Source organism: Poecilia mexicana, unplaced genomic scaffold (genome assembly GCF_051168715.1).
Source record: "Poecilia mexicana isolate PSO_F unplaced genomic scaffold, ASM5116871v1 scaffold_15, whole genome shotgun sequence".
NCBI lineage: Eukaryota > Metazoa > Chordata > Actinopteri > Cyprinodontiformes > Poeciliidae > Poecilia > Poecilia mexicana.
Genome location: NW_028263384.1, coordinates 932501 through 1070000, shown reverse-complemented (window position 1 = coordinate 1070000; position 137500 = coordinate 932501). Strand labels below are relative to the sequence as shown.

The following is a 137500-nucleotide window of genomic DNA, read 5'->3' as shown; positions in this document are numbered from 1 at the left end:
AGGGAGGAGACGGAGGAGACAAAGGAGACGGAGGAGACAGAGGAGACGGAGGAGACGGAGGAGACAAAGGAGACAGAGGAGGCGGAGGAGACAGAGGAGACAGAGGAGACGGAGGAGACGGAGGAGACGACCTGTCCTCTGAGACATGGTTCTCTGTCCTCTGATGGACACGGAGTTTTGGGGACATGAAAGTTAAAACCAGAGCTCCGGCCGTCGGTCATTGATTAAATAAAAATGTTTGTGATAAAATCCCAAAGTTGCAGCTCTGAGTTTTTACTGCTTTTTATGTGACAGGATATTTTAGTAATAAATATTTCCTTTCATACTAAATAAAGATTCTTATTTTTGCTCATGTTTGAGTTCTTCAGAAGCATTTTAACATTTTATAAACTGGTTGAGCCGCAGCAGTTTGTCTCATTTCTGGATTTGTTGTTTGCATTTATATTTATATATTTATGTATTATGTATTTATAATACACAATACGGCACAACTAACTTATTGTGTGATTTTGTATAAATTTAAGTTTTATTCTCGTGTTTTGAAGTTCCACATTTGGACCTGCATCACACACACAAACACACACACCTCTAATTATAACACACAGGTAAACTCCCGCAGGAGGAGAGAAACCTGCATCGCCATAGCAACCGTGTCCCGGCGCTGGTTGCCGTGGGAGACGGTTTCTCCACCGGGAGACGGGGAAGTCGTGTTTTCCTGGGAATGTTCCGTAGGTTCCTCCCAGACCGACCTCTGACCTCTCCTCTTCATCACTGAGGAAGGTAATCCGGTTAGACGGACAGCAGAGTTCATCAGAGCCGTAATCTGATTCCAGCAGCTCGCCTCAGTCGGGTTTAACCTGCTAATCTAATTCCAAACATCCTAATCCAATCCCAGTCTAATCTACTGAACAGCGGGAGGAGCGGCTCGGTCTCTGTGTGTCGGTTCTGTTCAGCCGCTTTGATCCGGTTCCCCTGAGCCCGGTTCAGGTCAGATCCTAGTAATCTGACCCAACTAATCTAATCTGGACTAAGTCAGAATAAAACTGCAGATCAGCTCAGTTCTATTAAGATAATCTGATTATGAATCACATTGGCAGCAGCCATCTGAACCGTCCAGAACCACCTGGAGGTTCTGCTGGGTTCCATGCGGTCCGGTGAGGTCGTGTCCTGCTGCCTTGCTTCAGGGAACTTTGTCAGAACAGAACCACTCAGTCCACCGTTCAGGAGAACAAGGTCCGACCCGCAGCTGGAGCGTCTGATCAGAACCGCCTGTTCTTCAGACCCGGGTCCAGAACCTCCAGGTTCTCTGTTCAAACCGGACCCGGCTCCTGGAGGAGCAGCAGAACCACGAGGCGGGTCGGCGCTGCAGAACGGGCCGACAGCGCCTTAAAGACGGAGCGACGACTGGAGTTTATTTAAATTATTAGATTCATTTCCTTTACCTGCAGGACGAACAGAATGTTGCACCGTATTATTATTCTGGTGACTTTCATTTGATTTCAAATCTGAGTGTGTTTATAATGAAGTGATGGAGCGTGCTGCCCGGGGCACCTGGCCGGGTGGGACCGGCCCTGGCAGCACCAGCAGTAATAACTGGTTTATTATTACTGGTTTATTAGGCGGGAACATGAGCGCCATCCGCTAAGCAAACACATTTACGGTCCAGAGAGTCCGTTTCCCGCAGCGCTGCGCCGGGAGGAGCCGCTGACTGTCAACTCGTTACCGAGCGCCGCCGCCGGAGCGCCGCCAAGCCGCGGCTGGCTGCGGTTCACACGCTTCACGGCGCTCCGCGCAGCGCTAAGTCCTGCTGGCTTCAGCAGCTGCGACCCGCTGATTTATAGCAGCAGCAGGGTGGGGAGGGGGGACGCTGCGGCTACAGGAATAGAGCCTGAGGGGGCGGAGGCGACCGAGGGGACCGGGAGCCCGGCGGGACCGCAGGCGTGGGCCGCTGCCGGGCCAGCCACCGCCTGGATCGATACGGAGAGAAACTCTGTCCGTCTCTGGGGCTTTCACCAACTTTACACTGCAAAAACACAAAACCTTACCGAGACAGTTTTACTCTACTTAAAGTGCAAAAACCTTGAAGATAAAACTAACTTATAAGTAACGTTTCAGCAAAATACAGGAGCTGTATTTAAGTTATTAATAGTTAAATATTGATTTATTTTTTTTAAAGTAGCAGCTCCATTGGCTCTACGTATCAAACTGGAAAAATGTTGTAAATAAAATTAAAGTGGCAGTAATCATATTAAATATGACTTTTACTTCCTGATTTAAGGCCTTGATGTGCCCTTCCACCAGCTGTTTGCTAATTGCTGCTGAATGGTTGCCATGGAGATGAAATGATGCCCAAACATGCATGAAAGAATCAAAGCAACGCTCCAGGTTTGTTTTTGATGAGGGAAAAACGTTATGATGGAAAGATTTTTAAAAATCGATTATACAATTATTAGATCAATAACTCCTAGTTTTATGAATTATAGTATTCTAATTTATTAACCTAAAACAAGCTCCTAAAATTTGCTGAAGAGTTTCTTATAAATGTTGTCTTATTCCAAGTGAACTAAGACATTTGCAAAACAAACTAGACAAAAATATTAGGTAATATTCTGTGTTTTTGCAGTGCAGCTGCTGATTTTCCTCTGATAATTCAGAAACTAGTTGGACTCTGATGTTTACTGGCTGCAGAATCCAAACAAACCGGGTCCTAGTGGGTCAGAGGTCACCCGACCGACCAAATAATTGCAAAATGAGTTCTGGATGGAAAATAAAACCTTAAATCTGAACTCAGCTTTTCATCCAATCAGAGTTAACTTTGCCTTGTTGCTAGGCAGAATAAAACGACTCAAACCGACTGAACCTTACTGGATCTTTCCCCACAGGAGCAGCAGAACCTTCTCTGGTGTCGGATCAGAACCAGAACACGTCCCGCCTCTCTCTCTGCTGAGTCGCGTGGTTCCATCGATCGGATCAACACGGTTAATTCATTCTGTCAATAAAGATGTTTGTGGGTAAATAACCGTCCACTTGGCTGTTTGGTTCTGACCCGATTCTACAGACCCAACAGCACCAGGAGAAACCTGGGTTCATTCAGCACGAAACACATCAGAACCAGAACCAAACAGAAAAATGTCAGACCTTATTTGAGGTCAAAGGTCATAATCAAACCATCAGAGAGACTCCATGAACCAGAACCACTGCTGACTCGAAGAACACAAAGACGGGCCTTCATGAAGAATCTGAGCCCAGTTTCAACTAACAGAACACAATGAAACATGGTGGTGGCAGCATGATGCTGTGGGACTGCTCTGCTGCTCCATGATCTGGATGGAACTGATCCAGTCTTCACGTTTTTCACGATTTGTGGAAATTCAACACAATTATGGTCAGAATCACAAAAACATTCAGTTTACGCAAAGCCAACTCCCACCTGCAGGTGGCAGCGTCTCCAACTTCTACGTCTGAAAACAGAGTCAGTGGTGACGAATCAGCCGGGTCTGTGTCAACCTGGTCTCCATGGCAACCATTAGATCTGAAGGACAAAGAAACTTTTCCATCCTACCATCACAAACAAAAACATGGATCTGATGGATGAAACTGGGTGTTGGAACTCATGAACTTCCTGGAACAAATATTTGACCAGCAGGAAGCTGATGAAGAGTCTCTCAGCTGGATGAACAAACTTCCTGTCTGGAGCTCTGAGCCATGGTGGAGCAGCATCACGAGGCGGAGCGGCATCACGAGGCGGAGCGGCATCACGAGGCGTAGCGGCATCACGAGGCGGAGCGGCATCACGAGGCGGAGCGGCATCACGAGGCGTAGCGGCATCACGAGGCGGAGCGGCATCACGAGGCGTAGCGGCATCACGAGGCGTAGCGGCATCACGAGGCGTAGCGGCATCACGAGGCGGAGCGGCATCACGAGGCGTAGCGGCATCACGAGGCGGAGCGGCATCACGAGGCGGAGCGGCATCACGAGGCGGAGCGGCATCATGAGGCGGAGCGGTATCATGAGGCGGAGCGGCATCACGAGGCGGAGCGGCATCACGAGGCGGAGCGGCATCAGGCTGAGGCAGAGCGGCATCACGAGGCGGAGCGGCATCACGAGGCGGAGCGGCATCAGGCTGAGGCGGAGCGGCATCAGGCTGAGGCGGAGCGGCATCATGAGGCGGAGCGGCATCACGAGGCGGAGCGGCATCATGAGGCGGAGCAGCATCAGGCTGAGGCAGAGCGGCATCATGAGGCGGAGCGGCATCAGGCTGAGGCGGAGCGGCATCATGAGGCGGAGCGGCATCACGAGGCGGAGCGGCATCAGGCTGAGGCAGAGCGGCATCATGAGGCGGAGCGGCATCAGGCTGAGGCGGAGCGGCATCACGAGGCGGAGCGGCATCACGAGGCGGAGCGGCATCAGGCTGAGGCGGAGCGGCATCACGAGGCGGAGCGGCATCACGAGGCGGAGCGGCATCAGGCTGAGGCAGAGCGGCATCACGAGACGGAGCGGCATCATGAGGCGGAGCGGCATCAGGCTGAGGCGGAGCGGCATCATGAGGCGGAGCGGCATCAGGCTGAGGCGGAGCGGCATCATGAGGCGGAGCGGCATCAGGCTGAGGCGGAGCGGCATCACGAGGCGGAGCGGCATCACGAGGCGGAGCGGCATCAGGCTGGTGCAGAGCGGCATCACGAGGCGGAGCGGCATCACGAGGCGGAGCGGCATCACGAGGCGGAGAGGCATCACGAGGCGGAGAGGCATCACGAGGCGGAGCGGCATCAGGCTGAGGCAGAGCGGCATCACGAGGCGGAGCGGCATCACGAGGCGGAGCGGCATCACGAGGCGGAGAGGCATCACGAGGCGGAGCGGCATCAGGCTGAGGCGGAGCGGCATCATGAGGCGGAGCGGCATCATGAGGCTGAGCGGCATCATGAGGCTGAGCGGCATCATGAGGATGAGCGGCATCAGGCTGAGGCGGAGCGGCATCATGAGGCGGAGCGGCATCATGAGGCGGAGCGGCATCATGAGGATGAGCGGCATCAGGCTGAGGCGGAGCGGCATCACGAGGCGGAGCGGCATCATGAGGCGGAGCGGCATCATGAGGATGAGCGGCATCAGGCTGAGGCGGAGCGGCATCACGAGGCGGAGCGGCATCACGAGGCGGAGCGGCATCACGAGGCGGAGCGGCATCAGGCTGAGGCGGAGCGGCATCATGAGGCGGAGCGGCATCATGAGGCGGAGCGGCATCATGAGGGGGAGCGGCATCATGAGGCGGAGCGGCATCATGAGGCGGAGCGGCATCATGAGGGGGAGCGGCATCAGGCTGAGGCGGAGCGGCATCAGGTGGATGAAATGTGATTTTCATCCATCGATGAAACGATGTTTCTGCTCCCAGTGAGCGTTCAGGATGAATCTGAATCAACATGTCGGCCATCTTGGCGTGGGCTGCAGCAGAAGGTCAGTCTGTCCAACATCCTTCTCACTTGTCCCTCAGCCTTCCCGCTCCGAGCCGAAGAGAGAGAGAGGAGGATTGTGGGTAATGTGTTCTCATTAACGCCGTCTGACAGCAGCGTTCTCCGTTCTGCTGCTGTGACCCGGTTCTCCCTCTGGGATCAATAAAGTTCATCTCAAGCCTCTAGCGTGGGCCGATCCGGCGCCGTGTTACCGGCAACATGTGATGAAGATGAAGCTGGAGAGGAAGATTTACAGCGGGACGCGGAGAGCAGATCAAACCGGTACAGAAAGAGTTTAGCCCAGAGACGAGATGAAACCTGAAGCTTCAGAAAGTTTAGTGGAGGAAGACAGAGACGAGATGAAGATCCAGGTCTGGACGAACGGACCAGCAGGTTAGTCCAGGGACCCAATGTTACCTTCAGTTGTTATAACACTGGTGTATATCCCTAATGTGACTTAAAAGAAATTTGACATTAAAATTGGGTCTCTGTCCCTTTAAGAAGCTCCTACTCTTTCTGAAACTCCGCCTCCAGGAAGTCGTCCCAACGTGGCTCCTCTATTAACCCTTTAACAACGTTTTTATCAGCGTTTCTATGAGCAGCAGCTCCACCACCGGTTTGCTAACTGCTGATAGCTAGTCTGAAGGAGCTGAGTGGGGGAGGAGCTGCGCCTCCAAGGCGGGGCTAGGTCCACCCAGACATTTTAACAGCTACTCCAACATGAAAGAATCAAAGCAACACTGAAGGGAAAACATTAAAACATGATGGAAATATAAAATAAAGTTGATTATAAATGATACCGTCACTTTAAAAAAGGACCAAGGACGGGGTTTGGTGAATAGCTTGTAGCTAAAGAACCTTCATGCTAACCATCAAATGTAACATTGTGAAAACAAAAACAGTCACACCAGAGCCAGAGGACGTAGCGATGAATTCAGTTGTTACCATGGCAACCAGAGAAATGGAGTGGAGATTCAGTCTAAGATCAGAGAAACTCCCGGCCTCAGTTAGCCACCATCTGCACCGCATGGCGGTGGAGGGGTGATGATGTGGGCTGGAAATGGAGCGCGCCCCCCACCAGAGAGAAGCAGCTCCACTTAGAGCAGCGTTACTGAAACCAGGCGGTTATCGATCAGCTTTCAGCGTAATGTTTCATCCATTTAGATCAGAGTCAGTGTGTGTGTGTGTGTGTGTGTGGGGGGGGGGGGGTGTCAGCCTGCAGGTGCATCAACACGCCGCGCTGCTCCACCCAGACAGACACACAGCACCAAACTGATTTAATGAAACACGGAGCGTTTGGAGAGTCAACATGAAAACCAGCGGCCGGCTAATGGAATGATGAATACGGCCTGTGTGACGCGGCGTGTTCCTGGAAATCTGCCCCCCCGCCGGCCATTTCCTCACGCCGCGGCGGCCATATTTCTTCCTAACTGCTGCGATGACAGCGGAGTCTTTCTGAGAACAAGCCGGGTCAATGATGATTAAAGACGCACCTTCCCACCAGCCTCTGCTGCTGGGCGCCAGCGAGGCACAGACAGAAACACCACAGGTTTTACAGCAGAACCACTCAGCAGATCGAACCCGGTCCGACCGGATCGAGCCCGGATCGAACCCGGTCCGACCGGATCGAGCCCGGATCGAGCCCCGAACTGAACTGGAAAATGTTTCCAGTTCAGTTTTACCAAATGCAATCATTTCGGTACTGGTGCTAGCGGCTAGCCGCCAGATAGCTGCTAGCCGCCAAATAGCCGGCTAATGGCGGCTAGCCGCCAACTTCCTCCAATCAAGCCGACCAAATCTACAGAGCGGATGGTTACCAGGGATACGCTGGGTGCTAACCGGACACAGCCTCAGTGATTTCTCAGACAGCTCCCCCTGGTGTTTGGGTCAGGCGCTGCTTTGTCTCTTGTTCAAACAGAAACCTTTGGACTGGGCTGAAGTTTCCCAGCTTTCCTGATGGGAATTTGCTTCGTTTCCAGGAATATTAAACTCTGAAGGGAACAGTGTTCATTAATCAGATTCATCAGGTCCAAACCGGACCTGACTCCAGCCCTGCGGCCGCCTTCAGCTCCTCCTATCACTTCCTGTCAGCACTCAACAACTTCCTGACGGTGACCTCAGAGGTCACGTTACATGGCGACATCACGTCTGCCGCTAACGAGCTTCCCAACGAGGCAGGCTGTCGCTCCGCGTTGGGCCTGCAGCAGCAACGTCGGCAGGACGTTTGCTGCTCTGCAGACGATTTATAGGTCACCTCCTCCTCTGGAAGAGCAGAGGAGAACCTCTGCTTCCGGCTCCGGCTCCGCTCCAGGCCTGTTCCGGCTCCATGTTGTCCAGGTGCATGCTGGGAACTCACCAGGTACTCAATGCTTCAGGCTGTTTAATTTCCCTTTCTGCAGTAAAATATCCAGCTGAATATGCTTTACCTGAACATTAAATCTCCATGGTAACCAGGAAAAGTCATAATCGCTTCAGCTGAATTAAAAATGCTGAAAATAACAAAAAGAGTCTAAAGAAACATCACACCAAGATGGCTGCTGCAGATGGAAACATGTTTTCAGACTGGAGAATCTGCAGCGATACAAACATGAGATCCTCAACTCAAACCGAACCTGCAGCTCATCGTCCCGTAGCCTGATCAACCATCAGCTCATCGTCCCGTAGCCTGATCAACCATCAACTCATCGTCCCGTAGCCTGATCAACCATCAGCTCATCGTCCCGTAGCCTGATCAACCATCAGCTCATCGTCCCGTAGCCTGATCAACCATCAGCTCATCGTCCTGTAGCCTGATCAACCTGCAGCTCATCGTCCTGTAGCCTGATCAACCATCAGCTCATCGTCCCGTAGCCTGATCAACCTGCAGCTCATCGTCCCGTAGCCTGATCAACCATCAGCTCATCGTCCGGTAGCCTGATCAACCATCAGCTCATCGTCCCGTAGCCTGATCAACCTGCAGCTCATCGTCCTGTAGCCTGATCAACCATCAGCTCATCGTCCGGTAGCCTGATCAACCTGCAGCTCATCGTCCGGTAGCCTGATCAACCATCAGCTCATCGTCCTGTAGCCTGATCAACCATCAGCTCATCGTCCTGTAGCCTGATCAACCATCAGCTCATCGTCCCGTAGCCTGATCAACCATCAGCTCATCGTCCTGTAGCCTGATCAACCATCAGCTCATCGTCCTGTAGCCTGATCAACCATCAGCTCATCGTCCCGTAGCCTGATCAACCATCAGCTCATCGTCCCGTAGCCTGATCAACCATCAGCTCATCGTCCCGTAGCCTGATCAACCATCAGCTCATCGTCCTGTAGCCTGATCAACCATCAGCTCATCGTCCTGTAGCCTGATCAACCTGCAGCTCATCGTCCTGTAGCCTGATCAACCTCAGCTCGGTGTCGGACGGAGCGTCGGCGTGTCGGACCGGGTCAGCTCAGCCTGCGTCGCCCGCTGGCTCGGCCAATCAGCATCTCTCATGAGAACAGGAAGTGAACAAGGCGGTGGTGCAGAGCACCGTCATGGCTGCTGCTTCCTCCGTCAGATCGGATCGGTCCGACCCGGCAGAACTAACGCCCACAGGACTCATCGCTCTGGCTCACAGCTGAGTCACAGAAGGGGTCAAAGGTTAAACACAGTCATCAGGACGGCGATGAAGGTCAGCAGACCCACAGCTCGTCATCAGATAGATAAAAGTTTAGGAAGTTCTGCTCTAATTTATCCGTTCCTCCTGATTCCAAACTTCTTTCATCCGTCTCTTCTTCTCTGGTCTAAATAAAGACGTTCAGTGTTTCTTCCTTCCTGTTCTGATCAGATCTGTTACTTCCTGCTGTCCATCTGCTCCACCTGAACCGTTTCTCCATCGGTCAGTCGCTCCTCTAACCGGTCCAACACCAACCCAGAGGCAGACCAGGAGGAGGAGAAGAGGAGGAGGAGGAGGAGAGGAGGAGGAGAGGAGGAGGAGAGCAGGAGGAGATGAGGAAAGGAGGAGGAGATGAGGAGGAGGAGGAGGAGATGAGAAGAGGAGGAGGAAATCAGGAGGAGAGAAGGAGAGGAGGAGGAGATGAGGAAAGGAGGAGGAGAGGAGGAAAGGAGGAGAGGAGGAGGAGATGAGGAAAGGAGGAGGAGATGAGGAAGAGAGGAGGAGGAGGAGGAGGGGAGGAGGAGGAGGAGAGGAGGAGAGCAGGAGGAGAGGAGGAGGAGATGAGGAAAGGAGGAGGAGGAGAGGAGGAAAGGAGGAGAGGAGGAGGAGATGAGGAAAGGAGGAGGAGATGAGGAGGAGAGCAGGAGGAGAGGAGGAGGAGGAGGAGAGCAGGAGGAGAGGAGGAAAGGAGGAGGAAAGGAGGAGGAGATGAAGAAAGGAGGAGGAGGAGGAGAGGAGGAAAGGAGGAGGACATGAAGAAAGGAGGAGGAGGAGAGGAGGAGATGAGGAGGAGGAGATGAGGAAAGGAGGAGGAGGAGAGGAGGAGGAGATCAGAAGAGGAGGAGGAGAGGAAGAAAGAAGGAGGAGATGAAGAAAGGAGGAGGAGGAGAGGAGGAGATGAGGAGGAGGAGAGGAGGAAAGGAGGAGGAGAGGAGGAGGAGGAGAGGAGGAAAGGAGGAGGAGATGAAGAAAGGAGGAGGAGGAGAGGAGGAGATGAGGAGGAGGAGAGGAGGAAAGGAGGAGGAGAGGAGGAGGAGATGAGAAGAGGAGGAGGAGGAGAGGAAGAAAGGAAGAGGAGATGAAGAAAGGAGGAGGAGGAGAGGAGGAGATGAGAAGAGGAGGAGGAGGAGAGGAAGAAAGGAGGAGGAGATGAGGAAAGGAGGAGGAGGAGAGGAGGAGGAGGAGAGGAGGAAAGGAGGAGGAGATGAAGAAAGGAGGAGGAGGAGAGAAGGAGATGAGAGGAGGAGATGAGGAAAGGAGGAGGAGATGAGGAGAGGAGGAGGAGGAGAGGAGGAGGAGATGAGGAAAGGAGGAGGAGGAGAGGAGGAGGAGATGAGGAGAGGAGGAGGAGGAGAGGAGGAGGAGATGAGGAAAGGAGGAGGAGAGGAGGAGGGAGAGGAAGAAAGGAGGAGATGAAGAAAGGAGGAGGAGGAGGAGAGGAGGAGATGAGGAGGAGGAGATGAGGAAAGGAGGAGATGAGGAGGATAGAAGGAGAGGAGGAGGAGATGAGGAGAGGAGGAAAGGAGGAGGAGGAGAGCAGGAGGAGATGAGGAAAGGAGGAGGAGGAGAGGAGAAAGGAGGAGGAGATGAAGAAAGGAGGATGAGGAGAGAAGGAGATGAGGAGGAGGAGATGAGGAAAGGAGGAGGAGATGAGGAGAGGAGGAGGAGGAGAGGAGGAGGAGATGAGGAAAGGAGGAGGGAGGGAGGAGGAGAGGAAGAAAGGAGGAGATGAAGAAAGGAGGAGGAGGAGGAGAGGAGGAGATGAGGAGGAGGAGATGAGGAAAGGAGGAAAGGAGGAGGAGGAGATGAGGAAAGGAGGAGATGAGGAGGAACGGAGGAGGAGATGAGGAGGAGAGGAAGAAAGGAGGAGATGAAGAAAGGAGGAGGAGGAGGAGAGGAGGAGATGAGGAGGAGAAAGGAGGAGAATGAGGAGGATAGAAGGAGAGGAGGAGGAGATGAGGAGAGGAGGAAAGGAGGAGGAGGAGATGAGGAAAGGAGGAGATGAGGAGGAACGGAGGAGGAGATGAGGAGAGAAGGAGGAGGTGTGCTCCTGTCGCCTCTCGCTGATGATTTATCGCTGGTGTTCCTGAACGTTTTCCCAGCAGCTACATTTTATCGGATCCTCCAACAAATTAGGACGGCGGCAGCAGAAGGGAAACCCTGGAGGACGGCGGCACATCGGCGCTCCAGAGGTCAGAGGTCACAGCTCCAGAAATCCACTAAACGTTACTCAGCGTCTCTGAGCTGAAGCGGTAAAGTTAGGATGAAACTGGATCCACAGGAACCCGGACCGTTCAGACCTCACAGGAAGAGGTTCTGATCGACAGGTCTGGGAGTTTAACGGTCAGAGAAAATATCAGAAATGTGACGAGACGGAGAATTTCTGATATTTCATGTTCTGAAACTTCTTAGGATGAATAGGTGAGAAAATAACTCCAAACCTTCAGGTTTATAACAGAGTTCTGGAAACTGGGCCTCTATGGAACCATCTGGACTGACGGAACCAACCATCCATCATCATCCAACCTCCATCCATCCAACCATCCATCCATCATCATCCAACCATCCATCCAACCATCATCCAACCTCCATCCATCCAACCATCCATCCATCCATCATCCATCCATCCATCCATCCATCACCCAACCATCCATCCAACCATCCATCCATCCATCCATCCATCGTCATTTGGACCTGAACCGGTCCCTCCAGGCTGGTTGGACTCACCCTGCGTCGCTGCTGTTTCCACAGATTAAGGCATCCTTGGCTCCTTCCACTTTGTAGAAATTATCTGGAAGAAAAGAAGAAGATCAGAGCTCAGAACCGTTTCCTGTTCATCAGAACTGTTTCCTGTTCATCAGAACTGTTTCCTGTTAATCAGAACCGTTTCCTGTTCATCAGAACCGTTTCCTGTTAATCAGAACCGTTTCCTGTTAATCAGAACTGTTTCCTGTTCATCAGAACCGTTTCCTGTTCATCAGAACTGTTTCCTGTTCATCAGAACTGTTTCCTGTTCATCAGAACTGTTTCCTGTTAATCAGAACTGTTTCCTGTTCATCAGAACCGTTTCCTGTTCATCAGAACCGTTTCCTGTTCATCAGAACCGTTTCCTGTTCATCAGAACTGTTTCCTGTTCATCAGAACCGTTTCCTGTTAATCAGAACCGTTTCCTGTTCATCAGAACCGTTTCCTGTTCATCAGAACCGTTTCCTGTTTATCAGAACCGTTTCCTGTTCATAAGAACTGTTTCCTGTTCATCAGAACTGTTTCCTGTTCATAAGAACTGTTTTCTGTTCATCAGAACCGTTTCCTGTTCATCAGAACCGTTTCCTGTTCATCAGAACTGTTTCCTGTTAATCAGAACCGTTTCCTGTTCATCAGAACTGTTTCCTGTTCATCAGAACTGTTTCCTGTTAATCAGAACCGTTTCCTGTTCATCAGAACTGTTTCCTGTTCATCAGAACTGTTTCCTGTTCATCAGAACCGTTTCCTGTTCATCAGAACTGTTTCCTGTTAATCAGAACCGTTTCCTGTTCATCAGAACTGTTTCCTGTTCATCAGAACTGTTTCCTGTTCATCAGAACCGTTTCCTGTTAATCAGAACCGTTTCCTGTTCATCAGAACCGTTTCCTGTTCATAAGAACTGTTTCCTGTTCATCAGAACTGTTTCCTGTTCATAAGAACTGTTTTCTGTTCATCAGAACCGTTTCCTGTTCATCAGAACCGTTTCCTGTTCATCAGAACCGTTTCCTGTTCATCAGAACTGTTTCCTGTTCATCAGAACCGTTTCCTGTTCATCAGAACTGTTTCCTGTTCATCAGAACCGTTTCCTGTTCATCAGAACCGTTTCCTGTTCATCAGAACCGTTTCCTGTTCATCAGAACCGTTTCCTGTTCATCAGAACCGTTTCCTGTTCATCAGAACTGTTTCCTGTTCATCAGAACCGTTTCCTGTTCATCAGAACTGTTTCCTGTTCATCAGAACTGTTTCCTGTTAATCAGAACCGTTTCCTGTTCATCAGAACCGTTTCCTGTTCATCAGAACCGTTTCCTGTTCATCAGAACTGTTTTCTGTTCATCAGAACCGTTTCCTGTTCATCAGAACCGTTTCCTGTTCATCAGAACCGTTTCCTGTTCATCAGAACCGTTTCCTGTTCATCAGAACCGTTTCCTGTTCATCAGAACCGTTTCCTGTTCATCAGAACCGTTTCCTGTTCATCAGAACCGTTTCCTGTTCATCAGAACTGTTTCCTGTTCATCAGAACTGTTTCCTGTTCCTCACACAGATCTCAGAGCTTCCCGTCTTTAAATTAGGACAAACTGACACTTTTCTTCACTTCTTTCTCCTTCTACTCTCCACCTCATGTCATTGCTGATATGTTAGCTGCCTTCATGCCTCTCTCTGCTGGTCCGACGTTCTGATTGATAAACGTTTTGCTTTCATCGGTACAGATGACAGAAAGTGGAAACCTGCTGCAAAATGGAACCTTTTACCAATAAGATTCACTGGAAAACTGTCCCTCACATCCACATGTTGTAAAATAAAAGACCAGCCATTGTTTTCCTGAAGTCTCCTGCAGACAGGCCGTCTGGTCCCGGCTTCCTGCCCGTCTCCCGCGGTTACCAGCGGATCAATACGCTCATCAGACCGGCTGCGTCTGTTTGGACCGTCTGAGCGGCCGGCCAATAAAACCCGAACCATTACAGCAAACACGCTTTGTTAAACATTTATTCAACACTTAAACCCGACCACAGGCCATTTCCCTCTGCATTAATACGCCTTAATGCTGGAGTCTGCCAGTACCAGAGCGGCCCAAACCCACTCAGCAGCAACAGAACCTGACATGCAGGCGCTTTAACTGGTCCAAAACAAAACCAGCGTTTGACCCAGACTGGTGCAGGCGAGTTCAGGGAAATGTTGAGATTAAATAATCTGAGGATGATTAGGAATGAGATGACAGATTAAAGCCAGGTGAAGCGGATCCGGTCTGCGGTTCTGATTGTTCTTCCTCCCTCAGCCGTTTCAGCCGCTGCCATACTGACTGGCTCTCCGTGTTTCAGCCTCTTCTGGGACGTTAATCCGTCCTGTCGTGTTTCCAGCTCCTCTTTCCATGAGAAACATCCAATCTGACAGAACAGTGACAACAGAATTTAAAAGCCCAAAAGTCCAGCAGCCACCACAACAACAGAACCGCAGAAACGGTTCGGTTTGGTCTGGAGGAGATTTGATCGTCTCTGACATTGGATCTGAAGAGTATTGATCATGTGGACCCGCTGCGACAAGAAACATCTTTTAAATTAAAGTATAAATTAGATCTTTAGTCTTTTGTTGTCACAAAAATAATTTGTTCTCATTTATTTTGTTAAAACCAGATAAACACCAAAACTAACAGATGTTCAAATGTATTTCAGGGAAAAAATATTTAGTCCAAAAACGTCTTTAGTTATTAAACACAAACAGTTTTATTATTTAACGCAGTATGTCTGAGGTTAGCTATGCTTCATCTCCTTTGGTTTAGCTAGCATAGTGTTAGCTTACTTTAGCTTAGCCTAGCTTAACCTACTTTGTGTTTGTGTCTAGAATATCTTTTTTTATTTTTCTAGACTTTCTTGATATTTTTGTTCATATTCTGGTTGAATCATGTGATTGAACATTTTGTTCCTCTGCAGCTGGATGATTTTCACACAGTTATTATAATGTGTAACTATGGCAACAAGATGCTCTTACAACTCGGAGGAGCTTAGCTTGAGTTTTGGATAAATAAAGTATATTTTAAATTAAACTAAGCTAAACTGCTAGCCTCCATTTGGCTTTGTGTGCCTTAGCTTAGCTAAACTTAGCTAGCCTTAGCCTAGGTTAGCGTAGTGCAAGCTAGCCTCATCTTACCCAGATTTAGCTTTGACATTATGCAGATGGAAAATAATTCAGAAACCAATTTAATTACTTAAAAATGAAAACTAACACTGTATATGAGACACATTTAACACTTCCTATTAAAACGTGAACTATGTTTTATTAATTTAATCTTGGTTTTTTTGAGATTCTTATTGTGGCCGTCGGTTTTCCATGTATTTGATGTTACATTGATAATATTTTACTCACATAATAAGTTTCAGCTGGCTGTTATTTTCTCATCAGATTTTACTGAGTCCAGAGGAAAGAAAAACAAACTGCAGCTTGTAGTTCAGCAGTTAAAGAGCCAGTTTACCAGAAACAGAGAATTTAAGCTAATTAAAGACAATAAACGATTTGTTGTCCAAAGGTCATCGCAGCAAACGGACCGCTGCTGAAACGGAGGCGAAGCTTCGTCTTCAGAGGAACCGCTGGAGCATCTCTGTTCGCGGCTCCCAGGGAGAACAAACCGGTGTTTGCCTCCACTTAATGGCATCACCTGATGTTCAACACTCATGTTCTTCGTCACCAGATGAATGCATATTAGCACTCGCTCTGACATTTAATAAAAAGATTCATTTTTCCCAAAGAGACCACCATCTGGGAAGATTTCACTGAGCTGCAGAAATGTAGAAAATTGTCTCAACGGGATGCCTGGAGGAGAGCGCCTAATTTCATTCCTCTTTAAAAACTCAAGAGCAGCAAATTATCCTGTCAGGGATGAATAAACCTCTGTCCTGCGCCGCAGCGATTTCATCAGCACAAGATAAATTTACAGGAGAAAATCTGCAGCTCTGACACACACAGCAGGAAGAGTTATAGTCCGAAGTGAATTATCCGGCGGTTTGTTCGTCAGCAGGAAGGGACCAGTCAAAGGACAGCGGTCCAGGTGGTTCTGCCTCATCACTCAGAACCAGTCAGATCATGAGCTTATCAGAACCGCTCACCTGGTAAGACACAACCAGGCCTGCAACCCGACTCAGCACAAGCAAAGCCTGATGGGAAACGTTTGGAGAGAACATTGATCGGCAGACTGAGGGCTGATCAGGGATCAGTACAGAGGAACGGACCGGACCGGACCGGGCCTGACCAGGCCGCACCGCGCCTCTCAGGTTTCAGCAGCTTTTAGGGGTCGATACGGCAACCCGCAGGGGACATTTATTTGTTGTGATGGATGCAGAGGTAAACTGGGAGCGAACATTTAGAAGGTGCATTAGTGAAGAGCAGCGTGTCCCGACATTCACCTTCACTGGGAACTTCATCTGGACTCAACAACTTTCTGTCCTGAGGCGGCCGGGTCCCCGATTCACCGACCACCACAGGAACAGGAAGCTGAGGCTGAGGAACAGGAAGCTGAGGCTGAGGAACAGGAAGCTGAGGCTGAGGAACAGGAAGCTGAGGCTGAGGAACAGGAAGCTGAGGCTCAGGAACAGGAAGCTGAGGCTCAGGAACAGGAAGCTGAGGCTGAGGAACAGGAAGCTGAGGCTCAGGAACAGGAAGCTGAGGCTGAGGAACAGGAAGCTGAGGCTCAGGAACAGGAAGCTAAGGCTGAGGAACAGGAAGCTGAGGTTCAGGAACAGGAAGCTGAGGCTCAGGAACAGGATGCTGAGGCTCAGGAACAGGAAGCTGAGGCTGAGGAACAGGAAGCTGAGGCTCAGGAACAGGAAGCTGAGGCTCAGGAACAGGAAGCTGAGGCTCAGGAACAGGAAGCTGAGGCTGAGGAACAGGAAGCTGAGGCTGAGGAACAGGAAGCTGAGGCTGAGGAACAGGAAGCTGAGGCTCAGGAACAGGAAGCTGAGGCTCAGGAACAGGAAGCTGAGGCTGAGGAACAGGAAGCTGAGGCTGAGGAACAGGAAGCTGAGGCTCAGGAACAGGAAGCTGAGGCTCAGGAACAGGAAGCTGAGGCTCAGGAACAGGAAGCTGAGGCTCAGGAACAGGAAGCTGAGGCTGAGGAACAGGATGCTGAGGCTGAGGAACAGGAAGCTGAGGCTCAGGAACAGGAAGCTGAGGCTCAGGAACAGGAAGCTGAGGTTCAGGAACAGGAAGCTGAGGCTGAGGAACAGGAAGCTGAGGCTGAGGAACAGGAAGCTGAGGCTGAGGAACAGGAAGCTGAGGCTGAGGAACAGGAAGCTGAGGCTGAGGAACAGGAAGCTGAGGCTCACGAACAGGATGCTGAGGTTCAGGAACAGGAAGCTGAGGCTGAGGAACAGGAAGCTGAGGCTGAGGAACAGGAAGCTGAGGCTGAGGAACAGGATGCTGAGGTTCAGGAACAGGAAGCTGAGGCTGAGGAACAGGAAGCTGAGGCTGAGGAACAGGAAGCTGAGGCTGAGGAACAGGAAGCTGAGGCTGAGGAACAGGAAGCTGAGGCTCAGGAACAGGAAGCTGAGGCTGAGGAACAGGAAGCTGAGGCTGAGGAACAGGAAGCTGAGGCTCAGGAACAGGAAGCTGAGGCTCAGGAACAGGAAGCTGAGGCTGAGGAACAGGAAGCTGAGGCTGAGGAACAGGAAGCTGAGGCTGAGGAACAGGAAGCTGAGGCTCAGGAACAGGAAGCTGAGGCTGAGGAACAGGAAGCTGAGGCTCAGGAACAGGAAGCTGAGGCTGAGGAACAGGAAGCTGAGGCTGAGGCTGAGGAACAGGAAGCTGAGGCTGAGGAACAGGAAGCTGAGGCTGAGGAACAGGAAGCTGAGGCTGAGGAACAGGAAGCTGAAGCAGTTTGCCGCTCTGCTGCGTTCAGGAGAGTCAGTCAAACCGTTTACCGGAACAGATTTAGTTTGTCTCTAAATCCAAAATTATTCACATCTCTTCTTTACTTTCACTACGACTCAGAAAGTTCAGCTTTAACATCTTAAAGATAATCTACCAGTCAGCCTGACGTCTCAGCAGCAACAGGAAGGCCGATCTGACCGTTGTCTGCGTAGAAATGACAGAGGCGGCCATGTTTGCTACGCAGACGGAGCAGATCTGGAGAAATGGAGCGAACAGGGGAGGAAACAGCAGCCCTCCCAGGACTGAACGTCCCAACAGAGAACCACCAGAAACCCACCAGCTCCATCTCAGATTCAGGCCTCAGTCTACAGGTCAAAGGTCACAGTCGGAGGACAAACAAAATGTAAAACAGCACAAACCGATGAAGCTGAGAAGTTTATCTGGAATCCATCAAGTTTGGAGACCAAAAAGAAAAAAACAGCAAAATAAAAACTCAAACCACCTGTTCAGCTCGGTGGAGGAGGAGTCATGATGTGGGCTCAATTTACAGTCACCAGAACCAGTCAAAGGTAGCTTAAAACGTAAAGAATTAAGCTGTTTCAAAGGCCTAGTCAAAGTCCAAACATGCTGGAAGCCGTGTGGTTTGATCGTTCCTGGAAAGTCAGATTTACTCCATCTTCAAACGTCAGGAGGTGAAAAATAAACAGCGGTGAGTATTTATCTAATAATGACAGAAACTAGAGAGTTATTGACTGATTTAATGTCAGGATGGAAAATCTCAGCTTGACTCATTAAAGTCTTTGTGCTGCGTCTGACCTGGAATAAAAGCTTCCCCAGTGATGGATGTTGGAGAGTCCGTGGAAATGTTCAGTCTTTGTTTGGTGTTTACCTGAACCTCTGACCTGATGCTAGCAGCAGCTGGGCCTTTCATTTCCAAAACACTGAAACATTCAGCCTGATAAAAGACCCGCAGGTCAGAGACAAGACATGACAAAGAGATTCATTTTATTATTCTGTTTCTGGAACCGTTTTCACTGAAATGTTCTGGGAACCTCAGCTGAGCATCTGAATAGCAGTAAAATTATTCAGTGACCTTAATGCAGCCTGAACTCATCACTATGTGAATATTATTCTGGGGATTTTTAATAGATTCAGCCAATAAAATGGCGACAACTGCTTTTATGAGAAGCTAAGTTAAGAATAAATTAGCTAAACTAAAATAAGACAGGATGAACTAAGCTAAGCTAAGCTATGTTTAGCTAAGCTAATATAAACAAAGCCAAGTAAGCTAAGTTATGCTTTTCATAGTTAAGAAAAGCTTAGCTATGGTAAAGAGGCTAAATTAATCAAAGAAAGTTTAGGCTAATTAGATGTGATCAACGGAGCTAACACTAGTGACGTTTAGGTATGCTAAGCTAATGTTAAATAAGGTAAGATGAACTAAGATAAGCTGGAATACACCGAGTTAAAACAATGTTAGCTAACATGGGGAATGTTGATTTGAGCTGAAAAAAGCTTAACTGGGAATAATAAGTAAATAAAATACATTAAGCTAATGCTAAGCTAAGAACTAGGCTAAAATAAATCAGTCTAAGGTTGTGTCCAAACTCAGGGCTCCATCCTTAAAAAGATCCGGCCTGTTGACCGTCCCGTCCTCCGGCTACCGATAAACACAAGTTGGTAAGTTTTATATTAAACTTATTTTATTATTTTTAGTTTGTAAATTATTTAAATAAATTATATTTTTTACAAAAATATTAAAAGTGACAAAGCCTAATAACATAATAACCGCTGAGCTTTTGCTACAAGAACCAAAACCTTCCCTTCAGCCTGCAATGCATCCTGGGATAGATGCAGGAAGTCCGGACGGCCTTCGTCACATCGGCCTGCAGGAAGTTTTCTAAAGTTTTGAGGTTTTTCAACTCGGATGGAAATCGATGTGTTTAAGACTAAATTTACAGATTTTGTTTTCCAATGCAAAAGGTAAATTTAGTGGTTAGTTTTGTGTCACAATGTTGGGAACAAAGAGGTTCTCTGATATAAAACTCATTATTCCTTGAAATTAGGAGCCAAAAATGCCTGATGTAGGGATTAGAGGCCAAAACCCCAAAAATACAGAAAAAAACTGTTAAAGTAAAACAAAAAGAACCTTCAAAGCCTGGAGAATAAGAAATACAGAAAATAATTTTAAAGGTAAATGAAAGTTTGGATGGGAAAATAATAAAAAATATGAATCAGGAGAATTAATCTGAACTGTTTGTGATCCACATGATGGAGAACATGAATTCAGGACGGCCGAGCAGACTGTGTGTGTGTGTGTGTGTGTGTGTGTGTGTGTGTGTGTGTGTGTGTGTGTGTGTGTGTGTGTGTGTGTGTCCTGACGTCAGCTGCAGCCGCAGCTCCAACCTGACGTTGTCTGGTCCGTTTAGGAAGCAGCAGCATCACAGCTCTGACAGAAACATCTCCAGAGCAACCAGCAGCCGTCAACAGCAACCTGGGTCCAACAGGAAGTTCTGATTCCACCGCCCAAACGCCGCCCGCCCGTCCCGACCCCCCTCTCGCCGCAGCGGGCTCACCTTCGTCTTCGATGAAGTCCTTGATGGAGGCCCAGGTCTTGTTATTGCAGAAGAAGGAGGTGTTGGCCGGCAGGCTGCCGTTGATGCAGTGCTCCGTGCTGCGGACGCATTTCTGTCGCAGGTTTCCCATGAAGAGCTGCAGGCCGATGAGGGCGAAGACGCTCAGGCAGAAAACGGTGAGGATCATGACGTCAGCGAGTTTCTTCACCGACTGGATCAGAGCGCCGACGATCGTCTTCAGGCCTGAGGAGCGCCGCGGGGCCAGTTAATACTTTATAGCCGCTTTTAAACCGTAACGTCAAACAGCTAGGCTTGGTAAGCAGCAGGGGAAGATGGCCGCCCTCTGATGCATGTCTAAACACAAACTCAGTGACACGATGGAGGATGAATTTGATCCAACAGGGAACATTTGAGTTTTAGGCTGATTTTCCCTCTTGACAGCCCGGTAGACCCGGTTCTATTGGAACCAAAACTTCACTGCTGTTCATTTCTACTGCTAGCGCTAGGCTAGCATGTTAGCTTTGGTTGCATGTACCCAGAATGCCCTGCGCTGTTCTCCACTTCCTGCTTTTGGAGCGGTCTCTGGTCCGCTTGGTGTTCACTTCAACCGAACCGGACTTTCTAGTTCAGGGGTCACCAAAGATGGTACCGGACCATCAGGCGGGAAACAGCCTTAGGGTTTGGATCACTGTTAGGTCAGGATTTTAGGGGGTAAAACTGAGGGGCGGCCATCTTTATCCAGGCTAATAAACAAATGAAATGATCATGCATCTATATCATGAATAAAAGGATAAATAAGACATTCCTCCTGCTGAAAATCACCAACTTCACCCTCAAACTCCTGGAGTTACACTGAGACACACAGAGGAAGTCGGTCAGAACAACAGGAACAAACACCGAACACAGACCAGCTGACAGCCGTCCAAACGTTACCATGTCAGAAACTCCTCCGTTTCAGGGTTTGAATGTTGTTCAGCTGCTTCATCACAAACAGACCTGACCCTGTTTCCAGCGCCTGTTAGCTAATGACTGAATGCTGTGGTGTTGAACAGAGCTGTAACAGAACCACAGAGGAACAACAAGGCGCCTTGCTGTTCTGAACCTGACATGCAGAGTGGACACACAGAGGCTCAGAACGACCCGAAACTTCTGCACGGCGACACTACCACCGACTCATTCTCACTTCTGTCCAAAAGGAAAACATCCACAGTCTAATCAGTTTCATTTTATTCTTGATTCAGACAAATCATAAATTAATATCAATGATTAGCGTCCAAACTAAACTCAAACGTTTCTGCTTCAGTTTTATGACAGTTTGTCATAAAACCTCCATGTAGATATTTAGCTGGAGGAAACGGATCCATTTGGTTTCTGTTTAAGGGAAACATGAGGAACAGGCCGACGTCCTGCAGGAAGAACCAGGACTGGACTCAGTGTGAGAGGTTCGCTTCCTGCCCACTGGAATTGTGGGAAGGAAAAAAATGTAGGAAATTTTTACGCTCCACTTTGAAATCTCAACCAAACCTGGAGGGTTTCAGCAAGTACTTTATGTTTTAGTAAAGAAAACATCTGACAGAAAGATTCATGAAATGAAGCAGAGAAGTTTGTGAAAATCAACATTTTGTCCAGAACTGTCCTGTCGTTATTTTAAGACATATTTTATGTCAGAAACAATAATCTGGACATCAATAATCCATATAAAAAGTGTTTGTGGGTTTTGCTAATTTCAGCTCAGATTTAAAATCCTGGTTCTCTGCTGTTGGCAGCAAAGCGTTTCTGGCCTCTGCTGTCCACTCGGTGTCAATAAGCGCCTCACGTTTCTGCATACTACCTCTGAGCTAATTTCCAGGAATGACAAAGCAGATAGATGAGCTTCAGTGGGGAGTATGCAGCAGGAGATATGAAACACAGCCACTTATTTCTAGCAGCTCGGCGGGTCAGGAGGGCGGCGCTCCGTCTCCCTCGTGTTTCTCACCTGGGATGACTGAGATGGTTTTGAGCGCGCGCAGCACCCTGAACGTCCTTAAGGCTGACACATTACCCAGGTCCACAAACTCAGTGACATATCTGCAACAAGCCGGGAGACAGAAGCACAAAAACAGACACACACAGAAGGATGTGACCACATGGAGCAACGAGCCGACACGCAGGGAGAATCAGAGAGACGGAGATCCAGGCAGAGACAGGAAGAGCTGTGGAGCCTCTACAGCCGCATGAGGAAGGAGAAATCAGACGGAAAAGCTTCACACGATCAAGACTGGAGGAAAAGAGTTTCATCCTCAAACATAAATATTCACAGCAGATGCCATCTAACTTTTGTTTGCTTTTGGTATGCTGATCAGATTATTATAGTTTTGTTATTTTGTTGCTGATTTTGTGAGCTAGCAAACAGCTAATTAGCAAGATTAAGCTAAAAATGTTAGCTCTTTTTTATTTATTTATATTGAGTTAAATGTGTTGGGAAAGAAACATAAGATATTAAAATTTGACAATAAATAAAAAAATATCCATCAAATATTACAGTTAGCTAACTGTAATTATTAGATTTTATGCTAGTAATTAGCATAAAATCATAGCGTATGATGTCCCTGCTAGCTTAGACAGCAAAGTATTAAACTATATATAATGGATTTGTTGTTCACTTTTACTTTCAACTGATAACTGCAAAAATATTAAACACAAATATTTAGTATGATACAAACTAACCGCACATGTTAAAAATGATAACACGCTCTTTCACCTGTAATAAATGTTTAATTGTTAACTTAGCTCCCAATTAGCTCATCAGTATTTTATAGCCAATCATTTTATCAGCCTGTTAGCTAGCAAAATGGCTAATTAGCAAAATTCACCTGAAACATTTCCTTGGAATAGACTGATTTAAAGATTTAAGAAACTTTAATACGCATTTTAACTGCAAATAAAAACATTGAATGTGCCGGAAAAATGGCAAAAATAGATAAAAATTCAAGCAAAATTGTGCATTACATGCTAAAATGAATCATCATAAAAATAGAAACATTTTCATTTAAGGATTGTGTGCATAAAAAAATCTGAATTATTATGTATGTGTAACTACTGAGGTAATCAGATTACATTATTTTCTTAGCTACTCGCATTTCATTACATTTTTAGCAAACACTTAATCCAAAAGTTAGCATCACAAAAGCAAACATTTATAGGAGTGAAAGGAAAATTTGTAATAAATTCCAGAGCTAGAGGAATATTTCCTTCGTTCTCCAGCTAATGACCAGGTGCTCAGCTTAGCCTTATCTGACTTTTCCTTCTGTACTGTTCCTTTAAGACAGATCAGGTGACCTGTGACCTCTGACAGGGCAGACAGTGGGGGGAGAGCAGGTAGGCTGGAGCTGCAGGACATGGCAGACACGGACGGACAGCAGATGACGTTCACGACTAACTCTCTGGTGCTCTTTGAATGAGCTGCCCATGTCGCCCCCTGGTGGTGAGGCCTTACCTGGGATGACTGAGATAGTTTTCAGGGCTCTCAGCACTCTAAACGTTCGCAGCGCCTGCAGGTTTCCTACTTTGATAAACTCTGTTAACATCCTGCAGGGAGCAGGGCGGTGGTTTCCAACAAACGACAAAAGAAGACAAAGATAAGAAAGTCTAAAGATCCTCTTAGAGTATAATTTCTAAATATTTTGCCTCTGATTGGTCATAAAGTAACGTTGACCTGCAGATCAAAGTTTGAGACATAATGAAGCTACAGCTGTCATGAGAACACGGTGGAGGTCCTGTCATGATCTGGGTCTGGTATCCAGGAGCATTAGTGGCAGTCATTAAACTTTATGAAACAATTATATCATTAAATGTCACATAAATGGCCAGAACATTGAAAGATATCACACCAAATATCGACTTTATTTAAAACTAAAGTAAAACATGAACCTTCTGTTGGATTTTACTTATTTTCTCACAAAATGTTTTCTAAATATGAAATTTAAGTCACATTTAGGAGGAATTTACATTTTGAATACTTTGTTATCAAGCAAGTTTTATTTTTAGAGCAGTTAGGCTAACATGAGAGTTAGCTTAGCATAGAGAAGTGGATTATTTTTAAAATGATTTCAGAAGATTGGAAAATAAAATGATCAAAGTAACTGAAATGTTAAGAATATTTTTGAGGAAAAATAAATTAAAATGTATTTTTAAATACTAAGCTATTAAGTTTCATGCTAAGTATTTTTGTTTATTTTTACATTTGTTATGCTAATCATTGCTAATTTTATGTTTATGACTTTTCTTGCTGTGTTTTAAAGTGTTAAAAGCCAAACAGTGATTATTTTTAAATAGTTGATGGTGTTGAGCTGTGATCTGCTCTGATGGAACCTGTGGAGGCCGGCGCAGCGCAGCATGGCGCGGCGCAGCATGGCGCGGCATGGCGCGGCATGGCGCGGCGCGGCATGGCGCAGCATGGCGCGGCATGGCGCAGCGCGGCATGGCGCGGCGTGGCACGGCATGGCGCGGCGCAGCATGGCGCGGCATGGCGCGGCGCAGCAAGGCGCGGCGTGGCATGGCGCGGCATGGCGCGGCACAGCATGGCGCGGCGTGGCATGGCGTGGCATGGCGCGGCATGGCGCGGCATGGCATGGCGTGGCATGGCGCGGCGCAGCATGGCGCGGCGCAGCATGGCGCGGCGCGGCGTGGCATGGCGCGGCGCCGGCCTGTTGGGCCTCGGTTAAGCTCAGTCATCTGATCCTGGAGCTGCTAATGGATCTGCATCCCGGCTCCGATTTCAGCAGGTTTGATGCTGCAGTGATTTAATCACAGTGATGGTGACAGACGGACCGGTTCCACCGCTCCATAACCGACCTGCTGACCTTCCTCACTGCGTTCCCACGCTTCTCCCCTCCGACCGGTCCGGTTCTGACCGACCGGGTCAGAGCCAACGTTCCTCCATCAGAGGAGGCGTCTCTGAAACGTTTCACTCTGATGGTTACGCTGCGGGTCGGGCATCGATGTGGCGACTCACCGCCTGATCCCGGGCCGCAGCGGATTCCCATCAGTCAGAGACGAGGTCAAAGGTCAGGCTGGGGGAGAAAAAGCCTCAGAGCTGCAGGTCGTTTCATATTTGTCAGCTGAGTTCTTCCTTCTGTTCACTTTCTGCTGAATTCCCTTCAGTTTTATTTTCATATTTCAGAGAATGAGCCAAAAATCCTTTACAGGCCAAATCCCAGAGGAGACGAGAAGATCAAACATGTCTGATCCCCTACTCCAGCAACTCCACTTACAACCAGACAGAGGAGCAGCAAAAGCAAAGGCGGTGGATCAGCAGAGCTAGATAAGAACTGATGGAGTCATCCAGATATCGAGCTGTTAGCATGTCAAAGCAGCCGCAACATTCTTCAGTCAGAGGCGTCTTCATGGAGGTTGTAAGACTGACTGCTACTGGACTGAAGGTGATCTGGGCCCCAACACTTCATTTCTCTTCAGGATAAATTAATTTATCTGAACTCAATTTTTCATCAAAGCATCGTTTAAAGATTAATTACATCAGAAAGTTTAATTTTTCCTGAATCAGTTTTTATTTGCATTATTTTTCCAGTTTCTTCACAATCACAGCTTGATGTGATGCCGGTTCTGATGGTTCTGATGACGGTTCTGATGGTTCTGATGACGGTTCTGATGGTTCTGATGACGGTCCCGACCCGGTGAAATGTTCAGAGCCTTTAGGATTTAACCTCCAGTTTCATGTCCACATGTCTGTCCTTTGTCTCCTGTCCAGCGTTTTTCCCCTCAGGACATTTTTCTGCCGCCTGTTTTCTGGGTTGGTTCTGAAGTTCTGAAGTTCTGCAGCCAGAGTTTTTCCTGACGCTGCAGGAGCTTTGAAACTGACCAGAGACGTGAAAAACTTTCTAAAGCGGAGCTTAAAGAGGCGAAGCGTCAGAGCAGCTTTCCACTTTAATCCCATCAGAACGACGACAACGGAGCCGCCGCTCTGCTGGCTCAGCTGCTAACAGCCTCCAGCTCCTTCACAATAAAAGCTCCTGGAAAATCACTTCCTGTCTCACCTCTCCCTTTAATCTGGTTGTTTTTATAGTTTCATTAAATATATGTAACAAAGTCATAATTAATCTTTACATCTGTTGTTTAATTTGTTTGTGAAGCTTTAAGTGTTTTTATTCTGTTTCTTTATGGATCATATAAAAAAAGTAAATTAATATTTAAATGTTTTTAATGTTTTGCTTCTACAACAGATTTTCTCTGCCAGAGTTTGGGATATTTATTGTTTTAGAGAATTTTTATTTTATTCCAGATGCATTAAAACTAAATATTCACATATTTTATACAATTAAATCTTTCACATTTAATGACAGACATTAATTTATATAAGAATAAAAGTTTTGTGTGTTTTTTAAGTCAATTTCTATTTAATCATTTTGATTCTGAATAAGAGTTTCCAGCTTAATTTCTCAGCAAATTATTTATTATTTATATTTAAAGTCATTTTATTCCTAAAGTTTATATTTATATTAAATATAAACTAACATAAATATTAACTAACCCTGAGCCATTTTACTTCTGTGTCTCAGAGTAAAAGGGGAATGAAAACAAATGCCTGCCGCACTTTTCAGCGTTTTCCTTCCAGACACTAAACATGTGAGAAAGTTTAAAGGGTGTGAATAATTCTGCTCTGAATGTTCTGGTTCTGGTTCTGATCGGATCGGCTGGAAGGAAAACCTTCCTGGACTCATCCTGGTGTGTGTGTGTGTCTCTGTCTCTGTGTGTGTGTGTGTGTCTCTGTGTGTGTCTCTGTCTCTCTGTCTCTGTGTGTGTGAGACTCACGCCATGACGATGACGCTGAAGTCCAGCCAGTTCCAGGGGTCCCTCAGGAAGGTGAAGGGCCCCACACAGAAGCCTCTGGCCAGGATCTTGATGAGCGACTCGAAGGTGTAAATACCTGTGAAGGTGTACCTGGGCGGGCGAGCGAGGGCACAGAGAGGAGAGAGAGGAGGAGGAATAAATAAGAAACAGACGGATAAATATTGATAAAAGCTTCTGCTGAACATCCTTCACTTATTCATCTTGTTGCAGCCATCAAGTGAAGCGGAGGAAGACATGAGGACAGAGAGTCACGTCAGGCTGAAACTTTAACGGACGGGTCCCTTTAAGGGCCAAAAAGCTCCAACCTGAGGAGCTGCAGCTAGCCTGACAGCGTTAGCATTAGCCTCAGTTAATCTGCTCAGCCTGATGGGTTCAGACATGTTTCCTCCAGACTCTGACATTTGCAGCCTGACATTTCTGCTGCACACGATTCACCTCTGACCCGCCTCAGTGCCGCCGCTTCCTGTTCATTAAACACATCTTCATCACATCGCCACATCCTCTTCGTCCTCATGTCTGCAGACGGGACGGTTCTGGTACTTACTCCAGGTACTTGGCCCAGTTGGCCGGCTCCGACATGGCCATGAAGCAGCAGTTGGTCAGGATGGTGCACATGATGAACAAACTGAACAAAGTGAGCAGGTTAAGGAGGAACAACGTCTCACATTTAACACAGGAAGACAAAGACCGACTCGTTTCTATGGATACCGCAGTGAGTCAGCCCTACATGCACAATCTGGGGGTGTGTGCGCTTATTTCCAGCTGGGATCCCCAACATGAGAAATTCAAAGTTTTCTTTTGGAAATGGGAAGTTTTCTTCTTCTTTGTTGGTTTTTAGTATTTTTACTGATGTTTGTTTTTCTAACAGGAAGCAGGAAGTGAAACCAGCCCAATGCTAGCAGGCCGAGATATTTACAGGGCAGCGGCTACAGTCTGTCCCTGAGCAACGTTACTAATGTATGACAGGACATTTAGAACATTAGGATGTATAGTAATAATATTAATAAAATGAAGATCTATTTTCTTATTTAAAACTAAGATTCCCTCCACAGTCAAACTGAATGGACCACATTTCACTCCCACATTCTGGATTTTCAAAATAAATTCACGTTTCAATTCAGAATCCAGTTGTTTTTATTCATAATATTAAATATTAACTTTACTCAGTTAAAGTCATTCAAACCTCTTTAGTTTTGGCTCACTTGGTTTTTCAGTTTGAAATTTTTACATTTTCAAAAGTATTTTTCCAACATTTAATGTAAATTTATTTACTGTATAAATGAAATGATCTTACCTTTAACTACCTGCTGGTCAGTGCAGACAGGTGAAATCTGTTGTGTTTAACAGCTGATTGATGTTAGCAGAACATGAATCCAGCCTGAAGTTTCCTCAGAAAGTAAAACATGCGAGAAGCTAAAAACAGGCTGCGGCTGCTGGTTAGTCATTGGTCGGAGTTCGGCACAAAGAGAAAAACAATTACTCTGAATTTACAGTCATTTTCTGTAATTTGCAGCTCTTAGTCACGGAGGTAAAACGTCTTTGCCGTTTTGTTAAAATTCGGGGAACTGCAGCTTTTCTCTGAGTTTCAGCTAAACTCTGACATATAAAAGCAGCACGTCTGATTTTAGCCGTCAGTGTGAGGAGTTTACCTTCCACGTCTCATTAGAGCTAAATAAAGATGAAGAGTCCTCGCTTCCCTCTGATTCCTGCCACTTTCAATACAGCAAATTAATCTGCCATTAGCGCCCCCCTTGCAGGAGAGCCCACTCTAATCATGTCATAATGGGGAGTGGGAAGTTTCCAGAGTGTCAGCAGCAGCAGAACAGGTTAAATATCACCTTCACCTGCCGCGCTGGGTGGAGGAAGCCGGCGCAGCCGTCAATCACAGCTATAAATGAATCATAATTATTGTAATTTGGCAGAGGGAACATGCTGCCGGAGCGAGAGCGGCCCAAACTCAAAACTTGTTGACTGAGCTGCGGCTGGCAGCTGGTGAGATAATACGGTTAGCGCTCGACAAACAAACGTCCCCACGCCGCGCAGCCAGAGGCTAATTATCAGCTAATGGTAGCCCTGATGCTGTGGCCCTCCCAGGCCACCGTACAGCTAATGTCATTACACCTCCCACTTCCTCCACGGGATCCATCTTCCTCCCACTGCCTCATTTCCACTTCTGATTTCCACAGATTCTGCCATCTTTCCCCTCCAGGCGATCCGATCAAGTCGATGTTTCCTTTGTCTTCTGGGTTAAAACCACCAACAACCAAGAAACGGGTCAAACTGAAGCTTCAGTTGATAAAAACAATCTAATTTTATCTGATTGTAGGTGATAAGAGAATCAACTGTAGGTAAGATGCTGATTACACATAAGCGCTCACCATCACCCCACTTTGACTAAATTAATTTTCCTTATAAGCTCTAAACATTCTGGTGTTTTTATTGTCGTGGTGTATTATGTGTCTTTATATTTTTCTGTCTATGAGGATCATAAGTCTGTTAAATCAGTCAATCAAATTCACCCTTTGTGGCTTTTCAGGCACTAGCTGCTAGCGTAGCGAGGTGAGCTGCAGGATGTTCTTCCAGGTATTTTTGGGGGAACCAGCCCTTTAGGGAGGAAGAACTTTAACTGTAAGTAAGCCATGCTAAAGTTTAGCCCCGCCCCTGACAGCAAAGTGGGCGGAGCCAAGTGTTGACATCAGAATGAGGGAAAACACCCATTAGCTTAGCAACTTCTCAGGCTCTTTAGCAACTTTTCTTCAAAAAGCCACTCATGACAGATTTAGTTTTCTGAGTTATCAGAGACGTTTACAGCAACATGTGAAGCAGCAATCGCTCTGAGCGAGCAACAGGAAACGCTTCCAACTCCTGACTTGCCACCAGGGGGCGTGTCTGAGTGAGAGGGTTTTATCCCCGGACTTTAGGGTTGACCCCAACCAAACTGCTGGATCCAATAGGACAATTAGACTGCAGTAGCCACCGTTCGCCTGAAGAGGGCAGCAGAGAAGGAAGAGCTTTAATGCTAGTCGCTTTTTCGAAAATAAATTGGCTAAATATAGCAGCCAATTCAATTCCCTCATCCTGCTCATTCCTACACTTGGCCACGCCCACAGTGCCCGTTGGCTCCGCCCACTTGGCTGGAATTTGTCAGGGGGCGGGGCTAAGCTTTCACAGAGTTCCCATACATTTTAAAATTAAAATATCAAATCATTTTCTCTGGGAAAACTACGTTGTTTTAGTTGTTTGGGTGCAGTCTTATTGTTTAGATTTAATCACCTTGTGATGGTTCTGAAAAATGTTAAACTCTAAGCTGAATATTAAAGACCCAACGGGTCAGAAAACCTGCATCATGTTTTCTTGTGTTTTTCCACTTTAACATCCTCATTTAGTATTTTATGGCAGAACTGTCGTTTAGTTCTGGTTGTTTTAGTCTCTGGTTCTGCGGTTTCGGTTGCCTTCCTCAGAACCAGAACCTCCATCCCGATCGTTTCTCACACCTCCGAAGCCGGGCGGTCGGCGCCGAAGTGACGGACCCGTTTGGATGGGTTCTGTCAGATAAAAGCGGTTCTGATGGAGAATTAGTGAGTGTGTCCGCGGATCACGCCGGAGCCTGTCAGGGTGGCGCCGCCGCGGTCGGGCAGCGCTCCAGAACACACTTCATCCTCCACAAACACTTCTAGAGCCCGGACTGAAGGTCCACTTCACTCACACTCACACACACACACACACACACCTCGGTGCCGACCTCCTCACCCGCCGATCCCCGTGACGACGGCAGCGCGGCGGCCTCCAGCAGCAGCCGCTTCCCGCTGTAAAAATAGCCGGTGAGGATGAAGGCAGTGGAGGTGTGAAGGAACGTCTGACATGTTGGCTGGAGCCAAAGGGGCGGGGCTAAGGGGGCGGGGCCAAAAGGGGCGGGGTCCGCGGGGCGGGGCCAACACACCACAGTTACCACCAACATGTGGCCTGAAGCATGAAGGTTTAACGGTGAAACGAGCTTCACTCGGCTGTTTTCTTTACATTCAAAGGTCAAAGGTCACACAATTTGATTTTAGAGCCAGAAAATGAATTCTTTAAAGAAACACTTTAGAGCCTTTTTATTGGCTCTAAATCAAACATAATTAAACCACAGAATCGAAGCGTCTACAACAGGAAGTCACCACCATATATAGACGCTGGCGTAACCTTTATGTAAATGCTTTTCTTTTCCTTTTCTTTAGTTAAATCATATTAAAATTTTATGTTTCATTTCAACTAGAATCACCAAAATTATTTCTATTTTCTAAAACAGTTTCCTAAACTTCACCATGTCAAGAAATTCTGTTTTTATGATTATAATTTGCAGAGAAAATGCATCTGATTTAATTCATCTGTAATTTAAACATTTTCAGATGCATTATGTTCTGGTAAAGACAGGGAGTCGGGTTTTATCCTCAGACCAGCTGCATTTTAACCTGAGTGTTTATTCCTCTGTGTGTGTGTGTGTGTGTGTGTGTGTGTGTGTGTGTGTGTGTGTGTGTGTGTGTGTGGGTGGGTGTGTGTGTGTGTGTGTGTGTGTGTGTGTGTGTGTGTGTGTGTGTGTGTGTGTGTGCGTGCAGATCTGCTCTGATTAAACCCGGTCGATACTTCCTGTTTCTGTTTGCGGTCGGCGGGCGTTTTGTGCCGATACCCGTCCGTCAGTCCGGTCTGGAGTCCGTCCAGGTAAAACTGGTCACAGGAGATTCCTGGCCGTTTTCGGCAGCAGCGCTGCGATTAAAGCGCCTGAGTGACTAATGATGTGTGGGCCTAAAAGCTCTGAGACACTTTTATTCTTCTAAATGGGAGCAGCGCTGCCAGCTTTTATTTTTATTTTAATGAAGTGTAATTTTTAAAAAATCCTCTACATTTTATTTATCACCCTGGAATTACTTCAACTACATTAACGGCATTTAATACGAGTTATCAGCAGAGGAGGGATTTATTATTTTCACATCATGTCTACTAAGCTCAGTTCAGCAGACAAGACGGCTTAGAAAAGCCAAACAATAATCCAGACTTTACTTTATCTGGGTTAATCTGAGCAAATATAAACAATAATCTGAACTAAATCAACTGACAGAAAACATAAATACAGATATAATTTAATTTAACACCAAAGCGATGAATCTGACAAACATTTATTTTATGACTCCAGCAACATAAAATAACTAATATTCAAACAAAAGTCAGTCATGTGTCGAATAAACAAACATCAGCAGCTGATTCATAAACAGAGCTGAGCGTTTATCAATCCAGAAAAATTTATCGTCATAAGAATTTTGATTTATTGTCACGATAAATTTTGATTAAAAAAAAAAAATTGGTAGCACTTTATTTGAAGGGGGTGAATAAGACTGTCATGACACTGTCATAAACATGTCATAAACATGAATAAACCTTCATGAATATTTATGACTGTTGTCATAAAGCGTCATTCGGTAAATTATGACACTTTTAATACAAAGTTGACATTATTCAAAATGTCTTTATGACAACTTGACATTAACCAGGAAATCATTACTGTTTAAACTTTACCTTTAATAACATAAAGTTACCTCATTTTTAAAGTGCAATCAGTAATACTTTTATAACAAATTTATATTAGTAATGATTTCTTGGTTAATGTCAAGTTGTCATAACTAAGACATTTTGAATAATGTCAACTTTGTATTAAAAGTGTCATAATTTACCGAATGACGCTTTATGACAACAGTCATAAATATTCATGAAGGTTTATTCATGTTTATGACAGGTGTTATGACATGTTTATGACAGGTGTTATGTCATGTTTATGACAGGTGTTATGACATGTTTATGACAGGTGTTATGACAGTCTTATTCAGCCCCCTTCAAATAAAGTGTTACCAAAAAATATCACTAAAATGTTAATTTTACTATTTTTCCTTTTTTTCCCCATGAGAGAATCAATAAATATCAGTAGATTTGAAAGTATAATTAATTGCATAAAGTCTCTATGTGGAGTTTATTGATTTAAACCACTTTTCAACACCAGCATTTAAGTTTGTGGCAATTACATCAAAAATTTCAACACTTTCATTTTTAATTTCATCTTTTATATTTTTTATTAACAAAAGTCCAGAGAGGAACCTTTGTATCTACATGTTTCTGGTACCCCCGTAAATCTGACGCACAAGCAACATCCGCTAACAACAAACAGGGAAACAGAGCTGCTGCTTTCAGCTCCCTGGGGTTTAATTTCTGCTTCTACATGATCTGATGGAAAAGACTGTGGTTGTGCTAAAAGGAGTTAGCCTAGCAGTGAAGCTATGCTAGCCTAAAATAGCATGTAAATGCTAACATGTAGCTTCAGAGGCTCTGAGTCAAACCCTCTGAGCACCCTGTTCCCCTCCTGGCCTGTGGGGGCGCTCACATACGAATTCAAACCAAACCAAAGTCACTTCAACTGAACCCAGACTGAGGTTCAGAGGTCGATTAGCATTCACACCTCTCCAACCAAACCGGACTTTTCTGCATCCTGAAATAAAAACATTCGTCCTGCAGAACAAACTGGTGGTTTTCTTCCAGCTACATCCAGGCAGAGCCGCCCAGCCTGCTGAGCTGTTAATGTTCGGAGGAAAGAAAATAGATTTGTTTGCAGCCATAATTGAGCTTTTAATGGGATAAGTCAGTGTGCTGGTGTTTCAGCAGCAAGTGCTTTTAGAAAAAGTAGCTTAATTATTTTGTTGATTAATGGAGGAAATGCACTTACATCACCATCTATTCGCTGCCATTTAAAGGCAGCGCTAATCGCTGGGCTGGGAGCAGAACAAGTGACTTTATCTGAAATTAAAAGTCAGCAGAGATGTTTGTGGTCAGTGGAGATTAGAGTCGGAACCAGAATCTGTTTCCTGATGTTTGAACAGCGCCTTGTTTCTGCATGTTTGAAAACACAGATGGACTAAAAACCAGGACATTTACTGAGCCGATACCTGGGAGTAAAATCTGTGAAATGTCCCTTTAATCGTCTAAATATGACCGTCCGTTCTCTTTAAACTCCATCAAACACAGATCTGCCTCAACAGATCAGGTCCAACCGGGTTGAGTTCTCACCAACCCAGCCTGACTGACCTTTGACCCCCAGCAGAGTGAAGGATATGAATGGACCAGGATCCGGATGGCGAGCCTGCGGATGGGGTGGAACGGGCTGAACATGTAGAGCGCCGACGTGGCGCTGAAGCGGAAGATGGCCTTCCCTTTGTTCAGCACTATGAAAGTCTGCCAGAGAAACAGAAACGCTTCACTGCAAAAACAGCAAATCCTACTGCTCCACACTGCAAAAAATAATTTAACCGTTTTCTTCTACAGGACCCAACCTGAGCCTTAGAAATCAAACAGTCACTTCCTGCGGGTTTTATGAGATAAACATGAATGAATGATGGAAGTCAGGATTATTTGGATGTTTTGTGTTTGGACTCATTCATCAGAACAGGCCTGCAGATCTGGAGCCACCAGCTGTTCTGTCATAACTTCAACTAAAAGTGATAAAGAATCATTTAATATTTTACACACAGATATAATAAATAATGCAGGTTTTAGCCGTTTTTCTCTGAATAACTGCTTTGAATTTCAAGAGCAGAATTACGGAAGCCTTTCACTGCCAAAACCTGGAAATAAATTCAGGATCTTGTGAAAAGCTTAGATTTGTGTCTGGTCAGAACCATGTGGACAGGACGCTACCCTCTGGTCCCTGAAGTAGTAGGGGTCGATGTCCTCCAGGGGAACGCCCACCAGGTGAGACGGGATGTCGGCAAAGATCCGGGGCAGCTGCTTCCCCGCCTCCAGGTCGGGCCGGGGCCGGGGCAGCTCCACATCGCCCAGGTCCTTACAGACAAAACAACATTTATGATTATGGCGTTTCGTCTGCCTTCATTTTGTTTGTATTTTCAGTGAGGGAACAGGAACTTTCTGTTTTGGAGCAAAACTGGCAAATGCGACCCGAATCCGATTTATTTTGCTCTTATCTGATTTTTTCAGAGCAACCTAAGAGGCCCAGTTCAGATCTACTCGCCCCAAAAATCTGCATACAAAGTTCCTCTATATGTGGAACTAACTCAGATGTCGCATTTTATCCGACTCTTACGTTACTGATGCGTCATAATAATAAAACAACCAGACAGTAAAACTGGACATGAACAACGGTTCGTCTGGTTCTGATCTGGTGACGATGCTCTGAGAAAACGATAAAATCCATCCACAGATGGCGGTGGCGGCCATCTTTACGCTTTCCAACCCCAAACGAGTCACACAGAAGTCGCATTTAATGAAATGTATGAAATACTACACAAAAAACAAAATTAAAAGAAAAATTAAATCGCATTTCAGCCAAAAACTCTGAATTGAGCGCTAACGTAGCGTCAGTTAGCTTAGCATCACAATTTGACCCAACAAAACAAAAATCCTCCTGGGTTTTAATCTGAGTGAAGTTGGACCTCAACTTTCTTCAAAACAGACTAAATTTTGTGTCAATCAACTCAAATATGTTTGTGCAGCAAACATTTTCATTTGTGTTGCTTTTGATGATGACCTCTGACCTCGGTGGAGGGCAGCTTCACTCAGGAACTAAACAGTTTCAGTTTTAAACAAAATGTTGCCTCCAGATTTCAGTGGAAAACATTAACAGGTTTAACTACGGAGTTCCACTAATGTTGATAAGAAAAACTTTATTATTTTTCATTTACAGATAATGATGGATGTTAGCCAACAATAAAGGCTAACCTGGGTTAGCTGACAACCCGTTCAGGAGGAAACTGGTTACTTCCTGTTTCCGTTTCTGGTTAGTGTTCCCAGGCGGGCGCCGGCCCAGGCGGGCGCCAGGCGGGTCCATACGTACCTCCTGGTACTGCTTTTTGCGTCGGGCCTCCTCCTGGGCGATGCGCTGTTCGATGGCCGCCAGGGAGTCCGGCGTGAAGCGCTTAAAGCTCTCTGGTCCCATTGGAAACACGTAGCCAGCCATCTTCTCATCCTGATCCTGCTGCTAACTGGCCCGGTATACCAGCTGCAGACACACAGACCACACGCTTAGACGTCCAGCATTTCTTATCGTTATTCTGCTTCCCTCTTCACCAACCGAAGCATGCCTCAAACAGAAACCAAGAGTATTTTCACATTTTTATGCCTTTGCTCCAGAAACGAGCCTCCTCCTGTAATCGGGTGTCAGACTGTTCAGACACCTGTTGAGAATATTTGGGATTGTTAAATCATGAGATGAGGAGCGTTTGATTCGAGGACCTGCAGAGTGAGGATGATTTGGCGGTTTCTTCTCTGCCAGGTTGATTACGTCCTCTGAGACGGCGACCTGCCGCTCAGGACGACCCACAGCATCGCAGGCTTCGTCATTAGAGCCGCACTCAGAGGCTCCAACAGCCAGCAATCAGCCTGAGAAACTCATCTACCTCCTCCTGACGCTCCTTACTGTACGCTCTGGGTTCCCTTCGTTTCTGAATCATCAGTTGGTCTTTGTTCCAGTTTCAACAGGAGATCCCATAAAAGCAACAACTGTCTGCTGAATGTATGAATGTTACAGTCAATAATCTGCAGCTTGGTCTGTTTTAAGGTGCCGTCGACTGTCAGGGGGCCAGGAATCATACGAACAATTAGATTTAACTTTCTAGCAGTGACTGAAAAGATAAATAAGTACAAACTGTGTAGTAATTATATACTAAAATATCTGTTAGAGGAATAAATGAAGCCTGAATGTAACATGTTAACACTAAAGGAATGTTGATGCTACTTTCTGGGTTGCATATTTTCACAAATATGTAACCATCAAAACGCCAAAGATTAGCGAACAGATCTTCAAAAGGCATTTTAGGTAAAGCAGTGTAACAAACAGTCATTATTTATTATACCAGATAAAGGCTAATGTCATTACAAGCTTCTAACAACATTCTCCAGCAGCTGCTCGCTTGTTTTAAACATATTAGCTGTTATCATGTAGCAACTAAACTAGCTTCAAACCTGCGACCGCTGTTATAGCTGCTATCATTTGGCTACTATAATACCTGCTAACATGTGGAAAATATGTTACCTGCTCACCTGCAACAACAGCATTAGCTGCCAACCTGCCACCACTACAGCAGCTGCTAACTGATAGCAAACATATTAGCTGCTAATGTAGCAACTATAATAGCTGCTAGTTTATAGAATCTATAAAAGTTAGATGCTCTTATAGATGCTAACCTTTGATATACCATAAGCATATCAAACTGATTGACCTGATAAATGAGTGATTTCTACATTAGCTACAGCAGCTGAAAGATCCTCAAACCCTCGTTTGGCTTCCTGTTTATCTGCTGAATATTCAGAAAGTAATAATCTGGTAACTTTTACTGGTTCATTTAGAAATCCCAGTGGACAGTAGTGGTTTACCGCAGCCAAGCAGAAGAAAGCGAAGCATGCTAGCAGCTAATGCTGTTAGCTTCAAAAGCCTAGACTGAGAGTGTGTGAGTGTTTAACAGGTGTGTGTCCAGGCCATCTGCTGCGGAGCCTAATCCAATGATTGGACAGGCCTCGTTTTTCAAGCCTTCATGCATTTCTTCTTCACAGCTCTCAAATCTGATTTCTGCAGTGTGTTTGTGTCCACATGAAAGGAAAAGTTGGCTCTGGTTCCTGTTCTTATCAAATGTTGTCATCCACTCAGTCACACACACACACACACACACACACACACACACACACACACACACACACACACACACACACACACACACACACACACACACGTCAAGTACAGTAGCTCCTGATGAGCTCCTCAGCCCTGCTTTCCATTCTGCTGCCACACTTTGTCACGTACTAAAAGCTCAGGACTCATCAGGGAAACAATAAACCTGCTGAAATTATCTACAAGCAGCAACATGACAGCAACGATAAGGCAGTCTGACTGGAAGATACACTGAATATTATATCACCACCTTCCTAAACTAATGGCCAAAAAATGAATTATGTTTATAAATATTCAACCAAGTCCAGTTGAAAGCCAGAAAACCAGAGATTAGCTTGTTTTATGCTCAGTTACCATGGCAACCACCATCAGCTCCAATAGCTCTTATTTAACTTTGATTTATCTCTTTACATTTCATATATCTATACACTGACGAGGCGCGATCACTAATAGAGTGAAAACATGAGGCGGGCTTCCTAGGAACCAAACCGGCTGTTCCTTCAGCTAGCCTTACGCGTCGGCCATCTTGGATTTTCAGCTCATTGGGTTTGGGTTCAAATTCAGGGGCAGAAACATTCAGAGATCACATTTTAATGTTTATTAAGTCACTGTGATGCATATTCCCCAGCTCACACTTTCCCAAGATGCATTGCAGGTAGAAAGGAAGATTTTAGTAATCTGAACAACGGCAGACGAACCAGGAGTTTTAAATGTTAGACTATCTTTAGCAATCTGCTAGTTACACACTCAGACACACCAAGAAATGTTCAACATGTCAGAAACAATAAGCTCCATTTTACTTTTTCTGCTGTGAACATGAACATTAATGTCTCCAGTTATAAACATCAGAGCTTAAATAAGGTAAATCCTGCTGTTGTGTGTAAACTGTTAAAAACTGAAGGGAAACTAAAAACCAAACCAAACTAAAGTCAGTTTGAGGAAACCAGAGATCCAAATGTTTGTTTTTACACTCAAGAATAAAAACTAAAGTAGAAACAGCCTTTATCTTCCCACAAAGGGAGAATCAGGTAAAAAGATTCACTGAAGACGTTCTTAGTGTTGGATGCAGCTTGTTTACTGCTGCTTCCAGGCACTGCTCCTGTGTGTGTGTGTGTGTGTGTGTGTGTGTGTGTGTGTGTGTGTGTGTGTGTGTGTGTGTGTGTGTGTGTGTGTGTGTGTGTGTGTGTGTGTGTGCGCTCTTCCTCTCATGCAGCCTCCATCGGGTTCTTTAGCGAACCTCGCAGCGTTTCCTCCTCTGGAACAAACTGATCCTTTTTACCGACAGCAGATTAAATTTCATTTAGTCCAAATTCTGCAACAAAAACATCCAAGAGGCTAAAAACCCTTCAGGAATATTTTAGATTTATGAAAATTGAGGGTTTAAGTTCCAGATCCACTCCTGTGATGATTCCTCTGGTTCACATTCAGAAATCATGAAACCAAAAACCGACCGCCAGAAGAGCATCAAACCCGCAGTGAGACACGGTGGTGGCAGCAGCATGTTGTGGGGTCACGTTCCCCAGATGGAGTCGATATGAATGAAACGGTTTGACTGTAGAACTTCATCTCAGCAGCAGAACCGATCAGAACCTTTAAATGGACCCATAAAAACAAGAACCATCAATCCTGGAAAAGCTAGACTTTCAAAATAAAACTAAATCCAAAACTAATGGGTCGGATGCAACAATGATCGCTGAGAAACTCAACTGTGATAAAGACGAAACAACACGATTCAAAAGCAAGAGATCATAAAGAAAATCAGAAGTACAAGCTTTTATTTTGGTAGTCCACTTCCACTTATTGATACATAACTAATTATCTAACAAGCTAATTAATTAGCTTCTTAGAAAACAAGCTAACTATTTAGCTAGTTAGCTAAAGATTTAATTGTTAAATTGAATAATATGACTGAAAAATGAACTGCCTTTGTTTCTCCTAGGAGAGGCTAAATAAATAAAATGTTTATTTTTTACAGTGTAGCTTGCAGACGGGCTCCCACGGATCTGCACAGCCTCTGAAGGGAAGTTCTGCTGGTCCGGTGGACCGGTCCGTAATGGTTCTGCTGCACATCGTTTCATCTCAACCCGTTCCTCCTCCAGAACCAGGAACTTCCTGGAAGCTCTGGGCTGCAGTTTGGAGGCAGCACAGTTAGGGGGCGCTGCTGCTTCCCTGGCTTATTCAAAACTTCCCACTGGCTGGTGCTTCAGTCTGACCAATCAGATAATCAGAAACTGAAACGGTCTGAATAAATGTTGACTCAACAAGACAAACCGATCAGTTTTAGACTGAACTGATGGGACCCTGATGGGACCCAGCAGGACATGTATGGACTACGCGGTGCGTTCGAGGTCCCGTGTTTCAGTGGGAAAGCGCAGCACCTTCAATCCAATTAGTCTGAGAGGAGAAGGTGCGTTCGGTCACGGCACTGCCGACCCGCCGGACATGAATCAGTGGATCCAGGCAGGACGCCAAGCCCGGCTGGCAGAGGACGGAGGGGACCGGGGCGTCGCCATGGCGATGCAGAACGAGATTCCCCCACATCTGCTGAGGTAATGTTCTGCAGAACCGCTGCAGCGTCACCGCTCCCTCCCCAGCAGCACTGTCTCTCATCCCATTTTACTTACTGCTAAGTTTGTTTCTGAGTAAAAAGTTGCAGATTAGTGGCACAAGGTAAAAAAGAAAAACATTGTTTAATTCCTAAAATTTTCTAACATAAATTTGTTAAGTTTGTTTGAAAAACACAAAAAGTCTCTATCTAAGCTGCATCAAGGGGCCACACAGCTACTCCAAGGGCCACATATGGCCCCTGAACCCCGCTTTGGACTCCGAGTGTTTCTCATTCAGCTGCAGATCTAAATGATCTGAAGAATCCCAAAGAAGACAGAACCGATAAAGATCTACACAACGAAGAAGGAAATCCAACAATCTGGTCCCAAAGTTTCAAAATGGCGGACGGATGGCGGCGCGTCAGGACTGTTGATGGATCTGCTGCAGGATTCCATCTCAGAGAATCACGTCTCATTAGATAAACCCTTCATTTCTGTGGATTTTCCTTCTGTAAACAAACTGAGCCAATGAGGAGCTGAAGATGATTTATGGATGAAACGTCTCAACACTGATTGGTCAGTTAGACGACCACATCCTGATTTCACTGAATAAAACCAGGTTTTTGGTTTACTGTCTCTCTCTCTCTCTCTCTGGTTTCCTGTCTCTCTCTCTCTCTCTCTGGTTTCCTGTCTCTATCTCTCTGGTTTCCTGTCTCTCTCTCTCTCTCTCTGGTTTCCTGTCTCTATCTCTCTGGTTTCCTGTCTCTCTCTCTCGCTCTGGTTTCCTCTCTCTCTCTCTCTGGTTTCTTGTCTCTCTCTCTCTGGTTCCCTGTCTCTCTCTCTCTCTGGTTTCCTGTCTCTCTCTCACTCTCTGTGGTTTCGTGTCTCCCTCTCTCTCTCTGGTTTCCTGTCTCTCTCTCACTCTCTCTATGGTTTCCTGTCTCTCTCTCTGGTTTCCTGTCTCTCTCACTCTGGTTTCCTGTCTCTCTCACTCTGGTTTCTTGTCTCTCTCTCTGTGGTTTCCTGTCTCTATCTCTGGTTTCCTGTCTCTCTCACTCTGGTTTCCTGTCTCTCTCACTCTGGTTTCTTGTCTCTCTCTCTCTGGTTTCCTGTCTCTCTCTCTCTCTCTGGTTTCCTGTCTCTCTCTCTCTCTCTGGTTTCCTGTCTCTCTCTCTCTCTCTGGTTTCCTGTCTCTCTCTCTCTCTCTGGTTTCCTGTCTCTATCTCTCTGGTTTCCTGTCTCTCTCTCTCTCTCTGGTTTCCTGTCTCTCTCTCTCTCTGTGGTTTCGTGTCTCCCTCTCTCTCTCTGGTTTCCTGTCTCTCTCTCACTCTCTCTCTGGTTTCCTGTCTCTCTCTCTGGTTTCCTGTCTCTCTCACTCTGGTTTCCTGTCTCTCTCACTCTGGTTTCTTGTCTCTCTCTCTGTGGTTTCCTGTCTCTATCTCTGGTTTCCTGTCTCTCTCACTCTGGTTTCCTGTCTCTCTCACTCTGGTTTCTTGTCTCTCTCTCTGTGGTTTCCTGTCTCTATCTCTGGTTTCCTGTCTCTCTCACTCTGGTTTCCTGTCTCTCTCACTCTGGTTTCTTGTCTCTATCTCTCTGGTTTCCTGTCTCTCTCTCTCTCTCTCTCTGGTTTCCTGTCTCTCTCTCTCTCTCTGGTTTCCTGTCTCTCTCTCTCTCTCTGGTTTCCTGTCTCTATCTCTCTGGTTTCCTGTCTCTCTCTCTCTCTCTGGTTTCCTGTCTCTCTCTCTCTCTGTGGTTTCGTGTCTCCCTCTCTCTCTCTGGTTTCCTGTCTCTCTCTCACTCTCTCTCTGGTTTCCTGTCTCTCTCTCACTCTCTCTCTGGTTTCCTGTCTCTCTCTCTGGTTTCCTGTCTCTCTCACTCTGGTTTCCTGTCTCTCTCTCTGTGGTTTCCTGTCTCTCTCTCTGTGGTTTCCTGTCTCTATCTCTGGTTTCCTGTCTCTATCTCTGGTTTCCTGTCTCTCTCACTCTGGTTTCCTGTCTCTCTCACTCTGGTTTCTTGTCTCTATCTCTCTGGTTTCCTGTCTCTCTCTCTCTCTCTCTCTCTGGTTTCCTGTCTCTCTCTCTCTCTGGTTTCCTGTCTCTATCTCTCTGGTTTCCTGTCTCTCTCTCTCTCTGGTTTCCTGTCTCTATCTCTCTGGTTTCCTGTCTCTCTCTCTCTCTCTCTGGTTTCCTGTCTCCCTCTCTCTGGTTTCCTGTCTCTCTCTCTCTGGTTTCCTGTCTCTCTCTCTCTGGTTTCCTGTCTTTCTCACTCTGGTTTCCTGTCTCTCTCACTCTGGTTTCTTGTCTCTATCTCTCTGGTTTCCTGTCTCTCTCTCTCTCTCTGGTTTCCTGTCTCTCTCTCTCTCTCTGGTTTCCTGTCTCTCTCTCTCTCTCTGGTTTCCTGTCTCTATCTCTCTGGTTTCCTGTCTCTATCTCTCTGGTTTCCTGTCTCTCTCTCTCTCTCTGGTTTCCTGTCTCTCTCTCTCTCTGTGGTTTCGTGTCTCCCTCTCTCTCTCTGGTTTCCTGTCTCTCTCTCACTCTCTCTCTGGTTTCCTGTCTCTCTCTCACTCTCTCTCTGGTTTCCTGTCTCTCTCTCTGGTTTCCTGTCTCTCTCACTCTGGTTTCCTGTCTCTCTCTCTGTGGTTTCCTGTCTCTCTCTCTGTGGTTTCCTGTCTCTATCTCTGGTTTCCTGTCTCTATCTCTGGTTTCCTGTCTCTCTCACTCTGGTTTCCTGTCTCTCTCACTCTGGTTTCTTGTCTCTATCTCTCTGGTTTCCTGTCTCTCTCTCTCTCTCTCTGGTTTCCTGTCTCTCTCTCTCTCTCTCTCTGGTTTCCTGTCTCTCTCTCTCTCTCTCTCTGGTTTCCTGTCTCTCTCTCTCTCTCTCTCTGGTTTCCTGTCTCTCTCTCTCTCTCTGGTTTCCTGTCTCTCTCTCTCTCTCTGGTTTCCTGTCTCTCTCTCTCTCTCTGGTTTCCTGTCTCTATCTCTCTCTCTGGTTTCCTGTCTCCCTCTCTCTGGTTTCCTGTCTCTCTCTCTCTCTGGTTTCCTGTCTCTCTCTCTCTGGTTTCCTGTCTCTCTCTCTCTCTGGTTTCCTGTCTCTCTCTCTCTGGTTTCCTGTCTCTCTCTCTCTGGTTTCCTGTCTCTCTCTCTCTGGTTTCCTGTCTCTCTCTGGTTTTGGCCGTGAAGCGGCGTCCTGCACGGCCGGCCTGTCAGAGCCACTCGGATCAGTCGGTTCTGCTCCCAGCGGGCCTGACTGATCGGGCCTGACTCATTAACTCGGTGAACACTCGGACCTGTGTGACTTCACCCTGCAGACCAGCGCGGGCCAGCGTGCGGCTCTCTGCGCGTTAGCATCAAGACCGTCCTGCTGCTCCTCACCTGTCCTGACTCATCGCAGAGAGGAGGCGACTCCAGGAAGGCTGATAACTCAGAATATGAAGAAATCAGATAAACTTAATATATTTTTATAATTTTTCTCCAGTTTTACCTTTAAAATGCGAGTAAAACTGAAGGTTTTCCATGAGCTTGATCAAACCTTCTTGCTTACAGAGACACGATTAGCCTGATGGATGTCAGCTTCACACTAGCGACTAATGGAGGTGATAGTTTCAGGTCATGTGGGTGACCTTTGACCTACATCCAACCCAAACACAGATGGTTACACAAAGAGGCGACACTGAAGATGAACGGCGTTTTTCCACCACAGAAACATCTCCAGACCTTAAGCTAACAGCGTAGCAGTGGTTAGCTTCCTGACTAGCTAGAGCTTCACACAACGCAATGCTTTCATTCAGAGAGAATTATCTGCTGATGAAGTCGGCAGGAAAAGGTGCAGCAACAAGTAGGTTATTTAGCCTGACAAAGAGCAAAGACTGTAGTTTCATTTTTAAAGTCATATTTTCATTGTGTTTTTCATTCATTCACTGTTTCAAACTACATATTTAGTTAGCAAGTTAAATAATTAGCTTCAAATAAAATACTTGGCAAGCTAATTATAAGATTTACATTGTTACAGCAGTATAAAAAGCAAAACCAATATGAAAAACTATATATACACAGTAAAATCAAGTGAATATAGAAATACTAAAAAACAGTATTATTCGAAATATAAATGAATAAACAATTTCCAGGTTTATTGCCTGTAGTAGAGAGTGGTGAACTACTTAGAGCAGTGGGTATTATACAGTCTGACGGCGGCTGGAAGGAAACCTGCGGTATCTTTCCTTCACGCACTTAGGGTGCCGCAGCCGGGCGCTGAAGGAGCTGCTCAGTGCTGTCAGAGAGGGGCATGGGGTGGGAAGGGTATGCCAGCATGCGCTGGAGCTTAGTCCTCATTCTCCTCTCTGCCACCACCTCCACTGGGTCAACAGGACACCCCAGGACAGAGCTGGATTTCCTGAGGATCTTGTTCAGTCTCCTCCTGTCAGCAGTGGAGATGCTGCTGCCCCAACAGACCACTCCATAAAAGATGGCTGATGCCACCACAGCATCAAAAAGGTCCTGAGAAGAGCCCCCCGCACACTGAAGGACCTGAGTGTCCTCAGGAGATGCAGTCTGCTCAGTCCTTTCTTGTAGAGGGCAGCTGTGTGGTCAGTCCAGTCCAGCTTGTTGTTAAGGTGAACACCCAGGTACCTGTAGGACCTCACGATTTCAATGTCCATTCCCTGAATATTCACTGGCACAGCAGGAAAGTGTTTGGACCTGCGGAAGTCCACCACCAGTTCTTTTGTTTTTCCTGTGTTGATCTGCAGACAGTTCCTCTGGCACCATTCCACAGAGCTCTGAGTCGGTTCTCTGTACTCCTCATCGTCATCGTCCTTGATGAGACCGACAATAGCAGAGTCATCCGAGAACTTCTGCAGGTGACAGCTGGCAGAGCTGTACCTGAAGTCAGCAGTGTAGAGAGTGAAGAGGAAGGGGGCAAGGACTGTTCCTTGTGGAGCCCCGGTGCTGCAGACAACCTTGTCTGACTGACAACCCTGGGTCCTCACATATTGTGGCTGTTCTATAAGGTAATCTAGGATCCAGGTAATGAGGTGGTTGTCCAGACCCGTGTACTCCAGTTTGTCCTTCAGTATCAGGGGTTGGATGGTGTTGAAAGCACTTGAGAAATCAAAAGACATGATTCTCACTGTGCTACCAGTATTCTCCAGGTGAGAAAGAGAGCTGTGTAGAAGGTGGATGATGGCATCCTCCACTCCAATGCCAGGTTGATAGGCAAACTGAAGTGGGTCCATAAATGGACTCACCAGGGGGCGGAGGTGGGCAAGAAGCAGTCTCTCCAAGGTCTTCATCAGATGAGACGTCAATGCAACCGGCCTGTAGCTGTTGAGGTCTTTTGGGTGTGGGGTCTTTGGCACTGGTACCACGCAGGATGTCTTCCACAGCTGTGGTACTTTCCCTAACCTCAAGCTGAGATTAAAGATGTGCTCGGTCACGTCACACAACTCATCTGCACAGGCCTTGAGAAGCCTTGAGCTGATGCCATCTGGACCTGCAGCCTTCCTGATCTTTATCTTCCTGAGCTCATCTCTCACCTGGAGTGCTGTAAATGTCAGGCTGGACTGGAGGTTTTATTAAGTTTTAGCAATTATTTAGTTTTAGCATATTTAGTTAGCAAGTTTAATATTTAGTTTGAAATTAAATAGCAAGCTAGCTAATTATTTAGCTAATACATAAATTAACTTGCCGATAACCAGAGGTGGACTGTCAGCAAACACAATACTGGATTTTGTGAACATTTATAGAAAATAAATATTTAGTTTGAACTAAATATAGAATTTATAAAATAAATATTTAACTTGTTATCAAGATATTTAGTCATCAAGTTAAACATCAAGCTTACTAACAAAATAGTTAGCTTAAACTAAATATTTAGCTTGATGCTAATGGTTTGAAGCCATACCGGCCATACTGGTTCCTGTTCGGTACCAGAACCTTCCCATCAGCCTCGTGTTTTTGTCCTTATGGGCCACCGTACTGGATGCTTCTAGACTTTCAGAATATCAAACTCCCGGATCGTCATCAGCTAAACTTGCTGTCAGTAAAAAAAAAAAAAGTTTGGTCCCATTGGGACAACGTGCGTTTCCATGGCAACCCAGAGAGTCATTTATCCCAGAAAGGTCAAAACATGCAGACAAAAACAAGTCAACACACAGAGAGCGGGCATCCTCATTTCTGTATTAACGGGCTCTATTGTCTCAGCTACACTCCGGACTGATTGTGTTGGCTGAGGTTATTAACACACACACACACACACACACACACACACACACACACACACACACACACGTGCGCGTACAGGAGCTGGCATCAGTTCATGTTCTGGTCAAGGTCGCGTTGCAGATAAAATGCTTTATGGCGTCGTTAGACCCTCCAGGAGGAAGAAAGACGCTTCACGTCCAACAAAAACCTCCAATAACAGCTTGAAAGGACCCATCTGAACATTTTCCACCTGAAGAAAACGTTCTGAAAGGAAAACAAATTAGAAATGGGATTCACTTCTGCAGTCACACGTAGCTGGACGACGGCCCAGAGTCCTACAGCCTGAATAAAAGCCAGAACCAGAACCTGCAGAACTCATCATATTCTGCAGCTCAGACGTCATAAACTGGGCATCGTGTCCTGGGACTAGCATCAGTATTATTATTAGCATCAGCTGCTAGCCGCCGCTAGCCGCCACTAGAAACCCTGATGATGAACAATAAATCCTTCATGTTTGATAAAAACAAAAGCTGTAAAAACATTTAGGATGTTTTAAGGGATTTTTTCTGATTTATATGGCACTCTCAGTTGGATTTAGGTCTGGACTTTGACTAGGCGAGTCTAACTCGTGAATTTGCTTTTATATAAACCATCCTATAAGGCTGATTGGTTCAGTAGAACAAACACTGACAGGCTAGCTGTTTGAGCTAAACACTGTAATAAATGTGAACTTTGACTATACTGTACGATCATAAATTTATTCAGCCTTTTTTTTCATAGGAAACGTGCAAAAAATGAGCTTTTGTTTTAGACGTCAACCAATCTGTCAGCCTAACTGACCTCCTTTGTTAGCAAACAGAAACAAATCGAGATGAATAACAGAAAGATATAATATTTTTCTCTTTTATAAATAATATTTATTCTATTTTATTGAATCTTTGTTTTGTTTTTTATCTATTTTTCCATATTTAAACTCCATGAAATATTTAGAGATCTATTTAAGTTGTATGAAAATTGATTAACAAAATTGGATTTTCAGGGAGAAGAGGGCAGTGGGCACCCCAAGGCACCTCTTAGCTCCACCCCTGCATTTACAGAACTTCTTAAATTTCCCATGTTTTCAGCTGTTTTTGCATCTTTATTTGCATCTTTCCATTCTCCACTTCCCTAAAACTTCTTGTCTTGGTTCCTTTAATAGTTTTTCTGTTCGTTTACATCTTTATGTCTTTAGTTCTTCCATCTTCACCTCCTCTGTCCTCTGCTCCTATGTGAACATCATCTATCAGGTCGACTCGGCTCGTTTTCTCCTGGCCGTCTCATTTTGTCGCTGTATTTTTTACCACCTCGGCCGCTGAGGAAACGTGCAGCTGTCCATCTCACAGATTTCTGATAACCCCTGAAGGTGTCGTCGCCCAGGCAGGAACACAACGGCACGACTGTATTTACTACAGATTTAACTCTGCTGTTTGGAGCGTGGATAATAAATTCAGACGGAGGAGCTGCAGGACGTGAATTGATAAACAGAGAACAACAGGCTGAAATAAGAGATACAGACACAGAAATAGAAAGCTATGTGTCCTTGCATGAGTTTGCATGTGCAGCATGCATGCATCGGTGTGTGAGTGTTTGATGTTGGAGCCGTTTCAGTGAATAAGTACAGAGGAAACCGGCTGTTTTCCTCCGACTGGATTCTGGTTGAATCATGTGCAGAATTATCATCCAACAGAGAAACATTCAGGCTCATTAAAACAAAAAACATCAACGGATCTTCAAAATAAATACTTCAAATAATCATGTGAGGATTAAAATTGTCTCCTGGACTCTGCAGGTCTGAAATATTCCCTGAAGTTGATTTATAAATCCACTTAAAATTATAAGATTAAATAAATACTTTAAACTGGATGCTGATCTCACCTTCATTTTGTTTTTTGATATGATCTATGACGTAAACATGTAGATATTAAAGCGTTCGCTCGTTTCTGAGACGAACCGGAGAACATGCGAACCCCAGCTGGGCGCTAACAGTTTTCTAGCAGCGAGGTAACCATGGTAACCACCATAAAATACACTGGAAACTAAACAAACATGGAGGAAAAAATGAAAAACATAAACGCAGACTGCGAGTGGAAAGTGGGCAGTAATTTGGTATCTAGAGCAGGTCCATGTTCATATGAGACCTGCAGCTTCACCAACACGCATTTATCCAACGTTCCAGATGTTCCCTGAACGCATCGCTGTCTCTTTCTCTGCTAGAAAACACAGAACTCAAAAACATGACTTTTAATGTTTGTGTTTCTTTAACTAAAAGCCAACTGCGCTAACTCTAAAGCACTAATCATCACTGCTGTCAGCCAATCAGGGGGCTGGGAAGGATCCAGGAAACTAACAGCTGATTGGCTCAGAGGAGAGAAAGAAGAAACCGTTTCATACGAACTAAGAGCGAGAAAAAGTCAAAAACAACATAAAAAGTCTGGAAGATTACGAGAGAAGAAGAAGAAAATATGGAGAGCAAAGAATGAACGAGCTAAAGAAAACAGAAGAAGAAAAGTCATGAATTAAGCAACAGTTTCATCTGATGCTAAAGCTCCAAACAACAGACGGCATTGTGGGTAATTAGCCTCATCAGGCCCAGTAGAAGAAGCTTCTTCACTTTAACCTCTGTGTGTGTGTGTGTGCGTGTGTGTGTGTGTGTGTGTGTGTGTGTCTGTGTCTGAAGACAAAGAGGACGTCTGAGTTGGACGTCCAGCTGGCGTCTCTCTCTGCAGCTGTTTGTCTGTTCAGCCTGATACTGACACCCACACCAACCTGGCAACTCACAGCAGCAACCTGGCAACCCGCGCTGCACCTTTGTGCTGCCGTCCCAGGGGGACGGGGACGGGGACGTCCCTCTGGTGTGTTTGGACAGAGAAGCAGCTTCAGTCTGAACATCCAGGAAACGTCTGCTTCCTCCAACAATAATAAATAAATTTATGTTTAATAAATAATTCACATTTGGGTCTAAGGGGTTACAGAATAAACATAAAAAATATATTAAAATAAATTAAATCTGACCAAGAATAGCGAGAAACAAATATTAAATATTTACTCTTGTTATTGTGATTGCACTATGAATATAATTTATCAATTATAAATTATTATTAATATCAGTATGATTCTTATGGTTTGTTTCTAAAAACTAATATTTAAAAAATTAATAAATTGAATTTACAGCTTTTTATATGTGTGTAAATCTTTAATATTAAGATGGCTAAAACAATAGAAATAAACAAAAATATGTCATTTAATAACATATAATAGATAACTTAAATAATAATTTATAACAATTAAATCAATAATTGAATTTACAAATCACTGTTTTTACTGTTTTTGATTCTAGAAAAAATAGAAAAACTCTTTAAATAAAAATGTAACAAACTATTTATAAAACAAGTAAAAATTATTTAACATTGGATTAATAGTTTGTGTAAAATTAAATAAAAACTATGTAAAAAAAATAAAATAAAATAAAAAAATGAAATTATCAGAAATTCTTGTCCCAAAATCCCCGAGATTAAAGAACGAAAATGCAGAAACGGAAATAATAAAACTGAAAGAACTTCATAATCCATCCATCCATCCATCCATCCATCCATCCCCATTTTTGCTCCTCCTCTCCTGCCTGCTATCCGCCCCTCCTCTTCCTCCACCTTCCTAACATTTCTGTCGTTCCTCCTCTCCTGTGTCAGCGCTCCGTCGCTCAGCTGTCACTTTGTCACACACACACACACACACACACACACACACACACACACACACACACACCCAGAGGAAATTACCAGCCTGTGGAGAGAGACCTCCCATCTTCTGCTTGATGTTGTTTCAGTCACACACACACACTCAGAGTTATGTATCAGTGACTCCATGCAGGGACAAAGCTAAGTGTGTTTATTTCTGGTCTCCAACACACACCTTGGTGACAGGTGTGTCCCGCTGCTTTGGGCCTCAACCCGACTAGAACCGGCCCGAAAGAAACAAATACTCCACCAGCTTCCTCCTTTCAGCCGCGCTAACAGCTAGCAGCTAACAGCTAATGCTACGTTGCTACGGTGATTACCGCCGTTTCTGGGGAGCCGCAGCGTTACTACTCCCCTCACACAGGAAGCAGAATCACAGGCGGTCCGAAAGATTAAACAGAACCATCAGGTCCAGTTTCTCCAGAACCAATCAGAACCAAGTCAACTGGGAGAGTGGGCGTGTCTCTCTGCTCTCTGATTGGTCAGAAAACAGGAAGAAAAATCTGTGGATGAACTGGATCAGTGATCCAAATGATAACAGAATCAGGAAAGTCCAAGTTCCTGCTACCCGGCTGACCTCTGGACGGCAGTTCTGATGGTGGAGATCCGGAGGTCCAATCAGGACGGGTTCCATCCCTGATTCAGCCAAAAAAATAAAACATCGCCTGATGTCTCAGAAACGTCCCGTTCCACCTGAACTCTGACCCGGCGCCAGGTTCTGCTGCGTATTCAGGCCGGGCTTTAGCCTCATCATCACACACACACACACACACACACACACACACACACACACACACGCACACACACACACACACACACACACACACACACACACCTTCCTGCCTTCATTAGGCGTCAATATTCAGGTTCGTTTTAATTTAGCTCCAAAGGAGGTCAGACTTGCGGCTCATCACCCGTTTTAGCTTCGTCACTTCCAACCGTTCTGCTCCAGTTCTGCAGCAGACAGAGGAAGAGGAGGAGGACGAAGAGCTTCATTCACATGATCTCTACATGTTTGGCTCCAGGAGGAGTCCCAGTGACAGGAACCAGCCGGTCGGATCCGTCAGCTGAGGATTCATCAGAACCTTAAAAATTAGAAATATTTAATAAATTCTGATGAATAAAATTAGAAAGTCTGGATCAAACTGTTTCCACCCAGTAATCATTTTCCTAGATTTTATGATTTGTATCTAAATGAAGTTTAAACATTTTCAGGTTTTTGTTACTCATTTAAAATAAAACTAAATATTTCTTTTTTTTGGGTTTTTGGGTATTTTTACATCTTTAGCTGTTTAAATTTTTAATGTTTCAATTTGGATTTTTCTTTAGATGTAGACAACTTTTGATTTAAAAAAAAGAAGCTTGGCTTTCAAAATGTTAATTTCATGTTGGATCATCTTGACTTGAACAATGTTAAACTGGAATAATTATCAGTTTGTATCACAGCTTTTAATCTGATATTTCATAGAAAAACTTTGACATTTCTCAGTTTGAAAAGTCAAATTTCTGCCTTTTGAAAATGTTTTTGAGTTTTTGGCAGAAACTTGCAGAGTGAAGCAGAATAATCTGTAAGCCTGAGTTTGTTCTGATCCGGTTGGTCGGTTCTGAAAGCTCGTCCTTCCACAGAATGAAGGCAGAAAAACATCGTCTGAGTTTTTATTCTCAGAACAACAAGGACAGGAGGATAAAATTAGACGCATGATGGGTGAAGCGTTTCCACGGCGATACGCAGCAGAAAACCTGCAGCACAGAGAAACAGAGGAACCGTTCGGATCCGGCTCACAGGTTCTGGACCGGATCAGAGCTTCATGTTTAGCTCCTTACAACAGAACCAGACCAGAACCGACCCAGAACGGGTCCAAACTGCAGCGCCGTGGTTCTGCTGGCCACTCTGTGTAAGAAATGAAACCGGACTTCCTGTTTGGAACCAGGAAATCGACCAGAACAGAACCGGTTTGGGTTTTAACGTCGCGGTCCGATACACTGTAAAAACTAAACGGTCCAGAACATTTCTGGTTTAGTTTCTAGTGCAAGTTCTCCTTACACTCAAAAACTAAATTAAAAACATTTTTAGAAATAAAAGTTTGAGTTAATTCAATGATTCTTTAAAAGTTCCAGTTCCACTGGCAGATTATTTCTCTTACCAAACAGGAAAAACATTTTGTCATAGATGAAGAACTTCTTGATGAGTAAAAGCAGAACACCATCCCTGTGGTTAAACACGGTGGTGGCAGCATCATACTGTGGGACAGGAAGCTGAAGGATGAAGGAAAATCCCCTGGAAGAAACTGGAGGCGAAGCTTCACCTCCCTGAAGTCCAGACAGCCATATTATGGGATGGAGAGGAAAGCAAAAGCACTCCACACTTTTCAGATTAGCTACAGTGTAAAACCTGACTCATTAAAACCTGATGGTTTCTGGTTCTGTGTGATCCAACATGTGGGCGGAGCTCTGGGGCTCATCACCACGGCGCCCGGACCGGCCAATCAGACGTGCTGAAGCAGAACCCGGTCCTAATAGGAAGTGACCCGCTCAGCCAGGAGGGAGCGACCCGGGAGCAGCAGGAGGCGCGGCGCTGAGACGGAGAGCAGAACGGAGGAGACAGGCGGGCTGGAACTGGGTCGCAGCGTGTGTGTGTGTGTGTGTGTGTGTGTGTGTGTGTGAGAGGAGACGGGCAGAATCAATAGGAAACCTGTTAAGCTGATCGCCACGACGATAAACAGGCTGGATGTTTGTTTCTCTGAACAGAACCGATCCTCGTTTCCTGACAGACCGGTTCTGAACCACAGCAGAACCTTCTGGTTCTGGAGGTCTGGGTCAGATGGAAACATGGCAGACGCACCGATCAGAACATCTGGGCCGATACCGATATCTGATGTAAACCCCGTCTGATCCGTTCGGGTCCACCGTTGCCATAGCAACCGCGAAAATGTAATACAAATACAAAGGTTCCAGCTGGAATTTCAGTAATAAAAGAAAAATAAAGTCATTGTGTTAAAATGTTTGACATGTTAAGACTCAACACAATCTGAGTTCCTCTGGCAGCTGAACTCACCAGTAAATATTCATGCTCACTAAAAAGGTTTCATTTGCCACAGGGTAAAATCTGCACCATTTTTAAACTGCAGTCAGGGGCCACACAAACTCATTCCCAGGGCCACAGATGGCCCCCAACCCACACTTTGAACACCCCTGACTGATCCTAAATAGACTGCAGGAGGTTCAGAGTGAATCAAACCCACGAGACCAGAGGAGAAACTTCAGCATAAATATAAACGAGCTGAAAGCTGAAGATCAGGAGCGATAATCAGAAAATCCTGAAAAACGAAAACGGATTTCTGGAATAAAATCACCTTTAACTGTTTTAGTCTCTGGAGGAAGAGGAGCGTGAGGCGCGCTGACTGGAGCTGCTCCATGTGCTGCTGGTAAATCATGAGACCCTAAAACAGAGCGAGCGAGTTCAAGGTCAGCCGAGGGTCGCTTCAGGCTGGCGCACGCAGGAGGCGCGTTGTGGTTCCGTGTGTGATTTTAGCGGCCTTTAATGGGCCGCTGCAGCTGTTCTTCATTAACCCTGAAGGTTTAACCACTCAGCAGGAGGCCGAGCTCACCTGCTGAGGAGCTTCAACCGGATCAGACTCGACATGAAGACACACTCCTTCCTCCACGTTCACACCGCGTTTAAGTCACAAAACAGCAGAAAGCTAATAAAATAACATCCAGGGTCCATCTGGAGAAATCTGGAGTTTCATTCTACGTTTCACTGCAAATCTGTGCATTCAGATCTGCAGCGGCTCTCCAGAGTTCACACAGCCTGGGAAGATTTCTGGGTTTCATTACTTAGAAAACGGGATCATGATCAAATCATTTCCAAACATTTAATGAGGCTTCAATACGCAGAAAAACAAACTGCGATCAGATGTTCAGGGTTTTCCAGTCAGAGAGAATCAGAAAGGTATCAGTCAGGAGAAGACCAAATAAAATCCCAGTGCTTTGTGTTTTTACTAGGGCTGTGTAATAATATCGATTTTGCGATATATATCAATATTTTCTTTCCTAGAAAAAAATCGATATTCATCTGCAAGTATCGTAACGTCCAACTGTCACCTGTCTCACTCACTGCTGCTTCGCCGGGAGAGTGATTAGGTCATCAGGCTTAGAGCGATTCCTTCACATGTTAAGTGTCAGGGTTAAAAGGTATCACACTATGCAGAGCAGGTACTTGGTGCACTTTATTTACTTTACAAATGCATGTAAGCTTCAGTTTGTACTGTTTCAATTAAAAGGAACATGTTTTCTCTCCACTTTGATTCATTTTGTCCAGCTGTCGACTTTAAGTCTGTGTCCGTGTCCAACCAGAGCCAGGTATTGTGTAGTTGGTGCTTTTAATCAGTTTTCAGTTAAATTAATTCAATCCAACTCTATTACAGTCACAAAATGTCACCAAAATCACTCTGTCCCTCTAAAATCTTTCAGAAAATCGCAAAAGTGTATTGAATTGTATCGTTTGCTGAATATCGCAATATATATCGTATCGTGAGCAGAATATCGTGTATCGTATCATGAGATTGTTGTATCACTACAGCCCTAGTTTTTAGCTGCATTTTGATTACAAATATGAACGAAACTTTCAGTTAAATAAAGTTCAACATTTGTGCTGAAGTTTTATCAACTGTTGACTCCGAGTAGCTATACGTTTATATTCATGCTCTTATTTTGAAGGGGGTGAATCTGTTGTAGGACACATTGTGTCATCGACACACGGTGGGGATCAATATGACTGAGGCTAGCACTTAGCATTAGCTTTCCCTGTTTACTAGCGCTTTAGCATTAGTGGAACAGTTGTTTACAGTTTATAGTTAGCACTTTAGCCTTAGCATCTTCAAAATACAATGTTCGTTTAGCAATTTAGCGCTAGTAGATCTAATGTTTATGGCTAGCACTTTAGCCTTAGCGTCCTCTTAGTGCATCGCTGCAGCAATAGAACAACAAACCCTGAAGCTTATGGTTAGCTTCAGGGTTAGCTCAGCTAGCTTTTTAGTTAGCATTGATGACCACAGACTAAATCCCAGCAGATGTTTTTCCTCCTTGTGATCAGGAACTTCTCGGACCTGAAGGCGGTTCTGGTCATGGCCTGATCCGAGGATCTGACTCTTCCGGCCCGACCGGCTCTGATCCAGACTGGAGGTGCGTTTGATTCATGCTCCCGCGCAGACAAACGCCCCACATGTCCCGGAGCAGGTGGAGATAAGTCAGCGCTCAGCTGCTTCCTGTAAAATCCACAACACATGCCGCAGCGGCGTCCTGCTGCGACCTCTGACCTCTGAAGCATCAATGGCAATTCAGAGCCGAAGCGTTTCTCTGGGAGCGCCGGGATCAGGTGATGGATCCCGGCTGAAGTGGAAAAGCCCAAATGAGCCGAGCGGGGTTTAACCCGAGGTCAACGCAGGGAAGTTCTGACCCGTTTAACGGAACCAGTCCGGTCCAACAGCAGGATGTAAGGGAACCGGTCCGGTCCGACAGCAGGACGTAACGGAACCGGTCCGGTCCGACAGCAGGACGTAACGGGACCGGTCCGGTCCGACAGCAGGACGTAACGGAACCGGTCCGGTCCGGGTCCGACAGCAGGACGTAACGGAACCGGTCCGGTCCGACAGCAGGACGTAACGGGACCGGTCCGGTCCGACAGCAGGACGTAACGGAACCGGTCCGGTCCGGTCCGACAGCAGGACGTAACGGGACCAGTCCGGGTCCGACAGCAGGACGTAACGGAATGTAACGGGACCGGTCCAGTCCGACAGCAGGACGTAACGGAACCGGTCCGGGTCCGACAGCAGGACGTAACGGAACCGGTCCGGTCCGACAGCAGAACGTAACGGGACCGGTCCGGTCCGACAGCAGGACGTAACGGAACCGGTCCGGTCCGACAGCAGAACGTAACGGGACCGGTCCGGTCCGACAGCAGGACGTAACGGAACCGGTCCGGTCCGGTCCGACAGCAGGACGTAACGGGACCAGTCCGGTCCGACAGCAGGACGTAACGGAACCGGTCCGGTCCGACAGCAGGACGTAACGGGACCGGTCCGGTCCGGTCCGACAGCAGGACGTAACGGGACCAGTCCGGTCCGACAGCAGGACGTAACGGAACCGGTCCGGTCCGGGTCCGACAGCAGGACGTAACGGGACCAGTCCGGGTCCGACAGCAGGACGTAACGGAACCGGTCCGACAGCAGGACGTAACGGGACCGGTCCGGTCCGGGTCCGACAACAGGACGTAACGGGACCAGTCCGGTCCGACAGCAGGACGTAACGGAACCGGTCCGGTCCGGGTCCGACAACAGGACGTAACGGGACCAGTCCGGTCCGACAGCAGGACGTAACGGGACCGGTCCGGTCCGACAGCAGGACGTAACGGAACCAGTCCGGTCCGACAGCAGGACGTAACGGGACCATCGGTGCAAAGACTGCAGGCCGATCCCTGATTACTGATTTTTAAAAGTCCAACCTGCTGATTCAGATTTTGGTCGATGCCAATTAGTTTTGACTGAAATGTTGAAAAATATGGAAACAAAAACAACATTAAAATTTATTTTTTGGAGTATTTTCACTACACTGAACTTTTACTTTTACTTGAGTAATCTTGTTATAAAGTATTTCTACTCTTGAGTAAAATTTCAGGATTTTCTTTTCAATGAATGAAAAACAAACATGTTTTAACAGAAACTCAGCAGACACACACACACACACACACACACACACACACAGTTTCTGTTAAAGTTTCTGAATTTGTTTTATTGAAAAAAACTGATTTGAAAAAAAATTATCTTCCCGATTCTGATATTTTTTGTTTCTTGTATGAATTATTGTCAGTTTGGTTCTGAAAATACCAACGTTTCTACATAACTTTATATTTTTTGGTCTGTCTGATTATGTAATTTTTAAATATTAAATGATTGGTAATTTGATCAGCCTCCAGAATCATTTCTGGGTCCACATCAGCTGATCTCATAAAAATAAGAAAATTGGCGCCGATGAATCGGTGCACCCCTAGTGACAGGAAGTTGATGGTCCAAACAAAATAAAAGCCCAGACTTTAACTGGACGGGAACTTAAATCCTGCAGAGTGATCCAGAGAGCTGAGTCAGCAGAACCAGACCCGGTTCTGGAGGTTCATCAGGATTTATTCCCGGCCTCCTTTGTTCCTGTGTAAGCCGCCGTCTGTTGCCGTGAACAGTCACTTTAGAGGATCGTTGACAGTGGATTACGGCTGACACATGCTGCTCTGGTATTTCTGCTGTGAGTCACGGCGGCGGCCTCTGGACCGCCAGCGCCGCCAGACGCCTTGACAAAAGCAGTCGGAGCTGGCTCTAAACGCCGCAGCACTTTCTCTGATTGTTTTATCCCATTAAAACCTGTCGCTTATGTAAGTTTGGAGCTGGAGGGAAGGAGCGTCTGAAACGCTGCGGCTGGAATATAATTAACTGCTTTCCTCTAATAACTGAATAAAAAGCTTTCAGATTTGGTTTGTATAATTAGCTGAAGTTGTTTGTTAAAAGCTCTGCAGACATGGACCTCTGAACCCGGTCCAAAACTTTACAGAACCGACTGCTGCCTATGAAAACATCACACACACACACACACACACACACACACACACACACACACACACACACACAGAGGGAAATCTAACACACTTATTGTCATCCCTGAGGAGAAAATCACCACAACAACTTCACTGGATAAACATCATTAAGACGGATGGATGGATGGATGGATGGATGGATGGATGGATGGATGGATGGGTGGGTGGGTGGATGGATGGATGGGTGGGTGGATGGATGGATGGATGGATGGATGGATGGATGGATGGATGATGGATGGATGGATGGATGGATGGATGGATGGATGGATGGATGGATTGATGGATGGATGGACGGAGGATGGATGGATGAATGTTTCAGAGATCTGTCATTGCAGAAAGATGTTTCACTACGTTCTGTTTTTAACTGAAATCCTGTAAATCTGCAGGAATGAAAGTGTCCGTTTGAATTTTGCAGCTAAAATGAACAAAAGAAAAACTGAAAATCATAAAGTTATTCAATCTAAACTCCTCGTGAAGCTTTGAGCCTCTGAAGCAGCAGCAGCCTGAGAGGAACCCGATCCGGTCCGGCCGGAATATTCAGGTACTGTCGGCCATCAGCTGGAGAGCAGAGGGAACGCCGCGCCGTGGTTTCACCCAGACGCTTCTGGAGGCGAAAAACATTACGAGGAACTTCCTGCTGCAGTTCCAGGAAAACCTCTCACCACGCTTAACCTCCTGACAGCCACAACCAGGACCAGAGAACCGGGCTGTGATCATCACCAGAACCTGTGTGGTTTCTGTTTGCTCCGCTGTTCAGATAAAAGCAGGAATCTGATCTCAGATCTGCCCAAGCAGCAGCTGCTGCTGTCTGCATTATAAACGTTCAGGTCTGCTGCTCTGAACAAACACTCCGAGATGTGTTCACACACACATGCAAACTCAGGTTTAATCACACACACACACTCACACACACCTGTGGCAGGTTGACACAGCAGCTGCTGACGGTTCGCTGCAGATCTGGAAACCACGCGCCTCTTCTTTTCCACAACTTTATTTAAATCCTGCAACCGCAGCGGCACCTGAGGCCAGCAGGCCCCGCCCACTGCTCACCTGGGAGAGGGACAACCTTAACCACAGCAGTCCTGCTGGGATGGTCAGAAAAATGACCTACACTGGAATTACAAGCTTCAATAAACCTGCAGAACAAAGCTGAGATTTTAATGAAAAAACCCCCAAAAACTTTTAGTTCCTCTGTAAATCAGATGGAGTTTCTTGGATTGTCGCTGCATTACTTCATTGTTTTAGTCTGTTTTTAACTCTAAAGCCTGATGGGACTTAGAAGACAAGGTTTGATAACAATATTAATCATCTACATCACTTTATACCTTGAAATTGTTTTAAATTCATGTGTAAAACCCGAGGGACACCAAACATGACAATAAAACCAGATATAACAGGTTTGGACCTGCTGCGTGTGGAAAAGAGCCACACTCAGGCCGATTTCTCTGGCGATGTCAAGCTGAAAATCTCACATAACTTCGCAGGATCAAACGTGATTTCAGTGTAAACAAACATGGCCGACGATTTAGAAGCAACGGCTATAGTTTTAGAACATTATTCAACAGGAAAAAACACACAAAAAAACCGTCTCAAACATGTTGAATATCCCCGATTCCCCGACATGAATATCCTCATGACTGTCTTTAGAGCATCCCGATAATCGGGCGTATTTAAGATCGTCTGAAAGGGGAAATCGGGACAGAAATCGGCATAAAAATCGCGCCTGTGAACCAAGCTTTAGACACAGCATGTTTCATGATCTTGCAATCTCTTTATAATCAAGTTCATTAGCGGAACTGAACGCCATTTTCTACATGAGGTGAGAACAGCTCTGTTTTTAAATTAATTAAACATTTACACCAAATTTTTAGGGGAAAATTATCGATCAAACTGAAGTCGGACTGTTGTAAACAATTATTGTATCAAGTTATCTATCAATTATTCTGACAATTAATGAATAAGAAATGGTGCCGTTCTCTGGTAGCTACTTAATATAGATGAGAAAATGCCAGTAATTGTTTTAATAAGAAAACTTTATATTGATTAAAATGCAAAACGATTCAAATATCACCTTCCGTATCAAGTTAGAAGTATGACATATTTATAAAATATATATTTCTAATCTATTTTTATTTCTTTTTAGTCACTTCTTTACTCTTGTTGATCAGTTAGTAACAGTAAAGTTAGCCAAAATGTTTGTCGTTGTTCTGGTACAGATAAAAGTTACGTCACCTGTTAGGAGAAGCTAACGAGCTCGGAGCGTAGCGGATGTTTCCTGCTGTGTTTCCTTTTCCGTTTAGTTTGAAATGATTCCTCATTTTCGATATTTTCTGTCTCTTTCTTAGCGGTGCTTCTTTCCGTCCCGCGCCGTCTCTGTCCAAAGCTGCTAATCGCACTTAGCATTGGCGGAAGTAAGACCATTGCGCAACACTAATAATCGTCCGGCTGGAACACAGCGCTAGATAGTAAAACGTAATTTAACGAAGCATTTTTAAAATGGAGGTCCTCGAATCGTCACCGCTTCACATAGAAGAGCAGCTGCAGCAACATTTTCCTTCAAGGTGAACACTGAGCGACTGCTTTGTGTTCTTCGATCTGTAGAGATGTTGTGGGAACCAGATATGTAACATCTGGCTCTCCACTCACTTTCAAACTGAACTATAACGCCTTTAATCAGCAGAATTTACACCAAAGGTTGAACTAATCCTCTTAATTTTATTGTTTGTAGGTGGAAGATACGGCGGACGAACTGAGTTTTCTATAAGACCATCCACAAGTAAGTAGACAAAGTAATAGAATAAATGCTTGAATTATGAAAGAATTAATGTTTTTATTAACCTGGATGAAATGATTTAGAACTTGTTCATGTTAAGAATGAACTGATTCAACATGACGATATGATTCAGTAGAATGTGATACGGTATGACACCATATGATGTGATGCAATTTGATACTATGTTAGTAATATCATAAAAGGGGAAAATTCGATACAATGCATTAAGCCAATGTATCATAATATGACTCAATGTGACCAAATCGGGTGTATTCATCAACTGATATAATTATAGGACCATATTACAGAATAACAGCAACTAAAACTGAAACTCTTTCTGTCAGGTTGTTTTCATGAGGCTCTGGGTTTATTTTTCAGATCTGTGCATCATAAATATGTTCTGAAATAACAATCAAAACTCAAATTGACTGAAATCACTCACAGATTTATTCATGTTACTTTGATAAATCAGTGTTTTTCTCTCTAATCTCCAAACAAAAAAGGCATAAAATTCTGAATTATCATAAAAACAAAACAAAACATGAGTCAGAGCAAAGACTGGAGCAGTTTGTCATTCAGCAGGAGAAACTCAGAAACAATCCCAACCTTTAAAAATATTCCTCCACCCTGAAAGCATCAGGATCGGTTTTCCTGACGGGGATTTAGATCCAGACTGAGAGGGACGGAGTCGGAGCGGAGCGTGAGTCCGGGCTGTTTACGGTCGTCACATCGTGTTTTCTCTGCTTCGTTTTCATCCTAACGGACGTCTCCTTACTGCGCTCCACCTGAAGGGAAACATTCCCATCGGGATTCTCCCACCGGATGGATCCGGACAAACCGGACCGCCTCGGAGTCGAGACGGAGGAAAACCAAGCAACATTTTGGAGCAACAATTTTGTTTCCCAGCAGCTTAAACACAGAAAAACTGCAAATTTTACACAAATCTGCTTATTTCTACTGTCAGAATAAAACAGCAGCTAAACCTTTAATATTAGCTGAAATTAAACTCACTTTTTAAAGGTGTTTTTATAAGAAGAGGCAAAATATCAGCATTTATTCATCTGTAATATAATAGAAGGTCAGATTAAGGGAAATATTTGATGATTTCATATAATATGACAATATTAACAGATTACCTGGGTGATTCTTAACATCTGGAGCTGCACAGATAAAGTAATTATATAGATTTATGAAAAATAACAGAATATTGAACCTGATGGATGCTTGCGCACAGAAATGATTAGATTTCTACCTCTGATTTATTAGTTAATAAAATAAAATGTAAATATGACTATTTCTGCAGCTTCTGTTTCGTCTTATGTGACAAATAAAAAGAGGCTGCAGAACATGAAACATCTAGAAGGTTAAAGGTCAGCCTGTACGCTTCATTTCTTCTCCCAGCAGCAAAACAAATCTGCTTCAGTCATGAATAAACGGCCAAGAATTCAACAAGAAACACAAATTCATTTCATCTTTGTTATTTTATTGCCGGGTTTGATCATTTCTGCCCAGAAACACCTGAAGAATATTCACCTACAGGATAAATAAAGCGGTTTCTGCTCAGCCCAGCAGTTTGTCACATTAGATATGAATATTCCCGGACCTCAGTAAATGTCAGCTTATGGAAATCAGGACCTAAAAGCAGAAGTTTGTCCACTTGGAGACGTAAACAGGCCAGAAAGTGACGAGCAGAAGCGCAAACAAACAGCCGCTTAATTAATGGAAAGAGCGGCGGTTCGGCTCGGCTCGGCCCAGCACGGCGCGGCTGGTCGCGTAGGAACCGAGTCTCAGGAGAGGCTCGGAGCTGAGCGCCTTGACTGAGTCCGAACCGGAACCGCAGTCCGGGCTGGAGATGTTTCAGATGAAAACCCATTTCTGTGCGTAAAAGTTTGATTCTGTTGGATTTTTCAGCTTTAAGCGATTTTTAAACTTTCATCAGGAAACAAAACACAAAATAAAAGCGAATATTTCTAAATTTCTGCTGATGTTAGTTTCCAGGATGAACCCAAAGGTCAGAGTTCGCGCCGCCAGCAGCCGGAATGAGGAGAATAAAAGCGGTTACTTACATGTGAAAGTCCTGCGGTAAAAGCTGCGGGTTTAAATCACAACATCCCGCTGCGTCCCGCTCACTGACCCGCACAGGAGGCGCGGAGCGGCGGATCCATGGGCGGACAGCTCCGGCCGACCCGCGGGGTTAAAATCCACAGATGAAGAAGCGGTGATGAAGAGGAGCGGCGGGGAGCTGCGCGCCTCTCCACCCGGGGAACAGGCAGTGCGCACCGGGCGCGCGGCTTCACTCCGCCCGCTCCCGCATCGCCTCGCACAAAAACTCCGGTAACTCCAGAAACAGACGGCCGGGTGTCCGCGGGTCCTCAGCGGGGAGTCGGGCAGCTGATGGCTGGACAGGTAGGAAGTCCCGAGCTGGTTCCGGAGGTTCCCGGGTCAGATTTCCCTCCGCAGCAGGAGAACCGGAGCCGCGCTGAGTGCAGACGGAGCGCAGGGCTTGGTGCGTGTCGGGGCGTCCGCGGGCTGCTGGGGCTGTCCGGACACTCTCCCGTCATCCCCGCCGCTTGATCGCCCCCGGTGCGGGGAGGGAGAGAGAGCGCGGTGGGAGGAGAGTATCGCGAGGTTGGGACATAAATCCCGTTTTTCTCGCGCTGGGATGACCGGGGACGGCTTGGAGAGTTTAGGCTGAGTTTCCTCCTGAACCAGGAAACATGAAGGAGCCGCAGACTTTCTGGACTTTTTATCGGTTCTTCAGAACCAGAACTCCTCTGGAGCAGAGCGCCTCCTGTCTGACTGCCGGACCGCAGCTTGGAGAAGAAGAACCGGACCGAGTCCGTCATTCCGCAGTTTAACTTCTGAGTTTTTTTCTTTCCTTTGTTTTTATTATTTTTTATTCTAGTGACCGTTATAGCTTTAACGTTTTTGGTTTTGTTTTCTCTTTATTTTTCTTTTTTATTTAATTTTGTTCTTATTTCTTGATTTGTTTCTTTTTTACTCTTCATCTTATTGGATTTTATTTCTTTTTAATTCTCATATCTGTAACCTTTATCATCTTTTTTATTTGTTTTTTACTTTTTTCTTTTCATTAATTTTATTCTTTCTCTTGTTTCTTTTTAATTCTAATGTCTTTTGCTTTAATTTTCTTATTTTTAGAAAATTTCTTGGATTTGTTTTACTTTTTTATGCTTTTTTCTTTTAGTTTATTTTTATTTTAGTAGTTGTAGTAGCTTTAACTTTCCGTGTTTTTGTCTTCATTTTGTGTCCTCTTGTATGTCCTTTTATTTTTAAATATAGCGTCTATAGACATTTTCTCAATTTCTTGACTTTTGTTCTTTATTATTTGTATTTTATTTATTTTTTATTGTAGCATTTGTCATTGCTTTACTTCTGCTGCCATCTGTTTTTATTTGTCGGGTTCTGTGTTTTCTGTGTTTATTTTCTGGGTCATGTCTCTTGTGAGTCTCTGTGTTGTCCTGTTCTCCCCTTTATTACCCCGGGTGTGTTTAAGTCCACCTGTTATCTCTGTCTCTTGTCGGGTCCTTGTCGTTTGTCTTTGTCAATCGTCTCAGGTTAGTCGTCACATCTCACTGGTGAAGTCCTGTGTCGGCTGCTCTCGGTTCCGTGCTGCCAGTGTGAACCTTGTCTCCGTTTATCTGTGCTGCCGGACCCTGGACTGTGTGAGTCTGTGTTTGTCCTCCATTAAACCATCACTTGCCTCTCTACCTGGGTCCAACGGCGCTCTCCCTCACCACCATCACCACCACAAATCATGAAATTATAAACTGCAGACATTTAAAGTTCCAAGTCATCCAAGAATAAATAAAACTCAAACATAAAATAAACATCAGGAACTTCATGATAGATATGATTCTACATTTATTCATAACCTGGACAGTTTTTGTCTCCCCCTGCTGTTTGTCTTTAGGTACTATTGCTGGAATCAAGTCGGACTTCAAGCGGATTTCCCAAAAAACAAACATAGTTTATTTATTTATTTTTGTAACTTAGTGGGAAAATGTTAAATTTGTGCATTAAATGAAAAAGGGAGATGGCTGACATGACAGTTGTCCAACAGTAGCTGTTTCTAAAGATGGCTGCCCGCATCCAACTGGGCTGATGGAAAGATGAGTGGAAGGAAAAAATGTAATAGGAAAACTAAAAGATGGAACCTGCTTCAAATGTTACCGTCCATTTGGTTTGTGCCTCCTGCTCCTCTGTTAACAAGCTGATAACATTCAATGCAGGCAGTTACTCCAGAAAACTGGTTGATCTGATGCTTCACGTTTACAGAGAAACTCACCTGGGAGGAATTTACCAACTCAGAACAGAAACAGAAACAATTGAAATGTGTAGAAATATCCTGACATATTATGACAACCTGTTCATCCATTTTCCAGGTAAAGACAGAAATAATGTGAAGGTTGGAACTATTCAACAGACACTCATAAAAAACATTTTGATCATGAAATCAGCAAATAAAAATGTAGGAAAACATCCAGAGGAAATGAGAGAACCGAGCAGGATGCACAAGGAGCCCAGACCGGATTCTGGGTCCAGATTTATGGATTAATAATATTTTTTTATTTATCTGGTCTCATAACATTCAGAAAAAACCTGCATTTGTATTTTCTTTAAAAAGAAAGAGTCGGAATTTGTTGACGGGGATTTATTTTACATGGGATTTTACAATAGCGCCCTCATGCGGATATAATATGTAAGTACAACATTTTATGTATGCTGGAAATGCATATTTCCTACATTTATTTAGTTAAAATCCCTTATCGGTGCATTAAAATCAATATTTTCTGTCTGAATGTTATTTAATTTATTAACTTCAAACGTAAAATAAAGTAACGTGAGATATTTGAGGAAAACATTAACTTAAAGTAAAGCTCTTAATAAAGAGATGAAATATCTTATTTATATAACGGCTAATAAATGTGGAAAAAAAAATAACAACTCAACGATGAATCGCCCAGGACAGAATCCGTTTTTATACATTCTAATTAAATTAATGCTGAATTTTTACTATTTGTTGTTGTTTTTTCTTACTTGTAATTAAAATATTTTTTTAATGGAGGCAGCGGTGTGTGATCATTAATAGGATTCTCCGCCCCAGATGTTTAAAACTCCTCTCCTCCTTCTGCCACGTTTTCCCTCCTTTCCAAAGAAAAGAGGCGACACTGGGAAGCTTCCTCGAAATCTGATTGGTCAAGCCAGAGGAGAACCCGCCCCAACACCCGCCTTCTTGTTGTTTCTGGCACTCTGATTGGTCGGACCGAAGTCAGTCACGGTTACCATGGACTTCGGCTTTGCTGGTATCCAAGTGAAGAGGAGATTTTTGGGGAACTGACCGTTTCATCACCGAGAGACAGAAAAGCCGCAGCTTCAGTCCGGTCACAGAGGGCGGGTTGGAGGTATATGTTGTTGCTGCTCAGCAGGAGGCAAACAGCGGGGAACTCAGGAACAAATGGCGCAGAAGAAGAATTCAAAAACTCACAATAAAAGAGGTTGGTTATGTTTTTTTTTTACTCTGCGCTCGAGACGCGCCTTCAAGCGAAACTCCATTAGAGGACTTGGAGATTTTAAGTTTTTTTTCTTTTGAAGTGATTACAGAAAAAAACAAACATATTAACCTGATAGTGTTCATACACTTATGAATCACGTTATTTCGGCTTCCAGTTCTCCCTTTCAGATGTTTAGATTATTGTTTTGAGGCTAAAACTACCTCCTAATTAGCGATCAGAATAGCTTAAAAACTTCAGAAAATAAATAGAAATATCTAAATATGTTGATGCCAGTAACGCCGAATTCTTCTGGGTGTTTTATGCTTTAGTTTTTCAGTCATAATTTCCATTTTCTGTTTGTTATTTTAACCATAAAGGAGAGTTTCTAAAATGACCAGAGTTTCGAAAGGAGTCAGTTTAGGCGCTAAGCTAACGCCGCTACCAGCTGTGTTTAGGCTGCTAACAGAGGCTAAGCTGGATGTTCGCAGTCTCTTCTGCATGTTGTGTGTTTTTTAAAGGATGTTTTGTGTTAATAATCTGAGTAATGATGCGGGTTGTTTTAATAGTGGAGGAAAAAGCAGATGCGTTACTGTTAACGTGTCCGGAGAGGTTGTTGACCCTCAGTCATGTTTGTTCGGACTCAGTGTTTCCTGTGATTCTCTGAAGTGCTTCCAGAAACACCGACCCGCTCACTTTAAACATTAAATAATTCAGTACTCAGGAAATATTAACCATGCAGGCAGACAGAGATTTGGAGGAGTGACAAAAGCAAAGGAGGTGGCGTAGCAGAGCTGATGGAGCATCACCTGGATCTGCTAGCACAAAAACTCACTGACGATACTTGGGTTATATGAGAGATAAATAAATAAACAGGCAGGCAGGATGTGTTTGAGCTGCCGCTCATTTACATGAGGGGACATCCTGTCACTTCACAGATCTCACCTCCAGAACTGTGACCAGCCCAGACTGCATGGCTCCAACCTGGCCCAGCGCTGGAGGTCAGAGGTCACACAGGAAGCTGGAGGTGTAGCTGGCTGGTTTCTGTCTTTCGCTTCAGTTATTTTTACTGAGGCTGTAGGTGTTGAAGTTCATCTTTGCTCTGTTGTTTACAAATGTAATGAAATATTTTAGTTTTGGGGGGGTGTATGTATATTTTTGAACCGACTGAGGATCATTTCCTGTATATTGCATAAATGCATAAATACCATGTTCTTTACCTTGGACCTGTTGGGTCGAGTCCAGAACCAGTAAAATGTTCTGGTTCTTTAGCAGAACTGGATTCTTCCTGACTCTTTTTTTATTTTTGTCTCTTTATTTATTTTTTTATTTAATATATTTTCCTTTTGTCTTTATTTTATTTTATATTTTTAGTTTAAATTTTTTATTTAAAGTTTTATTCATGTTTATCTTTATTGCATTCCTTTTTTTAATTAAATTTATTTTCTTTTGTCTATTTTTTATTTTATTTTTTTAATTGTTTTCTGTTGTTGAGTGACGGACAGAGAGGAGAATCAGAGTCAAGGTCGCTCTGCGGCATCCCAGGCTCTCCTGGAGCGTCTCTGGGTTTTGTCAGCTCTAATAATAAACCGGGTCAGGTTCCGGATCGGGTTCTGGGTCGGGTTCTGATGCTTTGTGAACTCAGAGCTGTTGTTGGAGGAAGAGGAGGAGCTTTCCCCTCTTCATCACCAGCTCTCTGAGCTCCAGGTAGCTGGAGGATCTTTGAGGTTCTGGAGTAATATCTGTGTGGTTCTGTTCTGGTCCGACCCGTTTTGCTCAGTGGGCCATGCGGCGCTGCGCCTCCTCCCAGCCTCTTGTGGAGGAGATCCACGCTGAGGAAGATGAGGAGGAGGAAGAGCAGGAGTTGTTTCAGGAGACTGGTAGGCCTGGCAGCTGAAGCAGGTTCTGGTTCTGGTTCTGCTGGGTTTTTGTCTGACTGATGGGCTCGTTTAGGAGGCGTTAACGAGGAGCAGGTCGGTCCGGTGGAGGAGCCGTTGGCCCGGGAACCCGGTGAGCTTCAGCATGCTCTGGTTCTGGTTCTGGTCTGCTTTTACTTCTAACTGGGCTCCTGTCAGAACTGGTGCTGGTTCTGACCTGTAGAAGTCCAAACGAACAGCTGCTGGTATCAGCTGCAGATATTTCGGTCCTGAGCAGCTGCTCTCTATTCCTGGTCCAACCGGACCGTCAACCCGACCTGCTGGGAGCAGTTTGGGTTCTGGTCCAGTAGAGGACTGGTTCTGGTCTGTTTCTCTGTGTTCTGGTCAGTGGACCAGAAAGAACCAGTGATAAATGACCACTGGTACCAGTCCAACTGGTTCTTATCAGCATGTCAGAAGAGAAACTGAATCAGGAGTTTTAAGCATTCTGATTGGCTGTTGGTCTCCATGAGCCCGCCTCCAGACAGTATTTCAACCAGTCCAAACAGGGAACAGGAACTAACAGCCAAACTGGAACCAGTTGGTCCAGTTAGGTGGAAATGCTGGATCTACATTCATGTTTCCAGATCTGATTTCTGTTTGACTCCAGTTCCACCAAAACAACCGGTTCTGTTTGAGTTCTGGTCCAGAACAAAGAACCGTCTCCATTGGTACTGGGCAGGGTCACATGGACACCAGCAACCAATCAGAACGTCAGGAATGATTTTTGAACTCCAGTTTAGCCTGAAGTTTTATTCTGAAGCTCCTGAATCTGAGCCACAGCAGGAACCAAGCAGATGGCTTTAGAATCGGGTCAGAACCGAGTTACCCCGGGTTAACAAAGGGTTAGCAAACTCAGAGTTAGCAAAAACTCAGAGCTTATAAAAACTCAGAGCTTATAACTCTTTGTGGCCGAGTTACAAACTCTGAAGACGAGTTTAGAAACTTTTTTAGTGCTTTCGTTACAAAGCGTCCCTCTGATAAAGAATCATTTTAAACTTCATCAGATTACAAACCTCTGAAGGAAATCATTATTGATGAGGAAAAGCGATTGATCTGCTGTAGATGATTGATTATGTGACAGTAGATCTGAAACATTCAAAGGTTTTTACATGTTTTCTTTTTCTGATGAAAAGCCGTCCACTTCCTCATCCTTTTGAAACTGTGGTTTTGGTTAATGCTGATCAATAAGATCAGGATGTGGGTCGCTTTATCTTGGAACATTATTGTAAAGGAAGCAAACCCATTTCATTTGGGGGAACTCACTGGATGGTTCTGCTTTACGCAATAAAAATAAAACCAAGACCTTCATGTCTAATAACAGATAAAAACTAACATTTTAGATCCTAAAATGTCCGTCTTGTCTTTCGCACCAGAACGTCTTTAATGGGAGGAAATGATTATTCACATTAATGCTGATAAATCGCAGCGACCCGTTTGGGTCAGAACCACCTGCATCGGTTCTCCTCATGACCCTGAACACATTTCAGTCGTCGCCATAACAGTCAGTAAGGCTGTCGGAGAAACGCTGGTTACTGAGAACGCCTCGGTTCACCGCCTGGAGGAGCTGGACACGACGCTGCAGCCGACCAATACGGGCATTTAAAGCTGCAGTAACGCTTTTTAAAAATATTGCTACATGTTTGGTAAAAGGTTGCCATGTTGTGACAGTTTATGAGACAGAAGATAATTTGCTACGTCTGAAGAAATGCACCGCTTCGACCAAAAACAGCCAATCAGAGCCGGGAGGTGGGGCTTAGTGCTGTCAGTCATCCTCATGTACTCGCTGCCAAATGTGCTAATGGTGGAGAAACAACTTAACGTTACAGGAAAACCGTTTATCTGCTGTCATCAGAGGCTATGCTAACCAGACTGAGCATTCACAACATCCTATGCTAGCTGCAGCGTAAAAGAGACCAAGGGGGAAGTTGATTGATGGCGCTAAGACCCGCCTCCTGCCTCTGATTGGTTGTTTCTAGTTAGCACTGGGGGATCTGTTTTCACAGACTATCTGTCTCATATCTTTCTGTCACAATATGGTGACAGTTTTAATAAATATGTAAACAAACATATATTTATCATAAAAGTTACATACTGCAGCTTTAAAGCGGTGCTGCAAAAGCAAAGGAGGTGGATTATCATCCAAGGCGTGTTGCTGTGGAATATCATCTGTGCTGCCTGGATATGTAGCTGTTAGCATGTCAGAGGCCTTTCCAGAGTCGCTGCTAGACTGACTGCTGCTGGAGCTCCTTCCGGCCCGCAGCATCATGGTTTCCCTCCGGGTTAAATAAAGTTCCTGCTAACCGAGAGACTGACGTTGAACTGGAATAATCTCAGTTTCTGGGTCAGATTCTCTACAGGCAGAGCAGAGCAGAGGGTCACAGAGGTTCTGGGTTTGAATCTTTCTGCATGTCTGGGCTCTCTGGGTACTTTAACGATGAACAGTTATTAGTTAACCTATCAGAAGCCTGCAAAGCCATGACATCATCATCATCATCTTCTGGATTCTCCCAAATAGCGAGAAAGCTTCTTACTGTATTCACTCTTTTCCGTTTGAGGATTTCTCTAAACAGTTTTAAATTTTTCTGCCTTTTTATCAAACAGAAATAAATCCTGGAGACGTTTGGTCTAATTCAAGAGTCTTTTTCTAGAGGGTATGTAAATATCTGGTCCCAGTTTTAGGTTTACTGGACTTTTATTGACTCCATTAAGTTTGATCTTCACTGGGTTTCTGTACTATTTCACAGGTTGACTGTAGAATCTGCTTTTATGGCCTCATTAGAATGAAGTTTGGCTCAGTTTGTGTCTGAAGTTTGAGGTTTGCAGGGAATCAGAAAAACATCTCAGGTTAATGAAGATGTTTCAGAAATGAAGTTTTTTTTCTGATGTTTGGGTTTGATTCCCTTTAAAGCTCAGAGAAATCTGTTGATTCATCAAATGAAGGAAAAAACAAATCTGTCAAAATATGACTTTGAAAAATATGTTTATTTGAAAGGGTCGGTTTTTATGTGTTTTCCAGGCACAGCGTAGCATTTTATAGCACAATACAGTAACTATTAGGGCTGTAGTGATACAATAATCTCATGACACGATATTCTGCTCACGATACGATATGTATTGCGATATTTATTAAACGATACAATTCAATACACTTTTGCGATTTTCTGAAAGGTTTTAGAGGGACAGAGTGATTTTGGTGACATTTTGTGACTGTAATAGAGTTGAATTGAATTAATTTAACTGAAAACTGATTAAAAGCACCAACTACACAATACCTGGCTCTGGTTGGACATGGACACAGACTTAAAGTCGACAGCTGGACAAAATGAATCAAAGTGGAGAGAAAACATGTTCCTTTTAATTGAAACAGTACAAACTGAAGCTTACATGCATTTGTAAAGTAAATAAAGTGCACCAAGTACCTGCTCTGAATAGTTTGATACCTTTTAACCCTGACACTTAACATGTGAAGGAATCGCTCTAAGCCTGATGACCTAATCAGTCTCCCGGCGAAGCAGCAGTGAGTGAGACAGGTGACAGTTGGATGTTATGATACTTGTGGATGAATATCGATTTTTTTCTAGGAAAGAAAATATCGATATATATCACAAAATCGATATTATTACACAGCCCTAGTAACTATGTTACCTTCAGTTGTTATAAAAACACTGTGTATATAAAATATCACTTAAAAGAAATTTTACTCCCCAATTTAACGCCTTGAAATTGGGCCTCTGTCTCTTTAAGAAGCTCCTGCTCTTTCTGAAACTCCGCCTCCAGGAAGTCATCCCAACATGGCTTCACTATTAACCATTTAACGTTTTTACCAGCGTTGCTCTGAGCAGCAGCTATAATGAGCTCAGCAGTTCCACCAGCGGTTTGCTAATTGCTGCTGGCTAGTCTGAAGGAGCTGAGAGGGGGAGGAGCTGCACCTCGAAGGCGGGGCTAGGTCCACCAAGCGTTTCTAGGTTTATAGATGATAAATCGGCGGATTTGTGATTTTGTTTGCTGGTGATGTGTGCAGATGGCCGGCCGGCTGCTGTGGAGCATAAGAACGGGAAGCGGGCCGAAGCCGGACCCGGAGCGGCGGACGGCGGTCCGAGGTTCTCCATGTTCACCTGGCTGGTGGTCGTGGCTCTGCTGGGCGTCTGGAGCTCCGTGGCCGTCTTCTACTTTGACATCGTGGACTACGACCGAGTCCTGGGTAAGATGGCCGCCACACGGCGCCGAGCCGCTGGTCTGTGACGTCTCTAACCGCTCTGCTCCTCTGCCTTCATCCCTCCTCCTCTTCCTCTGCATGCAGCGAGGGCGCAGGAGTTTCGTATGAACTTTTCTGAAGTTCTGCAAGGTATGAAAGTGTTTTGCCCCGTTTTCCCTCAGCCAGGTTCCTGCAGGGCTCAGTTAGCAGGTTAGCTAATGGTTAGTTAATGTGAGATTACATCTACAATTTTAGATTCATTGTACGCTTGAACAATAAAAAACATTAAACATTTAAAAAAAAAAAAAAAAAGTTAGCAGGTTAGCTTAGCGCTCACGAAGAGGGAACCGCCATCAAACCGAAACATCTCACTGCGGTTTAGTTCGACTGAAATAAGAGGAACTGAGCGACTCTGCAGACAGACTGCTCCAGCCTGTCTGCATCAATAAGCCTCAGCTTCCTCTCTGCAGCCTGCAGGTTCTGAACGGCCCGGTTCAGCCCGGTTGACCCGGTTCAGCCCGGTTTAACCTGGTTCTGATTCTGCGGTGGCTGCCGTCTCTCTGAAGGTTCAGGCTGACAGACGACCGCAGTCATCCTCACCACATCCTTCCTCTGTGCATCGTGTTGCTCTTTCATCTCATGACTCAAACGGTTTTCGTCTTTCATCACCAGCCGGTCAAACTTCACCTCTCACATGGAGAAAACCGTTTCAGACTGTTAAAATGTCCATGTTTGTGTTTAGAAAGCTTCAGTTTCATTTCACAGCTTCATAAACTCACAAACTAATTGTCAGTTTCATCCTCAGATCTGTTAGTTTTCACACTGAAAGTTTCCGGTGCAAACGAACTGCGGCGTGAAGAACTTCTGCATCGTCTCACACAGATACAAACTGATTTTATGTCGCCTGTTGCAGAGCAGCAGATGGAAAATCATCCATGATTTTCAACTGTTTATACTTGAAGAATATGAAAAAGATTAAACTAGGGCTGAAATAATTCATGAATTATTATTATTGAAATAATCAGCTGATTTAGTAATCGGTTCATTGTTAACTGGAGTATAGAGACTCAAAAAAGTCGACATGCTGAAACAACGGCAGTCAGAGCAGCAATGAAGCCAAAACTGCAAAAATGAAAACATTTATATTAATATGTGCCCAAAAAAACTTACTTTTCTGTAAATATACTCAGAACTCCACAAGTGAGTTTTAGCTTCGCCTGGTTCAAACGCTGTAACCGTTTTCTACCCGTTTTTAATAAACAACCAATCAGAGCCAGGAGGCGGGGCTTAGTGCTGCCTATCATGCTTGTATATGTGCTTCTCCCTCTCCCCTTCTCTCTGCTTTGCTGCAGCTTCTTCCTGATAGCAGAGTCTGCCAGGAATGCTAAGGCTAGTTAGCATAGCCACTTCAGGCTGATGGGAGTCGTAAATGATTTACTTTAAATCCTTTATTGATCGCAGAATGAGCGGTTAGCGTACATGCTAACTGAACCAGCTTGGATCTTCTGACAGTCAGGAAGTTAAACTGTTTAACCTTCATCCTGACCTCCATCCCACTGTGGAAACTCCTCTTCCTCAGGGAAACTAGCCGCCTACGACACGGATGGAGACGGAGACTTCGACGTGGAGGACGCCAAAGTTCTGCTCGGCAAGTCCATTTCCTCCTTCCTAAACGACTGATGTGGTTTACATGAAGGCCTGGGTTTAAAACTTTAATCACCTGGTGACCTTTAACCCCTGAGCTCTACTGTAGAGACTAACAGCACCGGCTTCAGATCCTTGAACGTCCTCCAGAGTTTCTGTCGTTGCTGATGAGGTTTGGTTTTTATTGCAGTGAAAGTTGGAGGCTGACTGGAAATTCACCAATTATTGATAAAAATCATTGAGCAGCGCGGTAAAAAGATTAAATTTATCACTAATATCACGGCTGTGCAAAGGCCTGTCATGATGACATCGTCACTGACATAAAGGAGAATGTCGTTTTCAGACCATTTTCAATTAATATAATGGTAATAAAGGCATCATAATAATGCAAGAGCAGATTCTCAAAGATCAATAAACTTTACATTTTAATTTAACACTGGAGCTGGAAGACATAACGATAAATTATGCAAATGGAAATTATTGATCTCCTTTTAAATGATCATGTGACTGATTGATTTATTGCTTATTGAACAGGACCAAGCTCTGATCCCTGTGGAACTCCAGGAGATTTGAATCAAGTTGACCTTTGACGTTACAGTTTGTGTTTCTGTTTGGTCATGTGACCGCATGCAGGATTACCTGGTGTGTAACCAAGGGCGTAGGTTCGGTCTAAGTTTTGGTGGGGACCTTGACACCCCACCAATGCAGCACAGCACATTTCACTGTGCTGCATTGGTGGGGACCTTGACCCCCCCCCCCCCCCCCCCGCAGCACAGTGAAATGCCCAAGAGCACCGAACATTTTTGAGAAGGGGGGGGAAACCACATTGGCTTAATAACCCCTCCCCCCAACCATAACCATATCATACATCTTGTGTGATACTCAGCAGATCAGTTCAAGAACACTTTACTTTTTCCTTTACAAAATTCAGCAAACGTTACAAGTAAGATCAAAAGAAATATCCTCTGGATACAACAAACACAATTGCAGATAAGAAGAAATCAATAATAAAATAAAAAAGAAAAAATATTACATAATTAACAGACCTATTCTACCTCACATTCAGTGCTGACCTTACTAAACACCGGACTTTACAACAAATGCGTTGCGTGATAGATATCTAACTTATGGGTCCACTCACTGTACTTACAGCCGACGTAGCGAAATAACTTCTAATGTCTGTCCTTTTCTTTTTTGGTGGCGACATGGTCTCGGAGGCTCAGAAGGAGACGCGTGTGCCCAGCTAGCCGCCGCCTTTTGCAGCTAATCAAAGAACGTCCGACGATTCAAGTCATCTTTTAGCTAACATTAGCTAGTCATCTTTTAGCTAACATTAGCTAGTCATCTTTTAGCTAACATTAGCTAGTCATCTTTTAGCTAACATTAGCTAGTCATCTTTTAGCTAACATCACCTGCATCCAGCAGCTTTACTCAACTCAGTCGGTTAGTTTGGGGGAAAAACTGTGAAAAGTTCTTTGCGTTTTGCTGGTTTGCTGCCGTGATTCTAACACAAACCTACGTAGCTCCGCCCAGCAGCAGCAGGTCTCCTTCACAGGTGGAAACCCAGCGCGAGCGTTGTAGCGCTCATGTTGCGTTTAAAGGCGGCTCGGAAAAACAGGTTACCACATGTTAACAACGGATTAAACAGTTTTAACTGCTGATAAAAGTGACAGAGGACACAGATATGGGAAGTGTGGAAGCCCCTACTGTATCAAACTGACATAGGAATAACAGAGAGTTGGCCATTCTAAGGTAAAAACCCAGCGCATACAGATTCATATTTTATTTGTTTCTCATCCAGACGGCTTCCTGCGCCCCCCCTGCAATGACACGGCGCCCCCCCAGGGGGCGCGCCCCACAGTTTGGGAACCTCTGGGTTAGGTTAACGTCGGTCTGAAATGTTCAGCCCCAACTTTAGAGCAGAAATGAAGCGTAGTTTCGCGTTTTTCCTCCTCAGTGTGACCGGTCCAGTCCGGTCCGGTCCGGCTGAACTGAATGTTTTACGGTCCGGTGGCGTTTAGCTGTTCTTAGATTGAAGCTCTGCAGCTCTTCTGTACCCAGAAGCTGCATCTGATCAGTGAATCAGGCAGGAAGAGTTTCTAACGAGACCAGCAGAGGGCGCTGACAAGACGAGACTGAGAGAAAATGTTTTCCTGATGTTTCTGGATCATCTTTAACTTTCGATCTTTCTCCCTCATTCATCATTTCTTTATTTTTTCATCATTTCTTTATTTTTTATCCTGATTTCATTCCAGTCATCCTTTTCTCCATCCTGCTGTTTTCTTCATCTCCTCCTTATTTCCAGTCCTCCATCTTCCCCTCCATCCTGTTCTCCCTCCTTTTCTCTCCCTCTCTCTCGTCAGGCCTGACCAAAGATGGCGGCCGTAGCGCCAACGCCGAGTCGCTCGAGGAGGTTCTGAACATTTTAGCAGAGGAGGGCTCTGATTGGATCTATGGCTTCTTCACCTTCCTTTATGATGTAGTTTCTCCCCCCGCACAGCGAGGTGAGGAAGAGGAGGAGGAGGAAGGGCGGGAGGCCTCCGCTGATGATGTGGAGGTCAAAGGGGTCATTCTGGACCTGCAGAACCAGTAGAACAGGAAGCAGGCGGTCTGACGGCGTAGAACCAGATCCAACAGGTCTGAGTCGAAGCTCCAGTTCCCACTGCAGGAGCGGACTGGGAGGACTGGGAGGACTGGGAGGACTGGGTTCTGGAGACAAATACAACAAGCAAGGAGAAATGAAGAGGAAGAGATTAAAACTGTTTTTATCTTCATACGAGCTGATTAGAAAGAAAAATAATTAATATTTTAGCTAAAATTAAAAGTTTGCAATTTTATGTCACAACTGCATAATGTCACATGATTTTATGTCAGATTTTATTTATTTATTGAGCTATTATTAAATAAAAAAATTATGTATGCAATTTGTTGTTTCGGTACGGCAGACTATTAGGACCAGGCTAAGAATTATAATAACAATATTATAATTTTAGAATAAAGTCTTAATATTAGAAAAATAAAGAGGCAATATTACCAGAAAAAAGTTTTAAAATGAGAAAAAAAAAGTTTTAATGAGATGAAAGCTTCGATAATCAAGATCTATAACGTGACCAAAGTCATGTAAAATAAAATTATGACTTTATTCTTAATTTTTATTTTATTGTCATATTATGAGACTTTATTTTTACAACAAACAAAAAGCTACAAATCAGAAATACGTTTGAGTCAACAGTATTAACACTAAAATCTTCTGCTCATTAAGACCAAATCAACATTTTTCTGTTTTTAAATTAATGCACGTTGCTGCGTTCTGATTGGTTGGCTGCTTGAACGTGATCCGTCTCTTTAAATCAGGTTAGTTTCAGGCGTTGACATCTCTTCCTGCATCGTGTCGGTAAAATCTGCAGAACGATGCAGGTTTTTTTAGTCTCTCACACCTGAATGACATCAGACGTTTCTATGAGCTGCATGGTTGGTGTGTTTACACTGGGCTTCATGTTTTCTGACCAATAAGGTTAACCTCGTTTATTAAACCTGACACCAGCTGCACCCTTGTTGATATTCTTCCCGTGACCTTTAACCTCCCTGAACTCCGTCAGCTGCTGTTTCTTCCTGTTGTCTGAGCTAAAGCCGCAGCTCTCTCCCCTCAGATCAGAGGAAGTTCAGAGGAAGCTCTGAGCGGATGAGAACAGGTACTGTTGGCTGGGTTTGGGTCTGTCTGCAGCGCCGCGCTCACCTGATACGTGTTTCTGTTTCTGAACTCCGTAGAGGAGGAGGAGAGAGGGAGGCGCAGAGGTAATGTGAAGTTTATTAACGGCACTCCATGTTGAACCTGACAGCATGTCTGCTGAATCTGATTCAGCTGGAAACGCCTTCAACCTCTGCTACAGTTTATGTTAACATTGAATAACAATCTTAACTAAACACCAAACTTTAATGCTTTATTTTTACCTGTTTAACAGTAAACTAGCCAATCTTTTACTACTTGTTTGTAGAAAAGGGATTGTGAGTCTAATGGCTTGCCGTATTTAACATCCTGGCGTTTGGAGTTGATTGTTCTGTTTCTCCTGAGCCACAAAGACAGGATTCAGTTCAGTTCAGTTTTATGAATGGCTGCACCGAAATCTGCTGAATGGTTTTGGTCCTTAATGAGTTTATGGTGAGTTTACTGGTTACAAAGATAGGAGTTTTGATTTTCTACCCAACTGGCCGCTAGCTGGGCTGAACATGGCTGATTAGTCACCAGTTGGTGCCATGTGGGCTAAACGTGGCCGATTGGTCACCAGTTGGTGCCATGTGGGCTAAACGTGGCCAATTGGTCACCAGTTGGTGCCATGTGGGCTAAACGTGGCCGATTGGTCACCAGTTGGTGCCATGTGGGCTAAACGTGGCCGATTGGTCACCAGTTGGTGCCATGTGGGCTAAACGTGGCCGATTGGTCACCAGTTGGTGCCATGTGGGCTAAACGTGGCCGATTGGTCACCAGTTGGTGCCATGTGGGCTAAACGTGGCCGATTGGTCACCAGTTGGTGCCATGTGGGCTAAACGTGGCCAATTGGTCACCAGTTGGTGCCATGTGGGCTTAGAGTGGCTGATTTCTCTTTCTTACTGTTAATTCAATGTCACATACTGTTTTTATTTTGTTTTTTAATTATGTAAAGCACCTTGAAATGCCTTGCTGCTGAAATGTGCTATGCAAATAAAATTTGATTGATTGATTGATGTGGGCTGAAAGTGGCCGATTGGTCACCAGTTGGGACCAGTGGGCTTTAAGTGGCTGATTTTGGTTGTCAGCTGATTTCTTGATGGATTGCCATCAGGAAATATTCATGATGATTCTTGATCTGCAGGGAGTTCCTGTCGCGCATTAATCGCATGGTTTCATTGTTTTGCCGCTTGGTTTGTTTAATCATGAGCTGTTCATGCTGAAAGCAGAACGGTTTACGTTTTGATTTGTTGTTAATCTTTGGAGATAAGATGGTTAGCTCCCTTCGGTTTGGGCTTGTTTGGAATGCAGTGGTTCACTGATGCTCGCCTGTGAGACGGTTGGGTGGCTTGTGCTCAGCATGAGAGTAAATGTAGATGATCTCAGCAGTTTGACGAGTTGTTTCTGCTCTCAGCATCAGGAGAGACTTCAGGAGAGGCTGAAACGAACCAAACCAAAGGTACAAAAATCTACTGCCTCCTAGAAACCAGAGTGTGAAAATGTTGATGCTTGGCTCTGATTAACTGTAATGGATGATTTCCATGAAACAATTAGCATCACTAATTGATCCTAATTGTTGCACACTAGCAGGTTAAAGGTCATTTGAAAGGGTTGAAGGACAAGGTTATGGGACAATATCTTCTAGGCAGATGAGACAAAAGTAGAGATGATTCCTCCAACAGGCTGAATATCTTAGTAACATTAAGGTTTGCACTCCTGACACTCAGCAAGCAGTCCTTAGTGATATGGGCATGGTTATGTTGTGATGACAATAGATACCTTTAGTATCATGTTTGTTTCCAGTCAGTAAAACAAACAAAAAGATGTCACTGAAGTTCATGTTAGTTTTCAGTTGAAACCATAAATACTAACGTGTCTCCCAGATCCTCCTTGCTGTGTCTGTGGAAGATGATCATTTCTAACCGGTCGGCTGAAATCTTTCAGCTCAGACTTCGGGTCCTCCGGTCCGAGGCGTCAAGCTGCGCTCGGCTCTGAGGGAGGAGCTCAGGCTGATCCACGAGAAGATGGAGGCCAAGAGGATTGCTCGGATCGCACTAGCCGAGATCCGGGCGCTCCTGGCTGAGGAGGAGCAGGAGAGGGAGGCGGCTTGGGCACAGAAGATGAAGGACCTGGAAGCAGCTCAGGAACAACTGAGAGATGAGAGGAGGCTTGAAAAGGAAAGGGTAGAGAGGGAGAGACTGGAAAAGGAAAGGGTAGAGAGGGAGATACTGGAAAAGGAAAGGGTAGAGAGGGAGATACTGGAAAAGGAAAGGGTAGAGAGGGAGATACTGGAAAAGGAAAGGGTAGAGAGGGAGAGACTGGAAAAGGAAAGAGCAGAGAGGGAGAGACTGGAGAAGGAAAGGGTGGAGAGGGAGAAACTGGAGAGCGAAAAAGTGGAGAAGGAAAGGGTGGAGAAGGAGAGACTAGCGAGGGAAAGAGCTGAGAAGGAGAGACTGGAAAGGGTGGAGAGGGAGAAACTGGAGAGGGAAAGAGCCGAGAAGGAGAGACTGGAAAAGGAAAGGGCCGAGAAGGAGAGACTGGCGAGGGAAAGGGCCGAGAAGGAGAGACTAGCGAGGGAAAGGGCCGAGAAGGAGAGACTGGAAAAGGAAAGGGCTGAGAAGGAGAGACTAGCGAGGGAAAGAGCCGAGAAGGAGAGACTGGAAAAGGAAAGGGCTGAGAAGGAGAGACTGGCGAGGGAAAGAGCCGAGAAGGAGAGACTGGCGAGGGAAAGGGCCGAGAAGGAGAGACTGGCGAGGGAAAGGGCCGAGAAGGAGAGACTGGCGAGGGAAAGGGCCGAGAAGGAGAGACTGGAGAGAGAAAGGGCCGAGAAGGAGAGACTGGAGAGGGAAAGGGCCGAGAAGGAGAGATTGGCGAGGGAAAGGGCCGAGAAGGAGAGACTGGCGAGGGAAAGGGCCGAGAAGGAGAGACTGGCGAGGGAAAGGGCCGAGAAGGAGAGACTGGCGAGGGAAAGGGCCGAGAAGGAGAGACTGGCGAGGGAAAGGGCCGAGAAGGAGAGACTGGCGAGGGAAAGGGCCGAGAAGGAGAGACTGGCGAGGGAAAGGGCCGAGAAGGAGAGACTGGCGAGGGAAAGGGCCGAGAAGGAGAGACTGGCGAGGGAAAGGGCCGAGAAGGAGAGACTAGCGAGGGAAAGGACAGCTAAAGAAGAGAGGGAACAAGTGGAACGACAGAGGGCAGAAAAAGAGAGGAGCGAGAGGGAGCGCCTCATCAAGGAGAGGGAAAGATTAAGCCAAGAGAGAGCAGAGAAGGAAAGATTAGAGAAGGAGAGACTCCAAAAAGTAAGGGTCGCTAAGGAGAAAGCAGAGAAAGAAAGAATAGAGAGGGAACAACTTAGTAAGGAGAGAGAGAGAATCGCCAAACAGAAGGAGCAACTAGAAAAAGAAAAAACTGACAAAGAGAAATCTGAAAAAGAACAATTGGACAAGGACAAGGCCGAAAAAGAGAGACTGGAGAGGATTGCTAAAGAAAGGGAAAGAATGGCCAAAGAAAAATCTGAAAAGGAAAAGATAGACAGAGCGACTAAAGAGAAGGAAGGGAGGGAGAGGATTGCTAGGGAAAGAGCTAGATTGGCTCAGGAGGAGAGATCAGAGAAAGACATGGCAGTGAGGAAGGAGAGGGAACAGATGATGAAGGAAAGAGAGAAGCAGGAGAGGGACAAGTTGGAGAAACAAAGGCTATCCAGACAGAAGGAACTGATGGAGAGACAGCGGCTTGCTAGAGAGAAGGCCCTCCAGGAGAAGATGGAGACAGAGAGGCTGGCCAAGGAGAAGCAACGAAATGCCACAAAGAACGACATGAAGAGACGAGACCTTCCAGAGAGGAAGTACAATGCTTCCCAAGCTTTAGCTCCAGCAGCCATCAGGAGGGAGAAGACGGTTGCTGATGGGACTAAAAACTGACTGATGAATGGACGGTGCTCCAGTGCTATAGTCCTGAGCAGCAGATGAACTCCTGGTTTAAAAACCAGGTTTATCTGGGTTGGGTTTGTTTGAACACATGCAGGTGTTGTACCTGTTGGGATATTGGAGCCAAATTCAGTTTGGTCTCTATAGGTGAGCCCAAATATACGAGCCGAGGGGTGACAGGTGGTAGGCAGGCGTTGAACCCAAAAGGACTCAAGTTTATGACCGCTGTGGCTGAGTCCATGTAAATACTGTTGCTGTGTACTTCGGAGTTACTGAATTTTGTGCATTAATTGTTTTGTCAGAGTTGAATAAACTGGAGAACCTGAAATCCAAGACAATCCTTGGTACTAACTTTTACGTGCCACAAGAGGTACAATGTTTGTCACCTAGTGCGTCACAGCAAAGCAGCTATGGATCAATACTTCACTAGTGTAGTATTACACTGGTTGGTACAGGGTTGACACCTCTGTATGCAACCTTTAGCAAGGTGAATCAGATACTTTTATTTTGACAGATAAGTGAAGATTTCAAAATGTCATTGGGCTGTCAAGTCTCCAGTCCGTTCCTGGACACCCAATCATGCACACGCAGAGCTAAAGGAAACTTGGAGTAAACACATTTTGGGCCGTGGGAGCCAGAGTACCTGGAGAGAACCTCCGTATCCACAGGGAGTCGTACAGAAAGGTCTCCAGGTCGGGACTCAAACCCAGTCAACCGTTCTACCATCAGCACCACCGTGGTGTGTTTGGTTTATCAGCTGGTCCTCCATGTAGATACTCCTAGCCACTTTATTTGTCTTCATAGTTGTGTGTTTTGGATGATCTATAGGGATAATCGTAAGTCATCATAGCATATAAATATAATTTTATTAAATTCTGTATTTTTTTCCTAAAAAACTTTACAGACCTTCCCAGATTGCTGTTCTGATCCCAGTTTGGGCCAATTGAAAAATGAGATATTTTGATATCAATTACCAAAGAAAAACAAGTTGAATCTTTGGATCTCAAAGACGTTAAGAAATGTCTCCAACTTCTGAAAACATTGACCCATGGTTGGAACAAAGCGTTGTACCTCTAAAAAAATGTTGCATAAAACCAGTGGTAGGAACTGCTAAGTAAAAAGTTAGCTGTGCTAACCCTAAAGCGGTAGCGGAGCACTAAGGCACTACACCAACACGGTATGTAGTGGAAGCTAATGGACCAGGCAGGGGGCGCTATAAAACCAGACTCTGCTCTGCATCAGAAGCTCCACCCCCTTACCGCTGGTTCACAAACATTCAACTTGTAATCATGGCAACTTTTGTCAGCTTTGTCTTTAAACAATCAATAAAATGCATCTTAGCTGTGTATGTAGAACCACTGAAACTAGAATATACCACAGGTGGAAACTTTAGCTTATTATAAACTTTATACATTTAATATAAAGATTTGACCTCATGTTTATGTGCAAGGTTGTTAGGATTGTTTTGGTTTAAGTTAATTTCTGTTTTACCTTCTTAAATATCTGTTTTATTTTATTCTTAAATGTTTTGAACTTGTAGTTTGTAGAGAAAATGTTTGTAGTTCAGTTCATGGTCCTCTGGGTTCCTCCTCCTGGTGACGTCTGCCTGTAAACCACATCAGTCAGTCACTCTGCAGGTTTCTGTTCTGTTTTCATGTATTTCATGTCTGTACTTTAATAAAACAGTGAAGATGTTTTAGCTTCAGTTGAAGCTCCTTTTTCCATTTATTTAAATTCTACAACACTTTTCCCAAAAGGAAATGTTGCTGTGGGCTGGAGGGATTTCCAGTAGCAGTCTGTCTACCTAATCTGAAGATCCCTCTGACTGGAGACTTCCCTGACGCTTAATATCCAGGCATCAGAGATAATAATCCACACATCCTGGATGACATCATCACATCTCCTCTGTGGCAGTATGGTTAGAAAGATGTTGGAGTAGGGGATATGATGGATGGAAGAGATAGTTTGAACTTCCTCCATTTTGACCCCAAAGCTCCAACAGAGCTTTGGGGTCAAAGGTCATGTATTATTTGAAATATTCTAATCAGCTGCTAACAGTTATAAAATGACACCAAAAAAGTTTTTTTTTCTTCTTGTAATAAAGGTCAAATTGCAGAATTTATCTATTCCCATTGTTCGATAACCAACCTGAAGGGGGCGCTGCTCACAGGTCCTGGAGCCTGTAAAAGTATTCACACTCCAAACCTCAGTGGGTTTTATTGGGTCTGATGGCCGCCTGCTGCGTCCCAAATGATCTTTACCTTTAAGGTTCTGCTCTGGGGTTGGGTTCTGAAGGGGAACCAGCTTCCTGGATGGTTCTGATGGGTCAGTTCTGATGGGGAACCAGCTTCCTGGGTCATTCGGTCCGATTGAAACGCCCCGTCTTTGGGTTGCCAACAGGGTTGGGAGCAGCGCCGGCGCTGAAAGGGGGGAATCACCTGAGGAGAGAACAGGTGAGGTCTGATGGGATCATTTAGCTGGATGTTAGTGGCCACTTTATTAGGTACACCTCTGCTCTGGATTGGTCAGCCAATCAGATGGGAGTTCTACCTGAGCGTCAGAATCAGAACCAAAGAGGATTTAAGGGACTCTGATCGCAGAATAAACAAGCTGCTGATGTGTTTTTGTTGTTAGAAAAAACCAGTAAGCCTGAGGTGGAAACGCCGACCCAGAGAGCTCCAGAACCGGAGAAGGACGGTCCTGCAGCGCAGGAGACATCAGGTGGGACATGAACACCTGTCCTCTCTCTGCAGCAGCAGGGTCAGAGGATTAAACCTGAAATCTGCCCAACAATCAGGATTATTTAGCAGACATAACTCATGTTTATGACTCACTGCTCACCTGCTGCCTGTTGGCATGACGACGGTAACACTGTGTGTCTGCTGCAGTCCCTGGATCTCAGGACGTGGAGTCTGAAATCCAAGGTTGGTTCCGCTGAGCGGCTGCTGCATGTGAGGGATGACTAACTCAGTTAGCATCTGGTGCCGGTCCAGCTGCAGCTGTGACTCAGAACCAGTGGAAAGAATGCTAAACAGAACCAGGTTCTGCTGCTAACCGGATCATACTGGGGCTTTCAGTAGTGCTGGGCTCCGCTAACAGTTAGCAGCATGAACATTAGCTCCACTATGGCAAAGCTTTATACACACGGTATTTAGTAAAAACTAATGCTACAGCGCTCAATACAAGTGGTACGTAGCTGAAGCTAATGCTAATGCCCTATATCTGCATTGTATTAGCAGAAATGAATGCTAAAAGGTCAGACATGCATGGTGTTTAGCTGAAGCTAATTCTAAAGTTCGAAATTCAATCATGTCCAGACCCACCATGTGCTGTGAGGAGGCTAACAGTTTAGTAAAGGTAACTTAGGGGAGGCTAAGATCACCAATTGTCTTCAAAATAAAAGAGCTGTAGTAGCAAACAAAACATTAGCTCTGCTAACAGCATTAGCTCATTAGTGAAAGCATGGCTACCACTGCATGAAAGATCCTCCACTGATTCGCTCTGCGCTGCAGATCAAAATGTTTCCATGTTGTGCTAAAGCAGCTTTTTTCCACCCTTGGCCTTTAGCATCACTGGCTAATTCGTTAGCACTGCTTAGCTTCATGTTAGCCGTCTTTAGGACACACTTCCTCCTTTCTTCTCCTCCCGCCTGTGATCCAGTGTGTCTCTGATCCAGCCGGTCCGTTACCGGCTCGGCTGCATGTATCGGACCTCTTCCAGAACCGGGCCGGGCCAGAGATCCGGGTTCGATCAGCAGTCTGACCGTTGTTGTTTCCTCTGCAGCTGCCGTTCCTCTGCCGCCGCTGGACGACAGCCATTTTGTTCCAGGTGAGTCTGCAGCTTCCTGTTTCCTGTCCAGAGTCTGTGGCTCTTTATGAACCTGCTGTTTGTTCTGCAGACGACCCGACAGAACCCGGACAGCGCTACGGTCAGTACCAGAACCAGAACCAGGCCCGGTCCTGTCAGGTTCTAATCAGTCTGTGTTTGTTCCAGAGGAGGAGCCCGGCTCCATCGACACCACAGGAGGTGAGCCCCTCCCCCACCCGCTGCTGATCATTCAGTGGTTCTGATTCTGACCTTCTCTGTTTCCTGGTCCAGTTCTGGTGGAGGAGAGCCAGCCGGAGGAGACTGAAGGTGAGTCCGACCCGAGACCAGGTTCTGGTTCTGGTAACAGTTAGACTGATTGTTGTGTTTGCTGCCCCCTAGAGGTCAACCGTCTCATTAATGATGACAAACTAAATCTGAAGCTAATCAGCGCTGAAGGGGTTAACAGCTGGATGCAGTTTTATTTAATTTATATTAAATAATAAAATTATTTAAGAAATTCAACTATTTTATTTAATAATTATAACTATTTTAAGTTATTGAAGTTTTCATTGTAATTTCTATTTTACTTTAAATATTTGTTTAATTTGCATTTATCTCGTTTATTTATTTTCACATTTCCATACGTGAAGCTGTAATAATGAGTTCTGCTGCTGTTCTGCAGGGGAATCGGGTCGGTACCAGACCAGCTCCAAACTCTCAGCGGAAGCAGGTGGGAAATAAACGACATTAATAATAAAATCATCTGTTTGTTGTTTCAGTTCAGTCAGTGACAGGTTTCTGACTTACAGAAGGAGAGGAGCCTCCTAAAGCAGAACCAGAACCAGAACCCCAGACTGGGTCGACCCAACCCACAGAGAGCAGGCAGGAAGCCGACGGTGAGAACTCGCTGCTGGTTTAAGACTTTTGCACAGAGCCACCCAGCCGACCATGACCGACTCTACTGTTAGAATGAAGTCCAGTTTGTTTGTTTGACCTTTGACCTCTGGTTTGGTTCTGTGGGTCAGGAGCAGCAGAGAAAGCAGCCGAGGAGCAGAAGGAAAAAGGTAAAAATACAAACATTAAATCTTCTTCTGTGGTTTTATTTCATCTCCTGCGTCGTTCTGTTGGTCCTCCAGCAAAGAAGAAGAAACCCAAACTGCTGAACAAGATCGATAAAAGCATCAAATCAGAGATCGATGCAGCGGAGAAGCTGAGGAGGAAGGTAGAGGAAACGACCGGGAGACATTTCCTCTTCCTCTGATCAGCTGATCCAGGCTCAGCTGACCTTCATCTTCCTCCTCCTCTTCCTCAGGGGAACCTGGACATGGCCCTGAAGGCGTTCGATTCCCTGGTCCAGCAGCATCCTCTGAGCCCGCGCGCTCGCTATGGGAAGGCCCAGGTAGGGTCCAGGAGGGGCGGCGCGGCGCCGGGCCGTACGCGGTCCGGTCCGGGTCCGGTTCTGGTCCGTAACGCGGTTTCGTCCCGGCAGGTGCAGGATGATCTGGCGGAGAAGCTGCGCAGCAACGACCTGCTGCAGAGCGCCATCAACACGTACGGAGAGGCTGCAGAGCTGCCCGACGTGACCTCTGACCTGCTGAGGGCGGCGCTGAAGAGACGGGCCGAGAGGCAGCAGTTCCTGGGTAACGACTCCGACACAACCGGGTCAGAACGGGACTGGGTCAGAGCAGGACCGGGTCAGAACGGGACTGGGTCAGACTAGGACTGGGTCGGACCGGGTCAGAGCAGAACCAGGACTGGGTCAGAGCAGAACCAGGACCGGGTCAGACTAGGACTGGGTCGGACCGGTTCAGAGCGGAACCAGGACCGGGTCGGACCAGGACTGGGTCAGAGCAGAACCAGGACCGGGTCAGAGCAGAACCAGGCTTCAGATGTTCCTGCTATAATCTCAGAGTTTCTGCTGTGAGTTTATTTAGATCCTGTTGGATTTTCTTGAGTTTTAATTGGATCTTATGGGATTTTATCAGGATTCACTGGATTCCAGTTTAGTTTTTTTGGGACTTTTTCTAATTTATTTGGATTTAATAAAATTTTTTTTAGATATAGTTTGGGATTTTATATGGTTTTATTTTTGATTTAAATGTTAAAATCAGGAACAGGAAGTAGAATCGAGACCAAATGAATTTAAATCCATTTTGATCTGCATGTGGAGGCCGGACCCTGGGGTCAAAGTTCATGATGCGTTGCTCCCAGGTCGGATGCGGGGGTCGCTGGCGACGCTGCAGAAACTCGTCGACATTTTCCCCGACGACGTCGGCCTGAGGAACGACCTGGGCGTCGCCCACCTGTTGCTAGGCGACAACAAGGGAGCCAAGAAGGTTTACGAAGAGGTGCGTCGGTCCGCTCAGACGTTTGCGTTTCGGGTTTTAAGCTTCCTGCTGATTGGCTGTGTGTCGTTTGCCCCGCCCACCAGGTCCTCGCCGTTGCCCCTAGCAACGGGTTTGCCAAGGTTCACTACGGCTTCATCCTGAAGGCGGAAAACAAGATCGCAGAGAGCATCCCGTACCTCAGGGTGGGTCAGGCAGCTTTAGTCCAGCCTCACTGCATTATTGATTATTGATGAGGAATTACCATCACCCCTCCCCACCCTGTTTCTGCAGGAAGGCTTGGAGTCCGGTGAGCCGGGAACCGACGACGGCAGGTTTTACTTCCACCTGGGAGACGCTCTGCAGCGAGTCGGAGACGACAGCGTGAGTGACTGGAAAAACAGATCAATATCAGTTATTAATCAGGAAATATTAAACACACCAGTTATTAGTTTATATTTTTAAAACTCTGCTTCATGAACATTTTCAGAACCGAGGAGCATTTTCTCCTACACTGAATGAATGTTGCTCATGTTTTCACTTATTTAACATAAATTTTATTAAATTAGCTTAAAATGTTTAAAAAAAAAGTCACATTTGTTCCTCAGAACAAAAAATGTAAACATTTCTGTTGATGCGTTTCTTTAAATGATGGTGTAATTTCCATGTTTGTCCACCAGATGGCGGTGTTTCCCCCATAACGCTCTGCTCATTTCCACTCTGGTCATTTTCTCCGGTTTTCCTTCCTACGGAAATAAACGTCACTATTTATGTTTATTAATAACATTTGATGTGTTTTAGAAAAGTTTTTATTGGTTTTTAAAGGAGTTTCAAGAAAAAAGTGGAATTATGTAACAAAGATTATCTAAAATCCTCAAAAATATATTATTTCTAATCTATTTGGAATTTATTGGATATTACTGGGATTATTGGTTTGCACTGGAATCTATTTGGATTTTATTAAAATATTATTTAATTTTATTTAGATTATTTATTATTTTATATCTGGATTGTAATATTTTGTGGGTTTTTTTATTTTTATTTTAAAAGTTAGACGTATGCAGTTCTGTGAGCGGACCACAAGGTGGCGCTTTCTGATTCATTCATTCATCCATGGATTGGGTAAAGGGACATGAACACATGAATTGAATGAGAAGTTTAAAGTTTGGTTGACCTGAAAGCAGTCAGGCTGGTTTGGTCCAATCAGGAGTCGGGATTGGTTCCTCTGGTCCCGCCCTCTGTTGGTTCTGGATGTGCTGGTTCTGAATGACCCGGTGTGTCTCCAGGCGTACCAGTGGTACGAGCGGGGTCACCAGCGAGGGCACTTCGCCTCCGTGTGGCAGCGCTCGCTCTACAACGTGGAGGGACTGAAGGCTCAGCCCTGGTGGACGCCGCAGGAGACGGGATACACCGACCTGGTCCGGGTAGGTCGCCGTGACGATGCGTCCTGGACCGCTCAGGCCCGGTTCTGATCAGGACGCTGGTCTGTCCAGATGCTGGAGCGGAACTGGAAGACGATCCGGGACGAAGCGCTGGCGGTGATGGACCGCAGCCGAGGCCGCTTCATTCCTGAGGAGGAGAACCTGAGGGAGAAAGGAGAGTGGGGCCAGTACACGCTGTGGCAGCAAGGTGCTGACCCGGTAACCAGAACCGACCCAGAACCGCCGGTCGGACCCTGGCTAACTGATGTTGATCCATGTCTCCAGGGAAACGGGTGGGAAACGCCTGCCAGGGCGTCCCGAAGACCTGCGCCCTGATGGAGCGGTTCCCTGAAGCGACAGGCTGCAAGAGAGGACAGGTACCCGACCAGAACCAGAACCAGAACCTCCCCTCTGTTCCCTCCAACCAACCACCCTGTTTGGTGTCTTAGTTTTAACTCTGAGATTATTAGAAGCAAAGCAGTTTTCTTTACCTTTTCCTGACTTCCTGTCCGTGTTTTGTCCCTCCTGACTTCCTGTCTGTGTTTTGTCCCTCCTGACTTCCTGTCCGTGTTTTGTCCCTCCTGACTTCCTGTCTGTGTTTTGTCCCTCCTGACTTCCTGTCTGTGTTTTGTCCCTCCTGACTTCCTGTCTGTGTTTTGTCCCTCCTGACTTCCTGTCTGTGTTTTGTCCCTCCTGACTTCCTGTCTGTGTTTTGTCCCTCCTGACTTCCTGTCTGTGTTTTGTCCCTCCTGACTTCCTGTCTGTGTTTTGTCCCTCCTGACTTCCTGTCTGTGTTTTGTCCCTCCTGACTTCCTGTCTGTGTTTTGTCCCTCCTGACTTCCTGTCTCCGTTTTGTCCCTCCTGACTTCCTGTCTGTGTTTTGTCCCTCCTGACTTCCTGTCTCCGTTTTGTCCCTCCTGACTTCCTGTCTGTGTTTTGTCCCTCCTGACTTCCTGTCTCCGTTTTGTCCCTCCTGACTTCCTGTCCGTGTTTTGTCCCTCCTGACTTCCTGTCTGTGTTTTGTCCCTCCTGACTTCCTGTCCGTGTTTTGTCCCTCCTGACTTCCTGTCTCCGTTTTGTCCCTCCTGACTTCCTGTCTCCGTTTTGTCCCTCCTGACTTCCTGTCCGTGTTTTGTCCCTCCTGACTTCCTGTCCGTGTTTTGTCCCTCCTGACTTCCTGTCTCCGTTTTGTCCCTCCTGACTTCCTGTCCGTGTTTTGTCCCTCCTGACTTCCTGTCCGTGTTTTGTCCCTCCTGACTTCCTGTCCGTGTTTTGTCCCTCCTGACTTCCTGTCTCCGCCGGCCTAGATAAAGTTCTCGGTGATGCAGCCTGGGACTCACGTCTGGCCTCACACCGGACCCACCAACTGCAGGCTGCGGATGCACCTGGGCCTCGTCATCCCGGCGCCGGGCTGCAGGATCCGCTGCACCAACCAGACCAGGTGAGCCTCTGCTGCTGGAATCACTGAGCCAAAGTTTAAACCACTTCCTGTGACATCACCGTCCACTTCCTGTTGGCAGGGAGTGGGAGGAGGGGAGGGTCCTGATCTTTGACGACTCCTTTGAGCACGAGGTGTGGCAGGAGGCCGACAGCTACCGCCTGATCTTCATCGTGGACGTGTGGCACCCGGAGCTGAGCCAGTACCAGCGCCAGACGCTCAGCCCCATTTAGGACCGGTTCTGCCCACCCGGTTCCGTGGACCCCACGGTTTGAGTTGTGGGAGGAGCGGCCTGACTGATGCACTCAGACTGATGAATGTTTTAAACTACTGACTGGACGTTAAGCCGGACGGCGCGGTACTTTCTGAGCCCGGTTCTGATCGGGTCGGGTTCTGGTGTTCCATCGTGATCATGGATCCATTCACTTCCTTTAATAATGAACCAGAACCACCTCCGTCTCTCCATCCCTGTCTGTGAATTACTGAAACACTACAGCCACAGGAAGCTCTGGACCTTCACAATAAAAGCCTGCATCATGTTTTAATTGTCAGAAAAACTTCAGCTCCGCCTGTTTCCTCTTGATCAGCTTTTTTTGGTTTTTACTTTTTTTTTTGCACATTTACTTCGTAATACAAGATGTTAAAAAAGATTAATATTTATATAAAATAATAAAAAATGAAAAAAAGGGAAAATTAGGCATCTGGTTCTGATGTTTTCCTTCTTTGGTTTGTTCAGTTTTACTGGAAGAGCCATAAAAATAATTTCTTCTTCTTTTGCTTCTGAAGTTTCCTCAGATTTTCCTTAAAGGCATTAATTTTTATTTATTCTCCTCCAGGCTCTTCTTTTCTTCTTCTTCTTTTCAAACCACAGAGTGATCCATCCTCACCGGTCAACCAGCTTGGAGTCGATCTCTTCTGCCGCACACCTCACCGCCGTCTCACCTCACCACTCATAAGTCGAGTTTCCATCAAAGTTTTTGAAGTATCACCTTTAAAAAGGCTGATAGAAACGGCTAAGTTCAAGATAGCGTCTTCAATTTAGCGTTTGTTCGCCTGTTTCAGATCATTTTTGGCTTCTCTGAAAGTGTTGAGACAGAAACACATTAACCGAGGAAGTTCTGATTGTTTTTCAGAATAAAAGCCTCAGAACAAGCAGCTTGGTGTAAATCTTTACTTCTGTACATTCATTGAAAGTAAATACATTACATGAAGGTCGAGTGTAGCCCTGACGCTCATTTATTAACACCGCAAACAGGAAGACCGACCCTCCCACTTCCTGATGACGTCACTCCTCCATGTTCAGTCGTCGTTTCTGCTGCGTGAAAATAACGTCTTCGTATTCAGTGCGGTAATACAACGATAACATACAATCTTTAAATGAAAACCGTTGTTTTCTGAGTGACGTCTGATTGAAACACGTTTCTAAAAGTTTCATGCACATCATTCTTTTACAGTGTCGGTGTTTTCGTAGTGACGCTCGCTTCAGGCGGAACGCGGCATGTTTGATGTTGCAACAGAAGTAAAGACAAAAAGTGAAGATTCACCAAAAGGCGCCATGTTTAAGCCTGCTGTTCAGTCAGTGACCACTTGGTGGCAGCAGAGAACTCTGTAAACAAACATCTGACGTAGCGACCGCAGAATAATAAAACTTTAAATTTATCTGATTCTCACCAGCTCAAGACATGAATTTACACTTTAAAAAATAAATATGGGCTAAAAAATAACATTTCATACTTTAACACTTTTTCACAGCATTTGAAAGCAGGCTTGAAAGTTTTAGAAAATATGGTTTGTACTCTTCTGGTGTACCACAGGGCTCAGTATTGGCTCCAACTCAATTCACCTGTCAGCTTATTGTCAACCAACATGTCCGTTCATCAGGGGTTCCTCCCATTCGGGGTGCCACAGGGCTCAGCACTCGGCCCCGCCCACACAGGAACCTTTCTTTCTTTTCAATCAGGTCGTTGCTTTCTAAACCACTTCCATCCACACTGAGACACAAACGATGGCAAAAACCGCTAGTCTTTACTCCACCAGACCTGGAGGTGGCGCTAAACATGGAGTATACACATAAAGCTCCTACATGAGCTGTAAAACCAAGAAAACAAAGCAAAATGAAAAACTTTTCCAGAACATTTTCAAACAACAAACATGTAATCTGCTGCTGCTGTTGTCGTGTTCGACCCAGATGATGCTGATATGTCAGCATTTTCACAAACATTGCTTTTCACTCTGAAACCTGCTTTAAAAAACATTGATTGTTCCTTAAACTTTGTTTTCAAGTGGAAGTGGGGGAAAATGTTGAAATCGTTCTTGTGTGGGTGTGGCCTAATTCCCGTGTGGGCGGAGCATCATTCATGTGGGCGGGGCCTCCAATTATTCTGCATTATTCATCCTGAACTGGTTTTGTTTTGTTAGCCTCCCGTTATGTGAATGAATCTTTGTGCTGCATGTTTTTGCATTTGAACGGTTTCCAGACTGAGACGTGGTTAAGTCCGGCAGCAGTCGGAGCGCTGCTGGGTCGGTGCATCTGGACAGATGCTGCTGGCAGGAAACCGGATCATCTGGGAGGAGTTGGACGGCTCAGACGGGCGGGTTTGGCGCCGGTGGGAGGACGGATATCAGACGGTAACGGTGGAGTTCAGATGAGCGAAACCTGCGGATAATTAAACTCTGATCTTATCCTGAGGTTCCACTTTCCCAACAGAAACACTGGTGAGTTCAGACCAACTGGTGGAGGCTCCAGGTTAATGGGAGTTCTGGTGCTGAACAAGTTCAGGCAGCGAACCGACCCAAATCCAGACCTCCGGATTTAAACCGGTCCCGTCCGGTTTAAATCAGAACTCCAGGTCAGTCCAGAGCCAGCAGCGGCGTGCTCGTCTCTCTGTCCATCTGCCGCAGCGCCGCAGCTTCCACCGTCGACTGAGACCTGAGACAGGACAGGAGAGACAGGACAGGTGAGACAGGTGAGACAGGACAGGAGAGACAGGACAGGTGAGACAGGACAGGAGAGACAGGACAGGTGAGACAGGACAGGTGAGACAGGTGAGAGAGGACAGGTGAGACAGGAGAGAGACAGGACAGGAGAGACAGGACAGGTGAGACAGGACAGGAGAGACAGGTGAGAGAGGACAGGTGAGACAGGAGAGAGACAGGACAGGTGAGACAGGAGAGAGACAGGACAGGAGAGACAGGACAGGTGAGACAGGACAGGAGAGACAGGTGAGAGAGGACAGGTGATACAGGACAGGAGAGACAGGACAGGAGAGACAGGAGAGAGACAGGACAGGAGAGACAGGACAGGTGAGACAGGTGAGAGAGGACAGGTGAGACAGGAGAGAGACAGGACAGGAGAGACAGGACATGTGAGACAGGACAGGAGAGACAGGTGAGAGAGGACAGGTGATACAGGACAGGAGAGACAGGACAGGTGAGACAGGAGAGAGACAGGACAGGTGAGACAGGACAGGAGAGAGACAGGACAGGAGAGAGACAGGACAGGAGAGACACGACAGGTGAGACAAGACAGGTGAGACACGACAGGAGAGACAGGACGGGAGAGACACGACAGGAGAGACAGGACGGGAGAGACAGGACAGGTGATACAGGACAGGAGAGACAGGACAGGTGAGACAGGAGAGAGACAGGACAGGAGAGACAGGACAGGTGAGACAGGACAGGTGAGACAGGTGAGAGAGGACAGGTGAGACAGGAGAGAGACAGGACTGGTGAGACAGGAGAGAGACAGGACAGGAGAGACAGGACAGGTGAGACAGGACAGGAGAGACAGGACAGGTGAGACAGGACAGGAGAGACAGGTGAGAGAGGACAGGTGAGACAGGAGAGAGACAGGACAGGAGAGACAGGACAGGAGAGACAGGACAGGTGAGACACGACAGGAGAGACAGGACAGGTGAGACAGGAGAGAGACAGGACATGAGAGACAGGACAGGTGAGACAGGACAGGTGAGACAGGACAGGTGAGACAGGACGGGAGAGACAGGACAGGTGAGACAGGACAGGAGAGACAGGACAGGTGAGACAGGAGAGAGACAGGACATGAGAGACAGGACAGGTGAGACAGGACAGGAGAGACAGGACAGGTGAGACAGGACAGGAGAGACAGGTGAGAGAGGACAGGTGAGACAGGAGAGAGACAGGACAGGAGAGACAGGACATGAGAGACAGGACAGGTGAGACAGGACAGGTGAGACACTAACCCTGACCATCAGAGCTGGTTCCAGTGACTCTTTTGGATCTCAGGGCCGTTTTCTTGGACCCGTTTGTTTTAATAAAATTTACAGCAACAAAGACAGAAATGACTTTAACAGGACATGACAGAGTTTCATTAACATGAACAATCCCTTAATTTAAATCCCTTCAGGTTAAAAGTACAAATACGCTCAAAAATGACTTGTGTACAACTACCTGCTCTTCCTCAAACTTTGCTTCCAAATCAAGATTTCAATTCTCTTGTCCACATTTTCCTTCCTGTCCAGTTAAACCCGCCATGCAGGTCTGTAAATCTGCCTAGCAACAACAGTTCCAACCAATAGGATGTCTAGGAATGTGCGACATCACTGCCCTTTTTAGGCTGCCATAAGTACAGCGCCCTCTGGAGGCCGGAGTAAAACCTATAACACATTTTACACTGTGAAGCAGTGGAGTACGGTCAAGTCACTACTGCAGTGTTTTTCTGCAGTTTTTCTACACTAGTGTACAGTGAGTGATCGTCAGGTGTGCCGTGGAAATTATCCAATTTCACCTACGGTACTTTCCAGACTATAAGCTGCTACTTTTTTCCTACACTTTGAACCATGTGGCTTTTCTGTGGATAGTCCGGAAAATACGGTAATTGGTCTTAAAAGATTTTTTGAAAATGAATTAATTATCTGCAAATGGTGCCATCTTTGAGTGTCTCTGCTGTAGCAGTGACTAGCGGCGTAATCATGTCATTTTCTTACCACTAGATGGCAGTAGGTACAGAGCACTTTACATTAAAAGAAGAGAATTAATGATGCATGAATGTTACTGCATTCATGCATCACACCACAGTGTTGTGGCTGTTCAGGTGTTCAGGTGTATTTTTGAAGTGGACATGTTATGTGCAATTTGAAATAAGAAATGTAAAATATGATAAAATACATTTTTGTGTTTATTTGATTCCTGTTCAAGACACTTTGATAAGAATGATTATATATGTAATATAGGCGGCTACAGATTTACATTTGTGGTTGGTGGGGTGCCTCGTGATTTTTTCAATTAAAACAATGTACCTTGGCTCAGAAAAGGTTGAAAAACACTGAACTATAGTGTAAATAAATGCCTAATAATAATAATAGTAAGGCGTGTCCTGTCCCTTTAAGGCGGGCGCTGCAGCAGCTCCTCACCTCTTCATCATGTCCTTCTCTCCGCCGCCGCCGCAGCTCTCCCTGACGTGCAGCGCGTCGTACGTCAGCGTGTACTCGGTCTCGTCGTTGTAGTCGGGTCCCAGCAGCGTCCGCGCCCACATCCCCATATCGTACGGCGGCAGCGTCCCGCCGAACTCGGACGGCAAACACTCGGGCTGGATGAGCTGGTGGAGAGAGTTCAGGTTGTTCCCGTGGAGGAAGATCTGAGGCGGAGAAGAAGAAGAAACAGACCGAAGGAAGACAAGAGATGAGAAATAAAAACATGAGATTAGGAGAGAAAAGAGTCTGAATGGGAACGAGTTTAGAACAGAGGGATGAAAATGGATAAATAACGACAGAGAACCAGAAACAGCTTCTTAAAGGGGCGGTACCATTTAAAATTGAGTTATAATGTTTTTCCCTCTTCAAAACATTCCTGGATTGTTGGTTTTATTCTTTCATGCATTATTTAGAAATCCTTTTATCTCCTTGGCAACCATTAGGGGTGCCTAAATGCTTGCTCACCGTTTTTCCACCCAGCTCCTTCAGACTAGCCAGAAGCAATTAGCAAACACCTGGTGGAGCTGCTGAGCTCATTATAGGAGCTGCTGCTCAGCTGGAAAACCGTTTTAAAGGGTTAAAGAGGAGCCATGTTGGTATGACTTCCTGGAGGCGGAGCTTCAGAAAGAGCAGGAGCTTCTTAAAGAGACGGAGGCCCAATTTCATCAACTGAAGGTACCAGAGTTATTAGATTGTGCTAAAAAAATGATAAACACATGATACCGCCCCTTTAAACGATGAGGAAGAGGAGGGTGGGCCTTCACCCTTTTCCGGGTCTTGTCCTTGAGGAAGGGCTTGATGATGGTGTACATGGCGTGGATGTACCAGGGCTGGTTCACGAAGTGGATCCCTCCGAACCGGGCCGGGAAGCTGTCCTGAGGAGACACACCGGAAGAGCTCAGGGAGGGGGACCCGGTCCGATCAGAACCTGGTCGGATCAGAACCCGGTCCGATCAGAACCTAGCCGGATCACAACCCGGTCCGATCAGAACCTAGCCGGATCACAACCCAGTCCGATCAGAACCAGTCTGATCTGAACCAGCCAGATCAGAACCAGCTGGATCAGAACCATTCGGATCAGAACCCGGTCGGATCAGAACCCGGTTGGATCAGAACCAACCGGATCAGAACCCGGTCGGATCAGAACCTGGTCGGATCAGAACCCGGTCGGATCAGAACCAACCGGATCAGAACCCGGTCGGATCAGAACCTGGTCGGATCAGAACCATTCGGATCAGAACCAGCTTACCTGCAGGCCCTCGATGGCCAGCTTCAGGATGTTGGGCGTCAGTTTGGACGCCTGCTTGAAGGAGAAGTTGCTCCAGTCGATGATGAGCGTGAAGCCGTTGATCTGCAGCTCCGGGTTTTCTATCAGAACCTCCAGCGAGAGCAGGATGGCCCGCAGGATGTCGATGAAGGAGTTCCTGCAGGGAGGAGGGGCCGATCAGCCGATCGATCGATCAATAAACGCTCGCTGAGCGTTAGCTACAGCTGTGGAGCGAGCCGAGCGGCTTCCTGTCAGACGGTCATTAAGCTTCAGGCAGCAGGAGATGGATGGTTCTGTCACTGGGCCTGAACCCGGTTCTGATCCACAGCTGTCAGGATTTCTGAAGGTTTGTTCTGAAAGAGCTTAGCTTAGCTTAGCTTAGCGCTCTCACTAACTTTGAAGCACATTTAGCTTCTCCTAATTTAATTTTCCTGATAAATTATAGAGCTCTGATTTATCTGGTTGTTTTGTAAACTGTGGTTATCGACTGTTGACAGATTTTGCCCTGTAGAGGGCGATATGACACATGGTTGGCGTCAACATGGCTGAAATTTAGCTTCCACTAATTACTGTTTCCATAGCAACTTAGCATTAGCTTACATTAAATATGTTATTTTAGCAATTTAGTGTTAGCAGAATTAATATTTCTTGCTAGCACTTCAGGGTTAGCGCAGCTAGCTTTTAAATTAGCGGTGATCACTGCTGAGACATTCAGAACGCTCTGGTTCTGGTTCTGGTTCTGGAGAGGCAGATTGATGATGGTTTCATCAGACATTCCTCAAAAGGCTTTTATTGAAAATAATCACTGAAAATCCGTCTGAACGATTCATTTACAGTTCAAGTTTGAGGATTTTTCCAGATTTTCCTCCAGAATGTCAGAGAGTAAAGATGGTTCTGACCCGGTGAGATACTCAGAACCTTCTGGATTTCACCACTTTCTCCATCCATCTCAGATGTTGCTGCTGTGTGTTTACCGGCTCTGGTCCCAGTTGGAAGCAAACAGGATGAGGATCTTCCTGCCATGTTGGTCCGGAGCCTCCAACACGCCGGGGAACCCGTCCATCAGGGCCCGCTTGATGCTCGGGTCGTCCACCTGACGGACACAGGGCGGAGTCAAACTACAGACCAACAGCTGCACAATCAATCAATCAATCAATCAATCAATCAATCATCTACACCCTCCACTGCCTGAAGCCAAAGGTTTTGTTTTATGAAGCTGAAGAAGTTCTACAGATCAAAATGGATCAACAACATTTAACCTTTCTGATGTAAAAGCCATGAATGTCAAAACTTTCTGCTAAATAAAGACCACTGCATTTCTTCAGCCCGTCTCTGTGGAGCTCAGCTGGACGCTTCGGCTCGTTCTGAAAAATAAACGAGGCGTCTTGTCCTACAGCCGCCATTTTGGCCTCATCAGGCCAAAGAACTGATGAAGGGGTGAATTTATACAATCACTTATTGTCATTATTTAGTTGAAATGATCCCAGTCCTGCGTGTTTTATTGTTTTATCTGTTCTAGAGATTATGAGCTTCAGTGGAACCAGGAAATGCTCCTGACCCGGCCCCTTCAGAATAAAAGCCCAGACCTTGAAGCTCTGGAACATGTCCAGGTTCTGCTGGCGGAACTGGAAGTACTGGGCCAGCAGGCGGAACGTCTCCACATGGTCGAACTTCCTGGCTCTGAGGAAGCGCAGGATGAAGTCGTCGTCGGTTCGCAGGAAGCCGATGTCCGGCCGCGTCACGATCATATCCCGCACCTACGGAAACGAGAACCGCAGGTCAGAGGAACTTCACTTCAGAAAAACTGAGCGACTTTTTCCTCTAAAAAAAAGAGGAAAAAAAGAGGCGACAGAAAATGTTTGAACTGAGGAACAAATGTTTCTGCTTTCTGGTCTGAGATTTCCTGGACTCGGCTTATATTGTGGGTTCTTAGGGAGACAGAAACGCCATCCATGAATATTTCCATTATCCAAGGCTGTGTCGTCATGGTAACCTTGGTTTTACTGGACATCCTTCTCTCCAGTAAGACCAGTGGTGCTCCAGTGTTCCCAGTCCAGTCCTACTGAGTTCCCCTTGGTAAGAAGAAATCGATTCTATAGAGAATCGTAATTTCTAGTTCTGGAAATCCTGAATCGATTCAAAATGCTCAAAAATATATAAAAAATTATTATTATGATAATTTTTTATTAATATTTTTTGTTATAATGTTTTTATATGTTTATTTAAGAACAAATCAGGCAGCTAAGCTAACCTAATAGCACTGATTGCAATGACGCCAAACTAATAGAATAGGTATCGCCGCCATTTTAGTTCCGGACAGAAGAGCCCGGTCAGCTGCGTTTTGTGTCTGAACAGCTGATTTGGTTTGTAATCGGCTGATTTAGGTTAATATAATTTAATTCCCACCAATAGTTGTTTGCCAACTTCAAATAAACTTAAGATGCAAAACAAGCTGATAGTGACGGTGTTTCTCACCATTGAAATCTGACCGATTAACAGGCTTTTCTGAATTGATATTTAATCAGAAAATGAAGTGCAAAGCATTGATGAATTAATATTTTGACCTAGACCGGATGCCGAGCGGGAACCTGACAAGGTTAGCCTGGGTAGCTTAGTGCTAGCGGGTGTTAGCTACCAAACTAGCCAGAAACCAAACAGCCAGAAAACTTTTCCTTCTTTCCGCTCATTTTGTTTCCTCCGTATTTCAAATATCATCAAGTTTCTCCACATGGAGCTTCTGTATCTATAAATATTGAAACGAAGCTCCAGAAACATTACATGCTCTTCAGTTTGTGCTCAGGTTGTCCGAACATCCGGGCAACAGTGTCGTCATTTGCTATCAGCGCCATAGTTACAGAATTTCTTGCACAGACCTAATTTTGTTTAAATATGACCTGATAATTTGATATAGAAATGTTTTAATAAATTCTCTGTTTGTTTCTCTCTCCATCATTTGAACCGTTTGAACAGAAGAATCGTTTTCTAAACGGTTCGGCTCCGGTACCTGCTGGATGTCCTGGTGCAGAGTGTCCGGGTTTTCGTTCAGCTCCAGCCTGGCCTTCTCCGTGGTCTCCGAGCTCAGTCCGGGAGGCACGTGGTTCATCATCTTAATCTAGAATAAATCTAATCCAGTCTCAGAGTTTTTATTTTCCACTTAAAGCTGCTTCAGGTTCAGGCCTGAACATGAGAGACAATCGTTGCTGCTGCTTGATCTCAAACAAAAAGACAATCAGAAGGAGAAGAAGACAATCAGGATGTTTGGACCGACAATCATCTCCGCTGTCGGCTCGGAAAGGTCAGTTCGTAGTTAAAACCCGTCAGACATGTTGGATCATTAAATCACAGAACGGTCCGGGTCTGCAGACGATGCTGTAGATTCACATCCCATCGCTTCCTGAGAGGCCCTCCTCCTCCGGCTGCTTCCCATCATGGCCGCTCCAGGTTCGGTCCGCTCGGATCAGCAAACATCTGGGAACATCTGGAGGTTAAATGGAGGGAGCCTCGGTGCAGCCTGCAGGACACAAACAGCCAGCTGTGAGTCGACAGGAAGGTTTGCTTTTATTTATTTTTTCTGATGTCGATAACTAAATCTCCTTGACGATAAAACAATCGTTCAGCCTCCAGGAAGCAGAGGAGTGATCATCAGATCCAAACCCGCAGCAGCCATCTTTTCATCAAGCTGTGAAGCAAATTTTTTTAATGTAAAGAAGAAGAAGAAGAAGAAGAAGAAGAAGAAGAAGAAGAACTGAAAATGCGAGTTAGGGACGTTTCCATCTGCTGGTTTGAAACGAACCTGTTGACACTACGCATGGCGGTAATAAACAGGAAGTTTGGTTCCTCTGGTAAGGCACAGACTCACTGTGGATGTTAGCGTTGGCCAGCTCAGAACTTCTTTAGCAGATCTGTTTCCATCTCCACCTTAGCTACTATTTTTTTCAAAAATGGACTGAAGAGCGAAAAACCATTTTGTGAAATTAAGGAAGTTATTTTGAATTCCATTAACGTTTCTAAAGCGATGCATCAAAGCGCTGATGGAAACACGGCTAACGAGTCTGCTCTGACTCCATCCAGGTCTGGTTGCTTCGGTAACTGCTAACTGCCCCCTTGTGGTTGCTCCGGACATGACGGCTCCTTTACATCCCCATGCTTAAAATTACAGCCATAAATGTGAGAAAAATATTAGTTTTCTAATAAAACACAAACAGATACGAACAGAAGATGAGAATGGACTCAGATCTAAATAAATAAATAAATAAATAATCTAATAATTAGACATTTTGGGCTGAAAACCTGCTGCTTTTATTTCCAGTGATCTGTTTATTTAGGGCCAGTCCAGACAGATGACCCCCCACTGACCCCACCCACCCCAGCTGATCCCCATCTGCCTCCATCAGGAACCGGGTCAGATGTTCCCGGTTCCCACTGAGGGATAAAAACCATCAACATGGACGGAGGTTCATGGAGGAGCAGCAGGAGGTCCAGCTGCTCCCCCATGAACCTCCTGCAGGAGGAGGAACAGAGACCTGCTCGGTGGTTGAATCCCGGCCGTCCTGCTCGGCCCATCGGCCCTCTGGTGCTGCTGCTGCTGCTGATGATGATGATGATGATGGAGGAGGAAGAGGAGCAGCAGCAGGAGGAGGGCTGCATCCCGCGGATAACACGGATTTATCCCGCATTAAATAAAAATAAAGCAAAAAGGAGAAATGAAATCCGAAATGAAAATGAATAAATCCTGAAGGAGTCCGAGAGGAAGCTCGTCCTTGTGAGTCCGAGTGGCTCGAAGAGGAGGAGGAGGAGGAGGCGCGATCTCACTTTGTGCTCAGAAAAGACGTCAGGATGCTTCAGTTCCGTCCAGACAGCGTCAATAAGCAGGACAACTTCCGGTTAGGACTTTAAAAATAAAAGTTTAAAGCTGTAAAAGTTCAGTTACATTTTCAGGATTCAAAATATAATAAAACAGATGAACACAAATAAGAAACATATAAGAGTTAATATGTAACTAGTTACAGTTTCTTCAGTAACTGTATTTTTACTGCGCTGCACGTTTTACTTGTACTTCAGTGATGTTATGAATTGTTATTTTTACTTGAGTTAAATTTCTGAATCCTCTCTGTAAGAAACGTCACTGAATTGAGACAAAATTAGTTTAAACAGAAATTTACCAGACACACATCTGCAGTTTCTGTTAGTTTCTTACATTCACATAAATTCATTTGCATTTTTTTCTTTTGCCTGTTTTTATTATTTTGTAATTCACTTATTTGATTTCCTCCCCATTTTCTATTATTTAACATCTCAGGCAAAAAACATATGAGGACGAAATTATTCACTAATGTTTTCATCTGTTCATAAAACTGAAGGATTAAAGTAAGATAAAGAATAAAGAACCAAATTTAGTGTTGATTTCCCTAACCAATCACCGGGCCCCTTACGTGGAGTGAAACTGAAACTATTGAGCGTGGGAGAGGGCGCACTTTCTCTGTCTATAATCACATATTTCAATGACTTGAAACCATTCCTCCCTCCCTCCCTGGCAACTCCAGCCCCGGGCCCCCCGGTTTGGGGGGCAGCAGCCCCCCCAGGTCCCCCTATAGCTCCGTGCCTGATCTGATGTATGTTTAACTTTATGTTTAATTTAATTTGTGATCTGTTCACTACATTACTGCAATCTTTTAATAATGACCCATTTCCTACCTTCATTTATTCCTCATTTAAAAATCCTGAACAATGTAAATAGATCATTTTAATGCAATGTAAATATTAATATGTTCACATAAAATAATGTTCATCTCATATGTTAAACCCAGTAAATAATGAAACAGCATTTTAACAGGTTTGTCTTTATTATTGCGCTTTCATTTTGACAACAAACTTTCCGGGTTTCCGTGATATTTCCTGTCGTCTTTACCCACCTGCACGCGCATGCTGGTGGCAGCTTTGATGATGCGCGTTCACAACTCACCCCGGACTGACTGGGGAGCGCGCGCCAGCGGGAACGCGCGTCTTTTCATTGTGATGGCTGTCAAATTTTAATTATTTATTTACAAATTCCCTGCATTTGCCTGTGATGGTGAGGGTTATATGAGTTTATAATGAATCCAAAATGTTCTTTTTCTTTTGTGAAAAGATAAACTTTTAATATTTTCACTTGTCTTTGTCTGCTTTGTGTAGTATTTCACCTCTATCTACTAATATTTAATATTAAAATATGTTAAATTATGTAAATTCTTTCAATTGAAGATGCTGATTTATACTCTATAGTTTGTTGATGTGAGGTAATAAATATTATTTTGATGTGTATATTTTTCCATTTCATTTCAATTTTATTTATAGGATTGACTAGATTAAATAAGGTAAATTTACATACAATAATAATTTGGACTGTTTTTAATTAAACTAAATTCGTATTAGGCTTTATTTTTTTATTTTTTTTTAGAATCCATACAAATTCGAATGTAAATCTGAGTTCAGCAGATTTTCACTGAAATGATTCTCAACCATAAAATATCACTCTGGTTATTTTAAATTAAAATAAAAAATATATCGTAGCGGTTGTTTCCAGCATTTCTCGGTTATTTTCATAGTTTTTACCAAAATAAAAGTCACCTTGAACTGTCTTTTATTCTGAAGGCCTGATGTATGTTGATTGAGCTGTGACGTACTTCCTCCCGTCCAAGGTTCACCCTGTTATCTGTGGCTTCTCTGTCTTATTTCCACCTCAGATCGCCTGTAAAACCTTCTAAAACCTGTTGCTACTGAATCATTTCACATTATTCAGATTCACTGAAGTTCAAACTCCGGCTTTCTGTTTGCGTCACTTCGGTTTCCGGTCAGTTTTCGTGTCTTTTCCGACGTCTCTTTGTCGAAGTTGAATCGCAGTTAGCTCCAGAGCTAGGCATCATACCGTCCCGTAAAGAACCAATCAGCGGATCGATATCTGAAGCATGGACCAATCAGGAGTCGCAGCACAGACACAGAAGGTAAGCAGACATGTTGCTCAGGGCAGATTTTAACACTTTATCTTTTCTGTTCTTAGTTTTATTTGATTTTGAACAGTTTATCTCCGTCTTTTAGCTGGTAGGTGAAACCGAGACTTTTGACCCAATTTGTTTCAAACTAAAATCAAAATAAATCAACTTTATTCGTGTGAAAATTAGAAATTATTCTTTAAATTAGATGTTTCTCTAGTGTCGGCCATGTCTGCTGGACAGGAGATAACATTTAATAACTGGGTGTTTCCATCAGTCAACAACAGCAGCTCGGTGCTGAGAATCAGACCCAAACCAAACGGCGGAAAATGACTAATTTATTCATAAACTAACCTAAATAATGTGAGGCTTAATTAGGACGACCAGTAAAGAGCAGAAAGGACAGGAACTTTGAATCGGTTTGATTTTTTTCAGGCTTTTTATCCACATAAAATAAATCAGGAGAAGCGTGTTTTATTCAGTTTACAGTAAAATCGTGAGAAGTTGTGACCCAAAAAGATAATTAATTTTAAACCCTGTTTAGATATCATAATTTTTGTTGTCGTAGAAGACCTTTATACATATTCACCGTTTTAATTTGTCTAAATAACAAACTTCTTAGTTTGTTAAATCCAGAAGGTTTAACGTTTGTTACAGTAGAAAGTTTTCGCTCGTTAAAATGGGAATTTTCTGGCCTGAATCATGAACAGTTGAAGTTTTGAGTTGTTTTCTGATGAAACCTGAAATATTTACAGTACAGTGAAAATCATTCCAGTTTATTTTTATGATCCCAGACTTTGGTCGACATATTCATGACGTCAGTTAGTGATCACCATATAAATGTTTGAGAGCAATAATACCAGGCTCTGTGGTTGATTAAAAAACATGGATTTTCTTCAGAAAACTTTATAACCAAAAGAAACATTTTTTGGTTATAAAAAAAGAGAGAGAAGCCAGAATTAAATAAAATTGTGTTTCATCCAGACTTTGGTTTTTGGGATGAAAGCAGGAAATATAAAACCAGAATTTTATATTCAGTATTTGTGTGACGTCATCAGCTGTGGGCGTGGCCTAAATGAGCTCTGAACATGTCTGAACTTGTCCTTCATGATTCAGTTTGGGTGACCTCATCAGGAGAAGAGCCAATCAGAGCAGAGATCTCCACAGCCTCAGCCTAGGAGTAATCAGATTACAACCAAACATGATTACTTCCTGTATTTAACCGGGTTTCACAGAAAAACAGTAACAGTTCTGGTTTCCTCATATGACCCGGTCAGAACCAAACAGAACCGTTTCTGTTTTTGTTCTTCCAGAGTCCGTGGGGTTCTGTGGTCCTGGCGGCGCCGGCCTGCTCCCTGACAGAGGTGATGAGCGAGCAGCTGGCCCGGCAGCTGGATGAGGAGAACCAGGACTTCCCAGTGCTCCCACAGTGAGTCCAGTTCACACAAACCGCCTGGTTCTGACCCGCTTGTTGGGTTCTGTAACCCTGTTCTGCTCTGTCCCAGCCCAGCAGCCGACCCGGAAAAAGGTCCAGACACGGAGAGCGACCTGATGCTGGCCCAGATGCTGCAGATGCAGTTCGACCGCGAGTTCGACGACCAGCTGCGCCGCGAGGAGAGGAAGTTCAACGGAGACAGCAAAGGTAGACCGGGTTCTGGTTCTGGACCGGTTTCTCACAACCACTGAGACGTCGGGTCCTGAACCAGTTCATGTTTTAGACTGAATTTATTCCTGATTTCTTCCAGAGGTCCAGACTTCCTGTCCGTCCACATCTGAACTGATTCCTGATCCAAATGAACTGATTCCTCTTGTATAACTGAATCTATTTAAAATAAAACGAAGCAACGTTCAGCCTGGTTGGGGCAAACCCTGTGGTCCAGACTGCTCAATACTCTGTTCTGACCCGGTTCCATGTCGTTCTGGTTCTGTCTGCAGTGTCCATCTCCTTTGAGAACTACCGGAAAGTCCATCCATATGAGGACAGCGACAGCTCAGAGGACGAGGTGGACTGGCAGGACACGAGACACGACCCCTACCGGGCCGGTGAGGTCTGCTGCAGCACGGGTCGGGGGTACTGTCCGGAACCAGCGGGTAACCTGTGTGTGTGTGTGCGGTCCAGTGAAGCCCCAGACGGCGCCCCGCAGAGGCTTCAGTGGGAAGGGGAAGAACATCACCACCAAACACGACGAGGACGCCTGCGGACGGAAGAACACGGCCCGCATGGACAACGTGAGTCCATCTGCCTGGTTCTGGTCTGGTTCTGGTTGTTGTCATGGTAACCAGTTTGTCTCTCTGGCCCAGTTTGCCCCGGAGGTCCACGTGGGGGACGGGTTGGGGATGGACCTGAAGCTGTCCAACCAGGTCTTCAACTCCCTGAAGCAGCACTGCTACAGCGAGCAGCGCCGCAGCGCCCGGCTGCACGAGAAGAAGGAGCACTCCACCGCCGTACGTACCCGTCCCGGGCTCCGGACCCGGCTCTGGCTCCGGTTCTGACCCGTTTCCCTCCACAGGAGCAAGCCGTGGACCCGCGGACCCGCCTGCTCATGTACAAGATGGTGAACAGTGGAGTTCTGGAGAACATCAACGGCTGCATCAGCACCGGCAAGGAGTCGGTGGTGTTCCACGCCGACGGAGGGAGGTGAGGCCAGGATCCGGGTCAGAACCGGGCTGGACGGTCTGGACCCAAACCATTTGGCTCACAACTCAACCGGACTGGTCAGGCAGTTCGGTCGGGTTCTGACAGATTCCCGACTCGATTCTTCGTCAAATCAGAACTTTCCTGAGTTCTGATCTGTTCAGACTGGAACAGGTTTGTTTCTGGGATCGTGTCGGGACTCTGTTTAGACAAGGGTCTGAACCCAACCGATCAGCCTGGTTCCGATCAGCCTGGTTCCGATCCATCTGGTTCTGTGTGTCCCAGCCTGGAGGAGCAGCCGGTCCCGGAGGAAGTGGTTCTGAAAGTCTTCAAGACGACGCTGAACGAGTTCAAGAACCGGGACCGCTACATCAAGGACGACTACCGCTTCAAAGAGCGCTTCAGCAAACTGAACCCCAGGAAGGTGATCCGGCTCTGGGCCGAGAAGGAGATGCACAACCTGGCCAGGTACCAGAACGGCCGCCGTGTTGCGCCGCCTCAATCATAGCGGAGTTCCGCGGGTGACGTCAGGACGATGTCACCTCTGGATCCAACGTTGGTTCTTTTTAGGGTCGTTTTCTCAGGATTGATCTAGAAATACTTTTATCTCATTCTTCTTTCGCCTTCTCTACTTCTGTTGTCCAGTTTTGCTCCTGAAAGCAGCGCAGCGACACTTAGCCAGACAGGAAGAAGGAGGCGTTGGTTTTTCCAAATTTTTAGCCTTTTATGATATGATATTCTTTACACCATTTTAACATATATTTAAAAGGTAAACATGGTTCTGAAGGTGTGGCAGGTTTCATTTTGTCGTGGCGTTGCGCAGCGCTAACATAGAGGAAGCCTTGGACTGAAACCATGGCAACCTTGTCCTCAGGATGAAGAAGGCGGGGATTCCCTGTCCAGACGTGGTTCTGCTGAAGAAGCACATCCTGGTGATGTCATTCATCGGGAAGGACCACGTTCCTGCGCCCAAAATCAAAGACGTGGCTCTGGGGTCCGAGGAGGCGGCGGAGGCGTACCGCCAGGTGCTGCAGGTAGGACACATCCACGCATCCTTAAAATGTCTGAAATTCATCAAAGGAAACCCAAACTGGCCTTAAATACGTTAATCACAGGCTTACAGTTTGCTTTAGTTGAACTATTTAATCTCAGTCTATGGAGGTTTTTTTTCTGGACTTTTTGTCTCAGGCATAATTTGAGTCACACAGAAATCTAAACTCGCTGCATTCTGAGAGTCGAGGTTAAGGCTGCTAGCAACTAGCTGCTAATACCTGCTAGCTCACTAGTTTGCCTGATATCTCTGTGCTAGCCAGTAAGCAAAGAAGTCATAAGGTCAAGTTTATGGATCAGAGCCCAGGTTCGGATCAGAACCCGGGTTTGGATCCTCAGTAGCTCTCCTCTGATCTCTCGTCAGCTGATGCAGCGCCTCTATCAGGACTGTAGCCTGGTCCACGCCGACCTCAGTGAATACAACATGCTGTGGTACCAGGGGAAGGTACGGCCCGTTTTCCTGGTTCTGTTCAGGTTCGCCGGTGCTCAGCTTCACCTTCATCCTCCTCCTCCTCCTCCAGGTGTGGCTGATAGATGTCAGCCAGTCGGTGGAGCCCACCCATCCTCACGGCCTGGAGTTCCTCTTCAGGGACTGCAGGAACGTTGCCACGGTAACGGCAGCTTCACTCAGGTACGGGCCGCTTCATCAGAGGAGTGATGGTTGACGGTTCTGGTTCTCCAGTTCTTCCAGAAGAGGGGAGTGAGCGAGGCGCTGAGTGTCTACGACCTTTTCAACGCCGTCACTGGACTCAACATCCCGGTCAGCGCCGACGACGACGCACACTTCCTGGCTGAGGTAACGGAGTGACTGGACCCGGCCGGTTCTGGAAGCAGCATGCTGGTACCAGCTAACAGACTGCTGGCTCCAGTTAGCTGCTAATTTTACCTTCAACATCATGATATGGGGTGTTGATTGAAAGAGGTCAAAATATAAGAAAACTTCTCAGACCCGTCCGTTCTGAGCGTGTGCGGTGACCCCTCACCTCTCTCCTCACAGATTGTTGCCATGGAGAAGCGGAACGAGGACCACGTCCAGAAGCGGGGGAAGAAGACGTTCCCGGTGATGTCGGAGGACGGCGATCCTCCTTTAGACCCCGACTCTGATGACTAGTTCCCCCCTCCCTCTAACGGCCCGACTCGCTTTGATCCGCCATGTCAGAACCGCTGGCGTCCGGTCCCACCGCCTCCTCCCAGGCGGGACGGAGCGCCACCTCCTGGCTGCAGGAGGCAGAGAGCGTCATGTCCTCCTGCTTATTGCTGTTTGATGTGATGAAGACAATAGAAGCAGACGGAGGTTTTCACTCCAGACCTGATGGGTGAAAGCCAATCAGATGTCCTAGTTAAATCCACCGAGCTGCAGCTATAAACTGGGTGTTTTCATCATGAATCGGTCTGTGTGTTTTGATTTTTAAAAGGTGTTGAGCTCAGGTTTCTTGCTGTAGTTCCATGTTTGATTTTAACCAGGTGGGACAAAAGAGGAATGTTAGGATTCATTGACTGAATGTGGAAAATGAAATGTTTGCTGTGAGAAAACATCATAAATGTTTTTATTCAAACTCATACGAAGTAGGTAAACAATAAAAAAATATAAAGGCATGAGAATCTACTGTTTTTATTTATACAGGCGACCATTCAATACTTTTCTGCTGAAGAACATGAAGCTCGTGATTCATGACAGATCACATGACTAAATAAGTGAATGCTTCCGGTTTGGATCTGTCAAAATAAGACTTTCAAGTTACAAGACGGATTCTGTCCCGTTGTCGGATTCAGCATCACCGAACTTCAACCCCCTGGAGATCATGATCTTCATCTAAACAATCCCCACATCCTCCTGAAGAAAATAAGTTTCTGAAAAATACTAACAGAAAAAGGGTCTGAAAAGAGAGATCAATCCTAATCTCCATTGTAACTTATATTTAGATAAAATATTACACGTCAAAATAAGAATTGATTAAATATAGTATTTCTTCAACTAATTGAATTAATTAAACACCGATGATTAATATAAAACTAGAGCTAGAATTCCCCGTTAAGTTGATCCCGGTTATGCTCTTATTTTGAAGGAGTGAAGCGAAAGTTCCGTTCTTCAGCTAAAGCTAATGCTCCGCTGCTTCCGCGTTGTTTTCCTCCTTCAAACTGCAGGTAAGGTGAAGGCCAGGTGAATCGGGATGGCGGAGGAACATTACCTGGAGCTGAGCGAGAACCCGGTCCAGTTTGAGCATGCGTCGAGCGTCAACAACGTCTTCTTCGATGAAGCTAACAAACAGGTAAGCTAACCCGGTGGCCTCCATTCAGTTAGCAGGCTGTTAACAAGACTTGGTTTACACCTGGTTACACAGGTAACAAATGATGTGTTTGAATTAGCTGTTTGTAGCAGAACTAGAACCGGCAGGGAGAAGGGGTGTATTTTCTTTTAAAACAATTTGACATGTTGCGGGTTTTTGGTGCCCTGCGTTCTGTCTGCAGGTGTTTGCGGTGCGTTCAGGTGGAGCCACAGGTGTGGTGGTGAAAGGGCCTGATGACAAAAGCAGCGTTGCCTTCAGGTACATCAGATCAGATCAGGTTCGAAGCTGTGAAGTGTCCAGAATGAAGAGGTCAAAGGTCAGGCTGAGGGTTCTGTTTTCCTCTGCAGAATGGATGACAAAGGGGAGGTTAAGTGCATCAAGTTCTCCATCGGGAACAAGATCCTGGCGGTCCAGCGGACCTCCAAGTCCGTGGTGAGTTCAGGGACCGTTTGGAGGTAGAAAGGATCTGGGTTGTTTGGTTCTGGTTCATAACCGTCTGACCGCGTTTTCAGGACTTCATCAACTTCATCCCCGACTATCCGCACACAGAGTTCACCCAGGAGTGTAAGGTTGGTCCATCTGCAGGTCAAAGGTCAAGTAATGGAGGCGGTTCTGTCCGCTAACAGCTTCTGTTGCTCCTGCAGACGAAGAACGCCAGCGTTCTGGGGTTCTGCTGGACCAGCTGGAATGAGATCGTCTTCATAACGGACCAGGGCATAGAGTTCTACCAGGTTGGCCCGGGTCATTCCCCGGAGACTCGGTTCTGACCCGGAGCTCACCTGTGTGTCCGTGTGTCCAGGTGTTCCCAGACAAGCGCAGCCTGAAGCTGCTGAAGAGTCAGAGCATCAACGTGAACTGGTACCAGTACTGCCCAGAAACGGCCGTGATCCTTCTGTCCACCACGGTGCAGGGCAACGTCCTGCAGCCGTTCGCCTTCCGGGTCCGTCTCTCCTGATCCGTTCTGGAAGTTCTGGTGTAGCACAGAACCTTACTGTAGAGCGGATAATATTAGCATGCTAACCCCTCAGGCTGTATGATTTCCATGTTTCCCATTAGCGTTTTGCATTTCAGGATAACGGATTTTTTTCAAGATGGCCGCTGTTTTTGAGCTTTTTAACGTTGACGTTCCCCGTTTTCATGACTTTGTCACATCATACGTTTTCGACTTTGATCAACATTTTCATGCAACTTTAAAGTAATAATATGTAGCAGTTTGTGAGTCTCACACCAACTGTAAGATGAAGGTGTGGAAGACAGTTGCTTGCTGTCTTATTGGTTAGCGTTAGCGTCCGCTAATTTTTTTGTGTGTAGCAGTTTATCACTAGTTCAAGCACATTTTTAGGCTTTTAGAAGTCTGGTGTTAAGCAAATTTTTATGTTTGTTAATGTACACAATTTTTTTTATGTCAGCTGGAAGGAGATGAAGATGATTGACTGAAAAATAGTAGCTAAGATGTTAGCATTAGCTTCTGCTAATTTTTTGCATTGTCAAAGTTGGTATTCTTGTTTAGCTAGTTAGTGAATCGAACTTTTTAATTAGCTGTGTCCCATAACTACTGCTGATGTTAGATCTCAATTACAACCACGGCAGCCATTTTGCAAAATGTAAAACAGAAAAAATAAATAAAAGAATAAATGAGGAAAATATACATAATTTATATTATTCAAAATATGGAGGCTATGATTTGACACAACAGTTTCATCTAATTTGTGATTTTAGTGAAAAAATGAATTTTCCATGACAACCATGGCAGCCATCTTGAATTCTTCAGTGGCCATGTTTGTGAAGTGATTTATTTATCTGACATATTCACCATCTTCTTCTCTGACCTCCAGAACGGAACCATGACCAAGATGGCCAAGTTCGAGATCGAGCTGCCGGTCGTCCCCAAACCAGCCAAGCTGACGCTGTCGGAGAGGGACATCGCCATGGCAACCATGTAGGTGGCGGTTGGTTGGGCTGGTTGATGATGACTGATGATGAAGCTGCGCGCTCTGTGTGTGTGTGTGTGTGTGTGTGTGTGTGTGTGTGTGTAGCTACGGCCAGCTGTACGTCATGTACCTGAAGCACCACTCCCGGACGGTGAACAGCCCCGGAGCCGAGGTGGTCCTCTACCACCTGCCCAGGTGAGTCGCCGCTGCATTCAGAACACCCACTCCAGAACCGGCCCGGTTCCGACACCGACCCGTCCCTCTGGTTCTGCTCTTCTCCAGGGAGGGCGCCTGTAAGAAGAGCCACGTCCTGAAGCTCAACACCACCGGGAAGTTTGCCCTGAACATCGTGGACAACCTGATCGTCGTCCACCACCAGAGTTCTCAGGTCAGCCGGCCGGACCCGGGACTCGGCAACTGGACTCGGACTTCACTCATACAGGACTCGACTTGCACTGGCCCCTGACGACAGGCCTAAGCCTGAGACTCGAGTCTTGCCCTTTGTTTCCAGCCTTCAGCTGATTATTTGATGTAAACTTGTAGATTTGACCTGTGACTCTCCGGGTTTGGACCTGGTACCTGGCAGACTCGTTTCTGTCGTGTGCTGACGGACTGACCCGTGTTTTTCTCTGGCAGACGTCTCTGATCTTCGACATCAGGCTGAAGGAACCGGACTGCGCCGTTAACACCCACCAGCCGGTTCTGCCGGCCCGGTCCATCCATCCCTACAGGATTCCTCTGTCAGGTACCCGACCCAGTCAGAACCACCCTCCAAGTCCACGTTCAAACCTGACTCCGAGTGTTTCTGCAGGTCCGGCCGCCGTCCCGACTCAGCCACCGGTTCCGTGTCAGCTCTGTATCCTTTGGGTTTTAGCATCAGAACCAGGTCAGAACCGCTGACTGGCTAAAACTTTCAGAAAATTACTGGGAAGGCAGAAAGCTGAATGAGGTCAGTTCTTCACCGCCGACAGGAAGTAGACCCGATTCTTTAACCCAGAACAAAGTTTATTTTTCATAAAATCACAAGATCTTCTGATTGTTCAAGCTTTGTGACCAAAAAAGAAAATTTATTTCCTGTTTTCAAACATTTAAATTGAGGAAAAAAATCCTGATCAAAGAACAAGTCAAAGGGTTTGCTGACTTGTTGGGTCAAATCTTTCCAAATTAAAATTTCATATCCAGGTTTTTCTACCGTTTGGTCTCTCCAGGATTTTACTATTTATTTTACTGATTTATTTTTTTTATTTTACTTTAGAACCAGATTTTATTTATTCATCTTATAATTTCTCCAAACATAACTCAAAAAGTTCCTCCTGGTCGTGAGATTCATGATGGAGACGTTCAGTTACATAAATTAAACGGTAACATGTTGGGTAGCTCTGCTAATCCACCTCCTTTGCTTTTGCTTCTCCTCTATGAATTTGTCTGGTTGGAATGATGGGGTAGGGGATGAGATGATGGGGTAGGGGATGAGATGATGTTGGGGTAGGGGATGAGATGATGTTGGGGTAGGGGATGAGATGATGTTGGGGTAGGGGATGAGATGATGTTGGGGTAGGGGATGAGATGATGTTGGGGTAGGGGATGAGATGATGGGGTAGGGGATGAGATGATGGGGTAGGGGATGAGATGATGGGGTAGGGGATGAGATGATGGGGTAGGGGATGAGATGATGGGGTAGGGGATGAGATGATGGGGTAGGGGATGAGATGATGGGGTAGGGGATGAGATGATGGGGTAGGGGATGAGATGATGGGGTAGGGGATGAGATGCTTGTTATGATTGTTTGAATTTTCTCTCTGCATCTATGAGAGAGAGAAAACTCCTGTTTGACTCGTTGAGGGTCAAAGGTCACTTACTTTAGATGTTTAGTTTATTTTCCTGACTTCTGACCCAGACTCTTCCTCCTGGAGCGTCTTTCAGCCCGACATCATCATCAGCGCCAGTGAAGGTTTGTCCTGCTCCTGCCCAAGTTAACGGTGACTGGATTGTTCCGTAACCTCTCACCTGTGCCCCAGGTTACCTGTGGTACCTGCAGGTGAGGTTGCCCCCTACTGTCCATCTGCTGCAGGACAAGGGCAAGCTGATGGACTTCCTGCTGCGACGGCGGGACTGCAAGATGGTGATCCTGTCCGTGTGCTCTCAGAGTGCGTCTCCCGGTTGTCGGCGTCTCCACCTGCCAGGCAGGAAACTCACGACTGTTTCTGTTCCAGTTCTGGACGGGCAAGAGAAGGGCAGCCTGCCCGTGGTGGCGACCGTCTTCGACAAGCTCAACCAGGTGTACAAGGAGTACCTGGAGGCGGAGCAGAGCTACACGGCGGTGAGCGCTGGAGTCCCCGGCTCTCTGAACAACCGGCGACCCAGTTGGGCTAAACGAGTCTCTGTTGGGTCTGCAGGCCATGGAGTCGGGTCCGAGTCGGGGCGGTGGCGCCCAGAAGCGGCCGGTCCGGACGCAGGCCGTCATTGACCAATCAGACATGTACACACACGTCCTGTCAGCATTCACAGAGAGGAAGGTGGGAGGAGCAGGGAGGCATCCCATAATGATCCGTCATCAAAACATGGATAATTTATCATTAAATATCAGATTTTATTCATCTAACGTCCCTGTAGGCTCAGCGGTTTGTCGCTGCACGCTGTAACTACACTGTTCTAATCTCCAGCTTTGATGGAGAACATATAAAAATTAATAGTCCAGAGTACATTTTCACCAAAATGCTTTAGTTTTTATAATTAATTTCACATAAAGTGTTTTTACCTCCAAACTAAAACTTATTTAGGCTGATTCAAAAAGTAATCTGCTGCTAAACGGTTATGTTCGTTTTCCTGCAGGACGTGTCCCATAAGTTCATCATCGCCGTGCTGATGGAGTACATCCGCTCCCTGAACCAGAACCAGATCACCGTCCAGGTAAAACGCGCAGAGTGAGCGCTCCAGCCTCCCGTTTCCCCATCTTTGATGGCGCTGCCTCTGATTGGTTGCAGCATTACCTGTATGAGCTGGTGATCAAGACTCTGGTCCAGAACAACCTGTTCTACATGTTGCACCAGTTCCTGCAGTACCACGTCCTCAGCGACTCCAAACCTCTGGTCAGAACTTCAGCACGGTGGTGGCAGCATCATGCTGAGGGGGGGCAGCGACCTGACTCAGCTGGTTCTGTTTGGTTCTGTGTTTCAGGCCTGCCTGCTGCTGTCTCTGGAGAGCACCTACCCTCCAGCCCACCAGCTGTCTCTGGACATGCTCAAGGTACAGAACCGAACAGGAACTGGGCCGGAACCAGCCCAGAACCAAACAGAACCTCACCAGGCTACACGCTAACATTCTATCCATCCTGCTAATCTTTCTCCCTCCCACTAACTGCTCTCCCATCTCGTCTCTCCAGCGCCTGTCGACGGCTAACGATGAGATCGTGGAGGTTCTGCTGTCCAAGCAGCAGGTTCTGGGCGCGCTCAGATTCATCCGCAGCGTTGGTACGACGGTTAGCCGTTAGCTCCACAGCTCTTCGACCATATAAGGCCTTCTTGTAACCGTTCACCCGGTTTGTTGACGCAGGCGGCCATGACAACGTGTCAGCCAGGAAGTTCCTGGATGCGGCGCGGCAGACGGGAGACCAGATGTTGTTCTACACCGTGTTCCGGTCATTCCAGCAGCGGAACCAGCGCCTCAGAGGAAACCCGTCCTTCAACCCAGGTCAGAACCAGAACCTCTTCCATCTGGCCTCTGTAGTTCAGAGTGATGCACAGCTGCCATCTTGTTTCCAGCTGGTGTTCATTCAGACTTTGAATTCAGAGGACTGATTGAACTAAAAGCCTGTTTTTATATTTTCTGTTGTTTAGAATTTTTTTCCAAGAAACCAAAGGGAAGGAATAAAAATCAATTAAAATCAGATTAAGAATAATTTTTATTTTAAAAGATCTTAAGAGAAAACATGTTTCATTGTTTCCTGAAGACGACATAAAAACTAAGAAACTGCTGACAGAGCAGCTAACCGCTGAGACAGAGCGGTTACCCGCTCTGTCTCAGCGGTTACCCGCTCTGTCTCAGCGGTTAGCTGCTCTCTCTCTCAGCGGTTACCCGCTCTGTCTCAGCGGTTAGCCGCTCTGTCTCAGCGGTTAGCCGCTCTCTCTCAGCGATTAGCCGCTCTCTCTCAGCAGTTAGCCGCTCTCTCTCAGCGGTTACCCGCTCTGTCTCAGCAGTTAGCCGCTCTCTCTCAGCGATTAGCCGCTCTCTCTCAGCGGTTAGCCGCTCTGTCTCAGCGGTTACCCGCTCTGTCTCAGCGGTTAGCCGCTCTGTCTCAGCGGTTAGCCGCTCTGTCTCAGCGGTTAGCCGCTCTGTCTCAGCGGTTAGCCGCTCTCTCTCTCAGCGGTTAGCCGCTCTCTCTCTCAGCGGTTAGCCGCTCTCTCTCTCAGCGGTTAGCCGCTCTCTCTCAGCGGTTAGCTGCTCTGTCTCAGCGGTTAGCCGCTCTGTCTCAGCCGTTAGCCGCTCTGTCTCAGCCGTTAGCCGCTCTCTCTCTCAGCGGCTAGCCGCTCTCTCTCTCAGCGGTTAGCCGCTCTCTCTCAGCGGTTAGCCACTCTGTCTCAGCGGTTAGCCGCTCTCTCTCTCAGCGGTTAGCCGCTCTCTCTCTCAGCGGTTAGCCGCTCTCTCTCAGCGGTTAGCCGCTCTCTCTCAGCGGTTAGCCGCTCTCTCTCTCAGCGGTTAGCCGCTCTCTCTCTCAGCGGTTAGCCGCTCTCTCTCTCAGCGGTTAGCCGCTCTCTCTCTCAGCGGTTAGCCGCTCTCTCTCTCAGCGGTTAGCCGCTCTCTCTCAGCGGTTAGCCGCTCTGTCTCAGCGGTTAGCCGCTCTGTATTGAGCAGCGTCTCTCATCATAGAACGATTTCAGCAACTGTCATGAGATGCTAATACTAGCCTGGTAGCTGAGTTACAGTCTGATGTGTCGGTTACCAGGGGAACACTGCGAGGAGCATGTGGCCCACTTCAAGCAGCTGTTTGGGGAGCAGGCGCTGATGAAGCCATCCACGGTGTGACCCCCCGCCCCCACATGATGACCTCTGACCCCCATAGGACCAAATGGACCCAGCAGAACCTCCAGGAAGGTTCCAGCATCATCCTCTTCCTCACAGCCCAAATCTCTCTCTGAATAACTCCAGCTGGAAATATTTACACTGCTAATCTGTCATTTATTTCATTATAATTATAATGAAATAAACTGCAGATGATTTTTTTGGAACATTAAGTGTGAAATGTAACTTCATCCCTAAAATACAGTGACTTTCAGAGCAGCAGATCCTGTAATATTTGTGTAGCTATAACTCCATGTCTGTAAATAAACACATGAACACTGAAACAGGAAATCAGTATCTGGGTCACCTGTTGTGGGCGGAGCCTGAGCTGCACCTGTAGGCAAGGCGTAGATCCCATCTCATTATTGGAGGGATTATAAACAGGAACATTTGAAGTGAAATTCAAATGTTGCTTCTATACGAGTTTTGTTCAGTCTGACTGATCGAATCTCTGCTACACCTTTACAAACATTTAAGGCTCTAAATACAAAAAATTCCTCATAAACATTTATTTGTTGAAATGGCTCCCAATACCAGTTATGGGCTATTTAAATTATAACTTAAGTTGCTTTATTTTTAAGCCGTTTTTAGTTTTGCCATGTCCTGGGTGTCGGAGAACCAACAGGTAGATAGAAATGAATATCTGGGGGGTATTATAACTTAAACGTGACACTGAAAGCACCAGGGCTTCTACAGAAAAATATTCAGATTTTATTTTGTGGCTCTACATTGAAGACAATGAGAAATAAAGGCAGTTTTCTGTTTTTCTATCCGCTCTCAGCTCCCACTCTGAGCTGGTCCACCTGCTCAGCTCCTCCCTCCCGTTTCAAACTCTTCTAATTAACTAAAAGTTAAAGAGTTAAATATGAATGAGATGTTTGCTACCTTTAACAAAAAGCTTAAGTCTATGAAAGCAGTGTAGCAGTTTTGCTACTAAGGCAGTTTATCATGATTCAGCCAAAGTAATAAAATAAACTGCAGTCTGATTTTTATTGTCAATGTGTTTCCTGTTATTGAGCAGTGAAAGTAAATAAAATGTTTACATTTCTTTTAAGTATTTACTTACTGGAGGGTTTTTATTTGTGCTACAGAGCCACAGCTAACAGCTAACAGCTAGCTCCTCACTTAGCGGCTCTGACTGAGCCTGTGGTTCAGCCAGCTGTTGCTCCCCCTTCACTTTGGACTGAACCATTGTTCTAATAATGGTGGGGGGCCTAAAAATTCATTCTTATTTTTTCTGAGATAAATGGCAGATTCAATTCATTTTTTGTTTCTTTTGTCTTTTCATAAAGGCAAAAGAGGGGGGGGGGATTTATACCTATGCGTGTATGATTCTGCATAACTTTGATGTAAATCTGTGATCATTACGTAAAATAAAGGATTATAATAAGTCTGGATTTTATGTGAACTTAACGGCTTTTCTCCACTGACTGAGAACAATCACAACATTTAAAACTTTACATCTACTCACCTGAGCAGGTTTGAAGCTGCAGACATCCTGACAGCCACCAGGGGGCGACGGTCCTCACAAACCACCCGGAGCTCAAGATTACTGCAAGTAAAACTAATAATTGAAAGAAGCTGCTTAACTTTTTTCCTTCAGTAAGTCACATTTTTTTTTTATAAAAGACGTGTGACTCCTTCAGGCTCAAAACCTTAAGGAGCCTGAAGACTGCAGTTGGACACAAAATGGTTAATAAAGTAGGATTGGGAGGAAAATAATGCACCAAATTTTCTACAAATATACTTCAGCTGAAATCTAATAAAATGCAGTTATGTTTATGGTTATTATAATCCAGGATGTGGATGTTTGCACAAAACTCTACCCAATAGGGTGATTTTTGATAAAAACTCTTGAAAACATTCCAATAATCTGAAGCTGTACAATATAAAACTGTTGGCCAACAGGGGGCAGGACTGAGCCGACCAAAACCATCAGATTAGCCGTTTAACCTAATTTAAAAAGCTTAATTCTGACCACTTGAAGATTAAAGTTAACTAAGCAGATATTTATAAGACCAGGACTTGGCACTTTTTGCACATTATTCCAACAAAAACAGCTGAAAAACCTTAACAGCAAAAATTAGCCTAACCTACCGCCAAATTAGCATGTTTAGCTTCAAGTGAAACGCGGCTAAATTAACGCCTTGGGGAAAACAATTCAAAATATTAACAGTTTGTTATAATCTGCGAAGGGTTTGAAGCATCTAGAGTATTAAAATGAGCTACATTAACTTTCATTATATTTAATAAACTTACATGAGTCCAGTCCCGCTGGTTTCTTCTCCGACACGAACAGATCCAGGTTCAGGTAATTCTCCTACACTGCCCCCATCTGGCGGTTCACAGAACCGCATCTCTTCCCATTATATTTTTGCGACTTGAAATTTGTTTAATATTTCTTAAGCAGCTCATTGGGACATATTTAAAGTATTTTGAAGCCAATAACACAAACTTTTTTTTCCCGAATCACTTAATCTATAGTAGAGGATTAGGGCCACTTCCAGCCACACTACAGAAAACATCTAGCTGATACCTCTTACTTCTGTCATGTTTGCGGCTTTCAGCCTCTAGGTCAGAGGTTCCCAAACTGTGGGGCGCGCCCCCTAGGGGGTGCGCCGTGTCATTGCAGGGGGGGCGCGGGAAGCCGTCTGGATGAAAAACAACAAAACATGAACACTGTATGCGCTGGGTTTTTACCTTAGAATGGCCAACTCTCTGTTATTCCTCTGTCAATTTGATACAGTAGAGGCTTCCACACTTCCCATATCTGTGTCCTCTGTCACTTTTATCAGCAGTTAAAACTGTTTAATCCGTTGTTAACATGTGGTAACCTGTTTTTCCGAGCCGCCTTTAAACGCAACATGAGCGCTACGACGCTCGCGCTGGGTTTCCACCTGTGAAGGAGACCTGCTGCTGCTGGGCGGAGCTACGTAGGTTTGTGTTAGAATCACGGCAGCAAACCAGCAAAACGCAAAGAACTTTTCACAGTTTTTCCCTCCAAACTAACCGACTGAGTTGAGTAAAGCTGCTGGATGCAGCTAATGTTAGCTAAAAGATGACTAGCTAATGTTAGCTAAAAGATGACTAGCAGGTAATGTTAGCTAAAAGATGACTAGCTAATATCAATACAGAACCTTAAGCTTAGCAAGTACCTTGTAGGCTACCGATGTTGGTGCCTACTTTCAGCTACGTACATTCATTTTGCCCCCCAAAAAGTTGATTTCCGACCCCCCGCCCCGCCCCAACGTTTCAACCAGACAGCCATTTGTAATCCTTAGGGGGGGGCGCAGAAAATGTTTGGAAACCACTTGGGGGGCGCAGAAGAAAAAGTTTGGGAACCACTGCTCTAGGTGATGTCTTTAGGTGGCCTCCAACTTCCACTGGACGTTTTGACCCTTAACCCCAACACCCTCCAGTCACTGCTTGTCCTCTCTTGGTCTCTAGCTGAACTGCTCCTGTTCTAGCCGACTAGCTGCTCCTTCTGCTGCCTCCCCCAGCCTGCGGACAGCAATCTGCCGCTCCTTCCTGCTACTCCCAGAGCCGTGCGTCTTCCACACAGTCCTGTGGGACTGTCAGTTCAATCAGGAAGATCTTCTTTGACTCCTCCAACCACAAAAACCTCATCAGGTCTCTGCGATGTCTTCACACACTACGGGAAGTCTGGCCTCCTTCCCAGCTCCACTCTTGATTGTGTAATCTCAGTCATGGACTAAAAGTCTTGATGCTTTGGGGAAAGCCTCCTGGGAAAAACGTGACAGGCAGACATTTTGAGACCGAAGGAAACATTGGCACCTCTACAGCGAGGCCAGACTCTGACTAACTCTACACCACCGGGTTCTCAAATCCAGGCCTAAAGACGCGGCGTTAGCTGCATCTTTGCTTCTACACACCAGAATCAATCAGGTTATTAGTGAACTTCACTGCATACTGAGGAGTTCATTATCTGGTTCAGGTGACCAGGGACACTTCTTAAAGTTGCAGGACACCAGATTAGATGACCCTTGACCTTTTTGGGTTGTTTTCCATTACAGTTGGATAAGCGCTCTAGTGAATGTGTCGTCATCTAGTTGAGGGGTCCCAGAGTCTGAAAAGTAGCAAAACGTGATCAGTACTCGACACAAACGACGGAGGAGATGGAGGTTATGTTGGACATTCTGCTCAGTCCACCATTGTCCCTAAACACTCCAAACACACTCAGGCGTTGTACGTTTTTCCAAATGGTGGTTTGGCTTGTTGAAAGGGAGTCGCACTCGTGATGCAATCAGTGACTGTCGGTCTTCTGATGTCATGTTTTCAGTCTAATTCAGTGACCGAATCATAACTGCTACTAGAGGAAAACCTTGACCACAGAACCAAGACCCAGAGCTGGAACATCGACAGATCGTCACCAAACGATTTACTGTAGATTTAAGGTTGCATTGACACCAGACCTGTTTAGACCAACTCTAGTCCGTTTGCCTAGAAAACCCGGTTCGGTTGGGGAGGTGTGAACGCTAACCGACCTTTGACCTCTGGTCCTCCAAACCTCGTCTGGGTTCAGTTGAAGTGAAACTCTGGTTTGGTTTGAATGTGAACGCCAAGCGGACCAAAGACCCCTCCAAAAGCAGGAAGTGGACTACAGCATTCAGGACATTCTGGGTAAATACAACGAAAGCTAACATGCTAGCCTAGAGCTAGTAGCAGAAATGGCTGCTAGCGCCATTTTGCTAAAGAGAAATCCTCCAACCGCTAAAATCGGACACCTCCATCTTGTTTCCATCTGGTGAAGAAAGAAGTTGCTCTCAGTGTCTTCAGAGGTTTTTAGTCATTTCCTTCAATGGTTCTTGGTGCAGCGCCCCCACAGGTCAGGAGGGGAACAGGTTGCTTAAGGGTTTGGTTGATTTGACTCGGCGAGAAAGAGAACTGAGTCTATTAGGTGTTAAGCAGCCTTAATGAGAGGACTACTTCAAGGCCCAGAATCTGGTTCTGGCGATGAAAGAAGACAGAAGTATGACCCGTGTTGATTCACACACCTTTCCTTTACATAATCTTTATTGCTTTTTCTTATTGGGTTGAATACAGAGGAGGCTTACATCTCTAGACTCTGTGAAACACTGTCATGTTGCTAACAGCAGGGGACAGAAAAAGATCCAGACTGTGTTTTTATAATGCTTTGTGATTGAGGTCCAGTACACAAAGAAAAACTCATTAAATAAAACAGAAAAGGCTTCAGATCAGAGAGTTTGGAGACCAAAAATCGAACCACATTTTCTGTGTCTGGTAACGACGAGTTCACAGTCAAGTGCTAAATGTAGTGATTGACAGATCTGAATCATGATGTCATCTTTAAAAAAAACAAAGGAATCTGGACAAGCTGCGACTCAGGAGGAAAACAAGAAGCATTTCAAATCATGGATTTGTGAAAGACCCTGAGAGCAAGATTATATAGATTTTGATATTTTTATATATGTGTGTGTAGCACAAGAAGTGATGGAGAAAGGAGAAATCATCCATAATGAACAAATTAGATTAACATGCAAAAAAATCTAACCTAAAACTCACCCTTTAATTAATCACAATAGATTTTCACAGTTTTATATGCATTTATGTCATAGAAGAAAACTAAAAATAAACAGAACCAACAGACCCAGACAGACTGTTCTCCACTCACACACAGGAAAATCTACATAAAGCTTTTGGATTCTTATTGCTAGTCTGAGTCCCTCCTGCCGAGCCCTGGAGCAAACCGGTCGGGCCACAACAACAGAAACACCAGATCCTCAACAACTCTGCAGCATAAATGTGACATTTTAATACATGGCTTCTTCTCAAGTCATTGCAGACAATTAAACTCACACACAGAAACACACGCCTGGGCTCCAAATAAATACAATAAAAACAGTCCATGTGCATTCGAATGGAAGTCCAGTATTCATATGGCCGCACACGCAGACGGGACAGACGTGGAGACAAACCCCCCGAGGACAGGGAGGACACAGGAAGAGACAAGACAGAAACCATCGAGAGAGAAAGGGCCGCTCCTTCACCGACCTCTGCAGGAAGTTTAATTCATGAGAAAAGCATCGATTCTCCTCCGGCACAGCTAACGCTAACAACAGAAGCTAATGAAGGCTGTTAGCATCAAAATACAGTTCAGCTTAAACATAAAGATATTTATGGACTATATTCACAACTTAATTACTAAGATATGGTTTGTTGTTTTCTAAAGACTAAAGCTAAGGTTTAGCATTAGCTTCACTTCAGCCTTAGCGCTAACTTTGTTTGCAAATTTGTGAAAATTAGTCTCAAATTTGCACATTTTGCAAATAATTTGGTGATAATTTTATTTAATGTCTGATAAAAATAAAAGTTACAGAAATTTTTCACTACTTGGCATCAGGAAGGGGAGTTAGCCTGTTAGCAAGGTCCTATATTCACTAAGAATTAAAACTCTGCAAAATAGTTTTGGAAAGAAAAATAAGTAATAAAAATCCATATGGCAGAATTTCACTCCTAAACACAGATTTATTGTTTCGTAACAGTTCAGCTAGCTTGCTTTGGGTTTCAGCAAATGAGTTTTTAGTTCTTTTAATCTGCGATAATCCGGAAAATAAGGAAAAATTTCAGACATTATTCAGAAAACTTTCTACTCAGGGAAAACAAACATTAGCCAATAAAACAGTTTTTATCCCTTAGCACTGCTAGCATCAACAAAGCTACATGTTTGGGTAAATTAATTCCAACTGGTAAATTTCATCAAACAGAATCTGCTCATCATTATGGAAGGAAAACTGATCGAATGGTTGACTGAAATCTGACAGAAAACTAAAAACAGCGACCTGTTAGCCTGTTAGCCGAGTAGCATCTTGACTAAAACCCATCAAACTATTTTCTTATCATCAATTAATCAAAAATCAACCTAAAAACATCCAATTTGGATTTTATTTAGCTTTTTTTTAAATATTAGCATAAAGAGTAAGCAACAAATTAGCTAAAGAGGCTTATAGCAGCTCGCTAGCTGGTGTTAGCAACCTCAGGTAGAAAATTATAACTCAACAGCTTTTTTAAGTTTCAGATACCTGATTAATGGTTGAACATAATAACAAAAGTTTTTGATGTAATAAAGTCCAGTTGTTTGTTGCAGAAGCGGCTAAAGAGGCCGAGCCTTTCTCTCCTGACTGTAGTTAGTAGTACGAACAGAAGAGGTGGTAGTAGTAGGTTTGGAAAACGTTAGTGCCAGTTCAGGGCAGCGATGAGCCAATCGGAGCGGTTCCACTTCTCTAAAAATCCTTGATTCGCCTCTAATGAAGCCGCTAAGCGACCGACCATCACCGCCTTACAGTTCCAATATAAGCCACTGAGGTTTGATTTGCTTATGAGGTCATCTAATATTAAAAAAGAAAAATGTACAAGAAGCAAAGTTTTCTACACACAAGCAAGAAAAGAAGAGACAGCCAGGCTACGGTCCCTCTGCTAAGGTTGGTGCTGATGGACATTTAGCCCTTTAAGAACATGTGCAGCAGGTTTCGGACACCAAATAGTGTTCACACCAACCTGTTTTATTCTTTATAAACCTATCCGCTGTCACCTATCTTCTTCTGGAAACCAATGATTGTCTCTAATGCTCAGCTGAAGACCTTTAGGGTCAGCTGTAAAGTTCAGACGAGGCGGACCCTAAGAGAGGAGATGAAACCCGGACAGGACCCAGGAAAACGCCAGACAGACGATAATACTGTAGGGGAGTAAATGCAGGTTTAACTGAGCTGAAGGTCAGATTGTCTGGATGATGCTACACCGATCTAGTGTCGTCCCGTTCTGACACGGAGCTGAAAGGCCGCGAGTCAGCTACACACAGCGTCTGTCTGAGCCCAGAAACACCTCCGATATCGCCCCGCCCACACTCGACAAGTTAGCGCTCATTAGCGCCTGTTAGCGGTCGTTAGCACCCGCTAGCGGCGGCCGCCTCGGTTTAACCGGGCGACCCGGGAGGAAGACGTTGGATTTTCAGGGCTGCGTCCGGAGCTGCGCTAACAGCTTCAGTTAAAAAGCAAAAGTTGAGGTAAACTGAACCTGGAACAGGTGTTAGTGCCGCTACATGTTAGCATGCCGGAGGCCCTGCGAGTTACCCTAAAAACAAACACTAGGGGGCGACGATGAGAGACAGGCCAGAGACACGCTCACATTCACACTGAAAAACACACAAAAAAACGTTCAATTTGTTCAGTTAAAAAAAGAAAATCCACAAAACGAGAAGCCCCCCCAAACACACCTAAATATGAATGCAAACATGCAGAGAGCCGAGCGCGGCGCGGCCTGGAATCAACGGAGAATCATGATGAGAGAAACGCCTCTGGGGGGGTAGTGTGATGGGTTTAACCAGGAACGACGGCGCCCCCCCCAGGTCAGTCTGAAGGTTTCCATGAGCCAGCAGAGATGGGAGTCAAACCGGCAGGTTTCCAGTTACAACAGTTTTCCTCAGTCCCATCGCCAGGCGCCATTTTATTCAGTCTAAATCTGAAACATGATGTTCAAACCGGAGCAGCAGAAGTCCGTCGCTGCTCCGGTTCGACCCGAACAGTTCCCAAGTCCGTCCGCGTCTCCAAGTTGATCATCGATTCTCAAAACACAAATCTAGAACAATAAATCGTAATCATTTAATCTTTTTATTGCTGAAATATAGATTTCCCGCACAAAAATAGTAAATCACTGTCATCATAAAAAGCTATAAAAATTTAGATCCATCCTCCGGAATAACGCAGATAAAGATATAGCAACAAAAACATCTTTAGAAGTCGGACTAGTAGTAAGGCACTTCAAGAAAACGAGGTTCTGTCTTTCGGGAGAAGATTTTACGCGCTGGTTTTTGCATCATCGTCGTCGTCGTCCTTCGGTCGTATGGCACTGCGGTGATGGGGTCCCTCAGTCTACGCCCACCAGGGGGGGCTCTCCGTTGGGCAGCCGGCGCTCCAGCGGCTTGCTGTGGATCTCCAGCAGCCCCTGAATGAAGCCGTCTGCCGTGGCGCCCCCTGCTGGGCAGCTGGCGGGATCTTTGGCGCCGTCTGGTGGTGCGGGTGAGTCGGTGCTGGTGCTCGTCTTTGATTCAGTAGCTTGGTGGGGGTCGGCGCAGGGCAGCGGGGCCGGGTCGGACAGTTTCTCCACGTCTTCCTCCCCCGCCGACCCAGAACCCTCCCGCTGACCTTCGACCTCCTCCTTGGAGTCCTCCTCCTCCTCCAGCTCCTTGGCCCCCGCAGCGCCGCTGCCGCACTCGCTCTCGTTCTCGGACGGCGGGCAGGTGGAGGTGGGGGTGGGGGCGCAGGAGTCTCCGTCCTCGCTGGCGTCGCCGTCGGCGCCGCGCGGCCGTAGGTGGATCCGCTGGTGGCGGACCAGGCTGTGCTTCAGGGTGAAGGTCCGCTCGCACGTCTGGCACTGGTAGGGCCGCTCGCCTGGGGACAGACACAGCGTCACGCCGGCAGCACAGAGGAGGGAGTCACCATGGCAACCACAGCTTCCTCCCTCCACCAAAAACCTGAGCTAAGGGCGGGGCCTATCTGTTCTCTAGGGGCGGGGCCTATCTGTTCTCTAGGGGCGGGGCCTATCTGCACTCTAGGGGCGGGGCCTATCTGTTCTCTAGGGGCGGGGCCTATCTGCACTCTAGGGGCGGGGCCTATCTGCACTCTAGGGGCGGGGCCTATCTGCACTCTAGGGGCGGGGCCTATCTGCACTCTAGGGGCGGGGCCTATCTGCACTCTAGGGGCGGGGCCTATCTGCACTCTAGGGGCGGGGCCTATCTGCCTATGGGGGCGGGGCCTATCTGCCTATGGGGGCAGGGCCTATCTGCACTCTAGGGACGGGGCCTATCTGCACTCTAGGGGCGGGGCCTATCTGCACTCTAGGGGCGGGGCCTATCTGCCTATGGGGGCGGGGCCTATCTGCCTATGGGGGCAGGGCCTATCTGCACTTTAGGGACGGGGCCTATCTGCACTCTAGGGGCGGGGCCTATCTGTTCTCTAGGGGCGGGGCCTATCTGCCTATGGGGGCGGGGCCTATCTGCCTATGGGGGCAGGGCCTATCTGCACTTTAGGGACGGGGCCTATCTGCACTCTAGGGGCGGGGCCTATCTGTTCTCTAGGGGCGGGGCCTATCTGCATATGGGGGCGGGGCCTATCTGCCTATGGGGGCAGGGCCTAACTGCCCTGGGGGCGGGTCAAGGTGTGCTCTACCTGTGTGTGACCTCATGTGTCTCGTCAGGTCCTGCAGAGACCAGAATCTTTTCCCGCACTCGGTGCAGATCTTCTTCCTCTTGTCCACCCTTCCTCCCACGTTGTTCTTTGGTTCCGACGCCTCTTCGTCGCTCCTCTCCTCCTTCTCCTTCTCCTCCTCCTCCGACTCTCCGCTCTCGCCTCCATCGCTCTCTCCTTCCCGCTCTCCTCCTTCATCCTCCTCCATCTCCGCCTCCTTCTCCCCCGCCTCCGGCTCAGCAGCTCCGCTCTCCTCTTCCTCCTCCTTCGCAGGTGAAGGACCCTCCTCTTCCTCCGTCACCGCCGCCGTCTGCTCCTCCTCTGAGAGGTGCGCCCTCTCGTGGCGAGCCAGAGTCGTTGCATAGCGGAAACTCTTCGTACAAACCCGGCAGACGTGTTTGTAGTCAGGCTGCTGCTTCCCTGCTGGGCTGCTGGCCGAGGAAGAGGAGGGCGCCGGCTTGTCCTGGTCTTCGGGGATCTCCGGGGCGTCCTGGGGCGCAGCTGAAGGAGACGGGGGGCGTGGCTCTTCTTGAGGGGTGGAGCTTGAGGAGGAAGTGGAGAGCTTAAAGTCGATGAGCTTCTTGCCAAAGTTCAGGTCGAGACTCTTGTTGCTGTGGCAGTCGTCGTCGTCCGTGTTCTCGGCCTGAAGGAGCAGGAAGACATGTTGGTCGTTATGCTAAAGATGCTATTCGCTTTGCTACCATCTGGTGGTCGGAGTGTGAACTGCATGTGGTTCATGGGAGGCAGAAGCCTGAAATAGGCCGACTGTGTGGAGTTAGACTAATATATCTGTAAATTCACCAGAATTCTAAAAATGAGTTTTATTTTGGGTTTGAGGCTTTTTAGCGACACCTGACAATTAAGCAACAGAAATGAGTAAAACTAAGTCATCGTTAAATCAAAGAATTACTTTAGACTTTTATGATAAATGAATAATAACTACATAAGTACGAAACCTGTGACTGCATTTTAATGTCAAACAGAGGATAAAAGTCTCCAGGACTGAGCTGTATGATCTTTCTGTATTTAGATGAATTTTAAAACAGAGGTCTCTGATGTGGGGGTCGCGACCCCTGGGAGTGTGGCAGACACCAAATGGGGGGGTCAGGATATGACTTTCAGAATCATGTGAGCCCTGAAGGCCAACATTAAATATATCATGAAATAAATAACCACTGAACACAATTTTAATGGTAATAATAGAATTATTTGACTGGAGGTTCATCTCAGGTGTGTTCTACCTGTGTGTGCAGGTCGTCATTCCTTAAATACATTTGGGATGAAACAGATTAATTAGCATCACAAAGTTAGCTGTGTAGCTAGTTAGCATCATAGCTAAATTTAGGCTAAGTAGGTTAATAGTGTTCAAATTAATCTAACTAATGTAACATCTAACAGAACAGAGGTAATAACTTAATCAGAAATAAAATCAGGCATTATCAGGTCAGCCGAGGTATTTAAAGGGACAGTAAATGTTTTGGTTTTAGCCCTGAATCTCGTCAGACAGGCTGTTACCTTGCTGCTCTGCAGAGGCTGTTTTGCTGCTGCTCCTTTGGTCTCTGGCGCCCCCCGTTGGTCAGGCTGCTCAGTGGTTTCTGTGTCTTGTTGCTCTGCAGGTGGACTGCAGCCTGAGGCACAAACGTTAGCATTAGCTTACTGTTTATAGATGAGTTATTAAGAGATTGAACTGTTTTCATTGGCTGACCTTGGCTTGCTTTGGGGGTGGGGCTTAGCGGAGTGACGTCAGAGTGGGCGGGGCTGTTGACCGTGGAGGCGGGGCCTGATTCAGGGGCGAGGTCCTTGGTTTCTGGTGGCAGCTGCTCCGTCTCTGATTGGCTCTCTGCAGAAACACAAAGGAACCGTCAAGAGGAGGAGACCCAGGGTTCTCAACATGAGGCTCAGGGTGGCAGCGGAGGACCGAGTCATAAACCACTGGGGAGCGTGGTTGGGGTCCGTACCGGCGCTCTCGTGCGAACCATCGTCCCCCTCCTTCTTCACGATGGCCCCGTTGCGCCGCAGCGTCCGGTGCGTCACGCCGTGCTTGCGCAGCAGGTGGCGCTCACAGTTGGACTTGGTGGAGAAGAAGGCGTCGCAGCGCGGACACGGGAACGGCTTCTGGCCTGAAGGAGACGGACAGAGGCTTCAGTTCGCCGCTAGGTTTCCTGCTGCTCTGCTGTAGCAGTCTGTGCGGCAGGTTACCTGTGTGCGTTAGCATGTGTCTCTGCAGCGAGCTCATCCAGGGGAACACGCGCGGGCAGAACGGGCAGGTCATCTTCTGGACCGAGTTGGAGTAGGCGTTCTTCTTTCCTTTAGTCTGAGGAACTGTCATGGCCGCCGCCGGCTTCCCCTCCTCGCTCGCCCTGCCCTCCCTCTCCTCCTCTACGGTGGCTGCGGCTCGTTCCATCGCCGCCGGCGCCGTCTCGGGCCTCTTCGCCGGCTCGGCCGCAACGGTCTGCAGGTAGGTGCTGAACTTGTTGGCGTCGGTCGTGGCGAGCATCTTCTCCACGCTGGCGAACTCTCCGCTGGATTCCAGGTCGATGCCGCCACTCGCTGCCTTCTCCCTCGCCGCCAGAGCGGCCGGCTTCTTGCGTGTCCGCCGTCTGTTAGGAGAGGAAGTGTCAGACGCTGCAGATGGTGGCAAAGTATGGCAGAAGGAGGGGAAGTACCTGGAGGATCCGTCGGACACGTCTTCGCTGGGTGGATCCAGGGCGGCGGGTCCGGAGGCTTCGGCGTCGAGCTGCGAGGACGGCGCTGCGGTCTGGGCGGCGCCGTCCAGCATTCCCTGTGCTGCGGACACGGAGCTGATGATCTGAGCGATGGAGGCCAGCGGCGCCAGGTCTTTCACCGAGGGCGGCGAGGAGGTGGAGGGCTTGGGCAGCAGCGGTTTGAGGCGCTGCGCCCGGCCGGCGGCAGGAGGCAGCTGGTAGCAGCCCGGCGGGGGCGGAGCTTGCACAGGAAGAACGCCGCTTGCAGCCTTCTCCTCTGGAGACGCAGCGAGCTGCTGCTCCATGGTGGGGCTCTGCTCCGTCTTCAGCTCCGTGCCGCCGCCGGCCTCCCGGCGCTGACGCTTGCTGGGGATGGACAGGTCGATGGGCTGGTCCGGGTCGGCGCCGTCGAAGCCGTGCGAGGCGTTCTCCGTCTTGATGGCCGGAGACGCCGTCCGGCTGCCCCGCCCCTTGGCGGAGAAGTCGAGCGGCTGGTCGAGCTCCGCCGGGTACAGCAGCTCCTCCGCCTTCACCGCTCCCAGGCCGTTCAGCGCAGCGCCGGCGGAGGTGGACGGCAGCAGCGTGGTGATGTGTCCCTCGATCTCGCGCTCCTGGACCTCTGGGTGCTGCTTCAGCAGGTGGTGGATGCAGTTCCGCTTGGCCAGGAAGGCGGCGCCACAGCGCCGGCACTCGAACGGCTTCCTCTGGCAGCCGTTGTGCGTGCGCAGGTGGATCTGCAGCGCGCGGTACGTCTTCAGGTCCTCGCCGCAGAACCGGCAGGTGGTCTCGCAGCCCGTCTCCGCCTCCTGTGTGGTGGTCGCCGCGGTGATGCCGGCGCCGCTGCTGAAGGTGACGTACTTGATGTTCTTCTCGATGTCCTTCCTGGACGTCTTGGCGTGTTTCTTCCTGAGGTGGCGCTCGCAGTTGGCCTTGACAGTGAAGGGGTAGTGGCACATGCGGCAGACGTACGGCCGCTCGCCGCTGTGCGTGCGTAGGTGGCGGATCAGTGTGGCCTTGTCCGGCGCCACATAGTCGCACATGTTGCACTGGTGGGGCAGGATGCCGAGGTGGAAGCGCATGTGGGCCTGCAGGGCGCCGGAGACGGCGAACACCTGGTCACAGAAGCGGCAGGGGAACGAGCCTTTAGCCGAGGCGGCGCCGCTCCCCGCTTTGCCTCCCGCCTTCCTGACGCTTAGCCCCGCCTCCTCCTGGAGCGGCGTGGTGGTGGCGGGCGGCGAGTCGGACAGCGGTGTGTTGGCGTCGCCCATCGACTCGGCCTCCATGTGAGCCCCACCTCCCGCCGAGGAGGAGGGCGTCTTGAAGATGGAGGGAGTGGGCGGAGGCAGGCTGGGGCTGATGCAGCCCAGGGAGGCCTGCTGGGAGCTCTGCAGCGGCGGAGGGGTGGTGGTGCTGAGGCTGGAGCGGGGGCTGATGGGAGGCTTGGGCTTCAGCGGCGGCATCGCCTTCTGACCCGTAAGCTGACCTGCAGGACGGAACCAGTTAGAGAGAAGAACCAGTATGGCGGTCAGACTGGGAGAAGCTGGTGAAGGACTGACCTGTGAAGCCTGGCGCCTTGGCCAGCGGCGGCAGCCCCATCTGGTTGGGCGCGGCGGCGGCCACCTTGAGGATCTGCTGGATGTCGGCCAGCTCCATGACTCCGGAGCCGCCGGACTCTCCTGGTTTGCAGCTGGAGGAGGCGGCGGTGGCGGCGCCCCCCTCCGGCTGCAGCAGGAAGCCGGCCTGGAAGGGCTGCAGCGACAGCAGGCTGAGGGCGTCCCGGTGCGACAGGCCCTGCAGGGCGGAGCCGGACGCCTCCAGCAGCGGGATGCTGAGCGCCGCCAGGCCGCCCAGACCCAGGGCCACGCCCAGGCTGCCGGACAGGAAGGCCGAGGCCGGCTCCTGGGGGAGGCTGAAGGACGGAGGCTCCACGTGGATCACCTTGATGCTGTCCAGGTGGGCCTGATGGATCTCGTCGTCGGTCGGACCGGACTTCACCTGGAACATGGCAGCATCGGCATCAGAACGAGAACCAGCAGCTCTGGGCCTCAGGAAGCAGGAGAGGAGCAAACCTTGGACACGTGCTGCAGGCCGAGGGCCTCCAGGAAGCCGCTCTGCTCCGACGGCGGATTCCCCGCTTCCTGACGTTCCTCGTCGGCCCGCGTCTCTCCGTTCTCCTTCGGCCTCTCGGCGGCCTCAGCGGGTCTGTCTGAGTGGGAGGCGGTCTTATGGAGCTCCAGGGCGGAGCGCAGCGGGAACGCCTTGTCACAGGAGTCACAGACGAAGCGGTGGAACTTACTGATGCAGCGCCGCAGGTTGGTCTCACACCACACCTGAAGGGGCAGACAGACGGACGGGTTAGAGCGCCGGCGGAGCCGTGGGACGGCGAGGTGGAGACGGTCCGACCACGGCGGCGGGGCGCACCTGAGCGATGTGAGCAAACTTCTTGCAGGAGAAGTCGATGAAAGCCAGGTCGTTGAAGCCGGTGGGGATGGAGGGGTTGTTCTGGATGAAGGGGCGGCCGCTGGGGTCCTGGGGGAGGAGCTTATGGACCGCCGCGTTGTGCCGCAGCAGTCCGCGGTGAGTCCGGAAAGAGAGGCAGCAGAGATCACACCTGGAGAGCAGAAACCAGGGGAACCAGATTCAAATCTAATCTTAAACTCTGGGTTTGTTTACTCTCTGTATCCGATCCTTTAGCAATGATTTGGCCATGAAACCAGAACCGGGTCATCTCTTCAGTTTACGATCCGTTTGGTTCCAGTTCCTGGAAACATTTGGCCCCTATATCGGTTCTGCTGCATGAAAAAGCTAACAGCATCTGGTACCAGTACCTGGGAATGGACTGACCTACAGAACCAGGTCCTGGATCTGAAACCGGACCAGAACATCAGGAGTTTGATCCTCAAAAGTTTGAAATTCATTCTCCTCCGGGTCGGTTAAACCATGGCTCCCTCCATCCCTCCATCCCTCTCTCCCTCCATCTCTCCCTCCCTCTCTCCCTCCATCTCTCCCTCCCTCTCTCCATCCCTCCCTCCATCTCTCCCTCCCTCTCTCCATCCCTCCCTCCCTCTCTCCCTCCCTCCCTCTCTCCCTCCATCTCTCCCTCCCTCCCTCCATCCCTCTCTCCCTCCCTCTCTCCCTCCATCTCTCCCTCCCTCTCTCCATCCCTCCATCTCTCCCTCCCTCCCTCCCTCTCTCCATCCCTCCCTCCCTCCCTCTCTCCCTCTCTCTCTCCATCCCTCCCTCCCTCTCTCCATCCCTCTCTCCCTCCCTCTCTCCATCCCTCCCTCCCTCCCTCTCTCCCTCCCTCCATCCCTCTCTCCCTCTCTCTCTCCATCCCTCTCTCCCTCTCTCTCTCCATCCCTCCCTCCCTCTCTCCATCCCTCTCTCCCTCCCTCTCTCCATCCCTCCCTCTCTCCCTCCCTCCCTCCCTCTCTCCCTCCCTCTCTCCATCCCTCCCTCCCTCTCTCCCTCCCTCTCTCCCTCCATCTCTCCCTCCCTCTCTCTCTCCCTCCCTCCCTCTCTTTCTCCCTCCCTCCCTCCCTCTCCCTCCCTCTCTCCATACCTCTCCCTCCATCTCTCCATACCCCTCCCTCCCTCTCTCTCCCTCCCTCTCTCCATACCTCTCCCTCCATCTCTCCCTCCCTCCCTCCCTCCCTCTCCCTCCCTCCCTCTCTCCCTCCCTCTCTCCATCCCTCCCTCCCTCTCTCCCTCCCTCTCTCCCTCCATCTCTCCCTCCCTCTCTCTCTCCCTCCCTCCCTCTCTTTCTCCCTCCCTCCCTCTCTCTCCCTCCCTCTCTCCATACCTCTCCCTCCATCTCTCCCTCCCTCCCTCCCTCCCTCTCCCTCCCTCCCTCCCTCCCTCCCTCTCTCTCTCTCCCTCCCTCCCTCTCCCTCCATCCCTCCAGTCGATCCTCTTACCGGCTGATTAACGAGGATTTACCTCTAAATATTCTCCTCCCTCCATAACGAGCTCAGCGCCACCTGCTGACCTTTCCAGCTTTTCTTTTCATTATTTTTTCCTCCTTTTATCATCCCTTCATCATTTTCTCTCCATATTTTATTCTGATCACTTTCTTTCTTCCAGTTTCTCATCCCTCCATCTCTAGTTTCCTTCTCCATGAATAACAAACTTACTTTGTGTCTTTGTGGGACAGGTGAGTTTGTTTCCATGGCAACCAGCCAGCGGTTGTTTACGGGGTAACTGGGATAACTGGTGCGTCCCTACCTCAGCAGGGTGTCCGGGTGCGTGTCCATGTGGGCGTCCAGGTCCAGTCTGGAGCTGCAGGTCTTGAAGCAGATGGGACACGGCAGCAGCTCCTCCTCCGCCCCAGGCAGCGCCGCCGACTCGTCCGCCCCCGCCTCCTCCGTCACCTGGACACAGAGCCGGGCCGTTGGTTCCCTGAGGAGCGGCGGGCGGAGCGGCAGGAGCAACGCGGCTCTTACCTTCTTGGCGGGCGGCTCGTCTCCGGGGTCGTCCTCCAGGCCCTGGCGCCGCTTCACAGAGGGACGGCGGCGCTTGGTGGGGGACGGGGGGCTGCTGAGGGGCACCAGGCCGCTGGCCGGGTCTTTGTCATGGATCTTCATGTGCCTGAGGGGGAGAGGAGGTCAAAGGTCATCACCTTCATCAGGAAGGAGCTGCAGGAGGAACTCTGGGAAAACATTCTGGTTCAACTGGAAGTGGGCGGAGTCCACTGGAAGTGGGCGGAGCCAGCAGATTGTGACTGAGATGATGAGACATCAGAGGGAGGAAAGAATATAAATAGAGAGAAAAAGGGAGCAAGAAACGAAGGACACAAGGAGATGAGAGGAAGGTGAGGAAGGTTGCTAGGAAACCAGTGAGGAAGATGAGTAAAAGAGGAAGAGGGGCTCCAAGGTGTCATCTATTAATAGCACCTCAGGCAGCCGGCTGGACGGCCATAAGAGGTCCTGACAGCCAGTCAGCAGATCTGGAGCAGCTGACAGGAAGCCGCTCATCAACCAATCAGAACGCAGGGGAGCAGGGGCCCAATCAGGGAGCAGAGGCTGCTGCAAGCAAACCCTTGACCCCTGAACCGTCCAATCAGAGAGCAGCAAACACGCAGAGTCAGCAGAGTCAGAGAGAGAGAGAGAGAGAGAGAGAGAGAGAGAGAGAGAGAGAAGGGATGAACACAAGGAAAAGTTTGACGAGGGGAAATGAGAAGAAACAGATGAGAGGAAAGTGAGACTGAAAGAAAAAGATGGAGTCAGGAAGAAAGTTGAGACCTGAGAAAACATCGAGGAAGAGGAGGAGGAAGAGGAGGAAGGAGTGAGACCAGAGGAAACATTTAGATCAGTTTTCTTCTCTCAGCCTCAAACTTTCAAAGCAAACGATGTTTCCAGATGTTCTGCTCTGCCAGCAGCCTGCTAGGGAACTACATTACCCATCAGCCCCTCTGCTGATATCACATCGTTTTATAATGTCTGATACTTCCTGTCTGCTCTCCAGACCCGACCAAACTACGTCTTTATTTCCTTTAATAAACTGTCATTAATAAACTTGTTTTGCATGAAAAGTGGAAGTTTTAATGAAATGAACAGATTCTTGTTGACTGAATCCTCTTTAAAGAATTAAAGTTTCTCTGCTGGTTTTGCTGGTTTGTGTCTCTGCTCCTCCTCCTCCTCTTCTTTCCTTTTGTTGTCGTTTAGCGTTTGGATCTGAACTGAACTCTTTCAACGGATCGTGGTGTTGGAGCAGAAGAATGGCTGTGTGTCCGTCGGCCTCCGTCATTCCTTCCTGCCCACGGCTAGCAGGCCGACAGAAACCCTCACAGAACCACAGCGCTGCAAACAGGGAGCGCTGGGAGGACTGGGACCAGCTACTGGTGACTAAAGCCTGATTCTGGACCCGGCCTCTTCCTGCAGCCTAACGGGTCGTCGGCCCCGGCAACGGAGGATGGACCCGGCTGATAATTGGCTGGGTGGAGCTCTGGTGGGTGTGATGGCGGCTGGATCTGAATCTGCTTCCCACTTCCTGTCTCCCCCGACGCCTCAGGCTGCAGCAGCAGGAAACGACCAGGACGATTCTCTGCTGTGTGTGTGTGTGTGTGTGTGTGTGTGTACCGGTGCATGTTGCCGTTGGTGGTGAAGGTCTGGCCGCAGACGGTGCACTTGTAGGGCCGCTCCCCGCTGTGGACCAGCATGTGTCGGTCCAGAGACGAAGCCGAGCTCAGACACTTCCCACAGATGCTGCAGGAGTGGTCGGTGGCGCCGGCGTCCGCGTTGTGCTGCGGGCAGAGGAGTGTGTGTCAGTGTGTGTCAGTGTGTCGGTGTGTGTCGGTGTGTGTCGGTGTGTGTGCGGCCTACCTGTCGGATGTGCATGGTGAGCTGGTGCTGCGTCTGGCAGTTCTTGTCACACAGCGGGCAGATGAAGGCCGAGCCGTCATCTTTGGAGTCCTGGAGACATCAGAGCAGCGTGAGCCGGACCTACTGGTCCTACTGGTTCTGATGGACCTCAGTGGAGGACCCCAGCTACATGTCCTGATGGTAGGGGACGCGAGCCCCATGAGGACCCGTCCCCTACCGGAGGACAGACGCCTCATTGAGCCGCTGAACTCTGAGGAAACGTTGACCAAACAATCTCTGCAGATTACTGCTCACACACACACACACACACACACACATACACACACACACACACACACACACACACACACAGACACACACACAGACACACACACACACACACACACACACACACAGACACACACACAAACACACACTCAGCCAGAACTTCCCTTTTCCTGTTGAAGCCACAGGAAGCCCTGACAGCAGCAGGAATGCCCCGCTGCATGATGGGAGAGGGGCGGGGTCTGCGGGCCTACCTGGCTGCGGCGGGCGTTGCGGCCGGGCGGCGCCCGCATGGCGGCCGTCAGGGACTTGCTGGGCGACGGGCTGCAGACAGAAGAAGGTTGAGATGCTGAGCGGCTGCAGGGTGGATCCCCTGAAGCTCCAACAGATCAGGAAACGGATCAGCTGCTTCAGATTTCTGCTGATTCAGCGATTAAAGGGAAAACATCTGATGGTCGTTTCATCAGATTTTAAATCTACGTTCAAAAACTAATCAGGCAGCAAAATGTCCTGAAAATAAGAGAAAATATTTATTTTTATTTATGTTAATAATTTTATTTAATTTTCTTCTATTATAAATATTAAAGTTAGAATAAACTTTGATTAAAATTTTTAATAATTTAATTAAATTTAATGTATAATAATTTAAATATACAAAGTAAACTAAAAATGCAATTATTTATATGAATAAACAATCTATTAAGAAAAATATTAAAATGAATAAAATTAAA

General features: G+C 46.5%; 7 protein-coding genes and 1 long non-coding RNA gene across 14 annotated transcripts in view; 3 read left to right on the top strand and 5 right to left on the bottom strand.

Annotated features, from left to right (window-relative positions):
• Window positions 1-36119, bottom strand: part of LOC106916028 (sodium channel protein type 3 subunit alpha-like) — a 39339-nt gene extending 3220 nt beyond the window's left edge. Inside the window, exons 1-8 of the mRNA XM_088013310.1 lie at window positions 35948-36119; window positions 34816-34941; window positions 34235-34353; window positions 27647-27736; window positions 27064-27192; window positions 22232-22323; window positions 20257-20499; window positions 11810-11873 (exon numbers count right to left, since the gene is read on the bottom strand). Coding sequence (XP_087869436.1) covers window positions 11810-11873; window positions 20257-20499; window positions 22232-22323; window positions 27064-27192; window positions 27647-27736; window positions 34235-34353; window positions 34816-34941; window positions 35948-36091 — 1007 coding nt within the window. The 5' untranslated portion in view covers window positions 36092-36119. The remainder of the gene's footprint in view (window positions 1-11809; window positions 11874-20256; window positions 20500-22231; window positions 22324-27063; window positions 27193-27646; window positions 27737-34234; window positions 34354-34815; window positions 34942-35947) is intronic.
• A 29895-nt stretch (window positions 36120-66014) lies between these two features.
• LOC106916021 (aspartyl/asparaginyl beta-hydroxylase-like) lies at window positions 66015-91306 on the top strand. 6 transcript variants are annotated; one of them, XM_088013276.1, is made up of 28 exons: window positions 67017-68116; window positions 68190-68246; window positions 72177-72356; window positions 72456-72500; window positions 73930-73998; window positions 77645-77686; window positions 77763-77789; window positions 79115-79159; window positions 84258-84344; window positions 84512-84547; window positions 85407-85451; window positions 85522-85551; window positions 85617-85649; window positions 85722-85757; window positions 86113-86160; window positions 86240-86326; window positions 86456-86494; window positions 86567-86652; window positions 86743-86829; window positions 86920-87070; window positions 87642-87778; window positions 87862-87960; window positions 88049-88138; window positions 89041-89178; window positions 89248-89383; window positions 89461-89552; window positions 90483-90616; window positions 90696-91306. In XM_088013276.1, the coding sequence occupies exons 1-28, from the start codon at window positions 68023-68025 to the stop codon at window positions 90844-90846; spliced, it is 2301 nt and encodes a 766-aa protein (XP_087869402.1). In that variant the 5' UTR covers window positions 67017-68022; the 3' UTR covers window positions 90847-91306. The 6 variants fall into 6 exon arrangements, with proteins under 6 accessions (XP_087869400.1, XP_087869402.1, XP_087869397.1 ...); XM_088013271.1 differs by lacking the exons at window positions 77645-77686; window positions 77763-77789; window positions 79115-79159 and having other exon boundaries at window positions 67023-68116; XM_088013274.1 differs by lacking the exons at window positions 67017-68116; window positions 68190-68246; window positions 77645-77686; window positions 77763-77789; window positions 79115-79159 and adding an exon at window positions 66015-66242.
• On the bottom strand, window positions 83103-84759 carry LOC106916027 (uncharacterized). The gene is made up of 3 exons (XR_015765506.1): window positions 84465-84759; window positions 83885-84061; window positions 83103-83229 (listed from the first exon to the last, which is right to left on the bottom strand). It is a non-coding gene; the product is annotated as an uncharacterized LOC106916027 (long non-coding RNA).
• A 1337-nt stretch (window positions 91307-92643) lies between the features above and the next one.
• Window positions 92644-100874, bottom strand: LOC106916025 (clavesin-1-like). 2 transcript variants are annotated; one of them, XM_088013316.1, is made up of 7 exons: window positions 100335-100874; window positions 98917-99087; window positions 98305-98423; window positions 97313-97487; window positions 96828-96938; window positions 96004-96227; window positions 92644-93542 (listed from the first exon to the last, which is right to left on the bottom strand). In XM_088013316.1, exons 1-7 carry the CDS (start codon window positions 100434-100436, stop codon window positions 93464-93466), a joined length of 981 nt encoding a protein of 326 aa, XP_087869442.1. In that variant the 5' UTR covers window positions 100437-100874; the 3' UTR covers window positions 92644-93463. The 2 variants fall into 2 exon arrangements, with proteins under 2 accessions (XP_087869442.1, XP_087869443.1); XM_088013317.1 differs by lacking the exon at window positions 100335-100874 and adding an exon at window positions 99895-100216.
• On the bottom strand, window positions 93579-95191 carry LOC148155212 (uncharacterized; the record flags this gene model as incomplete). Its single annotated transcript, XM_088012939.1, has 2 exons — window positions 95164-95191; window positions 93579-94834 (listed from the first exon to the last, which is right to left on the bottom strand). Coding segments are annotated over exons 1-2 (1284 nt in total), but the record flags the coding sequence as incomplete, so codon positions are not given.
• A 3104-nt stretch (window positions 100875-103978) lies between the features above and the next one.
• riok3 (RIO kinase 3 (yeast)) lies at window positions 103979-109579 on the top strand. The gene is made up of 13 exons (XM_014984027.2): window positions 103979-104310; window positions 105612-105727; window positions 105804-105940; window positions 106234-106341; window positions 106418-106527; window positions 106600-106743; window positions 106809-106936; window positions 107219-107401; window positions 107808-107967; window positions 108348-108428; window positions 108505-108594; window positions 108666-108779; window positions 108981-109579. The coding sequence occupies exons 1-13, from the start codon at window positions 104275-104277 to the stop codon at window positions 109092-109094; spliced, it is 1521 nt and encodes a 506-aa protein (XP_014839513.1). The 5' UTR covers window positions 103979-104274; the 3' UTR covers window positions 109095-109579.
• A 455-nt stretch (window positions 109580-110034) lies between these two features.
• rmc1 (regulator of MON1-CCZ1) lies at window positions 110035-118650 on the top strand. Its single transcript, XM_014984024.2, has 21 exons — window positions 110035-110253; window positions 110453-110529; window positions 110619-110703; window positions 110784-110840; window positions 110916-111002; window positions 111071-111211; window positions 112107-112210; window positions 112308-112397; window positions 112485-112590; window positions 112839-112947; window positions 113014-113058; window positions 114100-114153; window positions 114221-114349; window positions 114416-114522; window positions 114599-114718; window positions 115035-115112; window positions 115187-115291; window positions 115380-115448; window positions 115585-115672; window positions 115755-115892; window positions 117145-118650. The coding sequence occupies exons 1-21, from the start codon at window positions 110155-110157 to the stop codon at window positions 117222-117224; spliced, it is 1968 nt and encodes a 655-aa protein (XP_014839510.1). The 5' UTR covers window positions 110035-110154; the 3' UTR covers window positions 117225-118650.
• A 3626-nt stretch (window positions 118651-122276) lies between these two features.
• Window positions 122277-137500, bottom strand: part of rreb1a (ras responsive element binding protein 1a) — a 41218-nt gene continuing 25994 nt past the window's right edge. The window contains exons 5-19 of the mRNA XM_014984022.2: window positions 137024-137093; window positions 136506-136595; window positions 136263-136426; window positions 134628-134772; window positions 134410-134555; window positions 132607-132796; window positions 132255-132515; window positions 131742-132180; window positions 130147-131668; window positions 129680-130080; window positions 129439-129600; window positions 129186-129320; window positions 128996-129108; window positions 127463-128123; window positions 122277-126685 (exon numbers count right to left, since the gene is read on the bottom strand). Coding sequence (XP_014839508.2) covers window positions 126162-126685; window positions 127463-128123; window positions 128996-129108; window positions 129186-129320; window positions 129439-129600; window positions 129680-130080; window positions 130147-131668; window positions 131742-132180; window positions 132255-132515; window positions 132607-132796; window positions 134410-134555; window positions 134628-134772; window positions 136263-136426; window positions 136506-136595; window positions 137024-137093 — 5023 coding nt within the window. The 3' untranslated portion in view covers window positions 122277-126161. The remainder of the gene's footprint in view (window positions 126686-127462; window positions 128124-128995; window positions 129109-129185; window positions 129321-129438; window positions 129601-129679; window positions 130081-130146; window positions 131669-131741; window positions 132181-132254; window positions 132516-132606; window positions 132797-134409; window positions 134556-134627; window positions 134773-136262; window positions 136427-136505; window positions 136596-137023; window positions 137094-137500) is intronic.

Excerpts from the sequence above, each read along its gene's own strand:
- LOC106916021 (XM_088013276.1), top strand. The coding sequence starts at position 68,023 with ATGCGGCGCTGCGCCTCCTCCCAGCCTCTTGTGGAGGAGATCCACGCT. Across the intron at positions 79,160-84,257 it reads TGAAACGAACCAAACCAAAG|AAAAAACCAGTAAGCCTGAG; the intron begins GTACAAAAATCT and ends TTTTGTTGTTAG. Across the intron at positions 84,345-84,511 it reads TGCAGCGCAGGAGACATCAG|TCCCTGGATCTCAGGACGTG; the intron begins GTGGGACATGAA and ends TGTCTGCTGCAG.
- LOC106916025 (XM_088013316.1), bottom strand. The coding sequence starts at position 100,436 with ATGATGAACCACGTGCCTCCCGGACTGAGCTCGGAGACCACGGAGAAG. Across the intron at positions 98,424-98,916 it reads ACATGTTCCAGAGCTTCAAG|GTGGACGACCCGAGCATCAA; the intron begins GTCTGGGCTTTT and ends TGTGTCCGTCAG. Across the intron at positions 93,543-96,003 it reads GAGAAGGACATGATGAAGAG|GTCTCAGTCGACGGTGGAAG; the intron begins GTGAGGAGCTGC and ends GTCCTGTCTCAG.
- riok3 (XM_014984027.2), top strand. The coding sequence starts at position 104,275 with ATGGACCAATCAGGAGTCGCAGCACAGACACAGAAG. Across the intron at positions 105,941-106,233 it reads GTTCAACGGAGACAGCAAAG|TGTCCATCTCCTTTGAGAAC; the intron begins GTAGACCGGGTT and ends TTCTGTCTGCAG. Across the intron at positions 106,744-106,808 it reads AGAAGGAGCACTCCACCGCC|GAGCAAGCCGTGGACCCGCG; the intron begins GTACGTACCCGT and ends TTCCCTCCACAG.
- rmc1 (XM_014984024.2), top strand. The coding sequence starts at position 110,155 with ATGGCGGAGGAACATTACCTGGAGCTGAGCGAGAACCCGGTCCAGTTT. Across the intron at positions 114,523-114,598 it reads CGGAGCAGAGCTACACGGCG|GCCATGGAGTCGGGTCCGAG; the intron begins GTGAGCGCTGGA and ends TTGGGTCTGCAG. Across the intron at positions 115,673-115,754 it reads CAGATTCATCCGCAGCGTTG|GCGGCCATGACAACGTGTCA; the intron begins GTACGACGGTTA and ends TTGTTGACGCAG.